The sequence below is a fragment of the Copadichromis virginalis genome, linkage group LG8 (assembly GCF_057382275.1).
Source record: "Copadichromis virginalis isolate Kocher_CV1m ecotype Utaka linkage group LG8, C_Virginalis_male_GT1.1, whole genome shotgun sequence".
NCBI lineage: Eukaryota > Metazoa > Chordata > Actinopteri > Cichliformes > Cichlidae > Copadichromis > Copadichromis virginalis.
The window spans coordinates 17,381,057-17,525,235 of NC_140625.1; the positions used below are offsets into that span (position 1 = coordinate 17,381,057).

The 144,179-nt window shown below is 40.0% G+C and overlaps 2 protein-coding genes and 2 long non-coding RNA genes across 5 annotated transcripts; 1 reads left to right on the forward strand and 3 right to left on the reverse strand.

Moving 5' to 3' along the window:
- Positions 1-23,324: 23,324 nt before the first annotated feature.
- Positions 23,325-76,893, reverse strand: svild (supervillin d). 2 transcript variants are annotated; one of them, XM_085466269.1, is made up of 29 exons: positions 76,754-76,893; positions 53,930-54,419; positions 48,677-48,711; positions 44,977-45,035; positions 42,998-43,095; positions 41,758-41,860; positions 40,030-40,616; positions 39,757-39,886; positions 33,506-33,653; positions 33,106-33,183; positions 32,872-32,958; positions 31,885-32,068; positions 31,627-31,799; positions 30,909-31,064; positions 30,582-30,718; positions 29,374-29,521; positions 29,031-29,176; positions 28,646-28,821; positions 28,107-28,242; positions 27,709-28,009; positions 27,352-27,506; positions 27,131-27,233; positions 26,783-26,990; positions 26,572-26,705; positions 26,252-26,407; positions 25,851-25,994; positions 25,434-25,546; positions 25,045-25,197; positions 23,325-24,930 (listed from the first exon to the last, which is right to left on the reverse strand). In XM_085466269.1, exons 2-29 carry the CDS (start codon positions 54,307-54,309, stop codon positions 24,844-24,846), a joined length of 4,515 nt encoding a protein of 1,504 aa, XP_085322395.1. In that variant the 5' UTR covers positions 54,310-54,419; positions 76,754-76,893; the 3' UTR covers positions 23,325-24,843. The 2 variants fall into 2 exon arrangements, with proteins under 2 accessions (XP_085322395.1, XP_085322396.1); XM_085466270.1 differs by having other exon boundaries at positions 76,515-76,893.
- LOC146703144 (uncharacterized) lies at positions 61,752-63,372 on the forward strand. Its single transcript, XR_014922090.1, has 2 exons — positions 61,752-62,079; positions 62,848-63,372. It is a non-coding gene; the product is annotated as an uncharacterized LOC146703144 (long non-coding RNA).
- Positions 76,894-79,523: 2,630 nt separating the features above from the next.
- LOC146703145 (glycylpeptide N-tetradecanoyltransferase 2-like) lies at positions 79,524-85,032 on the reverse strand. The gene is made up of 11 exons (XM_085467232.1): positions 84,882-85,032; positions 84,528-84,672; positions 83,083-83,201; positions 82,826-82,917; positions 82,128-82,244; positions 81,823-81,993; positions 81,498-81,606; positions 81,214-81,384; positions 80,901-81,068; positions 80,388-80,525; positions 79,524-79,646 (listed from the first exon to the last, which is right to left on the reverse strand). Exons 1-11 carry the CDS (start codon positions 84,999-85,001, stop codon positions 79,623-79,625), a joined length of 1,374 nt encoding a protein of 457 aa, XP_085323358.1. The 5' UTR covers positions 85,002-85,032; the 3' UTR covers positions 79,524-79,622.
- Positions 85,033-99,801: 14,769 nt separating this feature from the next.
- LOC146703146 (uncharacterized) lies at positions 99,802-101,477 on the reverse strand. The gene is made up of 2 exons (XR_014922091.1): positions 100,455-101,477; positions 99,802-100,374 (listed from the first exon to the last, which is right to left on the reverse strand). It is a non-coding gene; the product is annotated as an uncharacterized LOC146703146 (long non-coding RNA).
- Positions 101,478-144,179: the final 42,702 nt, after the last annotated feature.

A 144,179-nucleotide genomic window follows, 5' to 3' on the forward strand; every position in this document is an offset into this window, starting at 1 on the left:
TACAGCAGTGAATCTTCAGACAGTGAATCCTGCAGCACCTGCTGCATGAATGCTGAAGCCATTCTCTATTTCAGGGCAGTAAACACATGTGTTGTGTCAACCAGCATCTCTGCATGTATAACCAAGTGTGTTAGTAAGTAGTGTAAGTGAATGTGGGGGTGTGCATGTGTGTCATGTGTGTACATCTCAGCACGGAGTGGGTAGGTTGAGAACCACACAGGACGTGAAGTGTGCAGTGAAGTGTGGAGCATGTGGTGTGCATGTGTTACATGTACAGTATTAATGGAGGAGTGAACCTCCCATGGCTGGATCAGTAGCTAACCGCAGGGGACGAGGTGTCCAGGAGAGCTGTCAGTTTTATCCAGCACGAGCGCATTTGACGCATGAGCAGGTGACATTTATTGGATCAACTCTGTTTACACAATTGCCAAATATAACACATTTGTTCAAGACTAAGTAAGTAAAATTTATACCTTGACAGAAATCGCATTAACTGTTTGAGGAGATTTCAAAACCAGATTTGGACGGACTGAATTGGATATATGTTATACCTGAAGCATGTTACGAGGTTACAAAATCTTACAGGTAACAAATTAACAGGCTCTGTTCCATTTATCTAATCTCTACAAAAACCAAAGGACACAACTGACAGTGATAATGTCAGCGTCAGTTTGTCATTGCTCAGTGTGCTACACCTGGGAAGGCTTCATCATTAAACTCCCATACAAGCTCTTTAAAATCTATAGGCTCCTCCTGTTTGTATTTTAAAGTTGGGCAGATAGAACCAAATAGCAATAGTATCAATACCAATGCTGTTATGTGATTTAGTGGACATTAAAATGTATTCAGAATTTGCAAATTGATCATGGTTCATCTCATGGATCATGACGCACTGCTCTCCTCTTCATAAGCTGCCTTTGTGGGTTAAAAACTCTCAGTATCGGTATTGGTAGTGGCAGTATCAGCCCTATATTTAATAGGTATCAGATCAACACCAAAATTTGCCTTATTGAATAGCACCATTGTAGTTTTCTTTTTCTTTTATTTTGTCTGTTTATTCATTTTTATCATCATCCACAGTGTAACATGGCAATGCCAGAGGTGACAGGAAGGAAAAAAGTCCGGCTGTCTCTCCAATAGTTTGCACTTTGTCCGTTCTCCCTCTGCGCTCTTTCCCCGACCTCTAACCAATTGCAGTGATTGGCTGCCCCTCCCTGAGCCTGGTTCTGCTGAAGGTTTTTTCCTTTTAAAAGGGAGTTTTTCCTGCTCAGCAGAGACCCACTGCTCCAGACCAAGAAACTGTCATAAAAAAAAATCCTGACTGTCATCTTCATACTTCATTTAATATAAACATTGGCATGAAAGGAAATCAACACAAGTATTTCTTTAATGAAAAGGCAAGTTATTAGCATTTTTGTTGACCACTGAATGTCATAAATGAGACAGCTTCAAAAAGCATTTAATGCTGAAGGTCTCATGAAGCTTTGTGAATGTGAAGCATGCACTTCTAAATGCATTCAGACTTCCATACAAGAAGTTCAAAGCTCCTCATTGAAGTTTTTATTTAAATTTCTATTTATAAGAAACTTCAAGAATGACTCTAAGGAATTTCCAATACAGCCAATAATTTAATAACGGGAAAACTTTTTTTGTTGTTGCTGCACTGCTCTTAGGAAAAAGGTTGGATACATGTATTCATAATAGATAAATGCCCATATGCATGCATGTGTGCGCCCTATAATGTATATAAAAGATGGATGATGGGGCTCCACTTGCTGAGACCATACATTTCATAGTTTCAGACCTTGCTGTCTTTGGCTTCCAGGGTCTGTGCAGGAGTGCTCCGGGCTGGACTTTATTCATTTGAATTCAAATTGATGGCAGTGTATACTAACTATACTAACTACTAACTATTTTAACAAGGCACAAATTTGTACATACTCTTGTTTTATGTACATAATTTATTTAGCTCCTGCTGTCAGTATGGAGCTGGTTTGGCAGATGTGTTAAGAAGGTTAACAGGCCGTATTTCAATGTATTTCATTCAAAACTGTGATTAAATTATAGTTGCCTATAAATAATAAAAAGTAGACACACAAGAAAAAGGGGGTAACAACTCTGTTTTTTACAGGAAACAGAAATGTTTATACCGTAAGTAGATTTAAGTACTGTTCAAAAATGTTTAATTAGTGTGCAGTTTCATGTTAACTTATATATAATCTTACATGATAAAGACGCTGTACATTTCGGGGGGCGGGCCATATTATTGAGTGGATTTATCTAGCCTTTTTGCATTTTTATTTAATATTAATTATGTTGATGTGTATGTATACTGTTCTCTCTTACTAACGTACATGAAAAAATAAACACTATCACATTTCTCAGGTCTATGTGATTTTATAACAATGGAGTAAAGTCTAACTTAAATTTTCTTTCACAATTACTGTTCAAAGATCAAAAGGAAATACCTAAAATACTTACATAATAATATATGTACTGTATACTTTCCTGTAAATTAAATGAGGTTCTACAATACTTAAAATTACTTGTGATTTATTCAAAATTACCTGCAAACTGTTTAATTTTACTTATAGTATAATGATTTTTCCCTTTCAAAACTTAAGTTGCTACCCCTTTATTCTAGTGCATATATCTTTAACTAATTGTAGATAGATATAATTACATTGTAATTTAATTTAAATTCAGGGGTCTTGCAACCCTACATACAGGCCGTATTATAAAGTGCTGCTGAGTCATTGTGGGATTAAATCTGTGTTTCAAGTGTGACCAGCAAAGTGATTCAGATGGACTTTTCCAACCTTTGATTGTTTGCACATGGGCAGGAATCCCTAATTACAAGACCAATCCAATGAAATGTGTTTTGTTGATGTAAATGAAAACAGGAAGTGGAGTAAAATGGGTGGGGTTTTTGTGTCCAGGATCAAACAGACTTATGTTTTAACCCTTTGCACTGACATGTCACAAACTCACAGAATAGCCTTCTTCCCACATCGTGAAATCTCTGCCCCAGAATTACAGGTCGACCTTGGGGTCAGGCTGAGATGGATCAGGGCCATGTGTAACGAAAAAAATGCACCCAGGCAGCAGGAGTAGAAATCACCAGGGAGGCTGTGAAACAGCAGGAAATGGTTTTGGTCATAACCTCTTGTCAGGAGAGGTCACAGCACAGATTATTTCACAAACATGTCAAAGTAAGGAGGTGCTATTATGGGAAATGTACGCTGGCAGGTGGAAACAGAGGTATGACTGTAATATATTTGCCTGCAATAAACTTCTTCGATAGTGTAACCTGGACGTGTGTCCCTCTATCCCAATAAAGTGATCCACCCTACTGGCCCCAAGTGTAATACTTACAGCCCTCATCTGGTAGTTTAATTTCCGGGTTTGCCCTGGAGGCATCACCTGCAGCTCAGGTGGGGCCGAAAAACAGGAGTACGAGCGGGGAGAGCGAAGGGAAGCACGGGTTGTCCAATTCGTGGGGAAGGAAAACTTTCCGTGGAGTGTAACACTTACATTGTATGGGTCTAGGGCCTTCCAGTGTAGAATCACCACAAGGCTACTCCGATTCGCACTCACTAACCCACTAGGTTCCGAAAGGAGATTGGCCGTAGCCGACTAAATGGAAGCAAATAAGGCCTCCAGCCCACACAACACACGCTGATGAACAGGAAATTTCTTTATGATGCATTCAAAGAACCCTGTACTTTTGAGTGCTGTGAATCTAACCAGGTTTACAATAGCAAAGGGTTGTAATGAACACCGCGAGGGTGGGACAAAGTGAGGAAGAGGAAACACAGCAGCACCACAGAGAATACCAACTGGCTCGCCGGAGCTGAAATTGAGTTTTTTCTCGTACCAAATTGTCGCCGTTGTATCACATTTATTACATCACTGTGATATATAACACAATAGAGGATTCTGCCAAAGCAAATCTCCCTGAACATTTGTAGATATTAAAGAGAAAGCAAATAATGAAAAATCTAAATCATCTTGCAGACGTCTCACCTTCACATTCCCTGCTTAAACATGAGTAGTCGGCGTTACAAATAAAAGCAGAGACGCGAGAGCCAAGACGTCACGCCGCTTGCAGAAAATTACACTCGGGGGAAAGCTGAAGTACAGCAGAGGAAATAAACAAAAGGTTTTGAGCTGAGAGCAAGGGCTGGCTCTTTGATGTCATTAAAGTTTGTGATGTGCTTGTCTGAGGAAACACTTTACTGTATCCATGTTCTGCAGATATGTGAAGATGAACAAAGATTAGGAAAGAATGCATTCAGCCTGCTTCTGTGTGTGTGTACAGTGTGTTAAATATTTTGCGATTTCGCCTGCTACCCGTGTGCACTGATATGTTGGGGGATTTGAGTTGATTGCTTGAGCTCAACACTTCCTCACGAGCTCAGAAAGGATCCATTATCCTTCAGTCGGGTAATGTCAGTCGTGCCAATTAACACAGAGCTTAATGCTTCACTGTTACACACTGTGACACCTCATTCATCACAATTACAGAGCTGCTATCATTTTAAATCGCGCTGTGATCCTCATCAGAAGCGTGCAATTAAACAATGATTTCTTCTTTTTTTTTTCACCCCCACTTCTACAGCCTGTGACACTTTCAAACACATTTTTCACAAATGGGAAAAGTCTGTTAAGGGAACCCATTCGAGGCAATTATAGAGCAGTTTTTGACGGTAAATCAGATTAGCGTCTGATTTAGCGTCAGACGCTAATCTTTGTTTCTTGATCAAGCAACAAAGAACTCATGCACCCAGTTAACAAAATCCAGTGTCTCAAGAGAAACCCGAGGCCTTTATGCTGCACAAATGAGACTAAAGTCCTCCTATCCAGGGAAAGACTCTTTGTCAGAGGTGTAAGAAATCAAGAAATCAAGGCTACATTATGTTTTTTTCTCTGATCTTAAAGTTCAGATGCTGGGGTTTGGCATGGAGCTAGAAAATAGTTTTCAACTGTTGCTGCCGCTGATTGTTAAAGATTCAGAGGAGATGGAGAAGGCGAGCATGGAGGGCAAAAGAAAAGAAGATGGAGGCTGACAGATTGAGAGAGAAAGTGAGAGGCAAAGAGAGAGAGAGAATAGATATACAAAGATTGAAAAAAAATGGATCGGGTGGGGGAAGATGAGGTGGTGGGGAAATGAGAGGGAGGAAGAACGGATACCAGAGAAAAACAATTTTGGAAATGATACACATAATCTGGCTGATGCACTGTGAAACACCTGCAGGGATGCTGAAACTCATATAGCTCAGATAAAAGAAAATACGCCCTCTTTCATTTCTAATGTTTTACATATCAATAAAAAATCATCTTATTCTCAGCAGGTCTTACAATTATTCCAGCACAAGCTCAGACACCGAGTCTTTACTTATTTTAAAATCATGCATCCTTACTGCCTCCATAGGAGTTAAGATGAGGGTAAGTAGGAGACGTGAGCACCTCTGTGAAAGGAGATTTTTTTGGGCTGTTTGCTGGTTTGGAGCATACGGGTGTGTGTTAACACAATGCCAAAAAGGAAAGACATCACAAATGATTGTAGAGAAGAAACTGCTGCTGCATGCCAATCTGTAAAAGGTTACAAGGACATTTCCAAATAATCCAATTCCATCATTCTACAGTGAGAAACATTATTCACAAGCTGAAAACATTCAAGGCAGGTATCAGTGTTCCCGTTCACTCACACAAGTTAGGCCCATGCAATATTCAGAGAATCTGAATCACAATTAGAAAAACACTGAACAAGTGTGGCTTGTTTGGAAGGGCCGCCAGGAGAAAGCATCTTCTCTCTAAAAAAAACAACATGGCAGCACAGCTTAGGTTTACAAAGTTGCATCCGAACAAACTGCAAGACTTCTCGTCTGTCCTTCTAGAGTCAAATGTGAGGCCATCTGTCTGACAGCTGAAGCTTGGCACAAAGTGGGTCATGCAACAGGACAATGATCCCGAGCACAGCAACAAATCTACAACAGAATGGCTGAAAAAGAAAAGAATCAATGTGCTGCAACGGCCCGGTCAAAGTCCAGCCCTCAGTCTGTGGCGGGACCTGAAGAGACCGGTTCTACAAGCTACTATGAGGTGTGCTTGTGTTTACACACACTACTTGGCTTTTAATAAATAAATAATGACACTATGTAATATCTCATGTGTTGCTGTTCATCTGAGCTTGGACTTAAATCATTTTAGCACCTGGTAAAGACCAGAAAATGTTTTATTATTTCCTGATATGTAAAACGTTAGATACGACTGGGTTGAGTTGTAGCAGCATGAAAGTTTCTGTTTCAGTACACGAGTGTAACTGTGTGCAGGTAGTGAACCACACAGGCGAAGGTAAACAGAACTGTAAAGGCAATTTCACAGCATCTGCATGGGCATTTGTATAAAACCACAGGAGGGATATAAAGGTGTGCATACTGTTGATACAGATAATTAGGAAGTCTGCTGTAAGAGATACTGGAAAATAAGGCTAATGTAGGAAGAAACATCAAAGCGCTTACCTACAAAATAGATGACTACATACTAAACACACACACACACACACACACACACACACACACACACACACACACAGATTTTATATGCATCTGTCCTCATTTTACACTGATTTTATTATATTTAATAAACAAGCTGTCACCAAACCCTCAGCAGCTTCAAATGAGAAACCCACAATTTTGTTTGTGTGTAAAAATCCATGAAAAAGGAAAAAAAGTTTAGAGTGTTTTGAAGTGCAGATCAGATTAAATGAAATGCTCATTTAAGTCAGTCATGTATACAAATCAGTCAATTAGGCTATATTATTTAGTATACTTCAACACTACTTCTTCTTGTGAGTTAGCTGATAGCCTAAATAAATCATTCAACTTAGCATTAGACTGAAAACAGGTTAAGAAAATTCACCTATTTGACAATAATTGCAAGAGCTGTGACCCACCTGATAACAGGTTATCGCCACCTCTGCTCAAGAAGCAGTCTGACACACACCTTGGCACCGAACAGTCAGGCTTGCTGTTTTCAGTTTTTAAGTTAAGCTAAGATAAGCAGTGCAGGCTGTAATTATCATTTTAATTAGTTTTTTTTATCCCAAATTTTAAGATATGTGACATCATAGGCACAAAACAGACAGAGGGATGATGAGCAAAGTGGATGATGCTGCCATGCACAAAAATTAAACACTTTTCATTTTACATGATTGCTTCTGAGAGCGTTTGCTCGGGTTGAGGAGTGGGTGACACGGTGCAGAAAACTGTTATTTTGCAGTAAAACAGTTCATGTAATAAACAGCAAGCAGAGAGGCACTTCAGGATGAGGGGAGTGACAGTGAGTAAGAAAGACGAAATGATAGCAGGACAGCGACGGCGCCCTCACAGAAATAATTCAGTTTCCTCTGCCACGCTGAAGGTCACTCAGTAAGAAACAGTGGACAACCCCGTTTAGCTGTGCCAAAGACCCAGGTGTGCTTAGTGAGAATTAGAAATATCAAGCACATAAATCTACAGACAGAACAAGGATAGGCGAGACCCAACATCGTACGGAGGTTGTGGTTTAATTACAAAGCCGTCTTTTCATATTAAAACCCCACAGAGACGTGTTGGCCTGGGAAGAACTGTATTAATTTCACATTTTTCTCAGCCTGCTTTGAACCTCTGAGATTAGCAAAGCTCAGTGACAGCAGACTGTCTGTTTCTATTGGTGTCAGACATACATTATAGTAACACGTCTTACATTATAGTAACTGAGGTTTTGATTGTCACCCTTGTGATTTTCCATAGTTACAGTCACAGGATTGTTTTTAGACAGTGCTTTTATTTATTCTTGCATTAGCCTACATTTACTGTGTTGGAATGTTTGATAGAACTTTATTATATAGCCCAGGACTCCTGTAGAAATCTCAGAGAATTAAAGGGAATTTCAAGGAATGTTACCTGAAATGAACAGAAATGAATGACATCATGTAATCATGCATTTTCCTACATATTTCCCAGCAGATACACTATAATAACAATTCAGGTTTTCACAAAAAGGAAGAAAAAATAGATTGTAAGTAATTTTAAGAACTGCATAAATAATAGTACTGTGTAATTTGAAGTACCACATAACTTCAGGAATTGCTGCTAAATTACCCACAGTTACACACTTATTTAAGTTACTTCCTGCGTCATTTTTTCTATAAAATATTACTTTTTTCTTCCTATAAAAGGCTGAATTGTTACCCCATTTTTTGAATGTACCTATTGGTAAGGCTTTGTAGTTAAATATAGTAATTTCAGATAAAATACAAATACATTTGTAGGGGAATTAAGCCTTAAATGTGTGCATGTTGATGACAATGGTTGTTGTCATTGTCAGTTAAAAAGATAAGCAGCTCTTTGCCACAGTGCTAATAATATCAAAGCTAAACAATGTTACTTTACAAGTATAACTATGTTTAGAATGTTAGCATGCTAGAGTTAGGCATGAAGTAAGACTGAACCGGTGGTGATGTCATTATTTTGACAAGCACTGAGTCATTAACCAGCGTTAGAGAAACTTACATTTTGAAATGAAAATTGTGCCAGACTTTTCCACATACTGAATGCGGAATAGCTGTTGCTAGTTCCTGGTACCAGCTACTGTTTTGGTACCTACTCCACCCGGCTTCCAAGCGATCCGAGGAGATCCAAAAATGTGACATCAGCAGACTGCATGCCACTGATTGGCTGGTCGGTGGTGTTACTCCTTCACCAAATTTAAAACCGCTGTTTTAGAAACTTGGCAACGAAGGAAACAGCTACAAAAATCAACGCTGTGGGGGATGCCACAAGATGGGAGGTTGAGGGGTTGAAGGTTCCCAGAACTTTGACTGTTTTCATCATTTCTCCGCTTTAGAAAAATGAAACGAGCACCAAAATGTAATTACAGCTGCTAAATCAAAGTGAAGAGTGCCGAATGCTGCCTTCAGCGGGATGTGAAAGAATGCACCCGTGTTTCCTTCTTAGAGCTGGTGTCAGCAGATCATTTACCTGTTTTTGTTCCAAAATGATCCAAAATATTTGAAAGCCAAGGAATAAAGTTAATGTAAGCAGCACCTGGCAGTCGCCCCTGTCACAAACTGCATCCTGATCCTGAAGGAGGAGAAGACCACAGGCAACTGTAACAAACAAACCAGTAATTTTATGGTAATTCTTGAGGGAAAGTCAGGGCTTCACACAGTAAACAGTAAATTTTGATCCCTGGTGGTTCTAACATCATATCATGTGTTGATGATTTGGGATCAGATGCTCCCGATTCCTCTGGGGACATTTTCCCAATCCAGCTAAAAACCTGTGATGTTTCAGGATGAAGAAAAGTGGCGTCTGTCTGACGAACACTACCATCCCTAAATGGATAAACTATGACTTCCACTAAGCATGATCATGGATATTAAAACGCAGCCGGCTGCTTTCTTCTCTACTGAGTCAGTCTCCCACATAATCTGTTCACATTTTCTACTCATTCCACTGTAAACCACAGAAAGCTGTTCTTTCAGCAGTCTTTTAGCAATATGCACATCACACCAGTAATTTTCAACTAAGGCTCTATGGCTTTGTTGTCCTCAATGAAGGAAATAATATGCCAACCAGAGAAAAAAAAAAGTTTTTTAAACCCTTCTGCAGTGCATATGTGATTTTAGGTTCTTTTTATGAGCTCCATTATTTTCAAGGCTGGAACAAGAAGCTGTACAGCCTCGACCCTGCCACTTCTTCTACTGGACATCTTTTAGTGACCTGCAAGTTTTTCTTGTGCTAGTGTCTCTGAATAAGGGCCTTTTAAATCAGCATAGACAATAAGGTCATGTGTGCTTTTAAATCCTTCTGTCCACGAAAACTGACGCACCAAATCAGAAACAAGAGCACCAGATGGTTGATTTCTGCCTGAAATGTGTGTAGGATGGACAAAAACAAAATAAAGAACTGAAATATTTTAGCATTTAAAAGTGCCTGTACTGTTTTCAATTCAGAGCATTATATTAAAGTTCGTTTTTTTAACGTCAGCTCATTGGCTGAAAACGGGATCTAAAAACTGTTTAAAAAAGAGATGTTAAAAGTGCTGCTTTGGTTTATTCAAATCGTAGTCGTTTAAACAGAAAGAAGACAAAAAAACAACAACTTGCACATCTCACACACACACACACTCACATGTTTGGGATTAGTAGAGCTGCTTCCACTGAGCCAACCGCTGAAGTGAGCATTTATATTGTGTGATGTAAAATGTCAGCGGGTATTTCCAGGCAGCAGATGGTGACAGTTTGCCTACTTAACTTTAACACAATGCATCTGAACACACTTACACACACACACGTAAGCACAGGGACCCAAACTCCAACTTTCACCATAAAAACAAAACAAAAAACCCCTATACGTTCTCAGTCCCATATTCCCATCTGAAAATAGCAGGTACTGCATGCCATTTAAATGCAAACACCCAAACGCACGCGCACACACACACACACACACATTTACCAGCGACAAAAGCCTGCCTCTATCGACCATGACATCAGTGCCGTTTCCCACAGATGATACAGGAACTGCAGATGACAGATTGATTGAAAAGATCTTCCTCTCTCTCTCATACATCACTCTGGCCTCTTTATCATGCTGCTCAATCCATCTGCTGGAAAGAGAAGAGAATTCCATTTAGGCCAGCCCTGACCACCAGAGCAGCTTTATGCATCATATCCAAAGCAAGACAGCCATGATTTCTTCTCCTTTAATTCTACTTTGCCCTCCTCCTGACGATGGAAACGACTGGATGCTATTAGCCTTGTGAAGTTTGAGCTGCTTGATAATCTAATGCCAAAAGTTCTGTACTTTTGAGAGGTTGGGAGAAGCCTAAAATTTAATCTAAAGTCGTGGAGGGATTTGTCTGAGCTCCTCTGAAATGTTTGGAAGTTTCTTTTTAAAAATCTATTCGCCTTGGCAATATGTTTAGAAAAAACGAGAGAAATGGAGAAAATTTTTATAATGCAAAGAAGATACAATATACCGTATGTATATATGTGAGGCGAAGCTCTAACTTCTGTATCACACTTATCTCTGTTGTAATGTCACCATAATGAGCAACTGCACGGATCAACACAGGCAGACTTTTGGAGATGACAGAAATGAAACACCTACGCAGCAACTCTGCAGGCAAACATATGCAAAATGATTCAGTAGCTACAAGCAAGTTTAAGAAGACTGACTCTTTTGGATTAACTTGGCTTTTCACTGTAATGCTTGCACATCATTTAAGTACGTCTGAGCATCTTTAGATATTTTGTGGACATGTGACCACTTATTATGTGACGTTAACTTCCTCTGCTATTTTGCATGTGTGACAACTATGGTGGCAGTATATGATAATATAAATAAGGTCTCATAACACAGCTGGTCTGTGACCATCTGGCAATCAACAATCAGGAGGGAAAACTGAGTAGTTGCAGCCAGTACCCAAGTGGTTGCTGTAATGGCAGTTGCTGGAAAAATGATTGCTATAAAGCAACATTTAAGCAGGCCTACAGACTGGTCAGTGACACTCTGGCAAAAATATGCAATCCTCAACTGGTTGGCAAGTGATTGCAACACACTGCTAGCTATCACAAGGTGCAAAAAACCCTCCTTGTGATTGTTTTAGTCACTAGCAGATTTCCATGGTTGCCAATAGCCAACTTATCTGCGAACGCTCGCCATTTAATCTCTGAGCTGCATTGAAGATTGTGTAGTGTAAAGCGCTTTGGGGTCCTTAGGGACTAAGTAAAAGAGCTATACAAATACAGGCCATTTACCATTTAAGATTGAAAAAATGTGCTGCAAACAGGAAACGAATAAAGTTCACCTTCAAAGTAAAAGTTCTTTATTTCCAATTTGCATGGTGCATTTCACATTTTTACTATTGCTTGGCATGTATTTGATGTTTGCAGACAAATCGCCATCTTCCATGCAAACTGGTGGCCATGAGGGCACCAGTTTAGTTCACTGGTTGAGCTGGTGTCTGTATTACCCAAGGCTGAAATGCAGCAGCCTGGTTATGCCTGGTCTGACCTCTGGGTACGAGTCTGAAAAAAACAACAACCCAAAAAACCAAAAACGAAGCAGTGACGAAAAACCCTGTAGTTTTTCAGTGCATAAAGAAATTCCATTTTGCAATTGGTTTTGTGGTACTGACTGCCAGCAACTGGCCGTACAACATAGTTGCCAGGGGGAATACAAATTTTTTACTGACCAGTGGTTGCCAAGTGGTTGCCAGACAGTTGCAGACTAGTCTCTGTATCAGTGTGACTGTAATCACAAGGACACCCTCTTTGTGATTCCACTGAGCAACCAACAACACATTTTTCGCCAACTGTTTGGGTTATACCCGAGATTCCAGAGGAACTGAAGGTTTCCACAGGATCAGTGGCTTCTGATTCTCCTTTCTGCAGTTTCATGGAAACTAAAAGAAACTACTCTGATGACACTGACTAGAAAAGAGACAGCAGATTTTTATTCATATTTCTTTTGTTAATATTCCCTTTAATAGACATGTGATGCATAACAATCACTGTAAGATAAAATTCAATGTCTTGAAAAACTTTCAGACTAATCTGAAATGGTTCGAGGTGTTTTAATATGAGTCATACCTCATAGATCAAAGCATATTGTAAGGAGAATGAATTAGACAGCTCCGTACATTAATCCTGCAGCTCTCCAGCAGTCTCAGAGAAGTTACTAAATTTCATCTCAGTAGCAGAAATCCAAAGACAGAGCACTGCTGGGAGAGAAGCCAGGGAGCAACATTGATTAGCAGCATTATCACCTCTATTCCTACCAGTTGTGCGCACACACATCGACACACACACACACACACACACACACACAGGCACTTCCAAGGTTATTGCAGGTTTTTTTCACTTTGATATTGGCTGCTGCACTCAGAGTGACAATGAATTTTTCAAAGCGTTGGATTTCTCACATACAAACAAGATTTTTTTTTCTTTCTTTCTTTTTTTTTCTCCTTTCAAATGAGCCAGATAGAACTGTTTTGTGAGTTATTAAAATCTGAAGAACTCACTTGTCTTGTCCATAAGGGGCTGCTATCTGATGCTTCAAATGATATGCATGATAGTATAAGAAAGCCTCTAAAAAGCCAGAGTGTAAACATACAGTCCACAGCATATGAGGATTGATTGGCTCATCACACACAATCAGTTCTTCTAAAATGTCTCCTGGGAAGACTTTTGGTGGAGTGTTTTTTCTTTTGATAGCCTGTTATATTGATGTTCTCAGCTCGTGCAGAGCAATTAGATAAGATAAGATAAGATAGAACTTTATTAATCCCTCGGGTGGGTTCCTCTGGGAAATTCGACTTCCAAAAAAAGCACAGCAACGACCAAAGTTACAGTTACAGAACTGTTATATATATATACACACACACACACACACACACACACACATATATATAAATACAGAGACAAATATAAATAAATTATGACTTCATCCCATCTTTCAGCATAAAAGGTAAACAAACTAAAATGAGAAAAAAAATACGCTGAGGCTATTTTTGTATCCTTTGTAAGTCTTGCAATTGGAACACAGAGCTCTGCGTTCACTTGGGAACTGATCACAAGGATAGCGTTAGCAATTTGAATGGCTGAGGTAAAAATGCAACAAATAACACAAAAAATCCAGTCTGGCAGTGGCAAAAGTAAAAAAAAAAAAAAATACTGGTAAAATTGTAGTGTTACACATAGTCTCAACTGTTTTTATTTATCCACTTTTTAAGACAAAAAATTAAAATAGGATTGGTTTGAATTTTTGATTCAAAGCTACTTTACAAAAATATAACAACAAAACAATGAAAGTAAGCATATATTTTAAGGCTCTGTCCAACAGCCAGTTATTTAACATAGTTCAACTGTTTGTCAGTAATTTGGTTAAATATGACATTTATCAGATTTTAAAAAAAATTATAAACTGAGATTAGAGCAGTTTCTTGGTTGGAAGCAGCTGACGGCAACTAGCTAAAACTCCAGGGCGTTCCTCATCCAGGCCCAAGATATAATCTGGGAATGTTTCATTCCTGCGCTTAAGTTTAGTTTAGAACTTATTGCTAACCAGTGAGCTTACAAGTGCTTGTAGGAAAATTACAATATCTTTAATTGGAGGTAGGCTATAACACTTTAAACAAGTGTTTGAGCTAAGATAAGCTAAGCTAAGTTAAACATGTACTAGCTGCATCTTCCTGCATAACCTAGCTGGGTGTGTCCTTATGAACTGGATGGGCAACAAACGTCGACAGAGGAGTATTTGTTTCTAGTCACTTGCACATTGTATATGTACAAACTCGGGGTGTAAAGTAAGAACTCTTAAATTTTCTTAATTCTTAATTTCTTCTTCAGACTGAGTTTAGTTCATGTTTTTCCAGCTGAGGCCCAGCTCCGTCATCTAACATCCAGGACATCATTAGTCAAGCTAATCTGCTTTGTATTAGCATCGGCTTTGTTTGTCTGCATGTCAGCCACATCGTGGGCTGCTGTGGCACCTGAGCCAGAAGGCAGAACGATGCAGGTGATTAATGCAAGCCACAGTTTATGATAAATAAACCCACCGGCCTCTCATCTCTCTGCTGTTGGAGGAGCAATGACAGCATTCTGTAATCTGTTGTAGAGAAAGCTTTACTGCCGCATTCTTGTTGGCGTCTATATGAAATGAGAATGTAGATAAGCGATGAGGTGGTGAGTGTGTAATCCATATGGTGCACATCTATCTGGGTTTGTTTTGCTTGTCAGTGACCCTGAGAGTGTGAGGCACAGATGTACTGCATCCTAAATGAGCAGGTGTTGTCCAAAACAGCTATTCCAATGCATGAGTCAGGCAGGCAGGCATGACAAATATTCATGACTGCTGTTGACATGGTGTTGAAGAAATTTCCAGAACATCCGCCTACAAATGAAACTTTCATCTGGCAAGTTTGTTTTTAAAGTTTCTTGTTCTGCTCGTCAGCTTTTAAATATTTATGAACGAAAAGGCTGGAGAGATTTGTAGGGGGGAGAAAACAGTGTTTAAACAGGAGTGAAGGTTGGCCAGACAGACAGCACCCTCTTCTGGTCACTTCTAAAAACTGCAGATTGCAAAGGCGTGTCAGAACAGACAGGTCTCTGGACATCAGTATAGTGGTTTTAAAAATAAGAATCTATTAAATTAACATTTTTGTTTAATAGTGTTTTGTTTAATGACTAACATATTGACATGATAGCATCACACAGTTGCTGCAAATTTGTTGACTGCACATCCATGACCTCACTCTTCTCTATGAGGTGCCGTAAGGGACATTATTACTGAAACGCTCTCACACACACTACTGAAACGCTCTCACACACACACTACTGAAATTTTAGCTCTCACACACACTACTGAAACGCTCTCACACACACTACTGAAATGCTCTCACACACACTACTGAAACGCTCTCACACACACTACTGAAATTTTAGCTCTCACACACACTACTGAAACGCTCTCACACACACTACTGAAACGCTCTCACACACACTACTGAAACGTTCTCACACACACTACTGAAACGCTCTCACACACACTACTGAAACGTTCTCACATACACTACTGAAACGCTCTCACACACACTACTGAAACGTTCTCACATACACTACTGAAACGCTCTCACACACACTACTGAAACGTTCTCACATACACTACTGAAACGCTCTCACACACACTACTGAAACGCTCTCACACACACTACTGAAACGTTCTCACATACACTACTGAAACGTTCTCACATACACTACTGAAACGCTCTCACACACACTACTGAAACGCTCTCACACACACTACTGAAACGCTCTCACACACACTACTGAAACGCTCTCACACACACTACTGAAATTTTAGCTCTCACACACACAACTGAAACGCTCTCACACACACTACTGAAACGCTCTCACACACACAACTGAAACGCTCTCACACACACTACTGAAATTTTAGCTCTCACACACACTACTGAAACGCTCTCACACACACTACTGAAACGCTCTCACACACACTACTGAAATTTTAGCTCTCACACACACTACTGAAATTTTAGCTCTCACACACACTACTGAAATTTTAGCTCTCACACACACTACTGAAACGCTCTCACACACACAACTGAAACGCTCTCACACACACTACTGAAATTTTAGCTCTCACACACACAACTGAAACGCTCTCACACACACTACTGAAAAACCAAGTCATTTCAGTTAAACAGGAAGGTGTTTCAGTCGAACAGGAAGGCGTTTCAGTTGAACAGGAAGGCGTTTCAGTTAAACAGGAAGTTAATTCTTGACAAGGAAACTGAAGGAAAAAGTGTTAGATTTCAAACAAACCACCACACAGATGTCTACTCAGCAACCTGTTAGTTAGGGGTGGGTTTTTATAATCGATTTATTGATTAAAATCGATTCTGGCTTGGATAACGTGAAATCGATTCATTAAAATCCTGAATCGATTTTTTAATATAAATTTATTTTGCCCGAAATGCCAGAATCTCTGGTGAAACCTCACAAAATTTCAACAACCACCAAACAGCTAAGACAGTAAATGAGAGCAGGTACACGGCTTCTGCACAAAGACGTAAACACACAGCGCGGACCCGCGGATCAGAATCAGTGAGATGTCGCCTTTCTCACCCGACAGCACGGACACGGTCGGGGCTGAAAGCCGACAGCTCGCTGACTCTGATCTGTCGGCAGGTCCGCGCTTTGTTTTCACGCCGTTTTTGCGCCGATTCTAAAGCTGTTAGTTTGATCTCTCTCCAAACAATATTGACTGAACCAGCAGCAAAAGAAGATCCAAACTGCGCTTCACATAAACATCGTCATGAATTCCCTCACTGTTTTGCTTCCACCACGATAAAATCGCACGTCATGCACAGCCCTCTCTCTCTCTCTCTTTCTCTCTCTCTGTACTTCAAGAACAGTTTCCCGTCTAAAAATCTGTTTTCTGTATTATTCGCTTGCTTGTTAGGCACAAGTCTACTGTTGTTTACAGCGCAGTCGGCCACTGTTTTTTTTTTTTTTTTTCATTTTACATACTTCTGAAAAGAAAACCTAATTTCTGCCGTTCAATACTGAATAAATTTAAACTTTTTAAAATTATGCAAAATGCAAAACGTTAGCCGTGTCTCTAATAAAACCGCTGTAACGTCAGAGGTAACGTTCATATGTTGATTAATGGTTTTCTTTCGTTTTTGATGTACTGCAGAATATTTTTTATAAAATCCCAGGCCAGGAAAACCACCTTCATGTTTTTATGTGTTTTATCTTCAGCTACTTTGACACAAAGGCATCTGCTGTGATGCTCACACCTTTGATAAAGTCTTGCGTGTGTCAGCTTCCTTTTTTTAAATACAAAAATATGTAAATGTACTGATCTGAATTATAATATTTCTGACTGTCAAAATTCCCCATAATCAAATCGAATTGAATTGAATCGAATCCTGGAACAAATCGATTCTGGACCTTAGTGAGACAGCTGCATTACTTAACAATATATTAGCCTCAGCATAAGTCAAAATTTAGAATAGCGGGAGACGTGCATTATCCTGGTTATTTTTTTGGCATATGTGCTTTTTGTCTTTTTTAGCAAAGAAAAATATCTTAAAATCATCAATAAAACCAGGGAGAGAAGGCTTAGCGTTCCTCCATTTAGCACAATGGATATGATATTTACTCAAAAGTATGATGATGTTAATAATGTCTGAGACATCCAATGCTAGATGATCCATATAAAAAAAATTATGATGTAATTCAAACAGTGGCACATCATTAATATTTAGGGAAATCCAATTTTTTAAGTTGCACCAAATACATTGTGTGATAGGGCATAGAAAAAAAAAAGATGTTCTAGGGTTTCATTTTCATCAGTACAAAAAGAACACTGATCCACCTCAAAGCCAAATCTCTTTTTTTTAGAAATTCTGCCACAGTATTAGTTTTGTTTAAAGTGTGTTTCTTTAACTTTAGGTAGAATAGGCTATTTCATAAATTTTTAGTATGCTTTATCCAGTGTATATGAAATAACTAAATTAGAACCATGCCATGTAACCATTCTGTTGTAACTATGAAATATTTTGTCTTTGAAGAAACTACTAACAAATTTCTTATTGCATTTTTATCAAACAGCTGACATTGCCCTAGCAATAAATTTGGGAGCACTGATGAGAAATTATTGTATATCATAAAAATTTTAATCAAATGAAGCAGAGGCAGTGGGACCAGTTCACAAAATTTGTTATATTCTCTTTGAGAACAGTTTAGACAATATTTTTCTGAAAAGTCTGTGTAACTTAGAATGACACCGTTATCATCCAACAAATCTGTTATGAATATAATATTTTTGTTCAAACCAGTCACTCTTGAAAATTGATTTTTGATTAAGTGTTATTACCCTATTATTCCATAAGGTTGAATTATGGGGAGAAGTTGTGGGTAAATCTCATTTTCCCAAAAATGCAACGTCTGTTTTGGAAAGTTTGATATCTTTATGGGGATTTTATTTGCCGCAAAATCACATTTCAAAATAAAGTCTAATCCTGTATACTATTTTATTAAACAAGAATCATGGGATGTGGAGCTAAGTAGAGTCTGGCTGTGACAGACAAGATTTTAACCATTTAATTCTAAGGGTGCCAACCATAAATTCTAATTCTGGAGTTTTGATACCACCTTTATTGTATCCCTTCACAAGCTGAGATCTTTCTATGTAATGGGTTTTATTCCTCCACAAAAATTCGAACACATTTCTATTTATGGTTTTCATGGTATTTATCGTTTTTTTATTTTTATATCGTTTACGTGGCGCAAAAAAGGTTGGGGACTGCTGTACTAGCAGGTTGCTGAGTAGAAATCCTTGTAGTGTTTTGAAATATACCACTTTTTCCATCAGTTTCCTTGTCAGGAAACAACTTCCTGTTCAGCGGAAATGCCTCTGGTTTCAGTAGTGTGTGTGACAGCGTTTCAGTAGTGTGTGTGAGAGCTAAAATTTCAGTAGTGTGTGTGAGAGCGTTTCAGTAGTGTGTGTGAGAGCTAAAATTTCAGTAGTGTGTGTGAGAGCGTTTCAGTAGTGTGTGTGAGAGCTAAAATTTCAGTAGTGTGTGTGAGAGCGTTTCAGTAGTGTGTGTGAGAGCTAAAATTTCAGTAGTGTGTGTGAGAGCGTTTCAGTAGTGTGTGTGAGAGCGTTTCAGTAGTGTGTGTGAGAGCTAAAATTTCAGTAGTGTGTGTGAGAGCTAAAATTTCAGTAGTGTGTGTGAGAGCGTTTCAGTAGTGTGTGTGAGAGCGTTTCAGTAGTGTGTGTGAGAGCGTTTCAGTAGTGTGTGTGAGAGCGTTTCAGTAGTGTGTGTGAGAGCGTTTCAGTAGTGTGTGTGAGAGCGTTTCAGTAGTGTGTGTGAGAGCTAAAATTTCAGTAGTGTGTGTGAGAGCGTTTCAGTAGTGTGTGTGAGAGCGTTTCAGTTGTGTGTGTGAGAGCGTTTCAGTAGTGTGTGTGAGAGCTAAAATTTCAGTAGTGTGTGTGAGAGCGTTTCAGTAGTGTGTGTGAGAGCGTTTCAGTAGTGTGTGTGAGAGCGTTTCAGTAGTGTGTGTGAGAGCGTTTCAGTAGTGTGTGTGAGAGCTAAAATTTCAGTAGTGTGTGTGAGAGCGTTTCAGTAGTGTGTGTGAGAGCGTTTCAGTAGTGTGTGTGAGAGCGTTTCAGTAGTGTGTGTGAGAGCGTTTCAGTAGTGTGTGTGAGAGCGTTTCAGTTGTGTGTGTGAGAGCGTTTCAGTAGTGTGTGTGAGAGCTAAAATTTCAGTAGTGTGTGTGAGAGCGTTTCAGTAGTGTGTGTGAGAGCGTTTCAGTAGTGTGTGTGAGAGCGTTTCAGTTGTGTGTGTGAGAGTGTTTCAGTAGTGTGTGTGAGAGCTAAAATTTCAGTTGTGTGTGTGAGAGCGTTTCAGTAGTGTGTGTGAGAGCGTTTCAGTAGTGTGTGTGAGAGCGTTTCAGTAGTGTGTGTGAGAGCTAAAATTTCAGTAGTGTGTGTGAGAGCGTTTCAGTAGTGTGTGTGAGAGCGTTTCAGTAGTGTGTGTGAGAGCGTTTCAGTAGTGTGTGTGTGAGAGCTAAAATTTCAGTAGTGTGTGTGAGAGCGTTTCAGTAGTGTGTGTGAGAGCGTTTCAGTAGTGTGTGTGAGAGCGTTTCAGTAGTGTGTGTGAGAGCTAAAATTTCAGTAGTGTGTGTGAGAGCTAAAATTTCAGTAGTGTGTGTGAGAGCGTTTCAGTAGTGTGTGTGAGAGCGTTTCAGTTGTGTGTGTGAGAGCGTTTCAGTAGTGTGTGTGAGAGCTAAAATTTCAGTTGTGTGTGTGAGAGCTAAAATTTCAGTAGTGTGTGTGAGAGCGTTTCAGTAGTGTGTGTGAGAGCGTTTCAGTAGTGTGTGTGAGAGCGTTTCAGTAGTGTGTGTGAGAGCTAAAATTTCAGTAGTGTGTGTGAGAGCGTTTCAGTAGTGTGTGTGAGAGCGTTTCAGTAGTGTGTGTGAGAGCTAAAATTTCAGTAGTGTGTGTGAGAGCGTTTCAGTAGTGTGTGTGAGAGCTAAAATTTCAGTAGTGTGTGTGAGAGCGTTTCAGTAGTGTGTGTGAGAGCTAAAATTTCAGTAGTGTGTGTGAGAGCGTTTCAGTAGTGTGTGTGAGAGCGTTTCAGTAGTGTGTGTGAGAGCGTTTCAGTAGTGTGTGTGAGAGCTAAAATTTCAGTAGTGTGTGTGAGAGCGTTTCAGTTGTGTGTGTGAGAGCGTTTCAGTTGTGTGTGTGAGAGCGTTTCAGTAGTGTGTGTGAGAGCGTTTCAGTAGTGTGTGTGAGAGCTAAAATTTCAGTAGTGTGTGTGAGAGCGTTTCAGTAGTGTGTGTGAGAGCGTTTCAGTAGTGTGTGTGAGAGCGTTTCAGTTGTGTGTGTGAGAGTGTTTCAGTAGTGTGTGTGAGAGCTAAAATTTCAGTAGTGTGTGTGAGAGCGTTTCAGTAGTGTGTGTGAGAGCGTTTCAGTTGTGTGTGTGAGAGCGTTTCAGTAGTGTGTGTGAGAGCGTTTCAGTATTGTGTGTGAGAGCGTTTCAGTATTGTGTGTGAGAGCGTTTCAGTAGTGTGTGTGAGAGCTAAAATTTCAGTAGTGTGTGTGAGAGCGTTTCAGTAGTGTGTGTGAGAGCTAAAATTTCAGTTGTGTGTGTGAGAGCGTTTCAGTAGTGTGTGTGAGAGCGTTTCAGTAGTGTGTGTGAGAGCTAAAATTTCAGTAGTGTGTGTGAGAGCGTTTCAGTAGTGTGTGTGAGAGCGTTTCAGTTGTGTGTGTGAGAGCGTTTCAGTAGTGTGTGTGAGAGCGTTTCAGTTGTGTGTGTGAGAGCGTTTCAGTATTGTGTGTGAGAGCGTTTCAGTAGTGTGTGTGAGAGCTAAAATTTCAGTAGTGTGTGTGAGAGCGTTTCAGTAGTGTGTGTGAGAGCTAAAATTTCAGTTGTGTGTGTGAGAGCGTTTCAGTATTGTGTGTGAGAGCGTTTCAGTAGTGTGTGTGAGAGCTAAAATTTCAGTAGTGTGTGTGAGAGCGTTTCAGTAGTGTGTGTGAGAGCTAAAATTTCAGTTGTGTGTGTGAGAGCGTTTCAGTAGTGTGTGTGAGAGCGTTTCAGTAGTGTGTGTGAGAGCGTTTCAGTTGTGTGTGTGAGAGCGTTTCAGTAGTGTGTGTGAGAGCTAAAATTTCAGTAGTGTGTGTGAGAGCGTTTCAGTAGTGTGTGTGAGAGCGTTTCAGTAGTGTGTGTGAGAGCTAAAATTTCAGTAGTGTGTGTGAGAGCGTTTCAGTAGTGTGTGTGAGAGCGTTTCAGTTGTGTGTGTGAGAGCTAAAATTTCAGTAGTGTGTGTGAGAGCGTTTCAGTAGTGTGTGTGAGAGCTAAAATTTCAGTAGTGTGTGTGAGAGCTAAAATTTCAGTAGTGTGTGTGAGAGCGTTTCAGTAGTGTGTGTGAGAGCTAAAATTTCAGTAGTGTGTGTGAGAGCGTTTCAGTAGTGTGTGTGAGAGCGTTTCAGTTGTGTGTGTGAGAGCGTTTCAGTAGTGTGTGTGAGAGCGTTTCAGTTGTGTGTGTGAGAGCGTTTCAGTAGTGTGTGTGAGAGCTAAAATTTCAGTTGTGTGTGTGAGAGCGTTTCAGTAGTGTGTGTGAGAGCGTTTCAGTAGTGTGTGTGAGAGCGTTTCAGTAGTGTGTGTGAGAGCTAAAGTTTCAGTAGTGTGTGTGAGAGCGTTTCAGTAATAATGTCCCTTACGGCACCTCATACTTCTCTTCCACGACATCCCAAAGGTGCTCTATTAGATTGAGATTTGGTGACTGTGGAGGCCATTTGAGTACAGTGAACTCATGGTCATGTTCAAGAAAACAGTCTGAGATTATATAAGCTTTGTAAGATGGTGAGTTATCCTGCTGTAGGCAGCCATCAGATACTGGATATATTTTGGTCAGAGATGGAAATGGTCAGCAACAATACCCCCAAAAAGTGCCAAGAACATATTCCCAATATCATTACACCACCACCACCACCAGCCTGGCTATATGGCAGGATGGGTCCATTCTGACCCTACAATCCAAATGTTGCAGCAGAAATTGAGACTCATCACACCAGGCAATGTTTTCCCAACCATATGTTGTCCAAATGTGCTGACCTTGAGTGTTTAGTCTTACTTTCCTGTTCTTAGCTGACAGTCTGGTCTTCTGCTGCTGCAGCTCATCTGCTTCATGGTTTGACACGTTAAGGCTTCAGAGATGCTTTTCTGCACACCTTGGTTGTAACAACTGGTTAGTTACTGTTGCCCTCATTGGAACCCATTTTTGCCCAGAGAACTGCCACTCACTGGATATTTTCTCTTTCTCGGACCATTCTCTGTAAACTACAGAGATTATGTGATCAGTAGATCAGCAGTTTCTGAAATACTCAGAGGAGCCCCTCTGGCTTCCAACATTTTAAAGTCAACAGATCATCCTGACCACATCACATCTACATACCTAGAAGCACATACATACATGAAGCTATTTTATTGTTGAATTATGAGTGATACTTTGTGTTTGTGTTGGAATGGACGGCTGGAGCCTCTGCTCGAAGCGTCTCATCGTATTATCACTGGATTGTGCAGTTTCCCCTCTATATCTATCTCTCTATCTACTTTTGTTTATGAGGCTAACAATGAGAGTGATGATGAAATTATTCCCAATACTCTCTGAATAATTACATCAGAATACATAATTTTTTTAATACATTTTATTTGAAAAGGGAATACTGAGCATCTCATTTCCAAACCACCAAACTTTTATTTTATGTGCTAAAAAAAATAAAAGCTGGCCCCAAACAAATCATACAGATCTTATTTAATCACAAAAAAGATGCATATTGCAACATAATGAATGCATGATTGTGAACACCATGCAGAGAGTGTTCTAGTTCAGACGTGACAGGCAGCTTTACTACCAGCATGCTGTATATACCATCATATCATACAGGGAGTACGTTTGCATTAAAGGCAGTTATGCAGCACAGTTTCTCTCAGTCTCTCTTCACAACACACACCTAATACTTTTAAAAGTTGCACCCTTGCTCACAAAAAAAAAAAAAAAAAAAAAAAAAAAAAAAAAAAAAAAATCACACATACACAGAAAAACATAAATGAGACAAAGCTTAGATTTGGTCCCAGATAACCAGAGGGGCAGTTAATTATAAGAACAAACTAATCGATATTAATGATCAACGAGGAAATTTTTGAGGGGAGAGTTTTGCAGATTGCTTTGTTGCTCATGCGTCTGCACAAATTTAAAAATGCTAAAAACTGAATATTTTTCTGTGTGTGAATCAGACGTCTGTATCAACACTCTGGTTAAAGAGCAACAGAGAATCATAGATTACAGGAATTGTGCACAGACCTTCAATTTTTCTTCCTCTGTTCTCAAAATATGTCGATATGTCATATTTCTGCTGTGCAATTGTTTTTCTTAACACAGAGGTGGCTTTTCCATGACGCATTTCAAAAAAAAAAAAAAGAAAGAAAGAAAGAAAAGGAGTAAATAAAATTCCCAAAGTATAAAGACCACAGGCATTTTTTCATAAACAAACACAGTTTTAAATGAGAAATAAAACTGATAAAAAACATTTATGGTATATTACATATTTATAATATGAGGATAAATGTAAAACAAAACATTTCTATTAACCCTTGTGTGGTGTTCGTATTTTTGTTACTCAGCCAGTGTTCATGGGTCTGGTGGACCCGCTAGAGTTTTGGCTTTCCAAATTAACACTATCAAACAATTTTATGTTAAATTACTCAACAGATGTTTACTTCATCCCAATTACAAGACATATGAACAGCAAACATGGTTAATTTTTTCCCTTTACCTTTGTTAGATCACATTTATGAATTAATGTGCTTCTCGTTTTTCTTTTATATAAAATGTTATAAATAAATCAGTTATAATCAAGTGGAGTGAGTGGAAAGACACAACACATTTACACGTGAAAAAAATAATTAATTGTTTAATTTTTCTTTTGAAAAAAACTGAACACGGGTCTCACAGACCCGAACACCATACAAGGGTTAAAAAAAAAAAAAAAGGTTAGCAATTGCACATAGGCTAGAATATTTCACTGATAAAGGGGGAAAATGGCACTGTTTTTTAAAAATAGATCAACATTTGAACAAAATTGTACATTTGCTTTTCCTAAGTCTTTCTACAAAATGAGGCCTGTTTGTTTTTAATAAAACACGTTAAAAATAAAAAAGACCCAACAGATGCGTGAAGAAAACGATGCGGTTTTAAAACAGACCCTTGCTTTTCTTCAGATTCTTTTGCTTCCAGTTTGGCAGAGCGTTGAACTCAACGCGACTCATCTCAAGAAGTTTCTATAAAACATTAAAAGTGAGCGGAAAAATAAATGTCGGCATTTATAACATTTTTCTTTATTTACTGAATTTAAATGTAACAAATAATTCTAATGGCCACGGAGCGAGTCCTACCTTGAAGTCCTGGTCTGAGAGGTAATCCTCCAGACGCAGAGGGTCCACTCCCTCTGGCAGCGGTTTCCTGGTCAGCTCCTCGATGGAGTACTGCTGCTTACTGAGCTTGGACAGGGCCTCTTTCACCAAGATCACTTTTTTGGAGAGCCCAGCCTGCGAACACAGAGGCAGAAATACTCTACTTTCTATTTTTTTCCACATTTAAGCTCAAACTCTGTCTTTTTGCAACACATTTAATCAAACATAACACCTGAATAAAAGGACAGAAAACAGCACTGCACTCTTGCTGCGATGCTTAGGACAAAATAATCTCCAGTTCAAGCTGTGACAGCTCCCTGACACCAACACTTCATAAGACAGACTGCAGTAAAAGACAAGCCATCACCCACCTTTGAAGCGATATTGGGGTCCTTCTCCCAGTATGGGAAGATGTTGGTGAAGGTCAGGGGTTCACAGCCTGCTAGGATCAAATAGGCCAGAGGGGGGCGCCGAGGATTCTTCTCTGTAGGTCAATGTTGTATTGAAAAACAGAAGGAAAACATAAGCCAAAAAAGAGACCGGACATTTAAGTACAGAATATTAGAGACTTTACATAAGAACAACATTACTCAGACAAACACGTTACTACGAAAATCATTCCTGCATGACTCGACTGTTAAAGTGAAATCTGTGATCTGAAGATTTTTATGGCCTCTCTCTTTGATTTCTCTTCTTTTCTTATATTTAAAAATGATGATGAAGTATTTGTGAAGAATATTGCAAAACTTTAAATAAAATGTTCAAAATGCTTGTGTGTGACCTCTGACCTTTGCAGTACTGCAGCACAGTTTCCATGGCGCACTTCCTCTCGCTGTCCCAGCGCATTTTCGCAGATCCGGTGCACTGTGTGTCTTCAGGCTGCCAGCCCTGCCACAGATACACCTCCATACGGTTGTCGAGCAGAAACAAGGCTGAAGAAGAAATAGTGATGTGATAAGATAGCAAGCCATAACATGATTACATTGAACTTTTGTGTTGCGTTTGAACTGTTGCAAAATATTTGTGATGCATGTGGCATAAGCAGGCGTTCCTCTTGATTCCATCTTTCTTCATATCTGTAGATGTTTGCTGAAGATAAGCCTGAACTTGCTTCGCTAACTTTAAACTTTCTTTAAGAACTGAAATGTAGAAATAACTGAAATGCGACATTGCTCGCAGCTTGTGTTACCTGGTTGTTGTGCTGCGTAGAGGTTCTCCTGCAGGAAAGGCATCGCCATGACTCCTTCTGCTACCCTGGCGGGATACAGCACCTCCTCCCCTTCAAACACCCCGGAGCTCGCACTTAAGCTGAAGAGCCGCGGTGTGTGGTTGTACTTTCCTGGATCTGCAACACACACACACACACACACACACACACACACACACACACACACACACACACACACACACACACACACACACACACACACACACATTATCTCTCTATCTACATATCTACATTCTGCTAAACACCTGGATAGTTGCTAAGCAGCGCATGTTGGGCCGTACCATCCAGCATACAGTCGTAGGCCTTCTTGTCTTTCAGACCCAGAGCCTTCACAAACTCCGCAGGTTCAGATCCTTCCTCCACCTCCTCCAGTCTCACGCTGCTGCTGAGGCTCAGGCCTAACTCTGACGGATGCCTTGAAGACACAGACACGTGTTGATCCGCAGCCGCAGCCAAACATCCATTCATACATTTACACATCCTGTGCCTTACCTCTGGGTTAGTTTGTCCACTGCTCTTTTGGCCACCTGCTTGGCGCTTGCATGAGCTTTGCAGCCGTGCCACAAGTAGAGCTGGCCTTTCTCAGCATTAAGCAACACCAGGCTGCCACGAGAGCGCAGACTGCTATGCTGGCAGTCCACCTCCACCAGCAAGGCCTCTGACTCTGCCTCACCACGGACACAAAACAACCTCCAGGCTTCTGCAGAGGTGAAACAGACGTGGCATGCTTTCATGTTTTCTACCAGAACCACCTAAATAATTCATTCGGTTTATGAAGTATTGTGAGGCTTTAATCTTTTACAACAAGTCAAAGTTTCAACATGACATTTTTTTGGTTACCCGTGTTGTTGGTGTTGTTCTCTCTGCTGCCCTTATGGATGATCAGACCTCCCTGGAAGAGCTGCAGGAAGCAAGGAGGTTCTTTTCCCTGAGTCACCAACACCTGGAGAGCCACCCGCAAAGAAAAAGGTGAACAAAGCTGGATCTAAATTTACTTTCAACAAGCAGGGATTGTGATTCTAACACTTATTGTGGTTATTTTTGGTGCATCTGTGACTCACCTGTGACCCCCTGTGGCTTCCGAGCTCCACCGTCATGAGAGCGGAGGTTCCTTTCTCACTGGCGCTGGAGTGGCGGCCCTGCCAGAAAAAATACGCAGCCCTCTCTCTCCCAGGACCTCCAGCGCTCAGCTCCCCAGGTTTCTGCCGCTTCCCCACTGGAAGAACAGAGCACAGAAAACCTTCTGCTTATTCGGTTCAGGCTTTCAGTGACATAACAGTCAGCTTTTCTTCACATGCTGTTCTGATGAATGTGTGCCAACATGGTAAGCATGTGAAGCCACACAAATCTATTATTATTATTTTTGCTCGCATCTTCTTCCACTATTTATTCTGAGGCTGTGCCAAAATGTGACTCACCGAGCGTGGTGACAGAGTACTTCCAGCGGATGATGTAGGCGTCGCCCTCGTGCAGCTGGCCCAGGCTTTCCTCAGGCACTTCCTCCTCTCCGTGCTCTCTTATGTGCCACGCCTCTACGGCCACGGTTGCTAACTCTGCCTGCCTCCCATCCTCCGTCCTCACCAGGCCGTGACCCCGCTGGACATTGATGCCCTCCAGAATGGTCTTCACCGGCTCCGGCTCATTGTTCAGCAGATCTTTAGCGTCACATGGGTGGAGCTCCAAGTCAAGTGGGGCGCGCACAGTGGAGTGGACTGGGCTCTGAGCAAACCAGGACACTTTTAATTAGCTTTAAATTTGTTACTTTAAAAAAAAAACAAAAAAACAAACCCAAACAAACAAAACAAATCTCCTCTACCTTAACTTCCTCAGCTTGAGCCGCTTCCTCTTTCTTCCTCTCAGCCCAGTCCAGGAACTTCTCTCTGAACAGGGACGTCTCATTGTGCTCTGACAAACGACCAAACAGAGCCCAGCTCGGACGACCTTCCCCTTTCCTACATGTCACACACATGAAAGTTACCTTTAGTATTTTTAGTGTCTTCTCTGTGTGGCTGTACATGCACAGTGAGACCACTAGGGGCTGCAATATAACTAAAAATCTAACATAGCTCTCCGCTTGAACAGACAATAGAGGTTTCTGGCACAACTTCACCTACTTCCAAAGTGCATAGAGAAGAACAAGAGTCTGAAGAGGTTGAAGCTCCAGCTGCGCTTGCAGTTTAAAGAACAGCTTTATTACTTAACCAAACAATAAAGCTGTTCTTTAAACTACGTGTGCTGCTGAAGCTCCAAACTTCTTAAACCATTTATAGCTGCTTTAAATGTGAGATGACCACATCATGCATTTAAAAAGCACCCCACAGAGGACAGAATACAGGATTAACATGTCACACTCACTGAGGCGTGTTCTGGTCTGTGCAGGAAGCGTCCAGCGGGTTGACTCTGCAGTGGCTGTAATCGTAGCTGCCGCTGTAGAGCTGTTTGCCTAGTTTGACGGCCACTTTTCTGTCGCTCAAGGGCACATCTTTCCCGTGCCACACGTACACTTCGCTGCCAAAATCAAACACCAACACCTGGTGTGAGACAACAGCAGCAAGAGGAAGGAGGAGAGAGAGACGTTGGTTAAGTGTTTACTGAAATCTCTGTCTTGACTTTTATGGACGTGTCCTAAAGATCTTCAGCTTCCTGTAAGCTTTTAAAGACTTAAGGCTTGTAGGAGAATGAAATGGACTGAGTTTCTATTCCACTTATCAGAACTTCCCAGACATATGAGTGACATCACCTCTTTAGAGTCGAGCAAGGACACACTTGGGATAGAGGCCCAGGCGTCTTCGTGAGGCACCAGCTTGTCTCCCTGGAGTCTGTACACGCCATTAGAGTCCACCACGCCACTCTCGTACAGCTCATCCTCCTCTGGCTCTCCCGCCCCTACAATCAAAAACAGGGTAAGCACATGTGTGTGGTGGAGTGGGGGCTCAGTGGTTAGACAGATAATCCTTCAAGAGGATAAGGGAAGTGCTCTAAGGAGAGTTTGACAGAATATCTACTGGTACTAGTCAGTATTATTAGAGATACAGATGTCAGAGACTGTGTTGGTGTTTACTTATGAAAATGTGTGCACGTACCTCTGTATTTGGTCTTTCCACCCAGCAGGGTCCAGAACTCTTTGGCCCATCTGCTCTCAGTGTTGATGCCCTCCTCCAGCACCGTCACCTGAGGGGCCTTACAGCCGAGGTCCCTCTTAGCCTGAACGAACGCCGCCATCTCCGACGCCTGTCCACACAAAGCACACGTTACAGCAAATACACAGCAGTCACATTTTTTTCTAAATGTGTAAGAGCAGACACATATTAGCTCATTTAATCCATCTGTAGTGATCGGACTTTGTGAAAATGAGAACACAAAGCAGTTACACTATGCTAACTTGTGTGAGAATAGCACAGGCAACACTTGTGGCTGTCCCACATTCTGCAGGCCCTACTCAGACAGGGCCCTCACCCAACCAAATCAAGTATTCCCAGTAGTGAGAAAAGAAATGATGAAATAGAGGTGGAGGAATCATCTGAACCTGTCTCAGCCGGTGTCTTATTAATTCAGCAATTCTCTAACCACAAGAATCCGTCACCCTGTAGTGTCAGCTCTCCAGCTCAGGCACAGCCTTTGATCTACTGATGAAATTCAGCTGATATAAACACTGACACCATTGTCTACTTACCTGTATATGTTTGAGGGTTCAACGTATCCCTGTTTATATATTTTATGTTTTTATGTTCAATATTTTACATTTGGAAACAAACATGTTTTAGGTTGAACTCCTAAAACCAAAGTGGTTCTCTGTTGCATCTCTTTGGTGTGATGATTGTTTGAGTCACAGATCAAACAGTGTAAAGACGTCTTTATGTCAGAGACCTTATTTTGGTTTCATGGATTTTAAGATTTTTGGTTGAGACCTCAGGATCTTCAGAGACAAATTTGTTAAACTCATTTTTCACGTGAAGATACTGACATATAATAACTGAAAAAGTTCACATAACATGAACGTCTGACAAGCTTTTTTGATTTCAGTGGCAGAAACAAGCTTTCATACATTACACAATGCAATAAACACGAGAGCAGCAGAGATCACCTCCCACGGGACAGTGTCCCTTTGGTAGGTATAGTTAAAGCCTTTTATAATCCGTTTGTTTCAACTCTGAATATATCAAACATCAAACTTGATCCTGCAGTTCATGATGGAAACAGCCCGTCAATGCACAACATTATCTGCTCTGAATCTCTTTGTTTTTTCAAATGTGGTCATTAGGGTGCTGATTGAGTGTGTGAGGTTCACTACCTTTGCTTTCTCAATGACATTGGCGAACTCTCCACTCCACATGTAGCAGTGCTTTGGTGTTATCAGAAGAAAGCAGTCACCACTGTTTAGAGACTGAGCTGTGGGCTCCACCAACCGAACCTGGACGTGCCTCCGGCCTTCACAAAGTAACAAAAAAAGACCTTTTACTTATTTGAAACATTAAAGGGATTTAAACTGTGGAAAAAAAGAAGTTGATTTACCAAATATTTTTAAGAAATGAAACAAGAAACATTTTACTGAACCTTTGATCGCTTCAATATTCAACACGTAATCATAGAAAGAGTTAATCCCCTCGTGTTTCCTCACCTTTGATGCGGATAAGCATGAGCTTATTGAAAGGAACTGCACTGTTATTGGTCACAACATCAGTGGACTTCACACTTCGCAGGTTCACCTTGCGAAAGTTTTCCTTGCTGGCCAGACCGGCCAAGGCAACGTCAGCCAGGTTCGAGTGTTTTGCCACTGGACAGGTGAGAAAACAAGAACAGGGACTCAGTTACACATCAGCTCTTGAAATATTAAACTGTTTTGAGGTTTTGATGATTTTCTGTTCCTTTTTCTAATTCTTCATAAACAAAGAGACGAGACACACTTTAATTATTTCTTTCATGTGAGCTATACTAGCACACAGCACACGTAGCTGTGGTGCTCACTTCCTCTTTTGTAAACTGTGAAGACGTCACTGTGGTCAGTCAGCAGAGTAGAATACTTGTTCAAGCAAACATCACACTAATATGATACAATAACCGGCTGGCAACAGCCCCACAGCTTTACCTGAACATCATTTTCATATTTTCTTCTTACATACAATGTGTTTACGTTACGGCTGATTCACGACATAAACAAGAAATTCACTCTCCAGACATATTTCCTGTATAAAATAATTCACTGACTTTAATGTGATTTTTTTCTTTTTTAGAAATAACCCTTTTTGTGCTCCTTTAAAGCTATCCAAGACTTTCTGGCTATCTTGGGTGAGAATATACTGTAAGCACTGCTACAGTAGGAAAGTTTGAGCACTTACTCCTCTCCACTTGGATCCTCTTGGTCTCCACGGTGGCTACGTTAAGCCTCTGCTCGGTGTAGACCTGCCTGATGTCATTGCGGGCAGCTAAAGCTCGCAGAGGGTTCCTGGAGCCTTGGTTCCTTCTGGCTGGTCGCACCGCTCGCTTGTGCTCTGCTACTGCTGAAGTGAGCCTGATGACAAAGTTTAAGACTTAAAAATATTATAATACTAAAAAACAAAGGACAAAAAACCCATTTATGTTTATTACAAACTTACTTTGGCGACTCAGTCGGGATCTGGCTTAGGTCTTCCTCAGTCACCACCACGCCGGTGTCCTGGATTGCTGAGGGCGAGACGGATCTGTAGAAGTTGCCGAACGTCTCTTCGTCGTCCAGCTTCATCACTTCTTTCTCCATCTCTGCTGTCACCTCGATGGTGGATGTCTTGCTTTTGCTCACGCCTGCGCCCACAAGCCATAACATCGGCAAGAAGAAAAGATGGAAAAGGAAGTGCTACAAAGACTTTTTGTGCATAACATTTCTGGCATTTTACAGGTCAAAGGTCACATGTGGTGATGGATGTCCTGTGATGTCTATAGCTCAAATGCTTACACTAATTGAAAGTCAACTTTTTTTAATGTTATTAAATTAGTGTGTATTATATTAATAGGATGAAACAGAGAAGAGCTTACTAAACTGCACAGGGATAAAAATTTACTTAAAAAAATAATAAACAGGGCAAAAAATAGATGAATAGAAGGATAACAATTCTGCAATTTTACTTGTGCATTCATTTATTTTTGCTTTTTTTTTTTTGTTTAAATTCCTTAAAGTAAAAAAAAAAGCTCCAAAATCTTAATTTAATCTGAAAAACAAATGTTCTGCCAATCTCATCGTTTCCACTAATCCACATGGTGGCCCAAACATTTGTGTTGGCAGTTGCTCTGCGTGATTCTTAAATGCTTAAAAATATGTTCCTGTATGTTGAAGTGGTCAAAATCAGGTTTGTTTGTTTTTTGGCAAAGACACAATTTTTGTAGTTTTGCCTCAGCAAACGATCAGCAGTGGATTTTAAATCAAACATTCAAGATGTGATTGAAATGCAGACTTTCAGCTTTATTTCAGTGGGTTTAACTACAGCTCTAGATTTTAACTTTGGAATGACACATTTTTACCGACTCGGTATAATCGTGTACTATACGATTGTGCAATACATCATCAAATTCAATACTGTGTACAATAATCAGAAGCAGAGAAAGTGTACCTTTATTGTGGAGCTTGTCTAGGAAGGACTCCAGCTTGTCGAGCCGTTTATCTCCTTCCACCTTGACATCAGATCGAGTGGAGATTTCTGTACAGCAGAGAAAAACTCATTTACTTTTCAGTGGATTTTCCAACTATCTTTTTCATCTGTAATTAAGTGGCAGTTTGAGCCATATTTAATCATGAATATACTTTTAAAAGACCTTTCAGTGAGGTATTAGAAAGATTTACAGACCTTCAAGAGGTTTGACAGGTGTTGCATTAGCCTTCTTCAGAGCTCGAATGGGTGACTCTTCTACTCCTGACACGAGACCTTGCAAAAAAAATAAAACGTTTCAGTATTGGTTATTTGTTTGTTTCTTTTTTGGTCTTTAAATTCAAATGTTTGGTTTTTTGTGACTGTCTGGACTACAGAGATATTTGTATCTACTTTACAACGAGTGCATTCAACCCGACGGCTTGGAAACGTCCTATTCAAAGTAGTACGCTTTGTGTAATCAAATATAGATCGTCTGCGTCTGTTGGGAGGGTTGGATTTCTGTGTATAATGTTATAAGGGCTGCATTATTAGGATTGTTGTCAGTGGAAAACAATGAGCTTATTCAGGCCAACTAAAGCCCAGAGTATAGTCTCACCTTTCTTGGCCATGCGTCCAGCCACAGTGAACTGGTTTGAGTCGTTGGCCGCTCCTTTGCCTTTGCATTTCCACTGCTCCTCCTTCTCCTTGAGAATTTTCATCCTGTCTGCCAGCGACATTTTGGGCTCCACATCTACGTTGGATTTCTGTTGAAACATTCAAACACTTTCAGCTTTGTGTTTGTTTGTGTGTGTGTTTGAATGCAAATCTGTTAAGGCTTACACTCTGATAAACTGTGTACACAAGAGCAGACACACATGAAAACTTGGTGCAGTAACTATGAGAGAGAAAAAAGTGTTGCATCAGGAAAACAGAGACTCTGATGAGGGTGAAGGAAGGAGAGTGAAACACTCATACAGGCAAATATTACTCTGTCAGCGAGTTAGGAAAATTTAATACTGGCAACAAAAACCAAGACCTTTTTTTCTTTTTCAAATCCATCTCTCACCCATTATTCAGCACACCGTTTCTTCTGTGATTTACTCCTGCTGCCATTTTTGCACCTGAACTCGACCATTAAAAGGGAATCGGCAGTAGTTTACTGGCCTCCCTACAGCCCAGGAACTGTGTTGCGGTAATTAATGATTTTCCAGTCTGAAATATTTAGGTTGTTTCTGTCACACTTTTCCCATTGCTGTCTAATTAGTAAGTCACACCGTGCGCAATGTGTGCCTTAGTTTTTGCAGTTGATTACACACAGCTTAGTCAGTGACTGCACAGATTTAAAAAAACAAAAAAAACAAAAAACAGAATTAACTGCTAACCAAGCATGAAAGGTCATAAAAAAGGTCTACACGATTAGATTTTACATTTATTTATGCATGCAAGCTGTACGTACAGCATTTAAGCAGCGCAGGATGAAAGCTAATGTTTGGGATTCCCCACACCAAACAGCTGGAATGTTCTCGGCAGATGAGTAACGATCTGTGTGATCTGTTGACTCTTACTCTATAACTCATCGCCTCATTTTTACTGTAAGCTCAGAAACCTTAAACTCTTACAGATGCTAGAGGCAGCTTTAAAGAGAAAAACATATTTAGCTAAATTTGGGATTAACAGAGGTTCAAAACAAGCTGTCGGTGCAGTTTATTGTTGTTTTCATTATTTTTCTAACACTGAAGTGACACGAAATCATTTGGCAAAACAATTTGAAAAAAACTACCATCTTCTTCTTCCAGATGTTTCGCCAAAGCAGATCATCTTCCTCCATCTGTTCCTATCCCTCGCATCCTCCTTAATCACACCAACTCATATCATCCTTCAAGGCATCCATGAGTAAATGTCTAATAGCAATTTAAACTTTATTATGTACCATAAATGTACCATTAGGTCTCTCTACAGTTGTTGTTGCAAATTGCTAAGTACAGTTAAAAGAAAACGTATGCAGACACAAATCTCTGTGAGGGCAGGTTTACACTCAAGCACCACGTCAAGCCAGTCAGTTAGGAGACAATTATGTTTTTAGGTAACATAAAACAGAAATCAGAGATCAACAAAGTGCAGTCATCCAGTTAATCCTCCATTTTCTTTTTAAATACTTGGATTTACAGCTTCTCTCCCATGTAGATAAGACAGCGAGGTCCTGTTCAGTGTTTCATATGAGATAACAGACTTTTGTTGATGCTCCAACAGGCACAAAGTTGGAGACCCAAGGTCAGATCAGCACACTCCAAGAACAATCCATCGGGCATTATCTCATTACCTTCAGACATCACTTAGTAGGAAAAAAGAATCCTTTTGTGAATCAAGAAAAATCATTTTTGATCAGCCAATAAATCGCACATCTATAGAGCACATCCAGTCTCATATTTAACAATATTAGAGATAAAACATATCTTTGGCCTCTGCTATATTTAGCACACTGAAATATAATAAATGTGCTTTTTTTACTGTGTATGAGAAAATGGAAAAACGAAGGGGGAAAAAAAAGCATGCTGACATGCTCAAACAATTATCCACCAAATCAAATCGCACGTTCTCTCTCTCCTTCCGCGTCTCGCCATTTCAACCTGAACTTTATTTTGTGCTTTCATATCGAATGTGCTGCCATATGTGCTCAAATATTTGCCTTACATGAGACAAAAGCTCAAAGAATTAAGACTGAACCATGCTGGAATGCACAGACACCTGGATAGGCTAATAAAGAGCTTTTCTACTCTAACAGACAAATCCCTCTAAAACATTCCTGCTCTTTTGCTCATCTCACACACTAAAGGGTGAGAGTTACTCTACAAGGTGTTCTGTGTTTTTCTTAAAATCACTTCAAGAGCCAGAAAGCCCGAATAAACATTTCTGCATACCAATAACACACTTTTGGACTACAGGACTAAGTAAAGTCTGCTTCTTGCAGTCAAAAACTACAACTTCAACCCCTTCCATATTATATTTCATGCCTGCTATAATACAAACAATATCTCCCTAATCACAAAGTCTTGGAACAACTCTCACACACTTGCACATTGCGATAGCCCTTCAAGCTAGCACGCTCCTCTGGAGTCAATCAGAAAAGGGAAATACCTTGGCCTGACAGGACCCCGGAGAGAGTGGAGGAGAGGAAAAGACCTCAAAGCCCCACAGGAAACCACTTTTCCACCCCTGCTTTACCGTACAGTGTGGGCAGCTTTTTGGGCGAACCACTAACACAGATATCAACCACCTGTAGTTCAGCAGACCGCATTCATGTAGCGAAAGAAAGTGTGTCGACAGCTCTGAGTTCTCAGTGGGACTCGGTGAGGGCGAGAGGCTGTCCGGGACACAAGTTGAGAAATACGAGCGAATGTTAAGCAGTTAAGTCCATGCATTGTATGTATGTGTGCACGCACACACAAACACACGCACACTCACCTGAAGGGGTGGGGAAAAGATGCCAAAGTCAAAGAAAGGGGAAGAGTCTGCATGTGAGGACAGAGGCCATAGGAACACAGCAAGACAGAGGAAACTAAGGGAGGGAAAATATAAGAGGAGAAGAAGAAAGGAAAAATATAACAAAAGAAGAATTAGAAAAGAAGAAGGGCAACAGTAAAGACAAGGATTATTTTTATAGCATAAAGTGGGTGAAGCTGAGACTGTTTTAAAAGCTGCATTAAGAGACAGCACATATGAGTCTCTGTCGATCGCTAATAGACTCTCTAATAGACTTTCTGGGAACAACACACATAAGTCTAATGACTAGTTAATGCACTTAAGTTTCTGTGTGGGGCCTGCACTGTCAGTGTGTTAGCTTGTGGAGGGATGCCAGACTGTTCTTTGTTAAGTCATCTCTGAAACATGAAACCCAAAAACTTAGCAAGCCTTCAAGGATTATACAGCAAACAATTTTAAACAATCTTCAAGAGTCAGTATGTTTTTGTAAAGGACACCTAAAACAGCTTGGTTTCTTATGTTATTAACCATTAGCTCGAAACGTGTAGCCATCACTCATTGCAATTTATGACTAACAGGCACAATAGACCCTCTTTAAATTAAATTTACAACAAAGCATCACTTTACAGCACCACTGTGTACAGATCAGCTTAGCAGGCTTAACAGGAAACATCTGGAGCCGATCATGGCCTGTACCATGCGTGTTACATTTTCTGGTCTTCCACATAGTAACCGAAGAGTAAAAACATCTGAAATAACTTGGCAGCGTATGAGATAAGAGAAAGTGTTTAACATGAAAACTCGAGTCTGACTGATTCTGGATTTTTGAGGCTGTGAGAAAAAACAGATCTATTAGACAGGATTCTTTGGACAAACTATGTGAACGCACATGTCCATTTACTCAAAGCTTTCCTCTGTCTGAAATTGAATCACTAGACACTTTATTAGATGCATATGTTCAACTGCTTGTTCATGTAAATAACCAGCCAATCACATGGCAGCAACTCAATTCATTTATATATGCATACATGCTTAAGATGACGTGTGCAAGTTTAAACTGAGTATCAGAAAGGGGAAGAAAGGTGATTTAAGTGAATCTGGACATAGCATGGTTGTTGGTGCCAGACAGGGATTTGCTGTGATTTTCCCAAACAGTCATCTCAAGGCTCAGGGAATGACATGAAAAGGAGAAAATATCCAGTTAGTGGCAGTTCTCTGTGTGAAAATGCTTTGTTTATGTCAGAGGTCAGAGGTGAATGGTCCGACTGGTCTAAGCTGATAGTTTCAAAAATTACCACGTTATAGGATGCAGAAGCGCATCTCTAAACATACAACACATCACACCTTGAAACAGATGGGCTACAGCAGCAGAAAACCATACTGGGTGGGGTTCTCTGCTGTTGGCATCTGTTAGTGAAGAAAAGGAAACTGAGGCTACATTCAGAGGGACTCACCAATACTGGACACTAGATGCTTAGTCTCATGAGTTTCAATTTCTACTGTGACATTCGGATGGTAGGGTCAGAATACGGTGTAAAAACCATGGAAACATGAATCCATCCTGGCTCAAAGGTTCAGGGTGGATCAATGGTATGAAGTCAACAGATCACAAACTGATAGAGTACCTTAGGGATGTAGTGTAACATGAGATTTGCATCATGGATGCAATGAACTTGCAGCAAATATGTGATGCCAAGGATGAAAATCCCAGAGGAATTTTGAAGCATCTTCTTGAATCAATCCCAAGAAGAATTAACGCAGTTCTGAAGGCAAAAAGTGCGTCCAACCCAGTACAGGCAAGGTACAACTAATGAAGTGTCTGACAACTGCTTGTGCATCTGCTACATTTCAGACAACTCATACCCCAGCGTAGATATATCGGCAATAGGCCAATATCAGTTGGTAATATTTGTCTGGCTCTAATGAAAACCGATGACCTTTCCACATGAGAGAGACATGTTCCACATGGGAGTAAATGCCCCATGGCTAATGCAGACATGACACTAATGCCGGTAATTTAGTCAAACCCTGTATTAGCTGCATCCGTGACATAAGTTGGTTTCCCAGACCTCTACAGTAGCAGCCACAATAAACAGTAGGTTCCAATTCACAAGCCTCAGACAGAAGTAAAGGAAGCGATCCAGAGACATTTCAGACACCAGCTTGGCACCCGTTCATGCGTGCGAGTGTTGAGGATGCAGTTTTTGTGCCATCACTGGAAATACACTAAAAAAAATTTTTTTATGGCTTTAGCATGGATTTATCAGAACGAATAAAGACCACACAAATATGAAATGACATCATGCTTCAGTATTTGGGGATTTGCTCAAATTTTGGCTGCTTGCACTCACTCATAAAGTGGCTTTTTCCAGACCTGGATTTGTTCTAACGTTAGCTCATATTTGGATGAACCCAAACCAGTAATCCCCCGAGAAAAAACACTGATCTTGACAGACACCCAGCCAAAAATAAAAAATAAAAATATATAAAGAAATATGACATCATTTCAATCTTAAGAGTCCATTTAACCGTTTTGGGGATGTCCATGCAGAACACACTGGATTTTTTTCACTTCTGCAGTATCATCCAGTACAAGCACTTTCAGTGGACTGGTTTTTGTATGGTGTAGTCTTGTGTTTCCACTTGAATACTTGCTTTGTGTGGGTGGTCATGTTTTTGTAGAAAAGAAGAGCGTGTAGAAACCTGCATAAACTTGCATCACTGCCAAGTACGACAGTTGCTTTAGCATGTATCTACTAGACCGTTTACACTGACCTGTGCAAAACCGTATGATCTGGATGTTTATATATATTTCTGAGAAATGAAAGTCTGTTAAGAACAAAAAAGCTAACCCTGTGGAGGAAATTATTGTTTTAACTTAGAGAAGTGAAGAAGAAAGGAGAGTGCAAAAGCCAACAAAGGAAGGAAGCATAAGCTTGGAAGGCTTGCAGGTGTTTGGTCATGGTGTAGGATTTTATTTTTACAAGGGGTAAAAGGTGTGTCCTTCATTCTCTCTGGCAGGCTAGCTAAGCCCTGGATCTCTGGCTTTAGCATCGCCACTCCTATATCCGCTGCACCGCCAAGCCCTCCTGACCTCACACCTCTTTGGCAGCAATTCAGGCAAACAAGCTGATTCAGCAAAGGAATACATGTGTCCGCAGCCAAGTCTTTTCTTTGCCTTTACACAAAACTGATGGTAATCTGCAACATATGGCTGTTTTTGCTCATTACCACCCTTTTCCCAGTGAAGAAAAAGCCCTGCAACCCTGCCAACACAATAGCCTCCAGCAAAAATGACCAATATAAAGTTTTGTAGAGGTGCAATTTTACAAAGTGAACAAGTTTGCGACCAGCAATCACATATTTGTTCAGTAAGTAAAAACTCACCTTTTTCTTCCAGGCACCTTCAGCATCTTGGAGCTGGTTGAAGCGGTCAGCCAGTGACGTCTGGAGCACCTGAGATGGCCTCGCCTTCTTCGGTGTGTCCTTCTCACCTTCTCTACCGAGCTCAGCCAATCTAAAAAGAAAACAAGACACATGAATCCTTTTTGCTTCTCTTTAAAAGTCTGAACCTTTCAGTAATTTTAAAGAAGTTTAAATTTCCATCTTATGCATGATATTGATTTTTTTTGTCTCAATCATGTTTCTCCACATGCTGACCTCTGTTTGAATGACGAGCTCTGACTTCCATCCAAACTGCTCTCGAGCTCCTCGACATCTTCTGACATTGTGGAGGACTTCTCCAGGCTCTCATCAGGGGAGGGACTCCGCATCTCCTCATAGCTCCCTCCACCGCTACTGCTGCTGCTCCCCCTCTGATATCTGTTGATACTGATGCACCCTCCGTCTGGGAACTCATCTGTTAATGACTCATCCTCTTTGCCATTTTCCCCATTAACCTCTTCTTCCATCTCTTCTTCCTCCTCCTCCTGCTGCTCCACCTCTTCCCGCTCTTCTTCTTCTTCTTCTTCTTCTTCTACCTCCACCTCCTCCTCGTTGTCTTCACTCTGAGGGTGGCTTAGGGTGACACTACTTTGTTGTGCTGGAAAACGGTCAGGCATGGAGCCGTCGCTGTGGTCTGACTCCACACTAGTAGAGCGGCTTTTCTTTAGGATTCCCTTGATGCCTTGAGGCCCCGAGTCTTGGCGCTTCAGCACAGCGGCAGACTGGCAGGGAGGACTGGGAGGGGGAGAGGCGTCTCTGTTTCTGCTGAGTGGGAGAGCTCTGTCAGAGTGGAGACTGGAAGACTGTAGAGGGGAAACAACACAGAAGGGTATTTTTTAATTTATTTTTATTAGCAGCCATTATAATATGAAAAGAAATACAACTTTTAAATCTAACAGCTTTCTCAGTTTTTCGGCATTTATAGTGAAAATCTATTTTTCTTTCTCCCTCTCTTCTCCATATTTGTACAACCTAATACAATCAACACAAAGACAGATTCAAGTGCTTACTCACTGCTTTCAGTGACCTACTCCCACGTTAAGGTTAGTGAGTCACATTAAATATGACGATGACTTAGCCTCACTCCCCCCCCCCTCTAAGAATGTCAACATATCAAATACGGATATTGTCAACAAATCTGAAAGAGTTTTTTGTCTTTTGCAATATAAGGAAAAGATTCCGATAGAGAAACTGGTGTCAGAAAGCAAAGCTTTTTGAAAATATTAGAAATTCCAAGGCCAGACCATGAATTTCTTCCCTGCAAAAAGAGGAGGCATGATCATGTCTTTAATATGCTATAACTTAGCAAAAGCAGCTGTGACAGCAGACGCTAAGAGGTCAAAGGTGATGAGAGGGTGCTGATTTAGGAAGAGACGCACAAAGAAGTAAGACTGCAAAGCCAGCTGGGTGTAAGATTAAAGTCCAGTGCTAATTCGGTGGTCTCCTTTAATGAACTCCAGAATTCGATACGTGTGTGGGCATTTACACGAAGAAGTATGTGTGTTTACTTCATCTGATTACTTTCGAGAATCAGTTTGGGTCACGTTATAATATTTTTTCCAGATGAGGGATTTATAAATCAAGTTTACAAAAACAAACTAAACTAAACTAAACTAAACCAGACCAGGAAAAAACAAAACCAAGCAAAGAGTTTTGGAACTAGAAATTGCAGATGTCTAGAAATAGGATATTATTAAATCCGGTTCTTTTGGATTCTTTAGAGCCAAGAAAGACACGGCTGAAAAGTGGTCCTTTTACTTTAAAAATTATCTTTATTTTACATATCCGGGGTATGGAGACCTGACCACAAAACACACAACCCAGAAAAGAATTCACAGAATTTCACTTTTATAGGTTTGCCTATCGACTCATGAGAATCACTTCTTATTTTTATATACCTTCACAGTTTTATGAGTGCATTATTTTTCATTTTGGTAAGCTGACCTTTTCCTCTGTAGTGGCAGTGTCCTCATGTTGCTGTTTCCATGAAGGTTCGTCTGCAGACTCCTTCTCTTCCATGACTTTGCCTGGATCAGGTTTATGGAGCCTATAATATATCAGAAAAAAAAAAGACAGAAATCACAAAGATCTTAGAACAAAATTAAACATTATATAAATTTGCTGGATTAAACTGGCAACACTGATATGACTTTAAGCTTACTATAACATAAGGCTGCCACTGTGACAGCTTACATGGTGAATCCACAGTAATAAAAAGGAGCTGATGATACTCTCACTGTTTGTATTTTATTAATTTATAACTTAAGAAGCTCTTGAAACAGTAGTCTGATGTCTTTGAAACTTCAGTCATGTTTAATATGTGCATGTATGAGTATAATGTATACAGAAGATATGAGATTACATACAGAAGACATGTTAGCACAGCAGGCTTGCCCCCGGACTGTTCAAACCTTTTATTTGTGAGGGGCAGCCAATCAGAAAAGAGGTGACGACCTAAATAGACTTGTTTCAGACAGCAGCTAATCTGAGGGGGCAACACCAAGGTCCAGTATAAGAGAAAAAAACATCCTGAAATCATCTGAATCATGCAAAGCTACTCAAGAAGAATAAAAATATAGATGCAGGTGTAAATAAGAATCTAACCATTATTCACTATACATGTTGCAGGCAGTGATGAGGTTTAGTTGGAAATGGTAATGCACACACATACACACTGAAACAATTCCTGACTTGGGGAGAAGCTGAGAACAGTTTGTGGGATTCATTCAAACTCCACATGGACCAGAAGGGCCAGGAATGGTTTCAGTTATACCTTAAACTGTCCACACAGTGGTTACAGTGCTAAGTACAGTGTGGCTCTCACTGCAGCAGCTATTAACTTCAATCTGGTTTGAATCACTGTGGCTACCACTGACACCTGAGTGCTTGTGTGTTGATGCATGTGCACGAGCGTGCGTGCGTGCAAGACAGAGCAGTATTAAAGGCAAGCCCTGCAGGTTTATCTGGTTTATCTCTGCAGCTGTTTACAACATTAGACAGCCTGTAATTACCTCTGTGCTCCATTCAGTCTGCTCGCCCTGCATGTCACCGTGTTTCAAGGTATATCTAACTATTAATGTTGTGCTGTATAATGTATCACAGCCCACAAAAAAGACACTACAGCATTTAAACGGTTAATATCGTTCATCTAATAAAAGCGTTCGACCTGGCTGGAATTGCTTACCTCGTAGAGGTTTCCTTTTCCTCACTGTCGATTACCTGATGCTTTCCTTTAACATCAACTTGTCGGCCGCTGCTTCCATCTTCCATCCCCTCCACCTCCTACAGGTAAAGAAAAAATGGAGGGAGTAGTATCTTAAAGGCTAGGTTTAAGTTTTTAAACACATACTTCTGAAGTCCTACGGCAGCTGTAAAGGATTTCTTGATATAGGAAGTAAATAAATGAATGTGGCTCCACCTCCCTCTATTTGAGAAAAGCAGTTAACCCCTGCAACGCAAACAGGGTGTTCCAGGAAAAAAAAGATAAAAGGAAGTATGTGATGTCAAAGAGCAGGTATGACATATTCATCCACCCTGTGTACGTGCAGTGTGAGAATTAAAAAGAAAGGAATTAGCTGGGCTATATTTTTCATGTTAATGCAAGGGAACCGCTGAGGCAGGTTTCTTGTTTGTGTTGTTTCCAATTCTGCTCGTGTGCTTATTTTAAATGCTAATAAAACAGCATTAAGAAAGTATGACTACCTTTAGACTGAACTATGGTAACTCTTCACCCAAGCTCGTAAACTAACAGGTTGTATATGTTGTGTTGTAACATAATAGCATCAATTTACTCATCAAACTTGTCAAGAAAGCAAAAGTGAAAGGATTTACATGTCTTCCTTTATATTTCTGTCTAATCGGCAGATTTGTTTTTTCTTTAAAACCTGCAGCTGTGTGGGACCTTTGTCAGTAAACACTTTACTGAGCCCTGAGGTAACCTGGTGAAGATAAGTGGATCTCCAGCAGTGAGGAAATTAAACTCCATCGAATTAGAGAATTAGAGGCTCCTTACAACCTAGGCGATGCTCACTGATTACAAAGAAGGAACACATTTTTCCACCGGGGAGGATGTGCTGCCTTCTGCAGAACAGATTTTTATACATTCAGGAAATTCAGTCAGGAAATTCTAAGTATAAATGAGCTGAATCTCTCTTTTATTGCTTCCATCCGAGCTGGAAGACATGCTGTAACCTCACTCCTACTCTGTCTCTTCTGATGGAGACATTGACTCACCTGCTTTTTTCAACAGGAGGAGAAATGAGTGATAAGGGAAACGTGAAGACAGAAAATGGGCATCTGTCACTGCTGCTGACAGTCGAGTGAGGCATGTTAAAATAACAGATCTAGGTCAGAAGAACGGATGGAGGTGGGGGTGGGGGTGTACTGTGATTTTCAGTTGGGCTCCCAAAGAGAGGCTACTTTCCCAGCAATTTTTTGGTTCAAGCAACTTGCTGCCATCTGGGTTCACTTGGCCAGTCTTGGCACCGTCCCTAGTTTGCAGGCCCAGTTAGAACAGCTATTTACATCAAACATCATGAAACCTAACCACTTCTGAAACCTTAGCAGCCTGGGAAAGACTAACACTCAGTTCATTTTAAGAACACATGTGAAACTCTCCCATAGGATTGAGGACATTATCGACATTTTTGTTTGAGTGCATCTTTTTATTTTTCCACCACCAATTCCACTGCCTGTGTGAGCTGAAGTCATGACTTTGGCCAAGCATGCATCCAGGTGCAGGACATCTCTGTGCTGTATGGAAAGGCTCAATTTGTTATTAATGGTGCAAACCTCCAGAGGGGAGTTGGAGTGCACACCAGCTGCATTGGAAAGCTGCTGTGAGTAAATCAGCAAGGGGGCTGAAAGGGATAAACCAAAGACAAACGCACCCCCAAAAAAATAAAATACACATACATTGCAGTACATACGGCAACTGTTCTACCACTAAACGAACAGCTGATTGCCTAACCTTGATTTCCAATCTGTCATCTAAAGCTCATAGCCTTTTATTTTCATGAATGGATTTGATGTTTGTTCCCTAAAAAGGTGCCAGGTCCTTACAACGAGGCAGTAGAAACAGATTTATGTGTCCACAACAAGTGCAAATATATACAAACAGACAAATGCATGAAGTGAGACAGATGGCAAACCAAAATACCGTACCTTAAAAAGAGACACGCTGGAAGTTGCACTTCTCTTGGAGTCCACAGGCTTTTTATCAACTAAAATGAGCACAGCGAATAAAAGAGTGAGAATTAATTGCTCCACAAGTGTCTTTCTTTCTGCCAGTGCAGTAAAAAACGATCAGTGGGAGTGTATGCAAGGGAAAATGATTCAGGACAGTGTGTTTGGCACAGAAAACATTGCATTTTTAAAGCTTGTACAAAAGTAGACATAACAGGTAATTTAATGCATTACACACCAATCTCTCTCTTGGTCAAAAAAAAAAAATAGTCATGTCAAAGGGCTCATGAGCTCCACTGGCTTCAGGGGGAGTCTGAAAAGTCAGTGGGAAGCGCCACAGTGAATTCAGCGAGTCTTTCAATAATGCAACAGTTCAACATCTGATGAGAGGAATACGTTTACTTGAGCATATGCGTTAGAGAGAAATAGAATTGGGTCTCATGTGAACTCCCTAATCAAGAACAGCCCTGAGAATATAATCTTCTAATCTTAACAAAAGGAAATCATTAAATTTTACAATATTCCAAAACAACACACACTTCTTAAGTCAACGCACTTAAATTCATCCCCGCACTCTAAATCTGTTTTTATCGCCCCGACAATGTGACATTTTTATGCCAAAATAACAGCACGTCTCTGACAAACTCACTGTTTCCAATGAAAGAAAAAATAAAAAGAAAGCTCCACTTTTAATTTATGTTTCCGAGCTCCCCTGCTGTCGAGAACATAGTGTTTCATCATCTGAATTAAATCATGCTAAGCATTGCAGACTAGTGACTCCACTCAGACTGTACTCTTATAGCTTTGACTTTAGTCCAGTCTTTAACATCATCACCCATCCAAGATCCAAACTAGAGAGAGGGAAAAAAAACTTCCACTGAAGTTTAAAGACTCGTCAGGTAGAGTTTCTTACAAGACTGCGATCTTTGTTCTACTGTTGATGCCCAGGTCAAAGGCTCAGGTCAAATGTAAATAACAGCCAGGCACTACTACTTTTAGCTGCTCCCTTGTTATTGGGGGTCGCCACAGCACATAGCTCCAGATGTTTGACACCAGATGGCCTCTCTGACACAACTTCAAAGCAAATTTCTGTCACTGTCTGGAATTAAACCAGCAACCTTCTGCTTGACAAGTGTAAACAATCACACTACAATACCAGGGAACATCAAAACATCAGATTTGTAAAATCAAACTTGCAGCAGAGGTGATGTTTAGCCAGTATCAGCAAACATCAAATGGAGTGTATTTACTGTGGTGGGCATCACCTATTTTGTAGAGTTTAATAATTATGTGGGTATCAACAGTGCTGCATCTTGGTTAGGTATTAAATTTGAACCAGCTAGCTGTTTGCATACATGCATTACTGACTTGATGAGAGGTCAGAGAAACCTTTCATGTAAATACAAGAGGTGTTCTGCCTGAGAATCGACTCTTCTGCCAACATATCATTTTTTAATGTTATTCTGTGAATATTTTGTTCCCAAAATCAAGATTGAAATGAGCTGTTTAAAGCTATAACATGGTTTAACTGAAATAACATAAGTAATGGTCATGTAATCCTGTTGTTTCCCAGCTGGGGTACATTTAGCTGGGAAACACAATGATTCAGTGTCCTGTTGGTGTTGACAGAAAAGAAAAGTCACTCAATACTGAAGAATATGGCAGTTTGAGACAGTCAGCAGAATACTGCCTGCAGCTCGTTTCATGCTGGGTTTTAAATTTCAAACCCTCTCATTACAGATCAGACCGAGTTCACTGGAGAGAAGTTACAGCTGGTGCAGGGAATAAAAGCAACACCAGTGATAGCCAGTGTGTGTGTGCACCTCAGTCAAATACACTATGGACACAATAGTGCTATCATTTATAATTTATGCCTGCAGTGCACCTTTTACACTGAGCAAGTCCAGGTTAAAATTTGTTATATGTTAAAATGAAAACAATCATGGGAAGAATATATTTAGCTCCATTTCTCTTCTCTAACATATGATTTTCATGATTAAATAACAACTTTTAATTAAATCTAAAGCTAACTTCCAGAATTCAAGCACTAAAAAAAACAAGGAAACATGATCATTGTGTGTGCCAATAAGATGCTACACAACATTACTCTGCTGTGAAACACTAAAGTAACTGTTTTGCTCACTGCACAATTCTGAAAACTTTCACCTTCTACTTTCTTTGTCTAACCCAGCACTTACACTTATCTCTAAATACAAGGTAACCAAACGGAAGGGACAACAAACATGTAAGCAGAGAAATACACGGGTAAGTGGGCCAACCATGGACAAAGAAAGGCATGGTCACAGATTGTTGCATGCATCCACACTAAAACACCTCAAGCACTTATCTGCACAATGTCATACAAACACACCTTTAAACATCATGTTACCTTTTGCACAACGTTTCTGTCTTTTGCACAACCCACTGTGATTTTTGCACTTTTCTATTTCTTTATTCTGTGTCTGTATCATTCTGTTCTGTCTGGTGTTGCACTGGTTATTTGCAATTTTTGCACACTTTGCACTTTATGTAGTCCTGTCTTGATTGTCTGTTATGTGTAGCAGCATGGTCTTGAAGAAACGCTGTCTCGTTTCACTGTGTATGGTACAACTGCACATGCTTGAAATAACAAAGCCACTTGACTAGACTTGAAAAAAGTGTTTTTGTTTAAAATGTGGCATTTATACTACATTTATGGCTAGCATCCTACTTCCTGTATGTCTTTCACATCCACTAACAACAGTCACTAAACTGGACCTACAGACCGTGTTTATGCTGTTGATGCCTTTTGTACCATTTTAACAAAACATCTTAAAAGAAACAAACAATGTGCTGCTTGGTACAGACCATCTAAACAGGTTTATGCTTCAGTTTTAATAAGTAAAATTATAGTATTTTATCAGTCTGATACTTAGCATCAAAGCAAAGACTGTATATGTGCCTGTGCACTGCTAAGGCACATAAATGGTTTATGAATTCCTTGCTAACCAAGTTTGCTGGCATTAGCTGATTTAGCTGATGACTTAGCACTCCACCCTCTCATTCTAATATAGAAGCTTCCAGATGGCAGCAGCCCAAATGCTAACAATAAAGTGTATAATTCAAAGTACAAAACCACTGGATGATATAAAGTATAAAAAGGGTTATCAGCTAATAAACTTGTTTATATTGTCAATTATATCAGTTAGTAATATTTAGAGGAGAATAATAAGTAAACAGAAGATAAAAAATTACTTCTCCGTAGCTTCTTTTCCACAGTGGACACAAATAATAATCCTTGTAACTATACTTGTATGTAAGATATGTTTCTGTGTTTTATCTACACACCTTGGACACAGCTTTAGTTTGTAAAGCTAGCTGGTTAGCTGTCTCATCAAGTAAATGACAAACAGCTTCTCTATTTTATTTATTTATTTATTGGAAAAAATATCAGTTTAGAAAACCTAAAGCAATGCTTTTTTAAATTATACATCAACCACAAACTGAGCAAAGAACATTTCAGATGTATTTTTCTTCACTTCTCGATAAAAGAGTATTAAAAAGCCAACGTCTATAAATCAGGAAGGTAATCTGACATCAGCAATGAGCTCAGTATTCCCTTCACACTGAGTAATAGAACTTGAATGAGCTTAGTGATAAGGCAGTGTGTGGAACAATAGAGGATCAGAGCTCATCTTACCCTTTGGCTCCTCTGTGTCATCAGTTTCCAGCAGCCTGGGAGACAGAGAGAAATGAGGTCACTCTCTAATGCAATAAAGAGATGACAGAAGTTACACGTTTTTTACAAGTGATGCTGGCAAACAGCACAAAATATATGTACATCCCTCTTAAATACACTATTATAGTCCACATATGCACACTTAAGTCTAAAATAAATTGCAAGAACTGCAGCAAGCAACTTACTGCGTCTCATATGACATAAATCCATTTACTCATGCTGCTCTTCCACTCCCGTGTCAGCTATGATATAACAGCAAAGCCTTTCTTGCATCTGAAGATATGGCCATTCATTTCCAAGTAATGGGCGTTAAAAATGGATGGGGACAGCAGCTGCCTGTGGGGTAGCAGCAGTGATGTAACAGGAGGAGGGGAGAAATGCTTTAATACAATGGAGGACATCTGCAACGGGTCAAAGGTTATTGGAGAGAGGGAAGGCAGAGGCTACACAAACCCTAGTTCATTTCAGATGCATCATTCAAGTACATCCCACTGTGCTTCATTAAAAGCCTGCAACCACACACTGTTGTGAGAAAGTGAACCTCAAAGTTCACACTATAAACAAGCAGCAGCAAGCTCTTCCAATTAACTGCATCACAGAGTGCTTCTTGAGAACGAGGGAGTGTGGGTTTAGCCTCTACTTTAAGAGTCTAAACTCTTAAGTTCAGTTGTTCCTTCAGTGTACATTTGTCACCAAATACTTTCTGCATAGTGGAAATAAAAGGAATCTGAGATAAGCAAAAGTAGTAGTTTTAAGCAAATAAAGCTGATTAATTGGCTGGTTTCTTCCAGCCCTCTTTTCCTCAAAGACAGACTTGACACAGTTGGATTATTATCAGGATTTGATAATCTTCCTAAAGCTATTTTGAGCAAATATGGCTACAGATGAGCAAGTGCCAGGTACCATACTATAATCAAATGTCAGTTTATGAAAGCTGCCTATGCCCATCAGTCCAAAATTGATAGCATGCCACACCCAGGCATAAAGGATGTTTGTTTCCTCCTTTTTCTTATTAAGTAAGCAGTATATCTTCTTAGCTGACACTTAATGTTAACCGTTTACATGCACAGGAGCTACAACTACACTATGCAGCTGCAAAAGGGAACAAAACAACATTTAAACATTGGCTTGGACTCCGTATTATTTCGCTTTTCCCTGTACTGCTGTAATTTGTGGGCCTAAAACTACTACAGAAGTGTTTTTTATTGCAGTTTCTTATGAGTAATTCTTGGCTTGGATTTGTTTACTACACAAACTTTTGTCAGTTCTTAACAGCCACGCTTCCTGATAGTTTTGTGAAGACATCATGCTACACTGGCCAATATATTCTTTGGCCTGTATTTATGTAGTTAACAATAAACTGAAGTGATGCAATACTCAAAAATCTCTGGCTGCAGAGATTTAAATTTAACACAGACGTATAAAACCTATGTTGTGTGTAAGCAAACAACGAACCCCTCTGAAACTATTCTCCGTCACAACATGACGTGCGCCTTCGTAGATCTGCAACCATACGTCAAGTCAACACAGCTCCAAACTATTTTGAGTGGCCTGTTCAGTACCGTTGATTCCTCCTACGCATTCCCAGCTATATTTTCTTTTTTGGGGCCCCAGTTTTTGATTGGATCAATGAGAGAATGATCATAACATTATAATGTAAGGACTCACAGATGTCAGCTCATTTGTGGAAGGAGATTGCCAAAACTATTGGAATGGAGACAATGGATTGTACAAAGAAATGGAAAAACTTGAGGGACGAAGATGTTTGTTTCTTGAAAACAAACAAAAGAAAAGAAAAATTGACCACAACAAAGAGTGGGAACGCAGGAGGAAAAAAGTCCCAGCACTTTGTTTCTGCTGTGGCTGGCAGCACATAAAACATCAGGACAGGACCACAAGGTAATTAACACATAATGCACCTCACACAAGTATGAATGCTGGTAATGGTGACGGCAACTTGCGTAGATTATGTTGTAGACTCTACAATGATTTGCTGCAGAAGTCCAAATCGGTCATTGCTCTGACTTGCATGTATTTGTAGACCTTGTAAACCTCATTGTTTGATCTCGGACAGCCCATTTTTAACAACCAACCTTATAAGTCTCAGAAACACATCACCTTTGCTACCCACATGTTGACGGTCAGCTGAAAGTAGATGAAGAAAACCGGAATGCAGTTTAGTGGGCGAAAAGCAAAACAGAGGGGAACTTTCCAATCCAGCTGGGCACTTGTGTAATCAAACAAACACTCACAGTAAAAGTGTTCACATAAATTTATGTTTAGCTTTGTGTGCATCATATTAAATTATATCATGAGAGAAAATGAAATAAGAGCATAAAAACAACACTTGTGGCTGCAGCGTTGTTAAAAGCTGTAATTTTATTACATCTGATTTGTGTGCTTAACTTTTTGAGGCATTTGTCTTTGCTGTGGCTCAGTACTGTAAACAGTCCTTAGCCTTAATCCCAATTCTGTTTTGTTTATAAAGAGGTACCAACCCCATCATGTCAGTAGCATTAATAGTTGTGGTTTGTTACACATGCTTGATAGCATAGAGCACTTTCAAACCAAGATTACTATGACCTATGCAGCAACTTGTCCTGGAAATTCTATGTATACTATCCCAAACTCATATGATCACTCACACACACACACACACACACACACACACACACACACACTAAAAAATAGATACTGTTGGCTTTTAACCTTATGTAACTGAATATAACTTGTGGTAACTAAATGGTTGCCCAGAGTGTTTCACACTCACCATCATGTTAGATTGCACAGTTTACCTGATAGGAGGCAAACTTTCTGGAAACAGTCACAGTCTGGACTGAGAGCAATCGATCTCAGAGAGATTAAAGGTTTGCAAATAACTGATGTCTAATTTATCAATTCAGACAGATTGCCAGCATGTTGCCATCAGTCTGAACGAGTCTTTGTCAATGAGCACAATTCAAGGGGACTGGACTCAATTGGCAGCAAGCTGGTTGTATTCTGGTTATATTCCTATAGAATGAGAAGGATGCTGAGGGCAAATGTAGTGGTTACATTTGCATTTAGCACGGGTCATTGCTATGTTATCAGAAACAGATTGTTGAAGTGAAGTTGAAGTTGGCAACTTGAGCTCATTTGTCTGCAGTCAGACTGATATTAGACTGACTCTGTCTCAATAGCAGGCTTTAGTTACAGTGTTGACAATCACATTTTGCATCAAAATAATAGCTGAAGCGAACGTTATCTTATCGAACGTAACAGATATCAACAAAGTTTAACTTGAGGACATAATTTAAAGTTGATATCACACAGTGAGGAAAGTACTGTGATAATATTGTATTGTGGGGTGATTCCGATTCCTACCTCTATTAAAAACCAGGAGTCTTTAACATAAAATTTAAAAAAATAAATCATAATAAAGGGAGAAAGAAGCCAAAGAGTGCGCTTTCATGCACACAAACGCATCAGATGTTGGATGACAAAGCATTACCAAACGGATTCTTCTTAAATTGCTAAGGGTGCAATGTAACAGTTTAACGTCAAAAAGCAGACTTTTGGAATGTCACCCTTCAACTGCAACTTCACGAGGAAAAGATTCGTGTCTGTTGCAGATAAACACCTGTTGACAGCTTTCATTATCACCGAGACAGCCAAGCTCCAGTTTCCTGTACGCTCTTTCTGTAAAAGACTACACAAAAATGTTGCTCAAGTTTCAGTAAATATGTGTGACCCACTAAAGACATGAGAGTCAATGCTGAACGCAGATGTCTTAAAATAAAGGAAAATATATGAAGTACTAAAAACCATTAATATATGGGAATACCTAGACAACAAAAGCTTCTACAGTACCATACTTATGTATGTTGTGTAAGCGTGCACAGCTGGGCTGTGATGTGTAGTGAACATCATAACAGAACTTACAAAAATAGTAGCTAACATGACAGGCATGTGACACAAACACCTTAAACTGTCAACCTGCCTTTCTGCTCTCTGTAATTAAAAACAGTCCATAAACTGCACTCTGTACTTTCCCCAAACACTCTTTCTGCAGTGGTAAGCCGACGCACTGAGAGAAGTTCCTCTCACATTTCATAACCTGTTTACAAAAAAAAGAGAGAGAAAGTTCTAATCCAAATAAAGCCACAAAAGCAGAACGATGATCACTGTTAAAATATGCATGTAGAAATAAAAAAAAGACATATATTTATTTTAAAACGTAATCAAACTAGCCAAACTTGCCATAAAATATGATAACGTAGAACACTGAAACATGCCATGCTGCTTGTGCTCTATTTTTATTTTAAGGCCATAACCCAAGTCATGTCTTTTCCAGTGTATAAAATAGCTTGTCTATAATATGCTTAATTAAGCGCAAAGCATGAAAAGTTGGCAGAGCTCAACAGCTCTACACTCATTCCCTTCCAACTCTGATTTTATCTCAGCACTCTTATCCATCTCTGTTCTTCTCCTCACCAGCATCACTCCCTCAGGCAGCTTTATTCAGGAACAGACAAGTCCAGTTATGTGCATGCAGCAGAATCCGCAGCATGATTACAGCCCCAGACCCACGACTGGACATGTTTTACTCCGTCTGTGTACAATTCTCAGAAACAAGCATTCCTCTGAGAAACCTCCAGGTTCTTCATCCAGTCAAGCTGACAATAGAGGTTCATTATTCGCTGGTTTTGTGAGCCCCTCATATAACTGTGAAGTGAACCAAAGCAAGCAGCATGTACGTAATCACAGCAAAACACACCATGGCAAAATAAACAAGGTAGTCCTGTTCTTTGCACACATGGCCAATTTTGGAAATGCTAGCACTTGTGTTTACCTCAAACAGAAGATAGCACAAAGTGTTCTCCAAATGCGCCGATTTGTTACCTCCTTTTCACGTACTGGGAGCCAGCAAACCCATTTAAAGTTATTTAATAGCTGAATAAAAATGGCCCAATTGTTGCAAATGTTCTCTAAATCAAAGAAACCTCAGAAAAGCAATACACTACGTTTTCTTCTCCTGAAATTAGTTTTAAGAGATTTACATGTGCATCAGTTATCTGTTCTTAGGGGATTTTCTTGCACAAGTCTGTGCAGCTCTGTTTCATGACCCTGGCCAATTTTATGTCACCATGAAAACAACAATGAGACTGGTCTTGCACAAACAACGGGTTAGTGTGTGTTTAATATCTAATATTATGACAATGTGGATAAACTCACCTGGAATGGGAGGACATCTTTATGGAGGGCACAGCTTCTGATTTTGAGGATGTAGTCGTTTCTGTTTTGGGGTGAGCTGTTCTCTTTGTGGGCTCTTCATTAGCAGGCTCCACAGGTTCTGCTACTTTACTCCTGAAGCCCCTCCTGGTGCATGTTTGCTCTGCTCCATTATCCTCACATTTCTCTTTCTCCTTTGTTGTTAAAGACACTGTTTCGGATGTGCCTGCAGTTTTCCTGTCCTTACGCACGTACTTTGAGGTGAGCTCCTCTGTGTTGCCATAGCGCTCAGCCAACTCCCGCCTTCTTTCTGCCTTGTAGCGAGCAATTCGCTCAGCCTTGGTCTCCGGCGCAGAGCTCTGCAGGGTGTCTATTCCATCCATTACGCTGTTCGACTCGGTTTAAGAGACTAGTTTCTTGATATGTGATCCAACTTTTTTCTTTAAAATCTCCCGTGACAGCAATGTCTCACTCCATCAAAATCATTCCAGCGCTGCAAACAAGGAAGGAAGACATCATTAGTGCATCCTGCAGATACAATTTCAGACAACTGGCCCATTAAAGCTGGTTAAAACCGGATGTACCAACACATACAGTAAACAAGAGAAGTGAGGGCACTCCTGTACAACATCACTTAGACGTCCAATGCAAAACAGATGGGTAAATGCTTCAGACTTGGCACAAGAGGCATCAGTGCATATCAGTAACAGCTCAGATACTGCGGAGGACATTTTGCACAACCTTGACCTCAATAGACTGCATCCAGAAAAATAATAAACGTTGCTAAAGCACATCAAAGAAGGATTGTGAACTCTGAGATAAGACGAAAATAAATTACTTAGTTAATTATTTGTTTTTTGAACGTGTAGTATGCACAGAGGTGGGATGTTGGGGGAGGTAAGATTACCATGCTAGCCTGTGGAAATATCGAAAATACTGACTGACAAGACAAACTCAGGAATCAGAAACACACACATTGGTGCAGCTTTCATAAGAAACTAAGCAAATTGCATCTCTCTCAGCCAAGCCCTGCCGTATCACATCTGGCCCCCACCTCATGAAAATGATGTCAGCCAGATCAAAGACGCCCGACCACCGCTGTGAGGCTCCGATTTGAACCTCTATTACATCGGCCGACTTTGAGGTGGTTGGAAAGTTGAGGTGGGGGTATAGAGTGGTAAATGCACATGCAATATTATCTTAATCCCATGTTATTCCTTACAGCTTTGCACCTAGCTTATCTGCTCTCAGAATTATTATCCAGAGTAATGACTGTCTTTACAGTGCATTGAAATCTCTATGTTGTCCATTAGTGTGTATCAGTAAATGTTTATTTTCATCTCTACATGTCCATGCATGCTGAGACAGGCTTCAGCTACCCGTGTCTGTGAAAAGGATCATCTTTTAATCATCTCCTTTCCACATTCTTCAGCACCCCAAAAAAAGCACTATAAAATAACTTGACTTTTCAATACCAAGTGAGTCACAATGATTTAGGGAGAAAGAAAAAACAAGACTGTTAAGTTCAACTCACTTTGTTCCAGTAAGTATTCACAGAGGAGGGGAAAAAAAGCCACACACGGTCTGAACGCAGAGCTCTGAAAATGGCACTGCCAGCTGACAACAGCAATAATAATTAGGCACCGTTTCTGACCGCTGGACCAAAAGCACTGGGGCTTTTCCACAGACGTTTCTCACAGCACAAGTATGCTCACGATGCTTTGGAAAAGTCACAGAGAAGACAGAGAGGGGCGTGAGGTATTTTTATTGGGGAAACAAAGAAACCGTCATTATACAAAAAAAAAACAAAGTCTTTTAGAGGCTCGTCACACCATCTCTAAACATTTAACCAGAGCAAAGTCGATGTGACACCACAGATAAACGTTAGCCAAACATCTTCATATTTGCCGATAAGCCAAAAGCAACAACACCACAGGTCATTTTAGCCAATGCACGTGCATGACCAGTATACGTATCCATACATTAATCACAGATGCATATACCATAGAGGGGCACATGTTAAACATAGCCCCCCGAATTCCCTATAAATACAGAGCATGAGTTAATTAAGAACATCAGTTCTCACACTTCAGGGATATGGGAAAATAAGTGTTCCGCATCTGGGCAATGTTAGTAATGTGAGAGGAAAGAAGAAAGAGGAAAACTGAGGAATGAGTCAAGGCAACAGGAAAAACAAAGGTGTGTCTGATCATAAGGTAGAATAAATGCTCTGACTCTAAGAGCCTATTCTGTAACAGTGATAAGCTAGAACAAATGTTGAGTGCTTACAATCTCTGACCACCTTTTAGTTAATAAATGACTCCCTTTAAGAGAATACAGCTTTGAAATATTACATAGGAAACTGGTGTATATTATACAGAATGTGTATGTGTACTAGGTTGCCACAAACAATTATTTTGATAGTCGACTAGTCACCGATTATTTTTGCGATTAGTCGACTAATCAGATCATGCGTCCACTGGACGTAAATCGTACAGCTTATTGCACCAGCATGCATCTGCTTTTATATATCTATCATTAGCTTACAGATTTAAGTGTTTAAGGTGCTAACTAAAAATAAAGACAAGATGATAGTTTATTAAATTTAAATGAAATTTGCAGATTGTTTCGGTGAAGTTTAATAAACTCAGCCGTCTGCTCCTTGCTATCTAAAATATAATGGGACACCAGAGTATACTCTCGAGCATCTCACACTTCTGATAATCAGCTGTCTGCTTGACGTTTATTCAGCTGTGCAAAAACTATAACTTTAATCTCAGCCAAACCGATTTACTCAGGAACAAATAAAATACTGAAAAAAAGCCAAACAATAACATTTTTAAGTTTTCTAAGTGACTTATACATGTTTAACCTGAGTAGCGAAAGACGGCGGTGGGTTTCAAAACGATTTGCCGGGTGTCCGGTGTTCTCACCGGCTCTAGTGAGCCTTGAACCCCGGCTCGCTATCGAGCTAGTGGGTAACAGACGTCTCCCAAAATGTCGGAGCGCTTTTGAAAATATGTGGCGTCTTGATAAACTGAGCAGATATTTGAAGTTTACACAGCTACATTCTCGCCTGAAAATATGTTAAACGTTTATTTTGTGACCCAGAAAGAATAATAAGAGTAACATTAAAACTAACTAGCTGCCACCACTGTTCAAAGTTGGAAACATTGAACAGTGAATTCTGGGACACAGTTTCTTCTTCTTCGGGGTTTAACGGCAGCTGGCATCCTTGTACATGCTGTGCTGCCATCTTCTGTTTCAGTCCGTTATTACACTCTTAAATCCTACTACTTATTCCTGCGTCTTTTGGGATCTTACAAAGCTTTGACGCGTCGACTATTAAATTAGTCGTCGATGTAATCGTGACTAGTCGACTAATCGTGGCAGCCCTAATGTATAGGAGTGCCATCCAGTAAGAGAAAATGTGTCCGTTGGTGTTCACCTTGGCCTCCCCCATTCCTCCTCGACCTAAAATAAGAGATTTTCTAAACACTGAGCAACCACAGTGTCTCCCTTAGTTTACTTTGCGACTGTGTTGGACGGCTCCATGCCGTCTGAGCCTTCTTACAAGCCTGCAGATGTCCTAGACACCTACTATTAATCTGCTTTGTGCAGAAAAGATCCCAAAAATTAGTCAATGAGTACAGTTCACATTGATTCCGGTTAGTCTGATGTCAAACATCTGTGCTCATTTCACCGTTTCTCCTGCAGACGCCCAGGTATATTAAGTGCTACAAACTATGCTTGGCAACTTATGTTAGTGCTTTAGTTTTCATTCTGTCACGCCTTCAAGAAAATGTGCCATCGACAATCAAATTACACATGGAAAAGTCCCCTGCATCTATTTTAAAAGTTCAGTGACTGCCCGCATGCTGGTCCGAGCTCTTCCTGTCTTTGCGTTTTTGGATCACAGACTAAGTCGCTGTTTTGGTGGTCTTTGGTAACTTTTAGCTGCCTCTCCAATTAGTGTTTTGCCTTATGCCTTGACAATAATAACTTTTGTGTACTGCATTCCTGCTCTTGTTCTGATGAGCAGCTGCAAGCTGGAGGGCCGCTGTAACCAGAACTGCAGAGCTGAATCAGGACTACAGTTGCAACCAAGTGCAGTCTTGGCTGAAACTGGTTTCTTGTCCCACTGCATGAGACAAAGAAAAAGAAAGAAAGAAAAAATTCACTGTCACAAAGTGCATGGGTATTAAGGTATTTAAAGGCTAGCTTCTTATATATGAGGTGCCGTAAGGGACATTATTACTGAAACGCTCTCACACACACTACTGAAATTTTAGCTCTCACACACACACTACTGAAATTTTAGCTCTCACACACACACTACTGAAATTTTAGCTCTCACACACACACACTACTGAAATTTTAGCTCTCACACACACTACTGAAACGCTCTCACACACACACACACACTACTGAAACGCTCTCACACACACACACACTACTGAAACGCTCTCACACACACACACTACTGAAACGCTCTCACACACACACACTACTGAAACGCTCTCACACACACACACACTACTGAAACGCTCTCACACACACACACTACTGAAACGCTCTCACACACACACACTACTGAAACGCTCTCACACACACACTACTGAAATTTTAGCTCTCACACACACTACTGAAATTTTAGCTCTCACGCACACTACTGAAACGCTCTCACGCACACCACTGAAACCAGAGGCATTTCTGCTGAACAGGAAGTTGTTTCCTGACAAGGAAACTGATGGAAAAAGTGGTATATTTCAAAACACTACAAGGATTTCTACTCAGCAACCTGCTAGTACAGCAGTCCCCAACCTTTTTTGCGCCACGTAAACAATATAAAAAATAAAAAAACGATAAATACCATGAAAACCATAAATAGAAATGTGTTCGAATTTTTGTGGAGGAATAAAACCCATTACATAGAAAGATCTCAGCTTGTGAAGGGATACAATAAAGGTGGTATCAAAACTCCAGAATTGGAATTTATGGTTGGCACCCTTAGAATTAAATGGTTAAAATCTTGTCTGTCACAGCCAGACTCTACTTAGCTCCACATCCCATGATTCTTGTTTAATAAAATAGTATACAGGATTAGACTTTATTTTGAAATGTGATTTTGCGGCAAATAAAATCCCCATAAAGATATCAAACTTTCCAAAACAGACGTTGCATTTTTGGGAAAATGAGATGTACCCACAACTTCTCCCCATAATTCAACCTTATGGAATAATAGGGTAATAACACTTAATCAAAAATCTATTTTCAAGAGTGACTGGTTTGAACAAAAATATTATATTCATAACAGATTTGTTGGATGATAACGGTGTCATTCTAAGTTACACAGACTTTTCAGAAAAATATTGTCTAAACTGTTCTCAAAGAGAATATAACAAATTTTGTGAACTGGTCCCACTGCCTCTGCTTCATTTGATTAAAATTTTTATGATATACAATAATTTCTCATCAGTGCTCCCAAATTTATTGCTAGGGCAATGTCAGCTGTTTGATAAAAATGCAATAAGAAATTTGTTAGTAGTTTCTTCAAAGACAAAATATTTCATAGTTACAACAGAATGGTTACATGGCATGGTTCTAATTTAGTTATTTCATATACACTGGATAAAGCATACTAAAAATTTATGAAATAGCCTATTCTACCTAAAGTTAAAGAAACACACTTTAAACAAAACTAATACTGTGGCAGAATTTCTAAAAAAAGAGATTTGGCTTTGAGGTGGATCAGTGTTCTTTTTGTACTGATGAAAATGAAACCCTAGAACATCTTTTTTTTTCTATGCCCTATCACACAATGTATTTGGTGCAACTTAAAAAATTGGATTTCCCTAAATATTAATGATGTGCCACTGTTTGAATTACATCATAATTTTTTTTATATGGATCATCTAGCATTGGATGTCTCAGACATTATTAACATCATCATACTTGTTGAGTATTGCAGCATCGACAGCGATCAACTCGAAGGAAAATGACGACGGAGGCAAAAATGTCCTTAATATTTTTGGGAACTTTATTCCTCATCAACATGCGGCAAAACTTTTCTCATGGGTGCCATTTTCGTTGTGGTATACTTTTTTTTTTTCTTAGGGGCGTGATGACGCAGCATCCGTGCTCTTACAATGAAACAGTGCCTCCTTGTGGTGGCAACTAAAATACTGTCTCTGTTAAACCACAGTAACCATAATGCAGTTAAACACTGTACAACATGAGTACACACAATGAATATCTTAACAATACTTTTGAGTAAATATCATATCCATTGTGCTAAATGGAGGAACGCTAAGCCTTCTCTCCCTGGTTTTTTTGATGATTTTAAGATATTTTTCTTTGCTAAAAAAAAGACAAAAAGCACATATGCCAAAAAAATAACCAGGATAATGCACGTCTCCTGCTATTCTAAATTTTGACTTATGCTGAGGCTAATATATTGTTAAGTAATGCAGCTGTCTCACTAAGGTCCAGAATCGATTTGTTCCACGATTCGATTCAATTCAATTCGATTTGATTATGGGGAATTTTGACAGTCAGAAATATTATAATTCAGATCAGTACATTTACATATTTTTGTATTTAAAAAAAGGAAGCTGACACACGCAAGACTTTATCAAAGGTGTGAGCATCACAGCAGATGCCTTTGTGTCAAAGTAGCTGAAGATAAAACACATAAAAACATGAAGGTGGTTTTCCTGGCCTGGGATTTTATAAAAAATATTCTGCAGTACATCAAAAACGAAAGAAAACCATCAACATATGAACGTTACCTCTGACGTTACAGCGGTTTTATTAGAGACACGGCTAACGTTTTGCATAATTTTAAAAAGTTTAAATTTATTCAGTATTGAACGGCAGAAATTAGGTTTTCTTTTCAGAAGTATGTAAAATGAAAAAAAAAAAAAACAGCGGCCGACTGCGCTGTAAACAACAGTAGACTTGTGCATAACAAGCAAGCGAATAATACAGAAAACAGATTTTTAGACGGGAAACTGTTCTTGAAGTACAGAGAGAGAGAAAGAGAGAGAGAGAGGGCTGTGCATGACGTGCGATTTTATTGTGGTGGAAGCAAAACAGTGAGGGAATTCATGACGATGTTTATGTGAAGCGCAGTTTGGATCTTCTTTTGCTGCTGGTTCAGTCAATATTGTTTGGAGAGAGATAAAACTAACAGCTTTAGAATCGGCGCAAAAACGGCGTGAAAACAAAGCGCGGACCTGCCGACAGATCAGAGTCAGCAAGCTGTCGGCTTTCAGCCCCGACCGTGTCCGTGCTGTCGGGTGAGAAAGGCGACATCTCACTGATTCTGATCCGCGGGTCCGCGCTGTGTGTTTACGTCTTTGTGCAGAAGCCGTGTACCTGCTCTCATTTACTGTCTTAGCTGTTTGGTGGTTGTTGAAATTTTGTGAGGTTTCACCAGAGATTCTGGCATTTCGGGTAAAATAAATTTATATTAAAAAATCGATTCAGGATTTTAATGAATCGATTTCACGTTATCCAAGCCAGAATCGATTTTAATCAATAAATCGATTATAAAAACCCACCCCTAACTAACAGGTTGCTGAGTAGACATCTGTGTGGTGGTTTGTTTGAAATCTAACACTTTTTCCTTCAGTTTCCTTGTCAAGAATTAACTTCCTGTTTAACTGAAATGCCTTCCTGTTTAACTGAAATGCCTTCCTGTTTAACTGAAACGCCTTCCTGTTCGACTGAAACGCCTTCCTGTTCGACTGAAACGCCTTCCTGTTCGACTGAAACGCCTTCCTGTTCGACTGAAATGCCTTCCTGTTCAACTGAAATTAGGGCTGGGACAACGCGTCGACGTAATCGATTACGTCGACGCAAAAAATACGTCGACGTAAAAAAATCTGCGTCGATGCGTCGTCACTTTCAAAAAAAGACATGGCGGCAGCGAGTAGCGAAATCATGAGTGAGGCAGTTGCAGTCAACTTAAATCACTCCACCCGAACACGCAGCTCTACAGTATGGGGATATTTTAACAGAAAAGGAAGTGATTCAGTCGTTTGCCGGCTTTGTGAGGTGGAAATGGCCTATCATAAAAGCACGACGGCTATGCACCAGCACCTCAAACGACTGCATCCAGGAGCAGCTTCTGCAAAGGACAAACCACCGTAAGTTTAACTTTTTTACTAACGCTAGTTTTTACCCGTTAATTCATCCAGACCCCCCCACGTAGACGTACACTCACTCATAGACACAGAGATAAACACCCAACCTCCGTAAATACAAAACTAATTTAAGCTGCTGAGCAGTAACATATAGCAGCTGCTGTTTAGTTGTTGTTGTTGTTGTTTTGTTTGTGGCCCATGCTGGCAAAATGAGTCGGAATGCACGCAGGCTGATTATCAGAATCGGCGAAAGACAAAAATGTGAGACAGCGAATTGGCCGCAGGAGAAATGTTAACAAGGATAATGCACCACCTGCTAAACGTAGCCGTCGTGGACACTATTACAACATTGTTAAAGTGCTTGCAAAAGCAAAATGACAACGAACTCTTGATTTGTCAAATTTAATGTGTTTCATCCTATTTGAACGCTGTTTTTATACATAATGCTTCTCCAGCTTGATCTTATAGGTCAAAGTTATGCCATCTAATGACTAGAAAGCAGTGCACCAGTAAAGGTGCCATCAGCCCTGGGTGTTTAAACGTTATCTTTTCCAGCCATCATGATTACTGCATATCATATGTTCAACATTGGGGATTATCATTAACCTCTTACTGTTATGCTATGAAAGCACATGGCATAACAGTATGTGTGTATCTATCTATCTATCTCAACCAGATCCTTATCAAATTATTTTGATATTATGCTTTCCATATAATTATTTAGTAATTATTCGAATTCATCTGTGTGCTGTGTGTGGTTTATGATTTCAGGAATAAACAGAAAAGTCTGGAGGACTACTGTCAGAGAAGAAGTACACCATGCACCCCCCAGGAGGTGGCTGTACTTACTGAGAGCATCTTATCTATGATTTTAAAAGACAAGAGACCACTTGCTGTGGGTGAGGGATTCAAAGAAATGCTGACCACTTTCCAACCAGGTTACACTCTGCCGTCTAAGCGTCATTTTACAAGCATGATGGAGAGAAAGTATGAAACTTCAGTGGAGAAACTAAGGAAAGAACTAAAAAAAGCCTCCAAAACATCCAAAATCTCCCTTACCACTGATGCTTGGACAAGTCTGGTCACAGAGTCCTACTTAGGGGTAACTTGTCATTTCATTATTTGTTCAAAGACGCCATTGCTGCTGTTTGTATATTATTAATTTTTTGCTATGATTTCCTTTGTTATATTTGTTTTGCAAAACATTTAATTTTTTGTTAAAAACAGCAGATTGTAGTACAATGTTATTGTGGATTTTGTTTTGTGAATGAAGAGCACTTTTTGGCAGAAAGCAAAGTGAATATTACATTTTGTTTGTTTAAAGACACCATTGTTGCTATTTATTTGAAATGTTTTGTTAACTTTTCCTTAATTTTATATATGTTTGCACATTTCATTTCTTGTTAAATGCTATCTCTATTGTATTGATTGTACGACCTCTACAACTTTATTTTGCAATTTTTTTTTTATTAAAAGGTCTTCAAATGAATAAATTTGTGTTTTTCATTTATATACATAAATTAGTAAATGTGAAATTGCTATACAAGTCAAATAATGGGGGAGAAAATCATTAATCGAATCGAATTCGAATCGGATTGAAAAATGAATCGTTAGATTAATCGATGCATCGAAAAATTAATCGCTAGATTCATCGATTAGGAAAATAATCGTTTTGCCCAGCCCTAACTGAAATGCCTTGGTTTTTCAGTAGTGTGTGTGAGAGCTAAAATTTCAGTAGTGTGTGTGAGAGCGTTTCAGTAGTGTGTGTGAGAGCGTTTCAGTTGTGTGTGTGAGAGCTAAAATTTCAGTAGTGTGTGTGAGAGCTAAAATTTCAGTAGTGTGTGTGAGAGCGTTTCAGTAATAATGTCCCTTACGGCACCTCATACTTATACATGTATTACTTAACAACAAATGATGTAAGCGCCAGAGGTTGTGGTTTGAAGTTCACATACACTCATCATCCTGTCATGGTAATTTGGGGTTTTTTCAAGCGGTTTTCCATGGTGGAATAATTGTGCTGCATACATCTTCAATTACTTCAAAACACAAGAGTTGGGGCACACTGGGTCAAGATTACACATACAGGCTCAAATGAATTCACGCAAATCTTTTCACAGGTGCTGAGGATTGACAAATAAGGCCTATTAAGTTCTCATTAGTCATCATGATTGACTACAACTGCTAATTTCTCTTTGCTGCCATAAAAAGGATTTGTTTGACAGGACTCGTTGGATTGACCAATACTCAGGAAAATGTCCAAGAAACTCAGTTTCTCCTTCTTCGATCTGCACTAAGCTTGATATTTGGTCCCAAATGAAAAGACGTATGTGAGTGGTGAAATCTTCAGCCAGAATTATACCAAAAGCTTGTTGATGGCATCAAAAGCATCTGGTTGTGGTACAAATTACTAAGGGACATTTAGCCAAATATTAGTTGGGGGTGTTTGTATGTATTTGAGGCTGTATGTATACTTCTTTTCTTGTGTGGATTGGATTTATTATGGATTTTCTCTAAACTTGTGCACCCAATTTGTTATTTAAAGTCATTGAAGATATGTTGTACAATCATATCCACCCTAGAAGAAAAACGGCTCGAATTAATCATTAAAAGCCCCAAATTACCATGACATTTATGCCCATGATGAGTGTATGTAAACTTCTGACCACAACTGGAACCTAGCTCTGTGGGAAAAACTGCAACTAAACTAGAACAGACTCTGGGTACACATCCCAGCTTAGACTAGGCAAAAGCTTTTAAAGCAGAGTTCACAACACAATACGAAAACCAAATGAGAAATTAAACACGCACGCCTAATCAACTGGGAACACCGCTTCCAAGACTGAAGCTTTCCTGGGTTACAGAGCTCAAAAAGAAACAGATATTTATGATTAGAGTGTATTAGACTTCTCATCAAGCCTAATTTGTTTTAGGGTATTTCACAGTTTACATTCTTATAATATGGTAAAACCACCAAAATCAAAGTAGAACCAAAACAACCCTAAATTGTGACGTTCCCTGACCTGTTTGAAGCAAAGAGCCATTTTCGCAACAAATACTAACAAAGAAATCTTTAATTTGACTTGACCTTTAGGTTTGAACTCAATGCTACACCAAAACAAAGCCTTATGAAGGCAAAAAGGATCCTTCATTTAGATGTTGATTTCAGGACTGCACGCACGCGTGTGTGTGCGCTTACGTAATTCACCTAGGTCACTACCTATAAAAGGAGAGCTCCACAGTGCACTAAAGCTTATCCGTGGAGACCCAGAACGTCGAGGCTGCTTTGTTTGGAAGCCGCCTCTGTTATTTTAAGCAACAAGGGGACTCAAAATGCAGTTGTGAGTCATACTTTAAAAATCATCACCCCCTCTATCAGCACATGTGGACTCACCCAGAATATTTGTTTTGTTAGGTGATTTACAACACCAAAACACTGCATGGTGCCTTTCCCTATTTATGGTTATTTCTTGAGTAATGAAGACAAGAGCAGCTACCAGGATCAAAAAAAGCAGTAAGACAGGCCTGCATAAGTGAAAGGAGTAATAGCAGTCGACATAACAATAAAAAAGGGCCAAAGCTCCCAACAGAACAAAACATCTGTTCCCATCACAGCAGCTAAGTCATCTGGTTCAGTATGATTGTCCCTGAAAGGGGATCACATCACATATTTGAGAGCAGCTTGTTAACAAAGACAAAAAGAAAAAAAAACATCTTGTTCTTTTGTTTTGTGTCACTGGTGACAATGTGTCTGTCTTGTTCACTATGTAGTTATACCAGTCCTACCGGCTAATTTATGTGGGCAATAATATTTCTGCTGCTCTAGGGCACGCAAACAAACTGAATCATCGGCTTCCAATCACTAGAGTGTTCTCTGACCTTTTGTTGCCCATTGGGAGCTGTTACTGTCTACAAGAGGAAGATCTGTCTCAACACAGGCCAAGTATGTCACTTCCTGGCCGTGCCCCATATCCTTCTTCCTAAAAGCTTTTTCTCAACCCTGGCAAATGTCCAGTGCTCTCTTAAATAGAAGGGATGGGTAGTGAGAAAAACTTTGAATTGTTTCAGGCAGCATCTATTTTGGACTCAAAATATCTTCAAATCATTTCATATTGTAAGTCTAAGTACTACATGACAGGGCCATCTTAAAATGTTTACTCCTCTCAAATAAGGAGTTACTTGAGATTACATAACGTCTGTAAGAAATGCAATATACCACAAATGCAGAAGTTACAACACTTAAACTCACTGGATAAAACAATTATGCTGCCTGCAGTTAAACTGTCAAGTGTTTTACTGGCTGGTATAAGCAGCTCAAATGAGAAAACCCAGTTAATTTTCACCATGTCACTGTTGGTCACTGATGATTTGAGTTACAGGAAATGAACACCTGTTGACATATTCATAAGAACAGCATACACAGAAACTACTCTGAGATAAGGGCCAGACAGAATGCTGCCCTAGAGGCAGATATTGACCTGTAGTCTACCAGACTAGATTTTGTCAGAAATCACATGTCCAAACAAGAGGACAGAGCAGGACTGTGGTTAACACTCTACTCTATGAATAGTAGATTTGTATGGAAAAGGCTTTTAACTGTGTATATATGCAAAAAAAATACATCACTGGTAAAGAATGAACCAAAGTGCATGTAAGCACTGTTTAGCAAACATTTAAGGTGTTATGACAGACAGTCAGTCAGCCTTTCACCACAAAGCCCACAGCTCTGTAAGTCATCAACTTAATGAGAGAAGTCACAGGACCAATGAAACATATTGAGCTCGCAACCAAAGACCGATATGAACTCGTGTCCAACCTTTCAGTATTGTTTCAGTTCAGCTTTGCCAGAATTCCCACAAGTCTTCTGTTTTTTCTCATTGAAACCCTAAACACCACAGACATTTACACCTGACAGCCCTAGACTGTGACAGCGCTCAGGTTTCAAATCTGCCAAGTTGTTTTATGGCCATTAGTACACAGGATATACATGTTGTTTTGTATCATCATGAAAACATTTTAGCCACTTCACAAATTCACATAAACAGTAAACCATCAGAGAAATGTTCTTTTCCTAATTGTACAAAATCGGGGGGAGCTGCTGAAGACAGAGCCAGCCAGTTGCTGACACAGTCTCTTCCTGAGGGAAGAGGGTGGAGAGTGGAAACTCTGCTCCACTAAGAAAGCCAGGTGCCAGTGGAAAAATAAACTGGCCTTCCAATTTTGAAATAAAGAAGAAAAAAAGGATTTACAGCTGGTGGTGTGCTGAGAAATCCTCAGCCAGCATCAGGAGCCATGAAGGAACAAAACAAAAGATGGAAGTAAAAAAGTGTGCTCTTTAGTGCAGAGGAAGGAAGCATATGCGAGCAACTTCCAAAAGTATTCCTTCCTTTGAGATTTGGCCATCTAATGTGAATCCCCAAATTTTACTGATGAATTCCAGTAAAAGTAAGAAAAGATCAGTGTTTACTGCCTCTGAGGGAGACTGTGACGTCACCCATCCAGCCCTCAAGAAAATGTACCCAATTTATGCACGTCTCAGCTCAGTGTGCAAGTCTCTACTGCATTTTGGACTCATGTATGTTGTGCAATGGTTTCTATCGTACTTCCTCTCCACAGGTGTTAACATGAGGGGGGTAGGGTTAAAGTGATACATGCACACATAGAAACAGATGAGAGACACGTAATAATATTAAATCCTTAGCCCAGTTAAGTCCAACAAACATCTGTAAAGGAAGCCCTAGGCCTGGTTAGCCCACCAGGAGCTCTGCTGCAGAGTCACAGGTCAAACACCCGAGAGGACAAACTTCCACCTTCACTGCACTTCAAAAGCAGTCAAAAAGTCACTGGCACAAAAACAGTTAGTCCACAAAAATATTCTTACCCAAAGAAGTAATATAGTAATATCAGATCTTACCATTATTGTGTTCTTTTTATGTCCAGAGAAAGCAGCATGTCATCCTACCACTGTCGACAACAGAAAAATGACAGGAAGCACAAGAAGTCCTGTGATTTGTTTGGTATACAATATGTTGCATTGGGTGTGTATGACTACAACCAGGTCATGTGCCTTTCCACTGAAAGCAGACACAGGTCACTAGTCCTAATGCAATAACCCCATGTTTTATACGTATATCGATCCATGCAAGCAATCAAACCAATGTTTTTCAAATGGAAAAAAATGCACCGTGATGTGGCCCGGGAGGACGGTAGATGGAGGGTGTGTTACTTTTTTTTTTTAAGCAACCCTCACATAACAATTAACCACATAGTGAGTGTTCAATGTGTGTCTCATTAAAAAGCAATCTTTCAGCACTTAAGGTGGTTTAAGTGCCCTGCCTGCAACAACTGGCAAATTTGAACCACAACTCCAACTGCTCGCATCCCCGTCGCAGCTAATAGAGTCCGCTTCAGAGTTTCAATCTGACAGCAGGGTGTGTTTGTCTATCTTGGCAACGGGGTCTTCAATCACATGACTAAACTATCCCTTTGATCTGTGAGGGAAAAGAGGGAAATGGAGTTAAAGTGACAGAGGAAGGAAAAGCAGCTGTAGACAGAAGAAGAGTACGGAGGGCAGAGGACGATACAAAAAAGGGATTGTGAACGGAAACAAGAGGGTCCAACAGGAAAATGTGTGGGGAAAGAGGACGGGAGATGGGAAGAAAGCTGGAGAAAATGGGCTTTTGTGGGGAAGGGGGGGATGGATGTGATGGCTTTGTGGGGCATGTGTTTCCAGGGTGCCGAGAGGCCTCAGTCTGGTGATATGGGGGTGAGGAGCAGAGGGAGGAGGACAAAATCTGCTACTGCAAAAAAAACAACAGGGTCTGAGACTAATCCATCTCCCCCTCTCCCCCCCCTCTTTCTCACAGAGACACAAAGTCCCTTAAATCCCTTTTACCAGAAGTCCTGCTGACTGGAGCCAGTAGCCTGAAAAGCAGTTGACATAACAACCCTGTGGGTACTCGTGCTGTAGAAATGCACTGACCCGCTTCAGGCAGCACTACTTATGTCACCAGAAAGACAAAGAAAGCGTGCAGCTTCCCCTCCTGGAAATATTTAATTTGGCTACATGTCATTCAAACACAATCAAGCCTCAAAGTTACACTGGACAGCGCGAGTGTGTGTTTTTTTCTCTATTTACAGACTACATTTTTGTCCAAGCCTTCCAAGCTTTCCATTTTCCTCCATTCAGAGAAGCCATTAAGCATTGCATATGGGGAAAAACAAACAAGCAAACACACTCACACAAATGCACTGTGCACATGCAACGAGGGGAACACAAGAAAAAAGAAAAAAAAAAAAAAGAAGAAGAAGAAGATAGGCGAGGAGAAACACACACACTGCCTCTCCAACAAAATACTGCAATCATGGAAGCTGCAGCGGTGAGAAGGAAGGGTGGGGTTTATGCTACTTTATCTAGCCAGGAGATCATATACGTGCACACACACAAACACACACACATGCACAGCAGAAGCAAACACCCAGACAGATGCTGGGGGGGTTTTTTTGTTAAATGGGATACATCTAGCATAGTAGCTGCAATTAAAGCCACAACCCCCAGAGCAGGCACACAGAAAGAATTTTAGTGCTCCAGCAACACTTCCAGCACATCGGTTTTGCCAACTTACGATGGAAAATGTGAAAAGTAAATGACTAAAAGCCGTTTCAATTTTACAAAAACCTCTACTGGGTCAGTTAAGCGAGGGAGAACTGATGTTTGCATCCATTGTTCCTTCTCTTCTGCATGCACTTCCACGATTTATATCAGTAGTTCCTGCTGTGAGGCCACTTTTGATCGAATGCAAATATTGTTGCACAACCAAAACTAAATTCAAAAACTGCCCAGAGGCAGGACATTTGACAAATAAATGGGTTTGCACATGTTAAAGTAGCAACTTCAGTAGCTAAAAATGACATGACCTCAACTACATGAGAATTAATCCACTCTCTTTTCAGACAGCTGTTCGATAGCTGTATTTGAAATAAGAGCATGTAACTATCTCTGCTGTTGTTCTTCCTCACAGCTGAGTTGAAGACCCTGACAAACCATAATGAGATTTTTCCGCTTGGCAACAACTTATCAGCATAGAGTTCTTCCACAGAATAACAGCCTCTGAGATACCGAGAAGAAGAACAGAGAGAAAGAGGACGCAAAATGAGGACTGAGGGGGGGAATTAGTGGGGTGGAATGTCTCATCCTGCCAGTGGGGTTTCTCCCTCTCAGCTCTGTGGTGTCCACTGTGCAGGGCAGACACCATCTGGCCAGCTGGAATGCTACTGAGCAGGGGGTGAGTGGAGGGTTAAAGGGGGCGTAGTATCTTGCAGGGGGATGGGTCATGGCTGAGAGATAGAGTATTAACAGTAGTGGTATTAACCACTTAATGCCAGACAAACTAAAATGTGTCAAGTAAGGAGAAAAAGCAGAAATACGACATTAAACGCTCATGAAAAAAGTGAAGGCCCCCCCCCTCCGAATTTTCCAAAAATGCTGTTTTGCAGTTCATTCCAAAGTTTATGGCTAATTACATTTACATAACGTCTACTGCCCCACATATGACATGCATATATGATGAACAAGAGGCCTTATTTGGATTTGCTCTGTAAGCTTGAAAAACGTCCATGCAAACTTTGGCTCAGAACAGGAAGTATTGCTGCCTTTAAACACTCCCCCCAAATATGGTTTACCAATAACTGTGCATGTTTTATTCATGGGTATTTCATGGTAACATCTGCCACTCATATGGGTTTGAAGGCAATAAAAACGCTGGCTGAAAAGCACAGAAAAAAAAAAAAAAAAAAAAAAAAAAAAAAAAAAAACCACCGCAGATACACTAACTACCTCACTTATATTTTACTCTGAGGCTTTGTTGTCAGTTGACGGTGGTGTCAGATGAAATTCGGCTCTGACAGCTAAAAAAACAAAGCGAAAGGCAGTACGGAGAAATCCCCTGTGCTCCCTCAACGCATGGAAACTATTACGCGTTTGTGCAAATCAAACGAAACCCTGAAGCATAACGTTTATGTGCCATGCAAATATTAAATTGGTTAAACAGACGTCGTTATTGAAGTTGGTCCCGGTGGTGGTGGTGCTGACCAAATACAGTTTGCATCTTAGCGCTGAAGCTGGAAGCGGTCCACTCTAACTGCTAGCAAGGTTTATAAATATGTCTTAGTAGAGATTAGCCCAAGGATAACCCTCTAGCATCTTCCCAGTAGAGTTCCTATTCCTCACACTGTCACATCCCGTCTGGTTTATATAAATATTTGTACTGCTGAACTTTTTGGCTGTGCAATTGACATCAAATCCTACTGAGAGCTGAGGAAGAAAAGATGGGTCAGCGCAAGAAAGAGGAGAGCAACAGGGCTGAGTGGAATTGTGCCTGACTTTCTCAAGTACACTATAGCTAAAGACTGAGAAATTCTCAGTATACTTAAATTCCACTGACCAGGTGAAACAATATCTACTCTAATAACTGTCTTATTTACACTGCACACGTTCCCAAAACAGCTGAGAGTTATAATCTCTGCAGCATGTCTTGGGTCTGTCCTGTGGCCTCCCCTTATAGGACTTGTCCAGAATATCTCATCCAGAAGGCATCCTAGTGCCCGGACCACTTCAAGTGGCTCATTTCAATGAATCCCAGAATGACCAAACTCCTCACCCTATATTTATGGGAGAACCCAGACCCACTACGGGGGAACCTTATTTTAGCCACTCGTATCCACAGTCTCATGCTACCCAAAGCACTTGGACATAGCATCTTATACTCAGTTCTCTCTTCATCACAGCAGACCAGTACAACATCCTCATTACTGCTCCAAGACACTTAAATTCCTCCACTTGGGGGAGCAACTTGTCCCTTGCCCAGAGTGGGTACCCTCCCTTTTACATATAAAACATTAGCACTCAAATTAGATGGCAGAGTCATCTTTTAAACTCTTAGTTTTAGCCTTTTGGATGCTGGAACATTGTTTTGTTTTCATTTTATTCCTGAACCCAAAGTTATTGGTTTCTGACATGGTTAGCCAGCTGTGTCCATGCACTATGTATGCACACTACAGCCAGAGATACCCATCTATTAGCACTAAGTACCACACAATTAAACGGTAGAATTCCCCTCACCATAACTGAGGGGACCTTTTGGACAGACTGTTACATAAAGTGTGATAAAAACTACCTATATCAGCGAGTACCTGTCAAGTTGATTTAATTTAAGTTAGAATAAAAACCAACGAGTTTGCACAACTGGTGTGAAAGGGCGAATTAGCTACAGAGACCAAAAAACGTTTATATAGTAGGCTGGAAACAAGTTATATTATGTTTAATACAGGAGTCTATGAGGACTGATTGGCTTGTGGGATTCCGCCTCAAGTGGCCGCCTGAGGAACTGCAGTTGTTCTGCACCATTCAGCCTAATTTTTTCAGCCCTGGAGGTTTGTGCCCATCTGTACATGTACACTTTATCCTGTCAAAGGGGATATTATTGTGAAGTGAGTAAAGCCTTCTTCAGTCATAAGATTGTGATTACAATGTGGCAACAAACTCAAGGAATGTCCATACCTGCCACCCATTGCTTCTGTCACGACCAGACATCTCGGAAATTCCACTAACGTATCAAAACCCTGTCATATGACAATCATCAGGATCCTGGGCTCTCAGTAGTTGTCACTTCACTCGACTCAAAGTTAACAAAAGTTTAATTCGGGACCTTTCCAATTCATAAAGGTCAGGGACATTGTCTTGAAATCACTGAATTTGATTGACCACTTTTCTGCTAGTGGTTTCCTGTGTGGGTTTTAAGGTCCCAACGTAGCACTGCACTGGTAGTCTGTTGGTGAGACACATGTCAGCAAGTTGTAGTTGTAGTGACAGTCACCTGGGGGCACTGTCATAAATATGTGGAATAACCGGTTGTCCCGTTAGCTAAGCCTCTACCACAGAAAAAAAAAAAAAAAAAAAAAAACTAGAAGTGATAGTATGAAAATAGAGATAACAATAAAATGAAGCCAGGGTTACAAAAACTGTCAAAAGAAGTAATTTAACTCTTCTTCCTATTTGTGCTTTGTTGATTTTTGATGTTTTCTTCCACACTTCCTCCTCTTTCCTGATGTCCTTGTTGTTGTTCAAAACAATGCTTCAGTCATTCAGTGTTTTACCACTGTCAGGCTACGTGAAGTTTTCTTTTTGTAGGACCTGCACACATACCGTATTATGCAAAAGCCTTGAGCCACCCCGTCATTCCCTTATATTTTGCTTGGGAAATAAGAAGTAGGTGCAATGATTTATGGAAACATATGCAAACATAAATGGAAATACAGTAGATAAAGCAAAACAGAGTGAATCTGAACTCTTAGACAAGTTTTCCTGTAATTTCTTTCAGTAGTCTTCAGGAACAGTTTGCCAGCATTGTAAGGACATTGAAAGTTCTGCTTTGGATGTCGGCTGCCTCCAAAGTTACTATTTTATTCATTTTAAACTGTGTCAACTTTGACATTTTTCACAGATTAAATAAAATAAAAATTAAAAATAAAACATCGATCTTCTTTGAAGTGAAACTAAATACCAAAAGATATAATTTAAAACTCTAAGGTGTTGTGTCTACTCATAGCAGACACAACACTGGTTCATATCTTGAGTTTTGCCTTTATGCTTGAATGATTCAGAGCAAACAAGAAAAACAGGAAAACATTTCTCTGAAAACATTTCTGTGAAAGGACTGGACCGAAAATAAGTGAAAAAGCAGTCAATGTCAAGAAGACCTTCAGAAAACCTGGAGAACTATTGCTCAAGATCACTTTAAAAGAATTACAAGACAGAAAGACTCCTCGGAGAACTGAAATACAAAGCAATGTGATTTTAGTCGGTTGTTTCTTTTTTTTTTTAATTAATGTGGAAATCTTGGTGTGCTTGTTTTGGTATTTTGCCTTTAGAGTCTTGTTAAAACAGTCATTGCCCAACTGACAGCTCTAACTTTACAGATTTTATTTTTTTTTAAAATAAACATCCCTTAATTACTTTTGAGCGAAGCAACACTCTATCGGAGGTGCAAACACCAAAAAACAAAAAAAAAATTTTGACAGTGTTCACAAAAATGCAGAACAAGCCTTAATGACAGGTCTTCAACCCATCTGTCGCTTGCAAACAAGAGGGAAATTTCTCTGATAGCAGAAAAAAAAGAGAACAAGGAAAGAAATGCGCAGCCACCAAGTAGCAGGGCAATGTCCCACGGTCTTTGATTCTGCGGGATGATTCCAGGGAACTGGCCCATGGTTAAGAGCCTCGTACACCTTGTTATTGTTTTCTTGTGATGGCAATGATCCAGGAATTGAGTTTTCTAGAAGAAAACAAACAAGTCTGTGCAGCAAAAGCCCTCATCCACGGCACACTTCTCCACTAGTGTTGAGTAACAAGATCCCTGCAGGGACAATCCATTACCACCCCAAGACTGACAGGAGGTGTTTGGATGAATGATAATACCTCCCAATGCCACTGCAAAACACTTACTTTTGCTTGACAACAATGGAGTCTCTGTCTCTCTTTGTTTATGGTCTTTGCATGGCTCAAAGAAAAGGCAGGTAATGTGCGGCAGCACTATGCAGATGAGAGAGAGGAACTGTAAATAAAAGCAGGATGCATTGTTTGCTGGTCTCATAAACCCATATTTTATTCACAATAAAAAACAGAAGAAAAAAAATCACATGTTTAATGTGAGACATTTTTGCTATTTTACAAAAAAGAAATTTGCTCATTTTGAATTTGATTGCATCAACATGTCTCAAAAAAGTTAGAATTGAGGCAGCAAATGGCTGGACAAGTAATTGGAGCTATAAAGAAAATAGCTAGAGGAACACTTTGCAGCTAATTAGGTTAAATAGCAACAGGCCAGTAAAATCCTATATCAGACATACCTGGTAAACCTGGCAAAACATAGGACTCAAAATCAAAAAGTACCCCCCCCCAAAAAGTACATTTTATCAATATAAACATTTGATGTGTTTCCTATGTTCTATGGTAAATAAGATATGGGTTCATGGGATTTGAAAAGCATTTTGCTTTTATTTAGATTCTGCTAAGCATTTCAACCTTTTCAGTGTTGGGTTTATTCCCACAGAGAAACAGGCCCCATTACAACAGCGATTAAGAGCAATGCTTTAACATGTGCCATCCTGTTCTGCGCCTGACACACAGCACATAGTACATCTTATCAAGGCATCAGGGTTTTTTTTCCCCTGAGTTGCTCAACACCAGCTGGCTCATGATGGTCCTGGGAAGCCTGTTGTGACACAAGCCACTGAAATGCCTTACAATGGGAAAATTACAGTCAAGCCTTAAACACAGTACCCCTGGGATTCTAAAAAAAAAAAAAAAAAAAAACTTTAGTTCTATTCATAATTTCAGAAAAAAAATAACAGCGACTCTTGAAATCATACATCAAACCCTTTTTGACAGATGAAAAACATGTGAACAGAATGTAATCAACTCTAGGGTCACCTTTCCATTAAAAACCAAAAAAAGGACAACATTTTGAATTTAAATATGCTTCGTGGCATGTGACAAGAACCAGACCCAATCATATGATCAAAAAAAGAAAAACATACTTCAAAGACAATCATACACACCTCCCCAGCAGTCTGCGAGTATTTGCACAGCCATGGTACTCTGACACAGATAAACACGACTCTGGCTCCAAACTATTATGTGCCAGCTGGAGTGACATTACTGTAACAGCAGTGGGCCCTGAAGCCTTTTCATTTTTATCGCTCTCTCTCTGTCTTTTTTTTATCACTTTGTTTTCACAGGTGGTTTTGCAGAACAGGCCTCAAATGTTCACTCACTGCGCCCAGGGTTAGTTCCCCTCTGTGGAGAGTGAGCTCAACTCTCTGCTGACTAATTTGCCGAAACCTAAGTAAAAGAGTGAGGGGACGCATAAAACCAGCTAACTTTAACATGCAATTTGACATGTCACACTTGAACTGCCTTAAGGGGGGGGAACCTATAGATGGAAAGGAGCGTTTGGAGTCGTTTTGCTCAATGAAAACAGTTAAAGGGAACAAGCCGGTAGTATGCGTATTCAAGTGCAATATTAACCAGAAAGATTTAAACTGGTGTTATAAAAAGCAACATTTTACTCACACTGAGTAAAATACGAAGCTAAATATGAAAAAGGCGATGACAGCCGATTTACAATGAGTGTTTCGACCCAATGCATGCATCATATCCTTGTGCGCAACATTTTTTTTCCATATACAAAAATGCACGACTATCAGAGATGAGCATTTCCTCAAACAGCCATTAAATGCTTCAAATTGTTCACAGGAAGTACACAGTTTGTGCTAATGCCTTCAAACATCCAGCGTGACAGCACCGGAGTTAGTTACGCCATAACAACACGGTCATTACAAAAAAGGGGGGGAAAAAATAACCCCCTAACTTGTAAACATACCTGCGACCCACCGTGGAGGTCTCCTTACGCGCCAGCAAACAACCACATACACGTCGAGATATTAGAGACCCTCTGTGATACAGCTGTTCAAACACTCGCTCTGTTTTGGAAAGTTTGGTGGCAGCACTAACGTTAACCTGAGCACGTAGTTCAAGCCGTCAGATAGCGTTTCACCGGCAAGAGCGAGTCCTGCACGACAGACGGCATGAAAGCAAAGTGAGCAATGAGTCAGCACTTGCCTTCTTCAGAAGACAGATAGGCTCTCCATACCACCCTTCACCGAAACTGAGGGGTCAGCACGGCGGAGTCCTGCCTGGTCAGTATGCAGAGAGAGAAAAAGCTGTGATAGCGGCTACTGGAAGCAGGTCGAGTGGCTTCAAACTTAAAATGCTATCTCTTCTCTGATTGGTTGGAACCAAACGGCGGTGCGTTCGCGTCTTTCCAGTAAACGCCCCTTTTCCTAGCTGTAATGTATAAATTATGACTGTGTGTGTGTCTGTGTGTGTACAGTAAGAAAATAAAAGTAATTATATACCAAGAAGTTAAATTTAGTAAATGCCAAAAGCTTTACATGACTACATTATGTGTATTCCTTATTGGGGCATTTCTTGTTTGTGCTGCTTGATACACCGCATTGTACCGCACTGATTAAAATAAAAACAATAATTGAGCCAGTGGCAAAGTCTATGATCTGTTAGTGAGGGACTGAAAGCTTTAACACTATTTATCGATCCATAAACTAAAAAATGGGGTGGGGTGGGGGGTATACAAACCCAACACTTTAAAAACACACTCTCCCCTCTTTCTCTTTGCGTGTCACTGTCGCTGCTTCTTATATGTTACAGATTTTGTTACACATGCAACCACATAATGCAAAGCAGGTGAGTTCTATATCTGGCACTCTGGTTGCTCATTAAACGAAGGCCCGCTTTGATATCTTGCAGCGCACCCTGGTGTTCATTGAAAGGCACTGTAGGTACAGCATTGTGAAATAGTCATGAACCAACCCTTCATTTCTTTATATTTTGCAAGGAAAATGAGAAATAGGTGCAAAAACATGTGCAAATACACATTGTAATACAGCATCTAAGGCAAGAACTTAGTTTGAAAACTCTTAAGAGCTTGAAAATCAGAATTTGGAATGAACACCTTTATTCTAACCACACACTGAACTATCATAGGCAACTTTTCATTTGGATTGAGCACGTAAGACCTTTTGCCCCTGATTTTCAGTGCAGTTATCGTGTAATGTGCCATATCTTAGCTTTTTCTTCCTGTTTCTCTTTCTTAAGACTGGCTTCTTGACAGCCACCCTTCCACTGAGACTGAACAGCTGCAGAGCCAGATGCATCTCTCAGGTCCTGTGTCAGGTCTTTCCTGGATTTTTCCCCTCTTTCTTAAGGAAATGTAGGTTTATAAGGCCTGCAGTTTCTTCCTTTGTCCTCCATTTGTCTGGTTTATGCCAAGTTTACAGCTAACAGCGCTTTGACCTTGTTGGTGCAAAAATTGGCATTTTTCATAGATTCAACTAAAGAACTGGGAACAAATTATGTGTTTTGCAACAGGCTCCTAGTAGCAAAGTGCCTGAAGACACAATTTAAAATAAGGTATTTGCTAAGTTGTTTTGTGCAGACACAACTGTGGTTTGTCCCTTGAGTTAGGTATGTCTTTATGCTTAAATGATTCATAGGTTGGAGTTACGAGGCTTAACAAACAAACAGAAAGCAAGAACAAAAAATCCAGTTTCTTCATTCAAGGCCACCTGAGCAGTAGTTCTCAAGTAAAGGCAGAAAATATTTTAAAAAATGAGGGAATGCTTAAAACCTATGTACAATGAACAGCTTTTACACTGTACTGCATTCAGGAGAGAAAGTAAAACAAAAATTTAATATGTGTAATTTGTCTTTTTTTCATCAAACATAACAAACAGGTTACAAACAGGTTATTCTGAAGCAATACGGTCAGCTCTTGATTTCCAGAATGTCTAAGATGTAGAAAAAAACTAAACTTCCTGCTGTGTGATAGATACAGATTTATAGATTGTGAGAGCATTGTTCACTTTACAGCATTTACCTTTGGCTTCTTTGCTGACTGTTAGCCCTACAGAGAAACCCCCCCAGAAATGCTCATTAATGTTTCACTTTCACACTTCTGGAACAAATCATGCCTAGTTGAGATTTAACTTGAATGGCTTCATTCCTGTCATGGTGTACTTGGAAACTAAAAGGGAATAGCAAGAGCAGATAAGAAGACAGACTGGTTTGTGTACGTGCGTGTGTGTGTACTGTGTTTACATATCTTTGTGGGGACCAAAAATTGGAAATTTACTGTACTTGTCGGGACCAACATCCCTTATGGGGCCAAAGTCCACGTCCCCATGAGTTTGAAAGTATTTTTGAGACTCAAAATGTGGTTTTAGTGTCAGTGTTACAAATAGGTTATGGTTAGGGTAAGGATTAGGGTCAGGCATTCATTTTTTATGGTTAGGGTGTTAGGGTAAGTGGCTAGGGATATCATTATGTTAATTAGATGTCCCCAGAAAGATATGAAAACACAACTGTGTGTGTGTGTGAGTGTGACTCTAATGCCTTTGTCTTCCAATCATGTTTTTGTGCTGGTTGCACTCTAACAAGAGTCATGCCATCACAGGTTATATGAGTTTCCTCCATTAGTCAGAGGCTAATAGACTAATACAGCGACATGCCCTTCTGCGAGTGTGCACGCGCGCACACACACACACACACACACACACACACACACACACACACACACACACACACACACACACACACACACACACAGGTGTTAGGATGTGCAGGGTCTATCTACTGAACAGCACAAATTCTCCTTTATGTCAAAAACAATTTGTCCCTGTTACTAAAAAACTGGACCCAATGAATAACTGCCATAAAAATCAGAAATGCATCTGGAAATTTAATTCAGCCTTTATTCCTCTTCTTGATTTTTTGAAAACATGTGTTTTGCAGTTTTCCCCCCCGAAACCCCAAATTCCCCTTTGCTGATACTGATGCAGTTTGACGTCCAGTCTCCTGAAAGTCCTTTCACTCGCTTCACCGCTCTGCCACTCTGCCCTCGTCCAGTAGCAGGTCAGTTTGGGAACACAAGGCCAACCTGTGAAGCACACGTCCATTATATGAATTACTGATGAGCAACAGTTATCAAGGACAGGAGACACCTACACTGAACCTTACAGGGTGGACTCGCAAACATTTTTAAGCAGTTTCTGACATTGCCATTTTATTTATTTACTTTTTATACCTGACAAGACAAAACGGGTGAAAAAACGGTAACGCTGTCAACTCATAATGTAGCAACTTGTCAAACACAAAGTATTCACATCCAGAATCATTTATTGTCTATTTTAATCTAAATGGGATTATACTTTATAAAGTAAACATCATGTTATAATAAACCTGTCTTGAAAGTTGATTTGAGGCCATGAACTAATTCAAAAAGTATACAACAAGGTGTTAAATCAAGTGAGACGTAGCATCATTTTCTCGTTGTCCTCACTATAATCTTAGTTGTCTAAAAAATGTGCATTTAAGGCATTTGCAAGCACTGGAATCCATTGGGTCCTGTTAAAAACGATGTATACCCAATGATTAAATAGCATGTGGAACAACTTTGAGCAGCAATAACCTGCAGTAGTGGTTTTCTCCACATCACCGTGGAGGACTTCTGTCCCACTTTTCTTTACAGTTGATGCACTGAACCCACAATCTGACCCAAAGCAAAACTCATCAGTGCTTTGACCCAAGATTAGACAATAAAGTGGTGGACCATTGCATGTAAATGTAAAAAATGACAGTAATGGCTCTTAACTGATTGCAACATTAATGCACTGAATACCTTGTCTGGGCTCATATTAGGACACATCCAGTTGTACAAGTAGTAATGAACACTCTGGTCAATGACACTGAACTTGAGCTTCTCCAGGAAACTCTTGTTGTCCATCACATCGATGGCAGAGAAGACGTCACAACCTTTCTGTTAGCGAGGGGATGAAAAACAATAACGTGACCATTATATGCACAAAATCAATTATACACAGCTTCATAGCTTACAGCATATGAAGTGGAGTGACACATAATGGCACATAATTCAGTTTTTAGATGATAAATGGTTATATAAAGTGGTCATAGGTGTGAATGGGAGTGTGAATTGTTAGCCCTGCAACACACTAGCAACCTATCTAGGCATTACTCCACCTTTTGCCCTACGACAGCTGGGATAGGCTCCAGCCACCACCCAACCAGAGACCAGAGACTAGGGTAACGAATATGAGGATGTACTTTGGCCTCTGTAAAGGATCCCTGGCTCCCATGCTTTATATGAACTAAGGTTTTACAGTGACACACTCACAGACTTTGCCAGGACCAGGGTGTCCTCCATCAGGTCGACCAGCTTCGTTCTAGTAGAGACAACATAAAGGAGGCGAGCTCCTCTGAGGCTTGTGTGGACCGGGTGATTCAGCACTCTCGAGGAGAAGCTATAGAAACTCACTATATCTGTCAGGGCACCATTATCACCCTGTGTGGGAGGAGAGGAGGCAAATACATTTTTAATGACTACAGCATAATATCATTTTAAATTCCCCCCAAAAAAGAACCCCAGTGAAAAAAACTTTTTTTTCTTCTTCGATATAATTTAAAGTAGAGATACAGTGAGGTCAGACCTCGACCACATAGGTGTCGATCACATTCTCCCTCGGCAGCAACAGATGCTCTACATCTTGCAGGGATAAGATGGGGCTGAGGTGAAACTTGCAGAAGTTTGTCTGGAGTAGTGAATGTATCCCCGGGATATCTTCTCTGGTCATAGGGCGCAGACCTTGCACTTTTGTCACCTTGGAAATAATTCGAGCAAAGTGAATGAAAACAGGAGAAATGCTTTCGAGAAGTGCTGCAGTAGCAACATGCAGCAGTAAACTTCCGTCTCTAGATGGCGGCACAGACTAACCTCAGGTAAGCGGTTGAACTTCAGAGCTCTCTGCAGGTTCATGCTCTGTCTCAGTGCTGGGTGGTTGACCTCCATCAGCTTACGAGGATTAAGTGGGCGATGCCAAAGTCTAAAAGGATTTATTTGACAGAGACGTTCCTTCATAAATAAAACACGAAATGTAACCTAAGTGAAGCATACACAAACACCTAAATGTATAATTAGTTATTGTAGATAAAGGCGGAAGAGTCTGGCATCCATGGCAACGTGACAAAAACGTGCTGATTTTATTCCCTTTTGCACCGTGCCTTTAAATTGTGACTCAACTACGTGTGGCAGCTACTACCTGCAGGAGCTTATTGGTGTGGGCAGTACTATGCCAGTGGTGTAGACAGCCTGGCAGAGCCCCTGCTGGTTGACCCGTCTGGCGAGCTCTCGGATCAGCACTGGAGTCATTCGCTTGAGGCGGAGCTTCTTATGAACACACAGGAATTTGACCTGTACCACCCGCCTCTCCCTGCAGAAACATTTTGAGTCCCAGCTTTGAGATGTTCACGAGGAAATTGCCACGGTTACGTGCTCTGAATGTGGACATCACTCATCAGACTTCACACAAACACACATCTTTGCATATATTTATGAGCTACTCACATCTCATAAATGCGAACATCTGCAGGAACAGCAGCGATGAAGCCGACTAACTTCTTATTGGCGTCTACTCTCACACCGCAGTGCCAGTGAGCCACCCAGTTAGGAGGCTGTAGAGCCCTTAAGGGAAAACAAATAATGCTGTTTGCAGCACAACACTCATTTCATATAGACATAGTTCACAACACCCTGAAAAAAAAAGAAAGAACTCAGCATGATGTGAATTCAGAGGCTGAATGAATGCAGCAGTTTTTTCAACCTCAGGGCCAAACACTTGTGCCAATTCCTGGAAAGATAGCGCTAATTATTCATTTCAAAGTAAATGTTATTATATTTAGTAGCCCCGAAGGTACTGCTTTATGGAGATCACTGCCAAAACAAAACCCAAACAAAAAAACCAAAACAGCAGTGACGACATTAAAGCAGAGGCTTGTTAAAGATATGATGTGTTAGGTCAGGTTGGGGAAAAAATGTCCTTTAAAGACATTTAGTGTTTTAATTCGGTGTAATGCAGAGGCTGAAAGCAAAGCACTGTGATTACACAGAGCAGAGTCCAGCTGTGAATCTGTAAAAATCTATGAAGTATGCCTGAGCCGTATGTGTGTGTATGTCTGTGTGTTTCTCTATTAGATAAGAGGTTTTAAAAGGTATTAATGCTAAAAAGTAGACATCAAAAGGCACTACATCTTTTCGGAGCTTACCACTGCAGATATTCCAGAGAGAAGTCAAATCTGGTCGTGTTATCATCTTCTTCCATGTAGTTCTCATTTAGCAGACTGCATAGTTCTCTCAACTGAAATGATGGAAAACCGCTGAATTGGATTCATTTTATTTTAAATAGCATTTGATTTTTCTGAGCCATACACTAAGAAGTTGGTCCTTTACTTCTGAAATGCTAGCAAAAGACTGCCATATATTTTCTGTTATTGCATACAACAACCTACAATAAATAACTTACCACTGGAGGGCTGCTCGGGTCCAGAGTGTCCCAGGAGAAGCCCTGAGGTAGTGAGTAGGGCTCCTTCCGGATACTTGCCTCACCCTCTACTATTGGGCCATGAGTTGTAATGCTGTCACCTGAGGGCAGAGAAATAGACATGACTGCATCGAATGACATTCAGATAACACTATTCTCAGTACAAGTGAATGAAGGAGTGATGTACAAATGTACTTTTTATACTATCTACTATAAACTTACAATATATTCTCAAAAGGTCAACACAAAGTCAGTGTTTCAGGACTTCTTATCATATGTAAAAGCAAAAGGAAGGTCAGCTGAGCATAAAATTTTATATATATATATATATACACATATATATATATACATACACATAATGAGAATGCAGTATCATACAGATGCCAGAAACAGTGGAAGAAAAGAAAAAACACTGTTTTCCAGAAGAGGTCCTGTATCTTGCCGACTAACAATCCACATGTGTAGCTGTGATACGTTTTGCTGTAAAATGTAAGAATGCACCAATACAGTCCAAAACTACTTCTTTCTCTGTATACAGACTTTAGTAAGCAGCCAGTCCAGGCTGTATGTAAAAGATAGACTTAGCCCCCCCCCCCCCCCCCCCCCATATTGGTTAGCAAAACCCCATCATGTAACCTTGCTTATGGCTCCCTCCATCTTTGTTTCAAATCCAGACCTCATGAGTGAAGGGTGGAACTTACTGAAAACCCCAAGGACACTGCACACTAATGCTGTAGTGAGTGTGAGTGAACCGAAAGGAATTAAACCAGTATTACAATCAGATGTCACAACCACTGCACAGTTTACTGTGCTGGGCTAGAAACCATTAGCAAGGCTTCCTTCTGTATAGCCAGTTTCATTTACTTATAGCTCTGTTTTTGACTCAGCTATGGGCCATAATTTGAAAAATCAACATTTCAGTCTATTCAGTAAGGATTGAAACTACAAGTGTGACTGTGAACTCAACAGAAGACAGTCACTATACTTTCATGTACATGGAATTATTGTTTTCCTATTGACTCCTTTGTAACTGGAGTTATTTTTGCAACCATGGGAGTTTCCTGTTGGTGAACAAGACTCTGACTCCACTAAGTCCTTAATTGTATATAGCCAGTTATCTTACAGATTAGCATAGAAACTGGACACAGAAACAAGTAACCTAATCATATTGGGATAGCTAAAGCTCCATAATTACCTTGACTATTAAACCGCCTTTCTTATAATGCCTTGTTTGTCTAGTCTGCTAAAATCAAAGTTTATAAAGATTTTGCTATCTTTGGACACTTGGACAAGCTTGTTTAAATTTTCTATTTGTGCTAAGCTAAGCTAACCCACAGCTGCCAGAATTATAGCTGACAGACGAAAGAAAAAGTTTAGTGTTTTTATTAGTGCTTTCTTAGGTAGACTTTTTCTAAAAGACGGATTACCCAGTTTAGGGACAGGTTGCGTGTCCCAAAAGCAGTAGGTGTGTTTTTTGGCCTGCTGCAGGGTCTTTGGCAGACCTGGCTCCAAGGAGAAGAGGTGAAGGGCTCTCTGGATCTCCTGCTGCTTGTTCTCTGGCAAAGCATCCAGCTAGTACAGAACAGGACATTGAAAGGACAGGTCATTGTGCAAATATCCCACCTAAGAAAGTAAAAGTTTGACCGTCAAAAAGAAAGAAAAATCAGCTACAGCTAGAATACAAATGCACTGAAAACGAAATGTTTCCAGCAGCCAAATATTCATAGTCCACAAACAAAACATATTGAATATCACAGTCAACCATGCACAAAAAAACAAACCATGGCGAATGGGTCTCTTGGCCCCTGTGGTCTCCAGGCATCGTCCCCCTTTTTCTTCTTTTTGCTCTTCTTAAAGCTACTATTCTTGTCATCTGGCAGCTTCTCATCACTGAAAGACATTTTTAATGCCCTAAAGTTCCCGTATATTCCTCTGTACTCAATACTGAAACTTTAGATGTTCAGTTAATGGAAAACAGAATTTATTGCTGTACTTACTACTTTGACTCAGCCATTGTAAGCAAGTGTGACTCCCTTAAGCTGAGGGTGACTGGTGGTGTTTTGTGGTTTTTTCATCTCTTATCTCTGCAAGCAGTGAGGGGAGGAGGGCGGACGCCTCAGTTACCCAACCCAGCTCCCACCCAGTGGATAGATAACCGAGAACAATACGGACAATTACGTATGACTTCTCACGGTCTTCATATGTCAGACTGCTGCTAAATAGAGTCCTCTGGTAGATTAAAGCTTACAGCAGCTTGATCCAGGTAGAGGTTTTAATTGGTTGGGGCTGTCTAATTGCAGTTCCCATACAGGCGCCCTTTTAAAATTCAGCACTTTTCCAGAACTTTATATCTCCTGTGGACTTGACAATCTTTGTGCTTTTTCAGCACAATGTAAGAAAACACGGCTAATTTGACCATATAATCTCACTGAGGATTTTTCTGCACACAAGCAAATGATAGCGATTGAATTCAAATATTACCAAAATATTAAAGTAACATCAGTTTACAGTTTAAAGTACTAGGGAGTAATAAGAGCTCAGTGTGGCTGAAATACATTCACTTGCCAATTAATTAGGTACACCTGTTGGACTGCTTGTAACTCAAATGTCTATCAGCCAATCAAATGGATGCAACTTAGTGCATCTAGGCCTGCAAGCATGATCTCAATGACCTGTTGAAGTCTAAACTGAGCACCAGCATGGGGAAGAAAGGTCGTTGAAGTGAATAACTAGTGAGCGGCAGTTCTTTTGTTGATGCCGGAGGTCCAGACCAGACTCCTTTGCGCTGAAGGCAGCAGTTACTCAAATAACCACTTGTTACAACCAAGGTCTGCAGAAGATTGTCTTTGAATGCACAGCATATCCAACCTTGATGCAGATGAGCTGCAGCAGCAAAAGAGCAGATGTCTTGTTTATCAGAATAAAAAATGTCCTTAAATGAAAGGAAGTGTTGTGGTAAGGAATGTTATTGTTGTTGTTACTAAGTTTTCACCTTATAAGAAAAAGTGCCTTGAGGCATCTGTTGTTGTGATTTGGCGCTCTGTAAATAAAACTGAATTGAATGAAACTGAATAAAACCCAAATCCCGGCATAGGAACAGTTTCTGGGATGAATAAGCAAACTTTTATATAATCATCCATGCAGCCTATTGATCCGGGCTGACAGAACAATTTCCAATAATAATAATATCACAATATCTACAGATTTATTTTAAATAATAAGTAATTTTTTTAAGGCTATCGTCAGATTCATCTAGAACTCTGTGTTTTTCCGTAGCCAACACAAGACTTCACAGGTATATTTATAATATTATCCTACTATGTGTATTATTGACACATCATTGATATTTAGAAATTTAGAAATACCACAATGTTCATCAACACACACATCAAGAGATCTGTGCTCTGCATATAAGATCAGCAGAGAACAAAATATTAAGGTACCGATTGTTCTAATGCAGGAAAGACGGAGAGCTATTCCTTTTTTCTTTGAAGAGAAGGGAAGTCTTAATTGTTTTGTAAGAGAGCAGAAAAAGGGATTTGTAACTTCAAAAAAGATTAATCTAATATGTCATTCTTACACTTGAGTTTTTTAAATAAATAAAAGATCAAATAGTTACATAAAATTATGGCTTTTGTTCATGTCATAGTGCATGAACAATGCAGTCCATCAGCAGCTGCAGACTTCTCAAAGAGCTGTTATACTCTTTATTATGCAGCTCTGTATGTGAAAACACAGAGTGGCTGGAATAACATTTTGCTATGCCTGGAAAGTATTAATAATTTGGGGACAACTTGCTTTTTTATTGAATAAAATACAAAGCTCAGAACTTCTCCCCCGCTACAGTAATTTTGGCAAAATCCCTTAAGGGGAATAACAATTTGTTGACTGTAAAATGTGTTATGACACAAATATTTGTGCTCTCTGGTCTTAAGTTTAGGCGTTTTCTTTTTGTTTCATAAGCGCTGATCTCCAGTTAGATTGAAACTAATCAGCTGCTTTTGGCCATGCTTTCTCCCTGCTGCCACTTTTGCTAATAATAATGATGATTCTGACATCTCTTGCATTGTGCATGACAAATATTCTCTTCCGTTATACCCCAGGGGAGGTTTATTGCGGTCCCTGAGGAGTCTGTTGCATACTTTCTTGGATTCGTCTCCGGAGTACTGAGCTCAATTCATCTGCATACCGATTTGTGCTATAAATGGTCCACTCCGCTTTGATCCGAGTGTTTTTTAACCAAAATATACATGTAAAATAGATGCAGCCTGCATCTTTTATTTATTTTATTTTTTTAAATGTGCACCCTGGAGCTATTTTTGTCTATACTTCTTGGTTCTGCTGTGTTATTATCCTGCCACTCAAAGCTAAATGCCAACAGAAGGATGCTCGTAACACCTGTCATCTTTCAGGGTGAGGCAGTGGAGTTACCTCAGACAAAACTTCTGATGTGACAACAAAGAGACAGCGGGCAAGAGTGGGCACTGGAGCGTGCTCATCTTGAGTTTCAGGTGCTTTAACATAATGTAACAATTACAAATTACTCAAGGCCACTGCACTGCAGCTGCAAAACATGGTAGAGACAGCCGGTGGTAACTGGTGGCACAGCTAGCTCAGCTGCGCAACCTGAAGGCGCCAGTGGAACGGGAGGAAGACGAGCTGATGACATTTCCAACTGCTAGCCACACAATGAATTTCTAGTGAGCTGAAACAGCTTTTTAATAAATTTTATATTCATGTTCATCTTCATACTAGCATACTTTTTTCTAGTTCAATCCCATTTCTCTTATAAAGCTGAAGTTTCCCCCAGAAGACATTAAAATTTAATCTTCTAACGGAGTCGTAGTCCTATCTGAAGGAGTCTGAAGGGGTACACCCACACGTGGAAAACAATTTACCAGTTATGACAAGAATAGGTAAAGCTCGATGAACTAATAAATTGAATGTGTCTGTGATGATTTCTGTCATAAACTGACATCAGATGCATTTGCCGGTACATTTGCCAGTACAGTTTCTTGCTCAAGATGATAGTGTTCAAAATCAGCATGTGCCTGGTGACCATCGAGTGCTATTATGAAGCCAGCATGAAAAGGATAAGATTTGCAGTTAGATAAAACTGGAATCTTCAGCCCCACACCATCATATTCATGAAAGGGAATATTAGGAAACAACTGATGAGGAGGCCAAGCTCCTGTGAGGCAGACCTGTTACAGTCTGTGGTGTTTCTTTATCTGTTTCATTTTCTGTGTTTTTACTGCGTCTGGTAAGACAACAGCAAAATAAATCTCTTCATTGTCACTGATTGCGATTGATCTAATTAAATTTTGCCCATGTTTGTTTGGGGTTTTTATGTTTGGTATGATGAAAGTACAGAGTAACATTTTTTGTTTTGGCAGTTTGGCTGAAAAGTAAGACAGGCCAAGTTTCCCAGTTTAGGCTACATACACCCCATTTATCCTGCGGTCCTTGCAGTAAGGTGGTCAGTGCCAGCTGTAGCTGTAACTCTTGACCTAAATGGTGGACACCCAAGCTAAATGGAGTCATAAATCTGCGGAAGGAGTCATATCAAGCTTAGCTAACTTGCAGAAAACGGCCTTGGAGCAATTCTGACAAACTGACATGTGACTCTGGAAGGGGAACCAATGCTCTGCTCACACGTGTACTGCAGGGAGGTGCTGTTGAATCCCGAGAATGAAGGTTTAAGTACTTTGAGAATCCACTGGTGTGCCTTCTTAATGGAAGCACATTCTGGGGACAAAGGAGACGACAACGTCAGTGGTCGGTGAGGTTGCGGGCTCCTGGGTTGGACGAGATCTGTTTGAGGATCTGCTGTGGGGCTGTTGTGGTTGAGATATCTTTTCAACAGCGAGGAGGTCTGGAGGTTAAGCTATTGAAGAGGAGAGCGAGTCTGTTAGTTGAGCCTCGGATACTCAGAGTTTTCCATCCTGGTGATGGAACAGCATACCAGCTCTTTATCCTCTCAAGGATATCTGAGTTTGCCCAGGCAGTCTACATGTGTTTAGTGGACCAGGAGAAGAGCTGCTCGTTTGTCAGATCTGTTGCTGGTGGGTGTTGGACTCTGCCAGCGCTGTCATTTGTCACCAATTCTGTGAATAATTTTTATGAAAAGAATTTCTATCTGCTGCGAAGTGGTGAAAGGAACCAATTGAGGTGGGTTGGCCATCTGCATACGATAACTCCTTGACACCTCCTAGGTAATAAAATTGTGTATACCCTAATGGGGGGAGACCCAGGACATTGTTGAAAGATTATGTCTATTGATTGGCTTGGAATACCTTGGTGTTTCCACAAAGGAGCAGAAGAGGAACTGATGGTCCAGCAGGAGTAGCATATTCTCAGTCTGCTGGTCATCTGGAATTAGCCCGTCTAAATGCAGAGAGCTCTGTTGTCAGATAGAGACAGTATACAAAGTTGGTGTTACAACCGATCAGTGGGTAGTCTTGTTGTTGTTGGTCTGTCACCCAGCAGAATTATAACATTCAAAGAGCTGAATTGAAACTGAGCATTAATAACAATGAAGACTGATCACTGCAGCCACTGTCAGTGCTTTTCAAATTGTATTTTCTGATCTTTGAATTTTTTTTCTCTGTGAACTTGACAACCAATCAGAATTCTGCAGATAGACAGTCAGGATTTTGAAAGACTCCACAGGAGTGTGTCTGCAGCAGGTGCACATTTGCAGAACCATAAATTACACTTAAAAAGATGGCCAGGTGAAAGGGAGGTCTGATATCGCTGCTTAGACTGTTGCCCCCATGACCCGAACACAGACGAGCAGCAGAAAACAGGTGGAATTCTCCAGACATAGAATGGCAGACCTGGTCAAACATGACTGGGAAGGCATTCTGTTTCTAGTATTAAGTATCAAATTTTACAGAATGACTCCATGTTTCTAGTTTTGCAATTAATTCTTGCATCACAATCCCAGAGATAAAAATCAAAAGCTTTATATTTACACTCTCTAGATGGCGCAAAAACACCTGCAGCCCATTACAACTGATAATAAACACAATGCAAGAGCAGGAAGGTTTTGCTTTCTACTCGGGGGATACGAAGATAACCTGCCAAAGGGGTATGTTTGCCGTGTGTGTGTGTCTCTGAGTTTGACATTGTAGGTGTTGGTACCTGCTGTACACACACACACACACACACACACACACACACACACACACACACACACACACACACACACACACAAAGTCAGAACCATTACTAATCTGTAAATAGATCTGTATTGCTGTGATCTCTCTGCCGAACAAGATCCTCTTCTCTTTGCCTCGCTTTCTCTTCTTCTTCCCCATCTCCCTCGTCTGTCTCAGACTCTGTAACTCTGTTGTTTGCAAGTCTGGATGAATGAGCAACAATCTCAGCGTCTCCCTTTCTCTCTGCTGACTCTTGTCTTTCAGTTTCTCTGACTCACTGTCGCTCAGATTTATTTTTCAGCTTGTTGTTCTGCCCTCGTCTTATTCTCTCTCCCTCTCGCTTATGCATTTCTTTATCTCAGCTCAATTTTTTTTGTCAGCCGCGGCTGTCAAATGAATCATCACGATCTCCAGATATATCTGAGATATTTCTAAAAAAGTGCACAGGAGTAATTACTCCATTAAACATCTGTTTATCTTTATTTCTGCATTCAGCCTAAATAATAACTGGACTGGCTTATCTTTGCTTTCTTATTTGTTCATTTGCCACTTTATTTCTTTCTCTCTTTCCCATATGTGGTTCCCCCATTGTCATTTTGACAAGATAAAGATACAGACGTGAAATTAATAGAAATTATTGGGATTATTTTTAGACTTATTTGGACAAGAAAACATTTGATCCTCTTTGAAACAGTGCCTGTAGATAAAGGTGGGAGGTGGTAATTATCTTTAAACAAAAATATCAATAGATGAAAAGCAAGTACACTCTCAAACTCAGATGGTACTGCCTCCTTAAGGAAAAACGAATTGTTGTAAGCGTTTGGCATAATTGCCTCTGATATCGGCTCACAGATATTTTTCATTATTTTTTCCCATTCCAAAGTTCACAGTCATCAGTGGTGTTTAAAGGTTTTCTTGCATGCACTTTTTAAAGATGTCTGTTTAGTTATTTCACTTAACTGCACCAATCTATTGTCATAATAACACCCCATCACAGATTTCTTGACTTTAATCTCAGGAATGCTTTTTTTCCTTAAAATTTATTAGAATATTTCTTATAATATCACCCTTCTTCCTCAGCTCTGTAATTATTGTAATTTTTTTAACTAAATATGTCTTTAATTCTGTGTTTTAACTCCACAGCCTTCTCTTTCTTCTTTCTGCTTTGTATTTAGTGTCATCATTCTGTTGAACACTCCACTTCCATTTCAGATTCAACTTTTGGACAGATGGCCACACATTACCTTCAAATACTCTTTGATATGATGCAGAATAGAATATTTATAGTTGAATCAAGGACCGCAAGCTGCTGAGTCTCCAAGGCAGTAAAGTAGCTCCAAACATTTCCACCACCAAGCTTTACACCTGGTATGAGGTTTGGATATTCCCCTCACAATAAAAGCTAGTATTCACAAAAATGAGTGGAAAATTGGGAATTTTGCTACGGATGCCCAATCCTGTTATGTTGGGCTGTGCAGCAAAGTGTAAGTAGTTGAAATTGTACATTTATCCCTTGATTAATGCTACAAATTGATCTTGAGATGTTACTGGTATGTCAGATTTTCTTGTTAATATCATGTGATCAGCTGTCAAACAGTTTTTTGAAAAATTGTCTGAAATTCCTTATACAAAGTTCCTGACACAGCATATAGGGCCGTGTCACTTACGGAATGACATGGCCATTGTTAGGAGGTACTACTTGGTTTGGGATAGGTAAATGTCAAGGTCTAGAGTCAAAATACACCCTTTAAAAAGGTTAAATAGTGTTAAAAAGTTCAGTTTTCTAGATTTCCAGGGAGTTTCTCTCCAACTACAAATGAGGACACACCAGGTGACTGAGGTCACCCTGCAAAGATGATATTTCCTGATGTTTTTTACGGTATTATGGTTGTACTTTTTCATACTGCCACTGATGGGGCATCAAACCAGTTTGTCAACCAGTACCTAAAATGGCCTTAAGTTGCCCTATTGTTTTAATATTTCACAAATATCATCAAACAGTGCAACACATCTTTTTGCAGGATAGTTCCTCAATAGTTGAGTTTGCCTAATTGGTAACAGTAAAACATTTGCATTGTGGCAGTAGTATAGTGTCTGGCTATACTATACAAGTCTGGCTTTCAAGGAGACAGACTTTCTTGTAATTTTTTTTCAAGTCATCTTGAGCAGTTGTTTTCCAGGCTTTCTGAATGCCTTTCAAAGTTTTTCTACATTGTGTTTTCATTCATTTTCAGTACCTGACAAGCAGAGTGTTGCAAAAACACAGAACTTGTTCCAATTTCTTTTTTTGAATCTATGAAAAATGCCAAAGTTAACACAGTTTGACAAGCATGAAATAGTATTTTGCCCCAAGAAGGTGATTCCTAAAGAGCTATTAGCTGAAAACCTGGCATATCTTAGCATGGACTGGATAAGTGGCAGACAAAGGAAGAAATGGCAGACATAAACCCTCACCCAAAACCCAATTCAAAGCAGCAAAGTCAGAAATAAATAAGAAATAGGAAAATGACCTGACTTAGGACCTGAGAGACACATCTGGCATTTCAGCTGATCCATCTTCTGTTTACTGAAGCCTCATCAGGAATGGTCTGAGTGGAAGGGTGGCTGTCATGAAGCCATTCTTAAGGAATGGAAACAATAAGAAAAAGCTGAGATATGCTACATCAGGCTGAAATATGCCAAAAGAACTGAACTAAAAGTGAGCACAGTCGTAGTGATGAATCCAAATTTGAAATTGTCGTCATTATGTATGGAGAAGGTCAGGAGAGAGGTAGAGCAGTGAGTGTCGGCAGCCAATACAGTGGAGACTCACGGTCTGGTGCTGCATTTGAGCCAGTGTTGTTGTCAAAATTGAATAATTACAAATGCATAAAAGTAACACCAGATCTGAAGTAGTATTGGTTCATCTTTACAGAGAACAGAACAAAACACAGCCAATATCCAAAGAAGAGCTTTGAATGTCCTTCAAGAAGCCTGGAGAACTATTCCTGAAGACTACTCACAAAAATTACAAGAAACCTTGCCTAAGGCTGTGCTGAAGAATGAAGTTGTTCATACCGAATATTCACTTTCAAGTTCATCAGAGTTGTACAAACTCTGTTTTTGCCTAATCTACTGTATTTCCAGATATATTTGCAGATTTTTCATTAAACCAAGGCAACTATTTCACATTTTTCTAACAAAATATAAAGAAATGAGTGATTGTTCAAGAGTTTTGCACAAAATCTGAAAGTTCTAACTTTTTATGGGGTTAGCCATTGAACCAAACTTCTTGGTCAAATTTTCTCAATAAACTCGAGAAGGCAGAGGTTGTTTCTTTCCTGTCAGTGTGAAATTACTACCAGCCCAATTTTGGCTCCAAAACAGCAGCTTTTCATCAAAGAGTCCATGACGCGCTCTCATGTTACCAACAACTCCGAAAATGAAAAGCTTGTTTTGCACTGATTGGAGTGTCCTCCCTCGTAAGTCAGGCAATCAAAGGCATTGGTATTGTTATTTGGCCATGTTGCCACACTTGATGAAAGAACTGGACAAAAGTATCTGCATTCAAAATCAGCTCTGAGCTCAGTATCGTTGGCTTTCTCTTTCTTTGTGCAACTTTCATTATTAAAGTCAGTCAGGAGAGTTCATGGCAGGAGAGTTGGGGATCTTTTCTGGGGGTGTTTCTCCAACTTACACGTTGATGAGTAAAAGTAACTAAAAGTGACAAGAAATGTTGAGTGTCTTGTTCAAGGGCATGGCAGACAATTGAGAAAATCCCCATGGTCTGAGATTGAAATGTTGATTTTCCAATAATGACTATTACTATTGGCAACCTTCACCTCGCCTTTTCTTTCTGTATCACTCTGCAATCCCATTATCTATTCTGGCAAAGAAATGAAACAGAAAATGGAGCAAAACCACACATCACCTGTCTGGGTCTGCACCTTTCTAAAATTTATTTGAGTACACCCAGAATCTCCCCATCCCCCAAAAAAATATTTACTATAAAGACTACTGCAGGTATTTTTCTGTTATGATGATAATGATGTCATTAAAAACCATCTGTACTACTTTGTGTGTGTCCATAAGACCATGGATTGCATTTTCAAGCAAAAACATCACAGTTTAAGATTAAAACCTGGTTTTGAACGCTGAGATTAAGGGTACGCACTCTGCCAAGGCCTTGATTATTTTTATTCTACTATTGTTAAACTTTAACAATTCAAGTACTACTTTAAGTCTCGAGTGAATGATGCAGAGTCCTCCTAAGTATGGGTATTTGGCTTCGATTCAAAGCAGCCGTTTCATTATTTCTGGCCTGGCGCGATATTCAGTAGGCAATCTCTTGTGCATTATAAATCCCACATTATATCATTTGACATGATAGAGAAATTCAATAAAAACATCATCCACTTAACTGCCAAATGAACACAAAATATGTTGTATATAAAAGTATACAGTATTTGTGACATATACACTGGACACTTTATTAGGTACACCTGTTTAGCTGCTTATTAATGCAAGTATTTAATCAGCCAAACACATGGCTGGAACTCAATTTATTTATGTATGCAAACTTGGTTAATGCAACCTGCTGGTGATGTAAGTGACTTTGAATGTGGTATGGTTGTTGGTCCCAGACGAGCTGGTCCGAGGAATTTAGAACCTGCTGATCTGCTGGGATTTTCACACACAACCATCTTTAGGATTTACTGACAATGATGTGAAACAGAGAAAACATCCAGTGAGCCGCAGTTCTCTGGGTGAAAATGTCTTTTTGATGGCAGGGGTCAGAGGATAATGGCCAGACCACTTTGAGATGATGGGAAGGCAAATAACCACTTGTTACAACCAAGGTATGGAGAACAGATGGATAGCACACATTCATCTCAGACTGTTTTTTTTTTAACATGACAATGAGTTCAGTGTAGTCAAATGGCCTTCACAGTCACCAGACATCAACCCAGTAGCGCGCATTTGGGATGTGGTAGGGCAGGAGATTCACATCATAGATCTGCAGCTGACAAATCTGCAGCGGCTGTGTGATGCTATCATTTTAGTTCAATAAGGACAGATCATTAGACTGAATTGAATCTGATTTATTGATATAGAGAATTTAATTATGCTATTTGGATGCTAGACTCTGATGGCACATCACAGCACAATGAAATCCCAGCAGTCACAGGAATTAGGGCAAGAGTCTAGCCGGTGGTGTAGATGTTTTGGAGGACTGGATGGAAGATGGTTTTTCTGTTAAAACAGATGACAAACTTTGAAATAGGACAGTCTTCTGGCATCATATGATTTCATCTCACCATGTGGCAGAGCACCGACTGAGCTTTGTTGTTGGTGTCCTGTATTTATATTCTCTTACACGACTCATCACTTTAAAACCCTCTGGCTCTCCATCCCTGACAGACACAAAATAACCAGCATACATCTTTTTCCAAAAAATCGTTGGCAAGTATGAGGCTACAATAAATCAGAGGACGAAACATTGTGTTTGTAAAGTGAATGAATATGTGGTTTCTACTTTTTCTAGATCCACACTTGTCAAGCACTAAAGAAAAAAAAGGGTAAGACAAGTGTAGTTTGAATCTAAAATAGTGCGATTGTGTGATTCAAGCCTTTATTTGGTGAGACAGTGAAAAGAAGACTGAAACAGTAGGAGAAAGACTCACAGTAAATAGCCTGAGGGTTGATTTGAACCTAGGTCTCTGCATTAGCCTTGCAGGTTGCCCGCTCAACCTTCTCAGCTAAACAGGCTCCTTTTTAATGTCATTTTTAAAACTGGAGAATAATTTTAACTTTATAACCAAACCAAAGCAAATTTTTATACACATTTTAATTCAAAATAATAACAAAGAAATTACTTTTTAAGATCAATATTGAAATTTAGGAATATAAAATTGGATACATCTGGCAAAACTGTTCTCTTTCAGACAGATTAAACGTTATTTATGAATCCGCACTAAGATAATGTGATGATGTAGTCAAGAAAACCCAAACAAACAAAAAAAATAACTTGATTGTCACAAGTTAGCCAACTGGAATTCCAAACCAACAGGAAGGTTGCAGCAAGTCCCTCTGGTGGACAAATTGTGCAATTTCAACACAAATAATACAGTCAGTGGGTTTTTGTCTCATCTATTGTTCACTTTCTAATTTAAAAAAAAAATCACCATTATTAATGCTGATACCGATACACTGGCAAATAGCTGAAATTGGTCAATAACATCAGTCCACAAGTTGAACGTCAGGCTCTACTTTAGTTGAACACCATCGTGTCATTCATTTATTTATCCATTTTTTGCAGAGGGTTGAAGGACTTGCCTGCCTCTTTGGTATGTTTAGCTAACTTAGATAACAACTATTAACTCTGTTAGGTGCAAAAAAATCCAACATGTTTTCACAGTGACTTCATGAAGTGCCCTTTGTCAGAGAGCTTCAGGTGTGCAGTTCGGAGTTTTTCTAAGCTAAATACCTACGGACACTATGAAAAGCAACCTTTTTTGTTTCGTAAGTGTCCTTCGAAAATTAATTGGTTTTTTTATGTACTTGGTTGTAGGGATAGGAGTAAAGAACTAATTCTTGTAGAGAACTGGTTCCCAGTAGTTCAATTTCTTGGAATTGTTAGCCAATCATTTTGGCTTGGTTCCACTTTTTTGCTGCAATCAACTGATTTGAGTTTGAGTGCCAGAGGAGAAAAATAGTGGTTGGTTTACAACATCACTTTTATTTTATTATTTTTTTTTTTTACAAACTGCATCCAGGACAGAAATATTTGCAGTAACATAGCATAACTGCTCTTTGCAAGCACCTGTGCAGACAGCAATGCTAAGCTAGCCAAGAAACCAGAGTGATGTTAAACCTGAGTGAATGCCAACCCCAGCCTTGCAGCCAGACCCTGAACCTTAACAGGTAACAAAGGCAGTGATGAGCAGTCAGGCTGCAGCTTCCATTTCTACCTTTTCATTTTTCTAAAGTAGAATCAGTGTGGCGATCGCTTTAAAGTCTCTTTGTGCCAGTTTTCATCTTTGCTAAATGCTTTCAGCTTTGTTTTTATACATAAAAACCAAGAGAAAGATCATATGTGTGTCCTCATTAGGATAAGGATTCTTGTGTTGGTGTGTGAGACTGTAGCCTGTAGGTTTATATTGTTTAATGGAAATCATGAGACAATGCATTTCAGGTAATTTTACAGAGAAATGCCACAGTAATATACAGTAACGAGTAGTGCAACAAGTTATTTTCTCCTGGCATTAAAGTAATGTATTACTTTTAAGAACAGTGATCTGTGTAATATGTGTAATGCATTCATTTTGTTTGAGTAACAATGATTATAACAAAGAGGGGAAATACATCTATGCACAAACATTTGACCACGCAGCAGGCAATTAATTCACAAAAATGTAATGTCTTTACTTAGCAACTGCGAGAACTGATGAGAATCAATTGCGATATCGAAATTGATAATGAATTCTTAATCACTGAATTTCCCTGTGTCTGTCTTGCTTATGCAGTCTTAGGTAGAGTAAAAGATATTTGATGGTGCCCATTGCCCTTAGAGATTAGCAGCAGATCTCTTAAAGCCTTTAGGAGTCGAAGGAGCTGCCTCTCTGCCAGGAGATTTGTTTGTGCAGATCGCTTGTACTCTGTAGCAAGTCAGTGGTTTGTCTACTGTCAGAACACTGTGGGTATTTAACATTGCTGACACTAGGAGTTCGAAACAAGCTTTATCAACTCTGGCGTGCTACCATTAGCTTCTTGTCAGAGTTACTCTTATATCTTTGCACCTTCCCACTTCTCAGCATCCAACATATTCACTTCAAGAACATTTACTTAATATACCAGACCAAGAGATATTCAGAATGAACTTCATTTGTTCATTTTGGGTTAAAATCTCCAAATTTCAACATAACTTGAAATTTCAAGTTTCATATCTCAAAATTGTGAGTTACCCAGAGGTAAATAAAAATGTCAAGATACTTTCTGAGTGGAAATTGTGAAATATATAATTCAAAATTTAGAGATAGTGACCCCACCTTCTACATGTCACTGCCCAGTTCCCAGATTGATTTTATTTAGGCTTTCTGTCCATTGTTTCTTGGTTCTTGGCTCAGTGTTCTTCGCATCTTCCTTGTGTTCATAATTGATCCCTTCGTGCGTGACTTTTTCCCGCCCTTCAAAAGAGTTGTTTACTTGTTCACCTGTGTATGACCACTGCTTGTGTGGATTAAAGATTTGGATTTTGGATCTGCCTCCTGGGCCCTGTTTCAGGAAGCCGGTTTAGAAAACTCAGAGTGAAAAACGATACGCAGGGTTGAGTAACCCCGAACTGTCCAACTCAGAATATTCGGTTTCAGAAAGGCTGATAACAATTAGTTCAATCAACGCGGAGTTGCTTTAACCCCAAGTTAAGCGCGCGCACGAGGATACATAAAGCCCTGATAAGCGGAGCACAGATTAAGCGAGTCACCATGGAGACGGAGGGAAAGAAGGCGCGGTCAATGTATTTCACAGCGCTTGAGGCCGAAATTCTGATGGCAGCATATGCCGATAACATGCAAATTCCGCGGAAAAAAGTAACACAGCCTCAGCTGCGAAAAAAAGGGAGCATGCATGGCAAAACATAGCCGACAGAGTCAATGCGTGAGTGTTAATTTAAACATTGATCGAGGGATTTCCACCCATTTAACACGTTATTTTATTATATTTTATTTGTTATTTTATACATTTTATTTTGTGACGTGATGTGAGCGCAGGTGCAACCCAACAGGCCCCAAACGTTCCTGGCAGCAAGTAAAAATGAAATATAAAAATATAGTCCAAACAGGTAAGGTGTAATTGTATTATGAGCCATAGTGCTTGGTCTGTTTGTCCCATGTAAATCAATTGCAGTTAGAGGCTACATTAATTTTCTTTCTGTAAGCACTTATTGAAATTATCTGAGCACATTACAAGTACATATTTGCTTACTCTGTATGCTCAAATGTGGCCCGTTATAGCCAACAGAAAAAAAGCGGAGGCCCGAAAAACAGGTGGGGGTCCTCCACCACCACCACTCACAGAGGCTGAGCAGTTGGCCCTCAGCCAAAACAGTGGGCGCCCTGTGGCCGAAGGCATCTCTGCGGGGACATCCTCTGAGGCAATAACCCCGCAAGACACAAGTGCCTACATAGGGGGTAAATCCAAAATAATACATGATGTGCATACATCCTTTCTTCACAGTCACCTTTGCAGTGCGACACATTCATTTGATAAACTCTTTACCATAATGGATTATTTTGTAGTGAAGTTATTTTCCTACTGATTTTGCCTTCCCTCAGTCTTGGTTGTCTTTGAGAGCATAATGACAATGAAGTGTAAGGTGATAGGTATGTTTGTTAATTGCCATTTGGTCCCTTGTAAGTTATAAGTGACCTGTATAAACCTCATATTCTATCAGTTGATGGTGGTGGTGTACTGCATCTGGTGCAGCCTCCTGTTGAGCCAGACCAACATGCAGTTGTGAGTAATACTCCACAGATTATATGAGTTCACAGTAGAACAGCAATGTTGTCTATTTCTTTACTACAGGAAAACAATGAAGAAACATTGACAGCTGTTACAGAGGAGGAAGCAACAGAGACACTTTATGAGGTTTACATCTTTTAATACTTTGTGTACAGGAAATACAGGCAACCAATAAAGCCAGTTGAACAAAAAACCTGTTTATTCTTCTTTCAACATGTTGAGGTGATGGGTCAAAGGAAATGATTGTGACATATGGTGTCTCTGACTGCGCTTCCATCTTGTATGTCCGTGGGAGGGTCAGGATGTTCATGGTTTGGATCACTGCTGATGTTTGGTTCAGAAGGACAGTGTTCTCCTCTAATTGTGGCAATGTTGTGAAGAATCACACATGCCACAATAATGTCACATGCCCTTTCTGGGGTGACCCTGAGTCTTTGCAGGCACTGGAACCGGGCCTTAAGCATTCCGATAGTCATTTCAATTCTGGCTCTTGTCCTGCAATGAGCCAGGTTATATCGCTGCTGTGGGCCCGGTTCAGGGTCAGGGTAAGGGGTGAGCAAATAGGGTAAACATGGATACCCCCTATCACCAAGCAAGTAGCCAGTGAACTCTCCTAAGACAGAAGGGTACACTTCAGTTCAAATGTCCCTGAAGCAATTGGTCTTTATATATTTTAAAGTATTCTCAACTCACCATGTCCAAATTTTGTGCTCAGTGTACATTCACGGAATATTTGTGAGTCATGGACAGAGCCTGGCCGCTTGGCTTCCACATTTGTCATAATGTTGGCAGCATCACATATGATCTTCACAGTGCAGAGAACACAAATTAGCATCCATTACTATAATGAAATAATTTGTTAGTTTGACATGCTACAGGGAACTATGTACCTGTACATTAATGCTGTGGAAAGACTTCCTGTTCACATAGTCTCCTTCATTTACTGAAGGAGCAATGATTGGAATGTGAGTGCCATCTGTACACGCCTGGGAACCCTGAAAATAAATGTAGAATTTAAGTAGTAGTCCAAGTATCACCACATCATACATTACGTTTTGGTCACCTTGATACCTGCAATTTTGTGGCATCCCTCTTTGATAAATCTTGTGGGTCTATGACCGGGGAACACCACAGACGAGTACAGGAGACGTTTCAGTGCAACTGTAACATTCCTGACTGCCCGACAGACGGTAGCCTTGGAAACGTGCTCAGCGTCACCAATATTATACAGAAAGCTCCCGTTTGCAAAAAACCGAAGTGCAATACAAATAATATGTACAGAACTGAGAGCATGTCCGCGATGTGTCACATGCGTAATATATGGCCTGAGGATGTTATTCAAATAAATTATAGATTGTGCTGAAAAACGGTAACGTTCGCACAGAAACTCATCAGGAAATGATAAAATGTCCAAACGCGCTCTGATCACTCTCTCCCGGCGGAGAGCTCTGCAGAGAATTTGGGCTTCACGATCTACTGGCTCTTCAAGGACGGGGCACGCCATGTCTGACACTTCCTACTGTCAGGTTTCCGACAAAGGGGCGGAGACAGTCAGGGTTAGTTGTAGTAAACCTGCTAGGGGGCAGGTTAGCTTCACGGTGTGTGTCGTCATAGTGACTCACTCAGGCTTCAGCTGAACTCGCTTTGTGAAACCGAAAAACCAGAGTTTTCGTTAACTCAGGGTATACTTACTCAGTTTTTCCACTAAACCGGCTTCCTGAAACAGGGCCCTGGTGTTTATTTGAATCCTCTTCCATCTGATCCCTTACAACCACAGAATCTATGTGCATTTACTTATAAGGTCATCCTTATATCATCAGGCTGCTTTATCATCTTCCAGAAATAACCTATGGTGTTGCTTCTTAGATGATTGAGCCTTTGTTTTTCCAGTTTCATTGTAGCAAATTCCATGTCACCTTTTCCCTTAGAGGAACAACTTGTCTTTCTCCATGAAACTTGTCATCGCTAACTTTCAGGACTAATCAAGCATGTATCTGCTTTGTCTATTCAAGCAACTATAAACTTCCTGTCCTACTCGATTATATTCTAAGCAGAAAACAAATCTTCTCTTGGATGTCAGCCATAGTGGTTTCTGCATCCCAAAATTCGTCAGTCACTTCTATTATTCTAGCAGCCAAAGTAATTTTGTGCTTTAAGTGAACCACCATATGCCAGTTTGGACACTTGCCATGGTGGCAGAATACACACAGCTAAACAACAGCAGTCAAAATTTACCAGCATTTACTGGCTGTTGGCTCATATTGTCAAACCCCATGTTGATTGTATGCAGTGTGAGATATATGTAAGAATGCGAAAATAGACATCCATCCATCCTTGTCACCAGCCTTTTCATGCAAAGACGTTTATAAATCCATTTTCTGACAGAAACATCTCCAGAACAATTTGTACCCAATTTAAATAAGCTAGTGACCTAACTTTGGATGCTGCACCAGTTTTTGAGGCGTGCAAAGGCTGAAAAGTTAAAGCTGTAAGGGAAACAACTCTCACTCAGACAGCAGCGGGAGCAGCAGCAGCTGCCTTAGGGTCAGGCAGATAATGCTGCTTAAGTTCAGGAAACAGTTTGGCTCCATTTGGGACACTATTACATCTAAATTTCATCACAAATCATCATGACAGACGACGCAACACTTAGACATACCAGTTATTCCCTATTAGTGCTGTCTTCTCAGCTTCAGCTTTAAAGCCGGGACACTCCGCAGATCACTGCAATCAATCCCCTTCTTTTAAAGGTTTACTGTAATCCTATCGATGCATTACTGGACAACTTCTGCTATTACGTCAAATTCAGATTCAATTTATACTCCAAGTATGATTAGATAAAAATCTTCAGGGTCAGAAGTTGGTTTCAGATGAGGATATAGGTCTGGTTTAGTGCAGATTGCTTTATTCTTCCACGTGAGCTTCACCCCAAATCATCATGACAACAGGCGGAACATACGGATGAAGTGGATGAATGAATGGAGTAGTGATTAGAAGAGAGTGAGACAGTGCAGAATTCATGAAGCAGAGCTGTGTTATTGGGAGTGTCAGGCTGTGAGTGACTCATCCTGGGAGCCTCCCAAATCACTTAGCATGGAAAATCATGAGACAATTCATGTCACTGCCTTGGTTTTGTGTGTATCACACGTTAAAGTGTGAGCACATTCAGCACCATGCACACATTTTCGTCTATTTCATTGTGAATGAACCAACCATAAAATCATAAATAAAATAGATGATAAATTTGATTCTCATATATTCAGAAACTCTAATTTATTGGTACTCTGCTGGGTTTTACATTTTATCTTTCTTATGCCTTACAGTAAACTCCCACTCCTACTCCGCGTGCATGTGGCTGTGCATTTGAGCATATTCAGCTGCTTATATATCCACGTGAAGGTCATGACTCCCCATGAAAGCCATCAGAAATTAATTTGTTTTTACTGTTTATCTCTGCTTGGACAGTTATTAAGAAAAGAACACTGACAGCGAGCGCTTGGTCCACGCACAGGCGTGTATGCGTGTATCTCTGTGTATGTGAGTAGGCCATACAGATTAGCTTCTGATCCCTTCGTAAACTAGCAATCAATAGGTCTCTGTATTCAGACGGTTAGACAGACAGTTCTGCTTCAAAACATCCAAACATCACCTCCACTCCACATTCAGAGCACACAGACGTCTTTCTGACACCTATGAAAGACAGAGGGAGAGTGGAACAGAGAGGTGAGCGAGAGCAAAAAGGAGGGGAAAGAGGCAGGAACAGGAATGAAAAGGTCTATTTTTGACATCAGTAAAAACTGACAGACGGACCAAGAGTAACTGAACAGGAAAGAGGAGTTTTTCCTTAAGCAGAGGGACAAAAGGGAAAATGGAGGGTGTAAAAGAAAGTGGTGAAAAAATCCTTTCAAGTTACATCTTTTACTTAGAAAAATAGAGGGAAAAAAGTGGGTCAATTAAAAAATGGTCAAAGATATGGACTAATGTCTTTCAGAACCACTGATATTTAAATATTTGCATTATTGAGAGAACATTTTGGCAGCTGCAAATACCACCTGCAAATGATGCTGTGTACACTCAGTGGTTCTTTTTTATCAGCAAGCAGAGCACTCTCTCACTTCTTCTGCACTTATCCGAGGGATGGTCAAACTAGCTACTCACTGCTCTCCAAATTTGACATGAAGGTCAACAAAACACAGCGCGAGCAAACTGATATCATACTGCACAAACACAAAAAATGACTCAAGCAACATTGTTGTTACTGTTATCAATATTTGTCTATTCAACGAGTTTAGGAATGCATTTATAGCATTAAACCTGAATCAAACACTGTGAGCAGTCTCTATCCTTCAACCTCAGATTCTCTACCAGAGGTCTGAGAGCTTGAGGGTCCTGCACAGTATCTTTGCTATTTCTTGGACTGCCCTCCTCTGGACACATATCTAGGATGTTGTTGCTGGGATCTGCTCCAAGTATGCCCTGCCTGCTAGCATCTTGCAGCCTGCTGTTATGTGCCAGTTTTTCTCAGGGGCATCTTTACACAGTCTGTACCTGGGGTCTTGCCTGGTGTGGTAAACCTCAGCCTTTGTCAATCTTATACTCAGAGCTTTTTCCTGTGCTGCCATAATTAGTGCCTCTGTGTTACCTTTCAGTCCAGCCATTGGTAGGATTTTTCAATATCAGCCACTTCTTCTATTTGCTGGTGGTACATGCTATGCAGGGGCCTGTCCTTCCATCATGGTTCCTCTTCTACAGGGGGCGATCGTGGCTCAAGAGTTGGGAGTTTGCCTTGTAATCGGAAGGTTGCCGGTTCGAGCCCCGGCTTGGACAGTCTCGGTCGTTGTGTCCTTGGGCAAGACACTTCACCCGTTGCCTACTGGTGGTGGTCAGAGGGCCCGGTGGCGCCAGTGTCCGGCAGCCTCGCCTCTGTCAGTGCGCCCCAGGGTGGCTGTGGCTACAATGTAGCTGCCATCACCAGTGTGTGAATGTGTGTGTGAATGGGTGGATGACTGGATATGTAAAGCGCTTTGGGGTCCTTAGGGACTAGAAAAGCGCTATACAAATACAGGCCATTTACCATTCTACCGCCTCTTCTTCTTTGGGTTTCTGCTGCCTGAGGTATTTAATCAGTTGATCAGATTCAGCTGCTTTGGTATTAACGAAATTAACAAAAAGTGCACTAGAGCGACAACAATGAGAGAACCCCTGGAACAGGTTGAGGTCACTGACATTTTTTCCTCATCATCTTTTCTGACTGTTTTTCACTACTTTTGCATTTGACTGAAGTCAGTGTAACTACTGGTAGTATGATGACCCTGCACCGGTTGTACAGGTAGTCCAGCTCCTGGATGGCACAACAATAATGTTGGTTGTCTTTCAGCACAGTCTGAAGAGCGTGGAGGAGATTCCGGGAGACAGAGAGTTACTCTAAGGGAGCTGGTCAGGGCCATCTCATCATTTCTACATTTAAAAGATCATGAAGATGCACAATTTTTTCCTGAGCAAAGTTTCCTCCTCAACGATGATACTTCACATTTCTTAATCAGGTGTTAGTAGTTTTAGCACTCTCTTTAGTTGTTTTCTTAGCTTGACGCAGTCTAATAACTGTTTCCAGCAGACTATTTTAACCACGGATGTAATAATCTGATGGATGCAACGGCTTGCTTAGTTATAACCAAGTATTTCATTTTTGGGCTTGGCAGTGTATATTAACAATGCATATTAATTTTAAGATGCTGTAGTGTGCTTCAGGCTACAATCCTTGGTAGAAAGCAATGGCCTGGATTTAAAACAGTTCTTCAAGTCTGAGTAGGTATTTTTCATAAAACTTCTGTAGCTGACAAGCTAAATATGCCTTCTCTTGCCTAGAAAGTTTTTTTCATGCAGGATTATGGATGTTTGATATATATATATTTGTTAGAAAGACCTTCTGAAGGAGTGGTGCACTCAAAGACACCTTGGTTGCTAACTGTTTATTAGGATGCAACCAGGCTCTTTTATGGAAGCAACATTGTCTGCACAGCTGCTAAGGAGGAAGGAAACCCTGGGAAGAGCGCAATAGGAATAAGAAACAACACTTAGCATGTTTGAATGCGATATATGCCTTTCAACCAGGCATATGTTCATTAATAATCCTTCTTACAGAGTTTCAATGGCCCCTTTATGGTGCAGTGGAGCCAGAATCCACTTGCAATCTTCTCTTTATTTAATCAATATTGGCATAAGCATATCTGTAATGTATTAAGTATTGCACTGATTTTTTAATTGAATCTACTGTTTTGTATATAAGTGTAAATTATAACTTGAATGAGGTGCTTGTGAGAAGGTCAGGGTGCTGTCAATAGTAAAGTGGTCCTTTCTGCAGGAGGCAGGAAATTGCTTATGACAATCTAACCTTTAGGAATTTTAGATACAATGGGTAAAAATGGTTTCCCTGCAGATGGTGCTCAGAGAGAGGTTGTTAAAAATCCAAAGGATGAATCCCCTGGGGCGCACAGATCTATTTAGAGTAGGTAAGCATAATCCACTTTATGTATGTCATGGTGAAAATCAGCCATTATGTTAATGGAAAGGTCAGGGGGTGACCAGAATCCACCCGAGTCACCTTGAGAGTGGAATAAACAGACTGCAAATGTAATGGAAAGATGGTTATTGTTTTGCTGCGTGTGTTCTCTCATGAGCTGAAGTGTCATTAAGTGAATATTACCACTTGCTAGTGGCACAAAAACAAATGTCAACCAGGTCATTGGCATTTCTGAGACACATTTTAGGAGCAAACTCTTCATTAATTTGCGAACAAACAAAACATTTCAACTGATCACCTGACAAGCTAAGTCCAGGTGTCACAGCCATCGCCTTAACAAAAGGCAGGAATATGGGGGAAAAAATGGATGGAATTCTCAGGGAATAAAATGGGATGCACATAAGTGTATGCGTAGACAGAAACATGCATTTCTATGCATGCACACAGGTACCGGACCTTCATCTGCACTCACATATGCAGTCTGTGCATGTACATGCAGGGATCTTGTATCCTGAGCCAGGACTAGCACAAGGGACTGGCAATGCTTGGTTGCCTCTCTGGCAGAGACAGAGGGATTGGCATGACGTGAGTGAATGAATCCATTGGCGTAACAATGAGGATGTGATATTCAGACATTATTTTAGAGGGAAAAGGGAAGCTTGCATAAATCTCCGAGCCAGGTTTAACTTTTTCAGCTCTGGCTAAGCAACATTCTGCTGCACAATGTGCAGCGCAAAAGAAGGACTGGATGTTCAGACACTTATCAAAGAAATGACTGCTTAAGATAATAATCAGTCAGGTTTTGTCACCTTAAAGTCTCTCTTTTTTATGAATCTTGAGATGTTACAACAAGAATACACAGGAATAGCGTCAAACCACTACATTCATATTATGATGAATATTTGCTAATTAAAAAAAAAACAACTGTCACCTGAGATTGAAATATTCTTTCCATTTTATTGGGACTTTTTTTTTCTTTTCTTTTTTTTTTACATCTATCAAATGGTGATTGCATTAAATAATTTCAAATTTCCACTGTGAAGCTGCCAGGACAGATGGTGGTAGGCAACCTGTCTCCAAACAATCGCAGTCTGACTTGGACTGACTGCAATCATTCTCAGACAGACTGGCAAAGATATGCAAATAATTCTCATCTAATTTATAAACATAGAGACAACAGTCTGAGTCTGATGAATGCAACTCATCTGTGGCACATCTCTTTGCAATATGAGACTCCAGTGAACTGGCTGTACAGTATACTGGTTTTTATTCCTAAGTAAAAGCAAGTTCCTGCAGCAACTACATCACAAACTGTTGAGGGATTTTTATTTCAAATCCATGAGGTTCCAGCTGGGGTCTGAATGTAAGTAGTTAATAGGAATTTATGTTTAATGTGCATACGAATGACGACAGATTTCCAGCAGAGGGCAAAAGATTTGTGATTGAAACCATTCAGTCCAGAACTGAGAGCAGACAAACTGTCTTTTTGCTGTTTTATTGCCATCTTATTACTTTATTGTTCTGATAATAACAATTGACTGCGAGTGCTTGCAGACCTGTCCTTGTCTACAAAGCAACCATTTCAAAAACAACGAGGTCTCAAGTTTATTAATGAAAAGGTTTAATAACAGAGCATTAATTACAGAGAAAACCCCAACAATCAGATAACCCCACTATGAGCAAGCGCTTTGGTGACAGCAAGAAGGAAGGACTCCCTTTTAACAGGAAGAAACTTCTTGCAGAACCAAGCTCAGGGAGGAGGAGACAAGCGTCTGGTTGGGGGTGAAGGGAGGACGATGGGACAAGACAACCTAATGATTAAAAATAATAATTACTATTAATAATATTAATATTAAAAATGGGTCAAATTTTACAGTAACAATTCGATTGTGTACTTAACAGCTGGATAAGAACAGTTTTTTATGGTTCCTAACAGCATGAATATAGGACCTTGTGAAGTTTAAAAAGAAGAAATACCTCAAACACTAGAGCTTTAGAAGGTTTTGTGGCAGTGGCAGAGATTCTCCTGTAACCTCTTACTGAGAGGCGATGGGATCATTGACTTCTTCCCTGCTCCTAGCTGATTTATTCAGCACAAACACTATATGGAGGAGCAGTACAACAACATGATGAGACAGCATGCATTTGGGTAAGCTTTACACACATACGCAACGACATCCACCATGCACCAGCGTATCGAGAATACAGAAAAATGTATGGGAAGGACGAAATAAAATAACATCAAACACACAGTACCAGGCAAAAGTTTCAGGCACTATAAGGGAAGTGAAGATGACTTCAGAAACAATGTCATGAGCAGTTTCTATCAATTAACTTCATGAAAATTTCAGTTGATTGAAAAAAGAAAATCAAATTACCTGCAAGAGTTCTCCTTTGGCTTCAGGATGTCTCATTGTCTCTTTATGTTATCTCACACTAGCTTAACGATTTCAAGATCAGGACTTTAAGGGAGCTATACCATTATTAGAGTCACTGTCACACCGCAGAATGAATTCAATCAGACACCCCACTGATGGTATAGTGCAAATATATTTGCTGAGGACCGAATGTGCCAAAAGGCACACATATGCAGTTTATACACTTTCACACACATGAACTCACATTTCTGAGAAGATTGATATCAACAGGAATGGTTGACATTGCAATTTGCCCATGCTCTCTGGCAATATGTCAGTCCAGGTAGCAAAAAGCAAGAACCAGGCATTCATAGAATCACAGTTTTCTTTCCATCACTTGAGAACATGTGGCGTAGATATTCCCACACGCCTCGTCTTGTACCCCAGGATTCAACTAGGTTTTCACTTTAAAATGGAACAATTTTCTAATTTTTGTGACTATGTAAACACACCAAAGTTCCCAAGACACGAGTAATACAAATACACACGCACATATCCATACTCAGAGGTATATAGTCATGCTTGAGAAACAGACAAAAAAAAAACACAATGAGAGAAAAACCTGTTTACAGTGCTTCCCTGTTTGAGACTTTCATCTTTTGAGATGAAAGCAGAGGGACTTGAAACTGATATTTTTCTTTCTTCGAATGTCACATGTCCCACTTTCTGTGCAATAGAACCATTATTGTGTGAATCCAGGTCATAGCTATGCTCCCCAAACGACTTTGCCCATTAAATCCATTGCACTCATGACAGGGTGAAGCACGCGAGACCGGGTAGAAGAGATTCTTAGAGCCTTAAGGTATGTTCATAGTGAATGCGAGATGAATTTCAAGAAAAGCACTTTTGCATATAAAGTCAAAGAAAAGATGTGAGCAGGCACAGGTTTGCTCCCGGCAGTGCAAACTGAGTCATGATGAATCTGTACGAGAACACATTTCTTGGGGGAAACACTGTACATATTTATGCTTTTCTAATACTGTATGACTGTCACACAGTCGTCTACCCTGCAACGGGATGATGCATCCTCTTGTAGCCGGAAGAAAAGTGTTGGTGCTGATTTAATAAACGTGGGTGAAAATTGCATCATTTTGATAAAGCTCTCTGCGCCTGAATGCGCAACAAATGCAAACAAACAAAAAATGCCAATTACCCAGGTGCCTAAGTTGCATTGCACTCATGAGCTGATGCCATGAATGTTGGGACCTGTCTGAAGGGTGATGAGGGTGATTCATCCTGAACTATCAAAACAAAAAAGCAATAGCTCTGGCTAGCCAAGACCTTCAGTCACGCTCAGCAAGTACCAAGAGAGCAGACAGCAAGTCAGGGACTGGCAGAGACAGCGCTCCCAAGAGAAAAGACTATCAATTATGTCAGCAACTTACATTTATGGAGTACCAAAGCCCTCTGGCAGCCATAATTAATTTGGACTTTAGAAACCAAACAGAGTTGCTCCCTCTGTTTGGTGAGTTGCTAATACTACAGAGAGGCCTGGAAAGGTCAGGACTGGTGGAGACTGACTGGCGTAGTCTGTTCTGCAGCTATGGAGGCCTCGTGGACAGTGCTGCTTGTTGTCTGGGTGTTGTTTGAGAGACTTTCACTGCTTGTCTTATTTGTAGGGGAGCTATTATAAAGAAAACTCTCTGTGGACTGATTAACTTCAGGCTTGGAAACTTCAGACACATGCTCATCTCTTATCTGTTTGATGTCAAGTGTTTCTGTAATAAATGTATTTTTATTCCACACTTTACATTTGTGTCTCTTGAAAGACACACATTGCTAAATCTGATCTGTTGGTTGAAATATGAGGCCAAAAATGCTGAATTTGAATCTTTAATATTTGAATTCCTCAACTTGACTAATTGCAGTTAAATTTAAGAGTTTAATGTTTTGAATTGTTTTACCTGAGGAAGTGCACTAAAAATTTGAATTTCAGGAATTGAATCATTTGAAATAGAATCTTGCTATAATACTCGTGCTGTCTGCGTTAATCTCGTTAAAATGACGTTAACGCCATAACTGCATTAACGAGGTAAATCTCCGCTAGTGAGTTAACACGTGCAGGCCTCGCACGGAGCGAGCCGCGTTAACTCGCTAACGTTAACGTCATTTTAACGAGATTAACGCTGACAGCACTATATAATACACAAAATCTCTGTCTATGTGTTGGTTTGTTTCTTTGTGCACAGGCTTCTTTTACACAATCAGGAGCCGAGCAACCAAACTTGGCATATGCGTACATATTAGACCCCCAATATTATGACATCACCATATTGCCAACCACCTAGCAAGGAACCAAAATTGCCTGTTTTTAGCATTAGTATCTTTAACATTTGTAAATGCTTTGCATCATTTAGATTTGATGTCAACAAGTAATTTATATTCACAAAACCTATATACAAACTTAGATATGTTATAATGCCATCATGTTGCCTAGCAACGACCTAGCAACACTCTAAAATGACTTTTTCTGACTTTCTGCACCTGCAACACCAAACAATCCATCCTGTTGTTTTAATTTCATGATAATAACATCATATTTATATCTATAAAAGCTCAGTTATATATCTATAAAAGCACTTTGAATCACTTTGTTGTTGAATTGTGCTATACAAATAAACTTGCCTTGCCTTGCCTTATACATTATATATTTTAATATTATCACGTTGCCGGGCAACCACCTAGCAAGGGGCTAAAATGGTCCATTTTGTGGTGAGCGCACTCACAATACCTTATAAAAGCATCCAAAAGCAAATTTACAGAACTGAATTTGGTTGAAACTCAAATTGTACTTCAGTATCTTTGCTGATTCAGTTCAGCTAAAATCTTTATATAACTGTACAGTCACTTCTCAGAATTGAAATTCAATTCTTGTAATAAAAAAAGTCTTTAGAATTCAATTTAAGTGGGCTGAGAGACACTGTCAGGGCACAAAATCGAATAACAAAACTCTTTCCTTGAATGTCTATTAAATGTTTTGTTGTGACACAGTCTACACCGGGAAGTTAAATGGGTGGAAGAACAAAAATATGACACATATTCAACCAAAATTCTCTAATGTGAAACAAGTAGTTATATGAAACAAAATGTGTTGGTAAAGACCTGGGATAGTTTGTATATTTTAGTTTTATTTGACACTTTTGATATTTTTTCTTTAAAACCACTATGCTTATGCTTTACTATCCACAATTTTATATGTAAAATAAAAGATGTGTATATGGTCCATTCGTGAGCATTTATACTGCTAATGTTAATACTCTGGCACCTCAAAGTAGATTTTAAAACTACCGTTTACCAAATCTTTGACCTTTAAGTTAAAGATAATCAGTCTCAGTGCCAGATAAGGCTCATATAAATTTAACCAACTTTCTACTTTGCCCAAGGTACCTATTAATAGTCACTCATGTTTTTTTTTAATGCTAATATAAGTTTTTATTTTATCTTTGATAAAATGTACTATTCATAAAATAATTACAAAGAGAGATTAAACAGATTAAATCCTTGCAAACCAAGAAAACTATTTAAGGTTATAATATTAACAATTATGATTTTATTTTGTTATATAGTAAAAAGGTTAAACTTAGAGAAACAGTGTGCACAAGATAACAGGGCCAAAGGAATACATGACTCATTTTTCTATATTATGCCATACATCTGAAAAATAAATATTCAGGACCACAGAATTGTTGTTTAACAATATTTTCTATGTTTTAACACATGTTTATGTGAAAGTCAAGAACAAATACATAAATTAAAAGAAGGAAGCTTGGTGATTAATTAATTAATTAATTTATTTATTAATTTTCTTTTGTCTTTTGCTAATATGGTTTACAGGGTCGCACCAATGAGGGTGTTGCTGCCTAATCAGAAAACATTGGGATGACACAAATTATATGAAAGGGGACTGAACTGTGGTCGGGGGGAGGGGGGGGGGGGGGGGGGACACGTGTCATTTAGAGAACAAATGTTTGTAGGGCAGAGATTATGTTCAACATTATTGGTGGGCCAAAAAATGTCCCAGAACTCTAGAACGGTCCTTTAGAATCCCTAAAATTGAGATATTTAGAAAGACCGTTTCCTTAGCTTTAGCTTGAAAATGCAAAGATACACCCATGTTTACTACATGACTGTGAAACCAATCCATCCCAATAATTTTTTTTTGGAATCTTTAGATAGCCGATGACTGTGCCTAATTGGCATGTGAACTGGAGGCAACTGGAGTGTCTGCAAGCAACATTTGAGCCCTCGCCTTTGGAGATTTACAACGAGAAAATAGTTTCCAGTGTGGATACAGTCTCAGAAATCTACTTCCATCGAGACATGATTCTTGGAGACAAGATGTGTTTACAAGACAATACAGATTATGGACAGATATCATTTTAAAGCTGCTTTAAAATGTAAACGTAAAGTGTAGGTGTAGTTCTCAAGCTCAGTTTCACTTTTTGAGAACTCACCTTGTTTTTTTCTAAACCGTAAATCACATATCTGTGCTGTCAGCTCTGGGTGTCTGTAGAGAAGCGCATGTCACACTGGCAACGTTAAGAATCTAAAAAGAAGCAGCAGTCAAAAACAGCGTGATGAGGCTAGGCACTTCAAAAAACTTTGGCATGCATTGGAATAGAAGGATAGTCTCCAATATTAGGCTGCCAAATCTATTAAAGTTTTGCATTGTTTGTGTGAAGAGAGGTGAAGATGATGAATTTCTTTGGCTCTGATGCAGCGAAGTAATGTCAGGCATTGATGATGGATTAGGTTTGCACTGAAAAATCCTCAGTGGAGTCTGTTTGATTTAAAAGGAGAAGAATAGGTGATGATCCTGTGTTGAGGTGACTCGGGGACTTCCAGCAGATGGCTGAACATAAGAGACGAACAGGGCAACATTTGTGGTACTGCCAGAGGAAGGGCTTGACAGCTGAATAGTTGTTGGACATGATTAGTTTTCTCACTATGGGGTAAAATAGGTTTGGTGAGGTGTGTGTTAAAGCATGAACTGCTCTGGGGAAAGTATTAGCAGCATATGTGAATCACTCTTTCCAAGTTTTGGTTATGAATTCCAATTGTGTTACACATGCAGTCGCTGATCTCATTCAGAGAGAGATTATTCTTGTTCTTCTTTCCTAATTGATTGTTTTTCTTCTCTAGAGTCTACTCTCTTTTTCTTGAGATGTCACTCACAGAGCCACGTTTTTGAAAACACAAGCCCAGAGCTCTTCTTTACCATAGTTTTGTTGCCATTTGTTCAAAAGGATTGATGCATTACATCCACTCACCCGCTTCACTTTCAAAATAAATACATAAAAAATACATAAAAAATAACAGAAGCTAATTTGTGCCAAATTCTGTCGGCAGAGAATCCACAACCTGTCACTCCTACACCACCTGTGCACCAAAGTAATCTGGGCAGACGTTTGGCAGCGCTGACATTCAACCAGCGTCGAGAGACCAACAGAAAGAAATTGAGTTGCAACAAACTGATGCAATTGCTTCCCTATAGATGTTTGCTCTCTAATCACTATATTTCAGCCTTATTTGTAGTGTTTAGGTGGATGCAAACAAATTTGCAGAAACTTCATGTCATACATGAAAGGTCACAAAAGGTGCGTGAGACTAGCTAGCTTATTCAAAGAGAGTAGGCTAACCTTATATATGGAAAGGGTTATTTAAGGTTTTCTACACAATTGAAAGTGAAAAACAATTCAAAGTCACAGTTCTGTGGCTTGTATCTAAATGAAAAGACTACCTGCACAATTCATGGCTGCTAATTTAGCCCTAAAACCTCTTGCCGACATTGTTTGTGTCTAATGCATAAATAATAGGACAGGGACTTCAAGCTTTGTTTGCCTGGATGAAACACACACGACGGACATATTTCTCTAGCTTCTGTCTGTTCTGTCTGACTGCTGTTGTTGGCATTAATTTTAAGTGAATTGAAGCTAGCTTTGAAGCACACAGTATATTGTTTATGTAAACTTTTTCTAAATTGGGAAGAACGAAGTATACAGATGTTCATGCGAATGGAAGATATAGCTGCTCCTGCCAGATAAGATAAGATAAGATAAGATAAGATAACCTTTATTAGTCCCACACGTGGGAAATTTGTTTTGTCACAGCAGGAAGTGGACAGTGCAAAAGTTATGAGGCAAAAATTAGAATACAATAAGAATAAATACAGTACACAACTGTACAGAATAGAATAAAATAAAATACTATATACAGTAGAATAAAATAAATATACAATAAGATAAAAATAGAATACAAATACAAATACTATATACAACTGAGTAAAAATACAACGATGACAGAAAGGATTATTGCACTTAGTATTATTGCATATGTATGGATGTGTGTGCTTGATCAGTTAAAGTCTTTATTATGGAGTCTGACAGCAGTGGGGAGGAAAGATGTGTTGTTGATGTGTGGTAATTTGGCCACATTGCCAATCCCTTAGTTCTTTTAAGTAGACGGCTTTTAACAATTAATATTTCTTGCCTTTGTCTGTGTGTGTTGTGTTTTTGTTTGTGCTGCCTGCTGGTTCTTTTAGCTGTGTCTGTTACTTGGTTAGGAAGTGCCAAGTAATTTGTTTTTCTGCCATCTACCTGGACTATTATACATAGCTGGTGGTTTATTAACCACTAATGAATAAAGCACAAATGCGGTTTTATACATTTTATCTGCACTCATTGGCTACTTTGTTAGATGCCTTGCCAATGCCGAGTATGGCCCTTTTTGTGCCTTCTGAATTGCCTTAATTCTTCATGGCATAGGTTCAACAAGGTGCTGGAAACATTTCTCTGAGATTTTCTTTCCCTATTTACATGATGGCACCACACAATTGCTGAAGATTTGTTGGCTGCACAAATCTCATTACATCCAAAGTGTATATCTGGTGACCGTGGAGGCAATTTGAGCACAATGAACTCATTGTGTTGTGCAAGTAAAGTTTAAGTGATTTTTGTTTTTTGGCATGGTGTGTCCTTCTGGAGATGGATACACTGTGGTCATGAAGACAGAGTTTAAATGATGATCAAGGGACCCAAAGAGTGCTGAGAAAAGTCAAGCACAAACCTACACCACCAGCCTAAACCACTGATACAAAGCACTGTGGATTCTTTTTTTAATGTTTACTCATAAGACCAGGCAGCTTTTTCCAGTCTTCTTTTGTCCAATTTTGGTGAGCTTGTGTAGCCTCAGTTTCCTGTTCTCAGCTGGCAGAAGGACCACGTGGTGTGGTTTTCTGCTACTGTAGCTCATCTGCTTCAAGGTTCAACATGTTGTGCATGCTGAGATGTTCTTCTGCATACCTTGTTTACAATGAGCGGTTATTTGAGTTACATCCAACCAGCCTGAAGGAGTCTGTTCATTGTCTTCTGACATCAACAAGGAATTTTCTCCCAGAAAACTGCCACTCACTGGATATTTTTGCTTTTCTGGACCATTAAAACCCTTATCCTTATCAGGGTCATGGGGCGGCTGGAGCTTATCCAAGCTACCATAGGGCGAGAGGTGGGGTGCAACTAAGACAGATCTCCAGTGTGTCACAGGGATACTCTGGAGACAGTTATATGCCAACGCTCACATTGCCAATTGCATCCAAGCCCATTTAAGGTCACTTAAATCAGTTTTCCTCCCCATTCTGATGCTCAGTTTAAACTTCAGTAGGTTGTCTCAACCGTGTCTACGTGCCTAAATGCTTTGAGTTTCTGCCATGTGATTGGCTGATTAGATATATGAGTTAAAGAGTAACTGAACAGGTGCACTGAACAAATAGCTAGTGCCTGTACTGTATATAATAATGGCTATTTATTGCTGAAACTCTATGATAGAGGTGTCCATAGAGCTTATTGAGGGTGTGATTTGTGGTATTATTGAACTGCACTGCAGTATTCACAGAGGTGTTTCTGTTATTTCTTCTACTTTTTTGAACATCATTGACTTTATCTGAACTCCTCTAAAATGTTCTAGTGTCTGGGTTTGTCTGTGATCTCTCAGCTTGCCCCCGGATGAGGCCACCATATGAAATAGTGTCACAAATATGACAAGATAATGCATTAGAGACTTACATTGTTTGATTTATTAAGACCTAACTTCTGCAGGAATTATTCACTATTATTTGTCTGCAGTACATAAAGTTAAGTGCATGTCAGGTCTCATATCTTAAGTGCATGGACAGAAAAGCGTCTAGACCATTTTCCCAAATATAAAAGTCTGACATCGGCCAGAGTGACTTGATCTCACAGGATATGGGAACCATCAATCATTTTTAAATGCTGATGTACAAGCAGCAGACACTGCTCAGGACATCCAGCCAAGAGGAAACGGAGCTGGAGCAGCTGGAATGCAAGATTTTCCCATGGCTTAGAACAGGCCTGTGCGGAGGATGGGGGGCACAGCAGTATATCACTGGTCATTGTACAATAAAATGCATTTTTATGTTAGTTTTTAATATTTGATTAACAAGAAATTATTATGTTTGAGTCAACCCCAATTAACAAAAATGGTTTTAAAACTGTTTTACTACTAGCATTGTCATTTTTCTTGTTTTATATCATTGGTTGTTTCAAAAATAACAATACAGGAAGAACTCTTTAATGTTGGTTACTTTTGTCTATTGTTGCCATTAAGTTTTTAAATATACAAAGCTGTTCTGAAAAAGTAACCATTAAGAGCATCTCAACGGCTGCAGCAAAAGATCCCTGCTGAGGTGGCATAACTAATAAATTTATTCTGCCCTGCATTGCCCGTATCACCTTCCGTGCCTTTTCCAACAACATATCAAGTGTAATATAGTGCCAGAATTATTCATGCTTTCACTTAGGCCTTACAAAAGGCAATGCACCATTACTGGGGCACGCGAAACACTCCCAAGGGAAATTAGGGTGTTCGTTGCTATGTTGGACTTCAGCGACACATTGAACTCAGCCAGCAGGAGATTGAGGAGGATACCAGTCTGTAGCACCGATCAAAGGAAAATCCAGAACTAAGTACTTAATTCACAAAGTGCTTCAGCATGTGGAAACTAAGAGGATCCCATATTTACGAAGGAAATCGTAGCAAAGTCAGCGTGGATTAATTGTGAATGAATCAGATTTCTATCGTGATAAACAAATCCCTCTGCACATTTTCACCATATCATTACCAATCTTTCTGAATTCTCAAAATTCTTTTTTAAATTTTAATCTGACCTGTTGGCAATGATAAGATGACTGGACACACTACAGATGAAAAAAATAGAGGTGAGAAGCTGACTTCCAAGACCAATATTAAAATTTAGAATTAAAAACACAATACCCTACTACATCAAATAAAATATATTTTTTCTTTCAGACTCACAAATCATAACGACATTTTCCTGTTTATGTGTAGCTTTTTATTTACATGTTTACACGCTCTGCTCAGATCAGCTGGTTTCTGTGTTTGTGGCATTTCGAACATGTTTTGCAGAGCTCTCTCTGGTGGGCAAACTAGGCAACATCAGCATTCAAAACATAACTGAATGGTGTTTCTCTTTTACTTTTTAAATTAAAATGGATTGGGTGTTATCAATGCCAATACAAATAGATTGGGTAATACATAATATCTGCAAATATCATTGGTCCACTAAGAATTTGGTTGGGCTCTAATTTTTGAAATGCTTATTTTTTTGTAACGAATAATGCTGGATATGTGGGACTAATGCCTGTAGCAAACACACTGTGCTGACATCGATAAATAGCTTAATGTTCTCTATATTACAGCCCAATCAATACTGGATCTGTTGGGTAGATGTCATGTTCTATGTAACTATAATATATATTACTGCAAATTGGACTACAGACTGTTGTCTTATGCACGCTGGACTTACAGTATGCACCAACACTGGACAAACAACAGACAGCTCTATAAAATACCAGCAACGTTTTATGAATGGATTCAGCCTACAATATATGTGAGCTGAAGTGAAAGGCAAATAGCCAAAGAATTTTTTAACTCACTGCAGAAAAAAGGGAAGATATTTTCATATTTTTTTACCTCCACAAAGGAGATTGTGTTTTTCGTAGTGTTTAAATCCATTAAAATTTGTTTCACATCCACCAAGGTCTTCAAGGTCAACTTAATGATTAATTGGTTGATTATTGACAAAAAGTCTTTTAACATAGAAACTATGATTCTTACAAGTGTGATGTGTATTGTTAACATATAGAAATGCATATACATATACACACAGAAAGTATCCTTTAAAATATTTAAAATATCACATAAGTGTCCCATTTAACCTCTGACATGTCTTTTAGTGCCAATAGACTGATCTGAAGCTTCATACTATGTACAACTGTTTCATACTATGGTTGTTTTTATTGACATGGCATATGGGAATATATATATATGGACAATCTAAATATCAGATTATTTTGGCCCTCTGACCTCTTAGTCAAGGTCCATTAAGGTATTATCAAGAGAGTGAGCTGTCTAGTTAGTTAGTTAGAGATGTCATAGGATAATATTATACAGTATGCTTGTGTTAATCAGATACCGTTATGTAAAAATCAATACATATTATCTAATGCCTACCTACTCCCTGTAAAGGAAATACTGCAGAGAGCACGAGCTTCTTGTTTTTAGATCTTTTTCTTTTCTGCCAAAGTTTCTTTTCTTTTCTTTTCCTGCAGATGAGTGAAGTTCATGTCATCTTGGTTAAGGGATGTTTAAGGGGATTAAAACACACCGAATGAAAACTAGCGAGGTATGTCCAAGTTTTCACAAGTTTTGGCCTGAAAGGATGTACAAACACACACATACTAAAATGGCAGCGGTGAGAATGGTTTATTGATTTGTGATCAAGACTGCAGTGACATTTCAATTCTTCTAAACCAAGAGAGGAAATTCTGCTAAGGTTTTTTTTGTTTTTCCATGTCTGTTTTTGTGAGTGTAATAGCTGTATGTAGTAAGAAAGAAAGGAGTTGGATGTGTGTGTGTGTGTGTGTGTGTGTACACTTCTACCCAGCACCAATCCTACAGGGAGTTTCAGATAAGGTTCAGTGTAGAAACAATCAGCACACAGAATGAAGTGAACATGGCGAGAGAAGTGAAATCTCAATGGAGACAAAGATGGCAAAAAAGGAAGAAAAGGTGAATAGGATAGAGTCGAAAAATAAAAGGATTAAAGGAATTGAAAAACATCAATTCAGACAAGAGGCAAACAATGGGAGCATTAGCAACTGACATAAAAAAGGTGTGTTTGAGACATAAAACACACAGGAAGATACTTGTCCACAGCATCCCTTTTAACTGTCATTCCATACAGTTCATGCTAGTCAGTACTCTCAGTTATTTATTTTCCTTATCTTTTTTTCTTTGATCATAGCAAACTGTAGAGTATAGCAATGCTTTTGTTTGGTGCTTGATATTAATTTCCCTGAGGTATTATGATGAAAAACCTTTGTAAATTCAAGACTACATATGGTAAGTCTGGCTTACCATGTGCATAGTAAGTATGGCTGTATTTCATTTACAGTCAGAACCATTTGTATTAGAAAATGGCACAAATTTTTCAGACTCTTGTATTGCTGAGCTGGTCAGTGCATGCCTCCTTAAGAATGTACCAGATTGTTGATTTGGAGACAATTTTTCTGCCATTTCTCAGTTTTTTCCAGCTTCCTTCAGGTGGATTGACCTCTCTTTTGAATTAAATCGACAATTCAGTTAAAAAGCTATTAAATAATAAAGGGATAGCTATTCTGCTTCCAAAGTAAAAAATTTCAATCAACTGCAGATCTTCTCTCTGCTTATGCTGTTATAAAAGAACAAGGGGAGAGGCCTCATTTGGCCATGAAACAATCGTCAGTTAATTATCCACTTACTCGCCCTGTAGACGAGGGGGTGTATGCTGTATAAAAATTGATGTAATTCCTAAAAAGTTAATACAATACTTTTGTTAAACCATTTGAATTAAAAGCTGACAATCTGTAAGTCAATCACATGTTGATTGTTTGACTTAAATCTAAAGTGGTGTTTACCACTGAGTTCAATGTGGCACTGAACAGATCAGGGGCCATACTGTTTTAGTAGCACATCTGAAGTCAGCAACACTTCATAGAGTTCATCTGACTTCATCTGGAGCAGTGGTTACCACTGTCGCCTTTCTTTATGGTGCATTAAATAACTTTAAACACAGTGACATGCTTCACTGAAAAAAATTCGAACCTTGAAATTAAGGGGCGACCGTGGTTCAATGGGTTGCGAAGCTCATCTTGTAACCGGAAGGTTGCTGGTTCGATCCCTTGCTCTGTCTGGCTTGGTCGTTGTGTTCTTGGGCAAGACATTTCACCTACCGCCTACTGGTGATGGCCAGGGGGGCCGATGGTGCAATATGGCAGCCTTGCTTCTGTCAGTCTGCCCCAGGGCAGCTGTGGCTACAACTGTAGCTTGCCTCCACCAGTGTGCGAATGAGTAGCGTAATGAGTAAAGCACTTTGAGGGCCTCGAAAAGCGCTATATAAATGTGTCAGGAGTAGTGTCGTGGACGAGAGAAGGAGGACCCAATCGCTGGACTCACAGGCAGGTAGGTGAAGGTGGATGTTTATTGCCGAAGGAGTGAGCAAACAGTACAGAGGGAGGAAATGGCTGGCTGGCTGGCTGAATGAATGAATGAACAAAGGACTGGCTGGCTAACTGAACATACAGACGACACTAACATCAGACGTACATCAATGACACGACAAGGATCGGATGGAACTGAGGACTTAAATACATGCTGGGTGATGAATGATTAGAAACCGGTGAGTACGCAGCTGAACTTAGTCTGACTAATGATACATGGAAATAACTGGAACACAATACGCAGGCGGTATGCTGGCACAGAAGACACAGATGTGAAAATAAACTGAACATGACAAAACAGAAAACACTGGGTCAACGACCCAGGAACCCTGACAGTACCCCCCCCCTCCAAAGGCCGGCACCCGACAGCCTCCAGGACGGAGGGACGGAGTCCACACAGAGCCAGTTCAGGTGGGCGGCCAGTGGCTGAGCCCATACAGTTCAGGTGGGCGGCCACGCGGCCAGTGGCTGAGCCCATACAGTCCAGGTGGGCGGCCACGCGGCCGGCAGAGACGCTGAAGTCGATCCGGTGGGCGGCAGCGAGGAAGACGGCGGCGGCCACTGAGCCGGTGCGGTGGTCGACCACGCCGGCGACGAGGAGAAGGCGGCCAAGGAGTAGCTGCAGAAGGCGGCGCGGGAGCCGGCGGAGACTGAGGAGCAGCTGTAGGGCCAGGCAAAGCAGAAGCCGAGGCAGAGTCTGAGGCCGGACCAGGCGAAGCAGAGGCCGAGGCAGAGTCTGAGGCCGGACCAGGCGAAGCAGACGCCGAGGCAGAGTCTGAAGCCGGACCAGGCGAAGCAGAAGCAGAGGCCGCGGCCGGACCAGGGGAAGCAGAGGCCGAGGCCGGACCGGGCGAAGCAGAGGCCGAGGCCGGACCGGGCGAAGCAGAGGCCAAGGCTGGACCGGGCGAAGCAGAAGCTGAAGCTGGACCGGGCGAAGCAGAAGCTGAAGCCGGACCGGGCGAAGCTGAAGCTGAAGCAGAAGCCGGACCAGGCGAAGCTGAAGCAGAGGCCGGACCAGGCGAAGCTGAAGCAGAAGCCGGACCAGGCGAAGCTGAAGCAGAAGCCGGACCAGGCGAAGCAGAAGCCGGACCAGTAGGCGCGGGAGCCTCTGGCTGGAGACAGGCAGGGCCAGCGGGCGCGGAAGCCCCTGGCTGGAGACAGGCCGGGCCAGCGGGCGCAAAAGCCCCTGGCTGGAGACAGGCCGGGCCAGCGGGCGCGGAAACCCCTGGCTGAAGAGCCGGAGAGCTCACAGCTGGCTCTGGGTGCTGCGGCTGCAGGTCCGGGAACTGAACAGGACGGTAGACGGGTGACTGGACTACAGACTGGATGACAGGAGAAGACTGGACTACTGACTGGAGGACAGGAGCAGACTGGACTACTGACTGGAGGGCAGGAGCAGACTGAACTACAGGGGACTGGAGGGCAGGAGGAGACTGAACTACATGGGACTGGAGGGCAGGAGGAGACTGAACTACATGGGACTGGAGGGCAGGAGGAGACTGAACTACAGGGGACTGGAGGGCAGGAGACTGGACTACAGGGGACTGGAGTGGAAGCTGAACAGCAGGTTAGGGAACTGACTGGAGTGGAGATGCTAAGGGATGAACAGAGGTAGGCGAGGCTGACAACGGAGCTGAGGTTGGTGTGGCTAATGGTTGAGCTACAGACTGAGCTAGTGACGGAGATAAGGCTACAGCTTGGGCTAGTAAGGCTGGTGCCTGGGCAGGGGACAGTTCAGCTAATCTAACTAGGGATAGTGCGAGGGCGTGAAAGGCTGGGTCAGGAGGTGGATGAAGTGGTGAGGTAGCAGGTGAACCGGTTAGCTCTTCCAAGCCGCTAGGGAGGTCTGGCTGGGTTCTGGCTGCCCTCAGCCTGGGCGTTGGGACAGGCACGGGAGGTGGCTGGACACCAGTCACCCTCACCCGAGAAACAGGAGCGGGTGTGGAGGTAGACTGGGTCGCAGCTGCCCTCCTCCTGGGAGCTGGCACTGGAGCGGGTGTAGCCTGACTGACGGGAGTGGAGATAACGACTGGGTGTGCGATACTGGCAGGTTTCTCTGGAATTGTTCTGGTCCTCCTGCCACCACTATTTACAGTCTTTGACTGAACAGTTTTTGGGGGAGCAGAGCAGAAAAATTCGTCCCAGTCTACGTCCTCGTCTAGGAGGGATACTCCCCATGAATCAGAGATGAGTCTATTAGTTATTTGAGGCGAAGAATCAAATGAGGAGGGTGGAAAACAGTCACTAGAACTCACCACCGGGAGTCGCTGAAAACAGTCCTTGTTATGGCGGTGTGTGCGCCGCTTTTTCCGGGAGGAGGAAGCGGGCGGGGTACACAGCCGAGCCTCCATTGAGCCGAGGTGGTAGGCGGAGCCGCTGTGCCATGGCGAGGCTGAAGGTCCGGTGAGTAAAACGGCTGGCGGGCGAGCGAGGAGCGGAGCGGCGGGAGAGCGAGCGACCGAAGCTTGGCCTGTGATTGTGTTTTAAGCATTCACTGAAGCTTTTGCTCCCCTGAAGAGATGAAAACTAGCGGGAGATGAAAACATTGTCAAATCAATAGACCAAAGAAAAAAAGTAATGGGCAAAACATCAATACCATTTTTTCTTTATGTTTTTTTTTCTTCACTCTTAGGGATGTGCCATGCACTTTTTTTAACCCATGTTTCATGCTTTCTACTTCTGCACTCAATTACAGGCACCCAATTGGGAAACTGTTTATCTTGACCAACCATGTGTAATACTTTGACCACAGCGGTAGATGGATAATAATTCATTAATATTAATTCAACATTTTCTTTTTCCTGCATCCTTGTATTTATGCTAAATCTGGATGGAAAGGTGGTATCTTGTGTTAAAAAGCAGGCTAAAGATCTTGAGAAAAACTGGAAAAATAAAGAGCTTGAAAAGTTGTGCCTACAAGTGTATTGCCTAAAAAACATGCTTCAGAATTCCTGACATCTTGTATTCTGAAATTAAGAAAAGACATCTAAGAAAAGCCCTGGTGTGTGGTATGTTGCAACAGTCAGAACATCTAAGGAGTAGAGAAATACACACACACACACACACACACATATATATATTTGTGGTGAACTGAAATGCGCAGAAGCACAGATATGTGTACTGGGCAAAAAAAGCAGGAAGACTGCAAAATCTGAAATCATGTTAGAGGTGACAGAGCAAACAAGGTGTTTTTAAATTTTCTGCAGGTCCTAAATGGCTGATTGCGTGTTATTTCTGGGAAATGTCATTGGTATAATTGCAACATTTAACACCAATAGCTAAACTAGTGTAATTAGTAACTTAGGCACCCTTTGAGTTGGCCTTTTCAAATGAAGGGTAATAAGAAAACACTCCAATCCACTGGCCACTTAGTTCTGGTTAACAGAAGGTTTGTGGATCAAGTCAAAAAGAATGAGCAAAGCAACAAGTAACTTTGCTGTAATCCATTCCATCTTGCTCTCCCTGTGTGAATTTTTATACATAAAGGGAAAGATGGTAGTTGTTGCCAATTTGCTTGTTTTTGCTCTGTTACCTTCTTTCCATGACTCTTATTCACTCTCCTCCCGCCCTCAGTCGTTACTAACATAAATCATTGCTGACAGTCAATAAGGCCCTTGTCTTAAAGTTTTAAGCGGGCTGCCAAAAGGTCAGAAATACCTTAGAGAGGTATGAGAGAGTCCAGATACAAACTGCTGATTTGCTGTCTAAGAAGCCAGAGCAATGACAGTGATCCGGCGCTCCACAGACAACAGTTGGGTCCTTCCCTTCCAGATGCAGAACGTCTCTGTATCCAGAGCTCAGTCGAGACATGAGGGAGAGGAAAAATGTCTTTAACCTAGTAGATCTCAAATGTTAACTCGGACCCTGCTGTGAGCCAAAACATATGAAAACCTTCCAACCTCAGCATGACTGATCTGTCACAAGTGTTTAAACAAGACTAAAAGACTGTAGTATTGCCGGATGCTTTTTGAGGGTATAAAATTGCAACATTTTGATAATATTTGACAGTGCTTGCATTTCAACAATTTATAACAGAGGAAAACAATAGTGGATAAGGAAAGTTTAACTGATCATGAATCAGTTCAATCAGTATAGAGCATGACAGAATTAAAACAATCCTGCAAAGACCAGTTGCCCAATACTCCTTCACAGTAATGTAAAAGATACATGAAATTTGTATTTACTCAGCTTACTTTTGTCTGTTATTAAAATTAGATCTGCACCCACAAGTGTGCAAAAAACTAAGAAACCCACAACGTCCAGGAACCACTCCCAACTAGAAATACATATATGTTTCCCTTCTGGTTGTTTCACGCCCAGTAGGAAAGCTTCTCAATCAATGAACAGCTGTGCTTGACATCAAACAAGAAAGCGCTATAGATAATTCTATATGTTGCTCTTATTACTCCATAATAAAGTCTGAGCTTTGCATAGTTCCACTCTACCTGTTGTAGTTGCCTTTCTATTATTTAAAAGTATTCCTCCTTTGGTTATGTTAATACCTTTAACACAAAAGATCATTACTGATGTTTTTTCTGTGCTTTTGGTTAAAAATAAAAAGCTGTCATTATTATTATTATAATGCAGATTTTTCCCTCATTTGCATTTATTCTGACTAGCTGCAGGGCATTAAGAGGGAATATTAACTTTTCGATTAGATGTGTGTTGTTGTTTATTTATAATATTCTTGTGTAGTTCTCTAGTAGGACTTGCCTTGGATGAGCTGCCTAACAACAGGAAACTCAGCTACATATCTAATGAACAAGATCTTTGTATTTATGTATAAAATGAAGGATGAGACATTCGGTGAAGAAGTTTTTAGTGGATATCACCTTGTCTTGCTTTTGCATCAGCTACAACAAGGCAACTGATAATAGTAGTATTTCTAATACTGAGACATGTCCAAAAAACACACTGGTCCTGCTCTCACACATGCCTGGGCTTGTCTAGATTTTGGATAAACATAAACGGATGACGCTCCCAGAGCAGATATGAGATTTTCATGTTATATATGATTATGAAACTTTTCAGCTTATACTGCAGGGTATTTGTGAAGCCAGAGGTGCATTTCTTTATGTTTACCTTTGCAATTCAGGATCTGTGGTAGATGCACTTGTCCCTCGGCATTCACCGATGCACAAACAGGCCGTGTATCCACCAGCAGACTTATTCCTCTCAGGATGTGGAGGATACCCATCCCTGCAGTACCCAGACTCAAAGATGACCCCATATCATCAGCCTGTGGTAAAACACACTAGGCTGTTATTATGAAACATAAAGCTAAAGCATAACAGGACAGTTATTTAATGCCAAAATACACTGTGAAGTTAAATTAATTGATTAAAGGTTTTTTTTTTCACCTTTACCCATAATATTAATGTAATTTCCTGCCGTTGATAGTAGTAATATTTAAATAAAGTGCAAATAAAGAACTTTTTTTTTGGAAGTTACTATTTATTTTCTTTGCTTCCTTTTTTTAATAAGTCAAAGAAGTGTTCAACAGACATCACTCAAAGCCCAGAAACATCACTGCGCCCACCTTAGGCATGCTTAAAACATTGCTGGCGATCCATCTTCCTATGAGCACTCAAATAGTGTGGGAGTGTGTGGAACTTTATGAGAACAAAAGCAATATTATTCTTCTAGTTATTATCTCCCCCCCAAAAAATCTTCCTGAGCACAGAATAAATGTATGTGACTCTTGGCTCAATTATTTATTTTTTTTACAGATCACGTAGAAGAAAGATTCGATAGACATCACACAAAGGCCAGAAACACCATTGAGGGTACCTAAGGCATCCTTAAAACATGCTGGCAATCAATCTTCCTGTGAGCACTCGAGATCCAGCCTCTGCTTCTGAAGTTGCAGGGGGCTTTCTGCAGCATCATCTGCTCCCATGATGTTCTCCAAGAGACTTGGAGGGAAGACTTGGACGTAAGTGCTGACAGGGGGCTGTCAGTAAACTGCGTCTGAGCCAGGTTTACTGCACAAGTATCTGCTTGATGTCTGTAACTACCCCTTTGTTGGGAGGTGGGGACCTAATTTTTTAATTACAATGTTAACATAATTAAAGTATTTAGTCTCAAACCCAATTTTGTGTAAAACAAGAATGGTTTACATGTAAAGCCTGGGAAACTAAAGTGAATCCATTAAAACAAAAAAAGGAAGCAGGCAGGAAAAGGAAGATTACCTTCAAGTTATTTCATTTGTTTTTGGCCTGTTTGGCAGTTATGACCAGGCCTGAACAGCCAACAAAGTCCCAGAAGAAATACAAATAATTCAATAAGTAACAAAAGGCGACACATTGCCCCTTCAATAAAATATAAAAAATAGATGGAGACTCCCAGTGTGCCACCAATGCTTTCTCATACACACAGGCAATCAAATCATTACATACTCCCATCCGTTCTCTAAAGAATTTCTCCTCCCGCTAAAAAAGGCTCTCGTTTACTGCCCACCACTTGATGAGATCTTGCGTTTCTTCAGTTGTCCCTTAATTATGATATAGTTGAAATGTTACTTATACTGTACAACAATAACACCTAAGAATAAGTCATTACAGTAGAGAATGGCAAGTACGAGAATGACATGTGGCACTAAAATGTCAAACTTAAATTGTAATTTTAAATTGTAATTTTATTTCAACTTTGATCCAAACTGAATTAACTAGGACAGACACTACTGGTGAGAACAATTAGCCAAAACAACCAAAAACAAATTTCTGTCAGCCCCTTTAAATTTCCAAACACATGCCATTTTTTACATACACAATGACCGCTGTCCATTAATTTCAGTGGCGGTGAACCCTGTGCCTTCTGTTTAGCTAGTGGCAGGGGCAATTTTAGGCCAATTTGAATCAAACCAAAATGAATCAAAGCACCCCCAAAGACTTCTTACTTTGTTTGACAATATTTGCTGTTTGTGTGACACACTACTAAAAATATAAAAAGCATACAGTACTTAATTGAGATGGAACATTTTCACAACAAAAGTATAGCTAACCCCTCCCCCCTCCCAAAATGGTTTGTTCCAGCCTCTCCCCTGCTCTGGCTCTATCGCTGTTGCTGCCAGAGCGATAGTGGCTGAGATGCAGCAGAGCGGCGGAGTAAGTGCCTGGCTTAAAACAAGACATATTAGATGCATTTGCCCTTCAGTTACTCTTTATATAGTTAGGTAGGAGTCAGGCCATGTTTCTTTTTAGCTGAAAAACAATACATCCAGGTAACCTGCTGTGTTGAAAACGTGTTTCCCGACTATGTTTGCTACCCTACAATCCGTCCAACTCTGTAGTTAAATCAGCGATATTTGACCGTCCTGTTGCTCCCATTGAAATGTATATAGCTTATTTAAAATCTAAAACTTAACATTATCCGTAGCCTGCTGCTGTTACCACTGTCCTGTTTGAAATGTAATGAGAGAAACTGGTTATTTTGTCATATGTGCATATTGAACCCAAGGTACTAACTAGCTAACTGACTGGATGCCCATTAACCTTATAACTCCTGTTGTGTGTGTGTGTGTGTGTGTGTACAGAGAGACAGCCAGGTTCATATAAGAGCAGATCAAATGATCCATCAATAAAGGATAATGTTGGATAAGTGTTTCAATGTTTATATCCTTTATTAGATGTACATGTGGTTTGGTTATTTGCCTTTTGGTTGAAAGTACACTGAGAGAGGACAGTAGAGTTGTCACATGCCCTGTGTTAAAAGAGAATATATTTGTGTGAATAATAAAAAAGACTGTTTACAGTTGAATGATTGTGTCACTCTAAATAACGCCACATCTTGACAGGTGCACCTTTGTGTGTGTGCTACAGTGAATTTTGTGTGATGTGGATGTATGAATTTTAATGCTGACGACTATAAGAAGTGACGGTATGTGGTTAAGGTTTTAATGGTACTGTCCGGTTCTTCATTGCTCTGGTTTTCATATATCTGTGAAAGAGAACAGGAGAATATCGAGAAACTTGAGCAGACAGTACTTCATTATAATTTTATTTCACACTTAAGAGCAAAGCAGAACCACTTTTAGGCCACGTCCAGGACTAAATGTGTCCACTTAAAGCAACAAGAGAGAAACTCTAAGGAAAGTAAGTGCAGTCGAGGTTTTTAGTACTGAGTAAACTGCCTGCATAATTCTGATTGCAAAACAAAAGAAAGATAATTACCTTAACCTTTCTGGAAGATTGAATTCTGTAATTTGTGATAATCTATATAGACGTATGTATATGTAAGCCTGTATATATTGTGCTATTCTTAGTTAGTGTATTGTCTGTCTTTGTTAATGTTTGTTTATATATACATATATATATATATATATATATATATTTATATATGTGTGTGTGTGTGTGTGTATGTATGTATGTATTAGGGGTGCAACGATACACAAAATTCACGGTTTGGTTCGGTTCGATACTTTGGTGTCACGGTTCGATATTTTTTCGATACAAAAAAGAAAATGTTCATGCCTTTTTAATTTGTCATTTATTAAAATTATAAATATATATTTTAACTCAAAAGTACAGTTTTTAAATTTAATGTTGCTGAAACAACAAAGGGATAAAAAAATAAATCTATCTGATTGAGAAATCACTCATCTTTGGAAAAGAGAGTTTATTACAGAGAAATGGCTCTTTCCAAAATAAAAGCTATGCTATACGCTTCTTCTGGGCTATACTCTCAGCAGCATATTAAATATATCAGGTCCCCATAAGGAGAATCAGGTGCTAACGGTTGTCTAAATGACTCGGGTAAAGTTTGTAGCATATTCGTCATATTCGTTGTGTTCCCACTAGTGCTGTCAGCGTTAATCTCGTTGAAATAACGTTAACGCCACAACACAGCAAATTTCCGTTAACAAGCTACCGCGGATCGCCCCGTGCGTGGGGCTGGACGGCGTCAACACGTTAACGAGCAAACTGCGCTAACGCACTAGTTCCCACCAATGTAATTGAGCATTGCATGGCACATCCGACATACTGTTTTACTTTTGTCCATGACGCGCTTACCTTCAGGGTCATACTTCACATGAAGACCAAAATAGTTCCAAACCCACATCTGAATGAGGGTGGGGGAGGTTCAATTTGCCATGTTGCAAGGAGAGCTTAACTTCTGTCTCGCTAGCTTGCCCTGCGCTCAGTGAATCTGCGTTCGACTACTCCGCCTAGGCTGCACTGTCGAGCGCAGATCCACTGAGCGCTCAACACAGACAGCATCGTCAGAAGGAAAATTGATAAAACAAATTACAAATTTTGTATTGTTCGATACATATGCGTACCGAACCGAAAGCACTGTATCGAACAGTTCAATATCGATATGAGTATTGTTGCACCCCTAGTATGTATGTATATATATAGGGTTTTTGAGCTATCAATATCTGTTTCTTTGTATTCCAAATTAGTATTACCTCGTCGGTATCCTTATCTCTTTGTATCTTGTTGTTAAATGTTTGCCAAGTCTATTTTAAATGTTTCGATTGCCTTGGTCCTGGGTCCTTTTGACCCAGTGTTTGTGAGTTTCTGGTGTTCAGATTCAGTAGCAGTCTACCACACCGAGGCATTTGACAGTCTTTTCCCATCCAAGGTGGCTGAGAGCGTTAGGCAGCTTAAGCACTGCAGAGCTCCTCAGGAAAGCTGCTCATTTTAGTATTGCCCTTTAGAGAGTGGTGAGTGGGACTCTTGTGTTTGTTATACTGTGGCATATAGTAGGGTGGACCTTGACGACTGTTTCCCTCTTTTTGTTACAGGATTGTGCCATACTGCTGCTGTCTTGTTTTATCCCGTTCTGTCTTGTTTGGTTTTATTCTGTCTTGTTGTGGCCTGTTTGTCATCTTACAAACATTTATGGACTGGCCTCGACTGACTCCTGGTTTTATGGTCTTTTACTCGGAATTGTTTTATGCATTTTAATCATACTTTTATAAAGAACTGTAACTTAGGGTGTATTTGTTTTATTTGTCTTTTACAAATTTGTTTAACTTTTTATGCTTTGTTGCTTTAGTGGAGGTGTGGCCACTTGTTGAGGGGCTAGGCACGTGAGGTGGAATCCCCTCCCCGATGCATGAGAGTGTACACACCAGGCATAGGCATAGGTAGATTGCACCATTTAGATTTCAGTGTTAGTGACAGTGAGATTTGCAGTGGAACTACACGGGTGAGTAATTGGTGGCACCCTTGGGCACTGCTCTCTGTAGGTTGCCTCCTCAAGTGGCCGGTCTTTACTATTTTGTTTAGTTATTTTATTGAGTTGTTATTTTACTAGGGTATCACCGTGGCAGCGAGCCTTGTTGTTTTAATCATTGTTAAAGTGTTTTAATTAACAGTCTTGCAGACTCAGCCCTGCTACCTTAAGAACTTCTCTGATTTTACAGTTCTATGCTTTAGTAGTTTTTCTTAATAAATTTTGATTCATAAAACTGATCTGCCTCACATCTGCTGTTAATAACGAGCCCGTGGGCTTTGGTAGCCAGTGTAATGTCTACATTGGCTATAAAAATCTTTCCTGGGGTGTAACTCTCTCCGCAGGTGGCGTTGTCAACACCCCTTAGTCACCTTTACTGGTTATCCCTCCTTCGCGCCACCACACATCATTTCCCGTTTTATTGTGAAAGTCTTGTGTTTTCCATGTTCGGTGTGTTTAGTTTTGCTTCCCCTGTGGCTTTATCTTAATTAGCGTCAGCTGTGTTCCCCGTGTATTCTCACTTCCCTCGTTATCCTTCTGTGTATTTATGTCAGCATCTCCCTCGTGGCTGTGTGAGTCTCCCTGTGTTCCCCCTTGTGTTCAGATTCTTACGGTGTGTTCACACCGAACGCAATGGACGCGAATAAAACGCCCCAAACGCCCCTAATTGACGCGTACACATTCGCGTCTCAACGTGTGTCCAAGAAAAATCCATCGCGCATTTTGACGCGCGTGAACCGGAAATGTGGGAGGAAGTTGTGCCAGACCGGTATCTTTGCAAGATGGCAGCTGTTGAGCTAGCGCTTGAAGAGAGAGTCTCCCTTCTCTATGTACTGTGGAGAGCAGAGCAGCAGCGTAAAAGACGTCCTCGCCGTACCTGGGTCCATCAGGTCCTCCAGAGGCGTGAGCAATTTGGTGAGTTTCACCATTTGCTCCAGGAGCTGCGCCTGGATGACGGCCGATTCCAGCGCTATCACCGTCGGCCAGTTTGAGGACCTGCTTTCCCTCGTCGGTCCCAGCATCGCCCGCCTAGACACCAACTACAGGCGCTCAATCCCACCTGCAGAGCGCCTGTCCGTCTGCCTGAGGTTAGTAAAAGTGTTTAATACGGTAGTCCTTTATTGATACCTGTGCTAATATATGCTAAACCATCCATTTATACACTGCTAACATGGATGTGCTATGCTAACAGTGAATGCTGTCGGTGTTTACTGAAAGCAAACTGTGGTATGGAGACTGTTTATAATATTTCTAGTGATACTCAGAAGGTCTCATCAAGTCCCGATTTAATTCAATTTATGCTGTTATCAGTGTTTGCGATGATAGCATGGCTGTGGTGTCACATCAATGTATGCGCTCGGTGTTTGCTGATATCAAACTGTAGCATTAGGACCACTGAGTTAACCTTTGTAGTGATACTCACTCCTTTTTATTTAGACCTGGTTTAATTCTGGGATAGTTGAATATTTGTATATAATCCCTGCAGCTGTCAGACTCTATAACAGGGGTCACCAGCCTTTATTAAAACAGAGTTAGATAAAACTGAACAGTTTGGTTCATCTTTAGTTACATGGTTCTATCTTGATAAGCTATGTCTTATCACAGATTCATTTTCCAAAAATATTAATGATTTAAGCAAGGAAAGGGCTACATGTCAACATACAACTCTTTATTTCTATTAATGTCTTACTTCATTCCTACCTGATTGACATGTTTAGGAATTGTGAGTGATTGGCTCACTGTAGTGGCAAAAGTTGCTACCAATCAAATTATGATATGTTAAAGTTAAAACAAAACACAACTGTTTTAGATATTATCTAATATATATTTTGTAATTATCCTTATAATTACAAAATGTTTTATGTAAGATTTAAGTTTTGTGATTTAAATCTGACATCACAAAAGTATTTTGGAATTTGAATAATGTATTTTGTAACTGCAGTACACATAATACTGATTTTGAACAATTTTGTCCAGGTTCCTTGTCACCGGGGACTCCTTCAGGACCATCGCGTTCAGTTTCAGAGTCGGTGTGTCCACGGTGTCACTGGCACTGACTCTTCTTTCTTTCTTTTGTCCTCATACAGAATCTGAGTGTGTGCTACATATGTGCTTCCAGGAGTTTGGATTTTGCTTTTTCTTCATGGACGTTTGGCACATTTATGTTTTTAAAAGTCTTTATTTGCTTATTTTATTTTCTATGAGTGCTGCATTTGCATCACTTCATCCCTGTAGTCTTGAATGTTCTTGTATTTTTAGTTATTTATTAGTATTTTTGTAGTTCCGGATTTTTGCCTTAATTTCCTTATATCCCACAGTGACCTTGATCCTCAGGTTTGTTTGCATGCTTGCTTGTTTTTTAGCATGATAATTTTATCTTTATTTAGTCCACTTAATCTATCTATACCTACCTGCTATACCTTGCTTGCTGGGTTTGAACCCTCTCTTCGTAGCAGCCCCATTCTTCGTGGCATATATTTAAAAAAAAAAAAAAAAAGGTACAGGAAAAGATTTTGGTCTATTACCAATTATTCTATCATAATGAACACCACTAACTATAACCTAAAAATGTTGTAATTCAATTAATATTCAGCAGAAGTTGAACATGATTAGCCTCCATTTGGAAGTCTCCCATTTGTCGACATGCATGTCCCTGACACGTGTTTGGCTAAAAATGATGCTGTTAAAGTAAAGAAGTTATGCAGAGCTCTGTAACGGTTATGGAAACGGGCTGCATAGCTGCTGTGCAACAACTCTGTCGAAGTGCATTTAATGACATGTATGAAAATACATACCCTTTAAAATTAAGTGATTCTGAAACCAGGCACAAGTTCAGCTGTGTCGTAACCAGTGTTGGTCAAGTTACTTGAAAAAAGTAATCAGTAACTAATTACTGATTACTTCCCCAAAAGTAATCCCATTACTTTACTGATTACTTATTTTCAAAGTAATTAATTACTTACTTACTTTTTAAAAACACGATTTACAACCTGAATAGGTGATAAAGCGATAGATCTTTCAGCCCAATTCTACTTTTTCTACATAATCCATCATTCAAAATGTAATCAAATGGAAAGGTCTCTTTTTAAAACTTGTTTTATTAGTTTTAATCTTTTAACTTTATGCATCAAGCAAAAATGTAATTATATGCAACATTCTCTGACTGGAAGAAATTTGTTTAATATTTAAACCTATTTTCTGCACATTCCAGCACATAAAATAAAATATTTTTGTGTGTTTACACCCACTCTTTCAAATAGATGCAAGTAAAACACAGCAGAAAATAAATAAAATCAAAGACTCAGCGGTCCGGTTGCTCTATTTTCACCTGTAAAGCAGGAGTGGGGTAGGCGGAGGTTTACCTTGGTGCAGGTGTGCCGCAGCGGTCAGTGGAAGAATCCGTGAGTTTCTCTGTGAATTTCCCATTACGTCGTAGCGCACTCGGTGCTTGATTGGAAGTTTAGGGGTTTTTTTTCGCTGTAAAAATACGTTTTCTTCCCACGCACAACGGACACTAATGTTTTTGTCACTTTTTATGGAATCAAACTTAAAATAAGGTCAGTACTTTCACGCTTTAAACGCTGCACGCTCATACTCTCTCCCGCACTGATATATTATCCATTGTTGATCTGCACACAGCTGTTGTCACGAACGTTGCACGCGCTTACGTCACTGTCGTGAGACATTCTCGCAAAAAAAATCACGGTTTTAGTAACGCAGTAACGCAACGTTCCTACGGGAAAGTAACGGTAATCTAATTACCGTTTTTGCAATAGTAATCCCTTACTTTACTCGTTACTTGAAAAAAGTAATCGGATTACAGTAACGCGTTACAAGTAACGCATTACAGCCCATCTCTGGTCGTAACTGGAGTTGTTTGAACTTTTTCAGAGTCAGTATATGGCATGGCATGAGTCAGCACGACACGTAAATTATATCTATATAAAAGACAAAACAAAATCAACCCACACACAGAAAAAGCAAAAACATAATCTTTACATTAATACATAAAGCACTATGATCATCTAACCTTTTGTAACTATTTAGGTCAGATTTCTTGTTTTGCCTCTTATATAGTTTGCTAAAATCTTCTTACGTCGGGCTCTGGTCCGTCAAATCAATCTCAGTCAACCTACTGGCGGTAAATAAAGGTGATGATGATAAATGATGTACAGTTACTGTGGGATATATATATATATATTATTATTATTATTATTTTTTAAATTATTCAGCCTTTCTGGAGGAGCAGCATCAGTGTAAAAGCTGGCTGTCAACATCAGAGAAACCACGTCTTTTGGGGTAATGCCATGTTTTCATTGGGGAACTAACAGTGCACATGCTGGTACTCACACATTCAGTATGCTCCTTTCCATCTCTGCTTTTTTTCTCTCCCCCCCTCTACAAAAATTAAAAAAATTATGCATACATGCACACAGCCCACATTGTTGCCTTGCTTACTCAGATTTGTATGTGATACATTTAACATCTAGACTCTGACATCTGCATACGTAGCATGCTGGCTGCTTTGTAGAAGATGGGAAAACATCAGAAGAGACATTAGACTTGATATATGTACGTGTGTAAAAGCAGTGTGTGTGTGTGTGTGTGTGTGTGTGTGTGTGTGTGATATAATGATCTTCTTTCGTCCAGGAGAAATGGTATATTTCAGAACTCTGCAGTAATGGTAGTATGCATATGTATATTCAGTTAGGCTGTTTGAATATACAGGCCTTGTTAACTCCCATTGCATTACTGGTGAAAAAGATAAGTATTAATGACACTGGCAATTGTTTATCTACTGTGGCAATTTTGTACTGGCTAAGTGTTCCAAGATTGTGTAATGAGCACTTAAAAAAAATGTTATAATAAATATTTCCCTAGCATCAAATTAAGAATAAGTAACAGAAAGAAAACAAACCAAATTAAAAAAAATTTGTGTGAGTGGCCAGAAAAGACCTTTTGCTGTTTGTGTTTCTCCTCTGGAAGTCCTTAATTTGCCCACTACTTTTTGACAAATAAAGCACTGAGCTGTCTCTCAAACGACTCTCTCAGCCTGTAGATAAACACTAACGTAGCCATCTTGGATTGTAGGCTAAATCCAAAACAATAATTGTTTTGATTTGCAGTAGGTGACCTCGGTCTAGCGCAGTGGTTCAATGACAGAAAAGTCTATCGTAGATAATAAACTCATTCACAATGTTAAGAAATATATTCTAAAACACTTCTTCAGTAAAGACTCAGAGAAGAGAAACACACTGAACTTCTTGCTAGCAAGGGCAGCCTCCGGACTGAGACTCGCCCTGAGAAACTGCCCCGGTCTTTATTTATACTTCAGTGGGTGCTTGTGTGTGTGTGTGTGTGTGTGTGGTCCTGCTGATCAAAGGGTCATATAACATGAAAGCACAAAAGGAACATCCTTGGTCAGGAAGAGGGTAGTCTCCCCCTCACCCTAGATGGTTCACCCTAGATAACACAGTGAGGAAGTCCAGCAGTTCATCTAAACAAAAGGCACTTAGACTAAAACAGACATAGCTACGTTAATCCTACCATAAAACAATAAAACAAGGTACGACCTCTCTCATGCTCCTAGAATGTGGGGGTGAAGCCAGAACACCTTAGAATGTTACAGGCCCCCTAGGATGAGACATTCTTTCAATATGTCACCAACTATATACTTCTAAACACAAATGATTACATGCAGTATTCTACCATATGCAAACTTATATCACTGAAAGATTATACTGACTAATAAGTACAATTTTCCATTGACACACAATGAATCCTTCAGTAATCTGCACCACTTCTTCAATAAAGCAAGTTAAAAAGAATGTGAAAATTGCCAAACATGGAAAAATAAAGTATAGTCTTAGTCTAATTTAAAAAAAAAAAAATCCAGAAACTTGTGGATTATTACTTTAGTTTAATCCTATTCACTCTTAGTGGCTGCAGCAGTGAGCCTGTTTTTGATTGAAGACCTGCCGTCAGCTGAGACTGAAGAAGTCACTTGGATGAGTGACGAAACGTTTCTACCACAAAACGCTACGTCCAGATGAACAGAATCAACTTTTGGAGATTTACTTACCTGGATGATTGAGCATGCATCAAGACGATACCTTTGCTAATGAGCCAGCCTGTGAAGAAAAGCCTAACCCATGACCCCGATCTCGCAAAGGCCAGAATAAAATGACGGTGAAATTGGACTATCAAGTCTTCAGATCTGCACCACCGGCTGTTTCTGACCTTATCTCAACATAGCTTTTGTCACCTAGTAACCATGACCAGTGGCAGCTAGTAATGATATTGGGTGGGTGGGCATAAAAAAAATGCATTATGTAGTTAACACTATAGCAGCAGCATCACATTCTTGATACCACATTACAGCCACAAAACCTTGTCATAGTAACACAACAAAACTATATGGAGGAATACCCAGAATGCCAGGCAGACACACACCCACACACATTTTGACTAGCTGTTTCTGTACACATTAACACATGCCTTTTTATTGTTTCTACAAATACAAAGTATGCAGGAATGATGGCTGAATAATCTGAAAGTTCTGCTGATGCAGCTAGGGATGAACTTAAAAATGTGTTCCAACTGTAAAATCTGCCAATAGACTACAATTGAAATATCACAACAATTTACAACATACTGACTCCCCAATACAAGGATTTGGTATCCACAGCAAAAAATATTGATCTTTAAAGAAGTGTAACAAGAAAGAAACATGTTACGTATTTTAAGGGGAGGGAGGGAGAGAGGGGTTGGGCTTACCTTATTTAAAGAGAAGATAACATCGTTGACTTTTCTAGGACGCAAACATGTTGCAAACTGCTTCATCATTACCTCACAGCAGTGTACTGCTATAGATTTTTTTTTTTAAATTAAAAATGGTAGGGAGGGCTTAGCCCCGTCAGCACATTCACACCAGCCGTCCCTGACTATGACTGTGCTAACTACCCAACTGTGGGAAAGAAGGTGGAAAAATGGAGTCTGGACATTTTTAAATATTTATCTAATCCTTGAAGAACTTCAGCAGCTGTACCATCATTGTTGGCTGTCTAAGGCTAAGGCTCAGAGCTAATCATGTTCATATCATGTAAGATTGATTAATATGTACGTTTCTAAAGATTCATGTTAACATTAGCTAGTTACTTTAATGAATAATTTAACAGACTGCAATTGAATGCACTAAATAACAAAAAAATTGAAATTAAACTAAAAGACTAAAAACTAAAAAATTTCTTCTAGCTTGTCTGTGTGCATAGAAAAATATTGCAAAGCTGAAAACAAGCTCTTTTTTTGTTTAACTTAATTAAAAGCTGATTTAGAAAGTGTACAACACTGGACCTGGCTGTAGTGTTTTGTGGACTTGCAGGGGTGGCACACCACAGAGCAGTGGGTGTAGTCAATGGCTGCCACATCTTAATCAAGCCTTCAAGTTGCCCTGATGGTCAGGGGTACAGGAATAAGAAAGCCTTCCTATTTACTGTCCTGTAGGCAGGTTGTGACCATCAGGGCTGCTTCATTGACATGAACATGGGCTGGCCTGGATCGATGTATGACCCAGGGTGCTCCACCACAGCCCACCCCACAGGCAATCAGTCTACCCACCTCCATTGGATTTTATCTTCAGAGATGGAGGATGCCTTGAACATAAAGTATTCCAATTCAGTTTTATGTTTATACATATAAAAGAACTACTGTAAACCTATTATGTTATTTTAGGCAATCATCTGTTGTTTTTTCTAATCGATTCATTCATGGAACTTTTTTCAGAACTAATTTTTATAAGTACAGAGAACATTGAGTCAATTCTCTCCCTGCTCTCCACATTCCTTTCCTCATTCTCGTCTTCTTTTGGTCATCCACTGCTGCAAAGCTATTAGGACAGGAGGCCTAATGGAAGATTTATGTCCCAATGTCTCATCCATGAGGACAAATCACAGCCAAGTAGCATCAGTGGGCTTCCCACTGACTCTGTCTCTGACCCTGGATACTTGCAGAAAGCAAATTAAATAAAAAATGACTGTTGAAAAAGGAGCCACAATTTTTTTTAGGATATATGTTTAATAACTTGTTGCATTAAAATTGTATTATTTGATTACACATGTACATTTTTTTTTAATCGACCCCTTTCTTTTTAGCCTGCAAGGGGACAACCTTCTCCTGTAGGCCCATCTTCTTCAAAACTGTCCTGATAATATAGAGAAAATAAGAGAGAAGGAAAAACAATTGCAATCGTGTCAACCTCTGGATGCAAACTTAGGAAAACTAAGAAGATTTCACTGCAGGGGACACAGGTGCGTACTTCATAAGATGCATTAACTTCTAGAAAGGGCTGGGGCTAGCTTGTTAGGAATCGCCTAACTAATGATTGCCTGCAAGAAAATGGAGATGGCGCAGCTTAAAGATTTTTTTTTAAACTTTCTTCTAGAAATATTGATTTCACAGATTATTTGTATCTGGCTTCATTCACACACTTTTGAATAAAGTGCTCATCTGACATTACAGGTATAACAAAAAGCATTCGATAAGGGACAACAGCAGAGTAAACAATTCTGGGAAGAACTGCAGGATTATTATAAGTCAAGGAAAGGAAAAAGTGTCAAGGTCTGGCTGTGTGGCAAGCAGGATGAGGACCCAAGTGCAGGACTCCAGAGACAAAACCTGAACTACACACTAAAATACAAAACATTAAACTCTTGGCATGGAAAGGCATGAATATTACATGGAACTAGAAACTATGGAGCAAAACATGGAACACAGAGCACGGGGAGAAACATGACAGGAGGACTTTCACGAAGACTGACGACGTGACAAGGTACAGAGGAAAACCGAGGACTTGAATATACGGGATAACGAGAGGGAATACCTGGGAGACAGGGGAAGCAAACTGAGCGCAAAGCACATGAGACGGACTATGAAAATAAAACAGGAAGGTGGGCAGGAATGAAAAAGGTGAGATAAACAGAGAGACATGACAGAGATGAGTCACAGAAAAACACACACACAGATTCAGACTGACTAAATACTGGGAATCGAGGGTGGAGACAGACAAGACTAAGAAGACACAGAACGAGGATGAGAGACTGGGCTAACAGAAATGAACAAGATTCAAGCCTGACTTCACAGAGAGAAACGAATAACTATAACAGGGAACCACACACACAAGGGCGGGCAACATCAACTTTAATGCATAATAACAAAATCCTGAATGACAACAAATACAAAATACAGAAATTAAAAATTAAAGACAGCAAACTAGAAAACTCCTAAACATTCCCAAAACTCAAAACACAGACCCAAGAACCATGACAAAAACATTCCTGAACCGAGATTTTTTTTCAAAGATATATAGTCAATACAATCCCATGGAACAATAGACATCATCTGTGAACTCGCTCTAAGTCTGGCTTAAACACTGACTGTCTTTTAATGTGTCTGCTTTTAGAGATGCACCAGTCCACTGGCTGGGTACTGGAATGGGCTGATTTTGCAGACTGGTGACTGGCTTTTCAGTCTCATGTTAAGTTCAGTTACAAGACCTTCCATTTCATGCATGCCCAACACAAGCACAGTGGTGAAAGCAAATAGATACTTTATTGATCCCACAAGGGAAACTTTTGTGTTACAGCAGCATGACAAAGAGTAAAAATAGTACAGTCTACAATACACAGCAAATAACCAACACAGTTATATAAAAGTACAGCAGGTGCCCGGTAAGGGGCTTATACTATGAGATAGTGCAGGAATTTATATATCTACATCAGTGATAAAAACAAAACAAAGAGTAGTAAAAATCAAGTTAGACAAGGTTAATCATCTGTCAGTAATACCAGTTCTAATCAGATACTTAAATCACCTTTATCCAGCTGATCATGGAGATTACCAGAAACTAGAAAAGCAAAAGTGTCTAAAGCTATATGGAGCTCAGAGATCGCCACAAGCAATAAACCGTATGAGCAAAGAATCCAAGCAGTTACAAAGTAAATTGTAAGTGATAAAGAGAAAAGGGTTGGTCCCTGTTAACTGGTCAATTTCTAAACACAGAGAAAAATGATTTACGTGACTGATATTTGTTTTGTTGCATAAATCAGAAAGCATAAACCTCCTTTTGTTTAGTAAGTAAAATAAAAGTAGAAGGCGGGTGTGTAACGATTCATTTTCAGTTAATTATTTATACCTCTTTCCACAGTTAAGAGACACAAATGAGAGGCCGTGTAATTTATTCCAGTTTTGGGGAAAATGTTTGTAAATGCTGTCTGTTATTAGAAAGAAAATTGGAATAGGCAAAAATCATTATCGGTGCTTTTCATTCAGAAAATAAATTTTAATGGGAAAAGAACATTTTAATCTGTGTATCTTTACTTGATGGTTAGGTAAGTGAATTAATTATAGCAACTATGAGATGTGGGATTAGGTTGAAAAGGTTAAGAAGAAAAGAAATAGATGGTGATTGAGATCAGAGATAAAGGGGAGCCACTGCCAATTCTATCCTGGTTAAGTGTTTTGCTGTACAGTTCAAAACAATCATAAAAATGACTTAGTAACGTTTAAAAATGTGGGCCCAATTAACAAAGACATACTATTCCAGGCTCAATTTAACCTAAAGATGAGCATCATAATTACAGTGACAGATTATTGTGCCAATATATGCAGTATATAACATATTTCTTTAACTTGAATGATTTAAACACAAATATGATATGAAAACTATCTTTTAATAATAATAATGATAATAATAATAAAAATATAATTTTATTAAGTCATTTTAATGGACATTGTCAAAAGAGACCAGCGAGGAGTCAGAGAAAAGGAGGGGGTGGATACTGAGAGAAAGAACAAAGAGTAGAAGAGACTAAAAGAAGAATGAGCAGACAGAATTTATTGTTGAAGGCAGATAGAGGAATGGGCACAGGCGAGAGCACAGTATGGAAAGCACAGATAAAGAAAAAAGAGTGAGAAAAAAACTCTTAAAATGAAAAAAAAAATTTTTTTTAAAGGCGACCATATTATGTAAGCAAATATCCAATAAGAATGAAAACTAAAAGTATGAATGACAGCTGCTAGCCACTAGTGGATGTAAGTGGCCAGTTAGTTCCTGTGATGCGAGTATCACGAACAGCTTGTCAAATCACACGTTTGAGTTTCCTTCCTTTAGCAGGAAGTGATACCTGTCTATGAGGCGATGAGAGATGAATCTTCTCTTTTTGCCTATAGACTTAGGCCTCAATCCACCTCTGATGCTGGTAGTAGACAGATAGACTGTAGGTAGTAGGCTGTGTCCCAATTACGAGACCACACGCTTGAAGTACGCATTTTGAGTGCGATTACGTCACCGCCACGCGACGACGGCTGTCATTTGACATTTTCATTCCATATACACTTTGTTTTTGCATAATGATACACTTTTGTGTAATTTTGGCAACAGATACCACTGCAGTGGATTCAATCAAACAATCAGAAAGTTATTGAAATGCTGACGTTCAAGGCGTTTAATAAAAGGGACTGGAGCTGTTCCTGGATGCGATGAAGCAAGAGGTGGTGAACAAGCTGACCAGGTTGCCAGTGTGCCAGAGACAGCCACTGAGCTGAAGGAGGAGCCCCGTTTGACTTGGTTAGCCTGAGAGACTTTGGAGGCAGCTGACAGGTACTGACAGGCCAACTGCAGCACAGCTCCGGCGCAAGTTGAAGCAAAAACTCAGATGAAGCCATAGAGTAAGACTTTCAGTCTGTATCAAAATGATACAGAACCTGGCAAATTGTCAGGTGACCAGAAGGGGAAAGCAGAACAGATTCCCGAACAGATAAATAAACACTTTATTTAAATTTGAGGCTAAAAGCCTAACCTTCAATTACATCTAAAATATTTGATCAAAAATCCGTCATGATGACAAAAATGCATCATTGTCCACTACCAGAAAGCATTATCCAAAATCACTACCCGAAATTTGGCTGTTTATGAATCAACAGTAACCAAGCTCTGGAAAATGATTAACGTAGTCTATCCTATTTTATTCTCTTTTAAATTATTATTTCTAATCCCTTCATGGCTGAAAATGATGGAACTGCTGTCTTGTGGGTTGTTCTCCATTGCTATGTAAAAATTGAATCAAAGATAATATAAATTAGAAATTTTAGCTCCTTATAAAGAGCAATTGCTGCAATTAGGCATTCACTAATGTAGATATTTCTTTTTTTTCTTCACAAAAGCTACAGTAAAACATTTGTTAAAATGGATATGCAGTGAGGTGTTTTAGAATGATGGGACCACACTGCATATTATCATAAGGTTAAGAATATGTTCAGAGGGTTGCACTTAGTCTAGAGTCATTAGTTTGACAGATTATTTCCACCACTCTTATAGCATTTATGAATGGCCATTTATACCTCAGATGTACTCAGACACATCATTTTCAAAGTGAGTTTATGGCACTCATATCAGATGGAGATGCACATCATAAGGCGTCGAAGTCTGTTCCATTGAATGTATTCAGCCTGGCCTTATTTCCCCCCTCTTTTAGAATCTGAGAAACATTTTAATGCTGTATAATTTTCTCTAGTACAAAATGGAAGTCTCATGGTAGATGGTTCATATCTATAGTTTGGGGGGGAAAGTTTGTGAACTGTTGTCGAAAACACCAGGATTTTTCGCCGTGTTTACCCGCAAAGTATGGTCTGATCTTCATCATCAAGTCCCAAATATATATCTAAAAAA

Coding starts and splice junctions, on each gene's coding strand:
- svild (XM_085466269.1), bottom strand. CDS start 54,309: ATGGATGGAATAGACACCCTGCAGAGCTCTGCGCCGGAGACCAAGGCT. Junction 29,522..30,581: donor ATGTCATTGAGAAAGCAAAG/GTAGTGAACCTC, acceptor TTGTGTGGACAG/GCGTCGGAGATGGCGGCGTT. Junction 29,177..29,373: donor TGGAAAGACCAAATACAGAG/GTACGTGCACAC, acceptor TTTTGATTGTAG/GGGCGGGAGAGCCAGAGGAG.
- LOC146703145 (XM_085467232.1), bottom strand. CDS start 85,001: ATGTCTTTCAGTGATGAGAAGCTGCCAGATGACAAGAATAGTAGCTTT. Junction 83,202..84,527: donor GCAACCTGTCCCTAAACTGG/GTAATCCGTCTT, acceptor CTCTGCCCTCAG/GTGACAGCATTACAACTCAT. Junction 81,607..81,822: donor ACACCAATAAGCTCCTGCAG/GTAGTAGCTGCC, acceptor AAATCCTTTTAG/ACTTTGGCATCGCCCACTTA.